The sequence below is a fragment of the Notothenia rossii genome (genome assembly GCF_949606895.1).
Source record: "Notothenia rossii genome assembly, contig: scaffold_137, whole genome shotgun sequence".
NCBI lineage: Eukaryota > Metazoa > Chordata > Actinopteri > Perciformes > Nototheniidae > Notothenia > Notothenia rossii.
Window position 1 is genome coordinate 8,477 of NW_027639547.1, and position 129,506 is coordinate 137,982.

The 129,506-nt window shown below is 42.9% G+C and overlaps 4 protein-coding genes and 2 long non-coding RNA genes across 8 annotated transcripts in view; 4 read left to right on the forward strand and 2 right to left on the reverse strand.

The window, feature by feature from the left end:
* The window catches only part of LOC307027679 (uncharacterized protein), a gene marked incomplete at its 5' end in the record, with an annotated part of 5,079 nt that extends 1,778 nt beyond the window's left edge, over nt 1–3,301 (forward strand). Inside the window, 2 exons of the mRNA XM_079695962.1 lie at nt 843–993; nt 2,331–3,301. Of these exons, the coding sequence (XP_079552088.1) occupies nt 843–993; nt 2,331–3,283 (1,104 nt within the window). The 3' untranslated portion in view covers nt 3,284–3,301. The remainder of the gene's footprint in view (nt 1–842; nt 994–2,330) is intronic.
* Nucleotides 3,302–14,906: 11,605 nt separating this feature from the next.
* On the reverse strand, nt 14,907–16,779 carry LOC307027678. Of its 2 annotated transcripts, none has more exons than XR_013804717.1 (4): nt 16,614–16,779; nt 15,512–15,622; nt 15,269–15,336; nt 14,907–15,148 (listed from the first exon to the last, which is right to left on the reverse strand). It is a non-coding gene; the product is annotated as an uncharacterized lncRNA (long non-coding RNA). The 2 variants fall into 2 exon arrangements; XR_013804718.1 differs by having other exon boundaries at nt 15,512–15,645.
* Nucleotides 16,780–32,628: 15,849 nt separating this feature from the next.
* Nucleotides 32,629–42,949, forward strand: LOC307027677 (aerolysin-like protein). 2 transcript variants are annotated; one of them, XM_079695961.1, is made up of 2 exons: nt 32,629–32,711; nt 41,820–42,949. In XM_079695961.1, the coding sequence occupies exon 2, from the start codon at nt 41,840–41,842 to the stop codon at nt 42,776–42,778; it is 939 nt and encodes a 312-aa protein (XP_079552087.1). In that variant the 5' UTR covers nt 32,629–32,711; nt 41,820–41,839; the 3' UTR covers nt 42,779–42,949. The 2 variants fall into 2 exon arrangements, with proteins under 2 accessions (XP_079552087.1, XP_079552086.1); XM_079695960.1 differs by lacking the exon at nt 32,629–32,711 and adding an exon at nt 35,379–35,498.
* A 3,814-nt stretch (nt 42,950–46,763) lies between these two features.
* LOC307027676 lies at nt 46,764–48,554 on the forward strand. The gene is made up of 3 exons (XR_013804716.1): nt 46,764–47,265; nt 47,561–47,644; nt 48,464–48,554. It is a non-coding gene; the product is annotated as an uncharacterized lncRNA (long non-coding RNA).
* A 1,608-nt stretch (nt 48,555–50,162) lies between these two features.
* Nucleotides 50,163–55,403, forward strand: LOC307027675 (aerolysin-like protein). The gene is made up of 2 exons (XM_079695959.1): nt 50,163–50,244; nt 54,274–55,403. Exon 2 carries the CDS (start codon nt 54,294–54,296, stop codon nt 55,230–55,232), a length of 939 nt encoding a protein of 312 aa, XP_079552085.1. The 5' UTR covers nt 50,163–50,244; nt 54,274–54,293; the 3' UTR covers nt 55,233–55,403.
* Nucleotides 55,404–60,307: 4,904 nt separating this feature from the next.
* LOC307027680 (transient receptor potential cation channel subfamily M member 1-like) lies at nt 60,308–112,857 on the reverse strand (the record flags this gene model as incomplete). Its single annotated transcript, XM_079695963.1, is given in 29 exon segments — nt 60,308–61,865; nt 62,168–63,314; nt 63,316–63,378; nt 63,380–63,455; nt 64,793–64,925; nt 65,681–65,883; nt 67,173–67,317; nt 67,505–67,525; nt 70,444–70,618; nt 71,201–71,452; nt 74,594–74,722; nt 74,986–75,123; nt 75,197–75,325; nt 75,406–75,634; nt 76,381–76,673; nt 76,912–76,941; nt 77,213–77,353; nt 77,475–77,525; nt 80,952–81,086; nt 83,391–83,570; nt 91,747–91,847; nt 100,440–100,512; nt 100,850–100,973; nt 101,224–101,398; nt 107,231–107,402; nt 108,763–108,887; nt 109,372–109,585; nt 112,379–112,571; nt 112,781–112,857. Coding segments are annotated over 29 exon segments (5,376 nt in total), but the record flags the coding sequence as incomplete, so codon positions are not given.
* Nucleotides 112,858–129,506: the final 16,649 nt, after the last annotated feature.

Sequence of the window (129,506 nt, forward strand, 5' to 3'; positions counted from 1 at the left end):
CAGACCCCTAGGCCAGTGCTAACAATTCCCATACCGGAATCCATAACACTACCCCTAACCCAAACCTAACCCTGCCCGTGCCATTGGTCTGGACTGACTACACCACACTCCACCACCATTCCTATCCTGTATCCCCACCTTTCATTACAGACCGCCCACATATGTCTCCCCACACCATGGTAACTTCCTCACAAAACAACACCCAACACATTTTTCTTACATTACACCCCATAGTTATGTTGCACCCTTCACAGGTTTTGTTTCTTTATTGTTTTGTAAGTTTTTCCGGCGGCCAGCTGTCGGCTGGTCTCGTACCCCGACCTCCCAGGTGAAGCAGCCGCACCCTACCCACTGAGCTACCCACTGTTCATGAAATACATACCAACACAACCAATACATCATTCATTTCCTCTCACATACACCCATTGCCTTACCCCCTTCACTAGCCTATCGGAGCATTTCTAAGCATCCACCTATTGGAACTTGGAGGCGGGACTCTCCGCCCTCCTCCAACATTTCAAATAGCCTCATTGTGTCTCACTCCTCTTGATCCTCTGAAGAAGCAGCAACTCCTGCGAAACGTCAGGAGGATTTTTCGCCCCGCTGCACAGTACCTACCACTTGATAATATTGTAACGTTTTTAAATTATTTATGCTTTTAAATTATTAAAGGACTATCTTACTCGCTTGTGGGGGTTCTGCCCTTATGTGATTTTGACTGGCCTTTTTTGGCTAACTGAGCTGGCCCACCTGGCCTACAAACATTTTCACGCCTTTTTGAGTCTCTCCCTGGAAAAGGACAACTACCCTCCTGGGACCGGTCTTGAACCCGGACCTCCCAGGGCAGGGAGCCTCGGCGTGCCCGGTTGGCCACGGGATCTTCTATTCGAGGGAGCTGCCGGATAGCCAGCCTGCTACCTTTGGCTCCATCTCCGACGCCAGGAGGACCCAGAACATCGGGGCCAGACGGAGTCACACCATCCTGCGGACCAGGTAAGGGCCTTCATAGGCGACTGAGATGTCCTCTAATGGGAATCAGACTGTGCGGTGGAGCGCTAGAGGAGCGCAGACACACCTTCACTTTAATAATACTACCAACACCAGACAGACCCTACAACCACTTTTAGAAGTACATACACACCCCATCACCACACCACGAACAACACCCAACATCTCATTGACGGAGCCACAACGCATTCTGTTTCATCCACCAGACCCAGCAACCAGACATAGTAGTAAAGAATATTTTAAACTCATCCAAGCCACACACCACAAAAACATCATAGATAGGGCCATACTGACACGCATATATCCACCAGGCATGACCAGACAGGTCTCCAGACTCACAGATTTCATTAAGCCCTCCACTCCAACAGAACACACACACACACTAATACATAACAACACCATCAGCTGGATGCACACCAACATGACCATTCTCCAGCAACACTACAACACTACAATTACATCACTCCAGAACACTCCCTGGAATCACATTGCATTTGAAATAGCTACAGGTTGGGCACGGAAGCGATATGGCCCCAGGTTACACACAGATACATTACACACAGCCAAACAAACACTCCACAACACCACACCCGCTGACACCCCCACCTCCCCCCCACAACCGTGGAGGTCCCATCCCAGGCACCCTCATCCACTTCCCCTTCTAAGTGAGGAGGAGTTCCCTCACTTACCGAGAACCCAAACCCGCAACAGATCATCCCTCTCCCTCGGTTCCAGGCCCTCACTCTCAGAAGCTGTCTCCCAGTATCATCGCCGCCACCCACCCTCCCAGTCAACCAACCTTGTCCGCCCACCATCAACCGTCAACTCCAGTGACCATCCCGCATTCCATCCCAATTCATACAAGCCCCAGCTAGGTCCCTCTCTGAACCCCCTGAGAGGTCCTGGCCCTCCTCGGCCTCGGCCCCCTCCTCTACTACCCAACCCCCCTTTCCACCCCTCCCCCTCCATTCAGCAGTATCCGCTGCCTCAAAGAACTTCCCGTACCCGCTTTCCAACCCGGGACCCTACCCCATCCAAACCCACTTCCCCGACCACCAGTGAAACCACTACTCCAGCCGCCCCAGATCAGAACTCCAAACTTCCCAGTACCACCCTTCCTTCTACATCACCCCTACCCCAGCCCTCCCCACCGCCTCGGGTTGGCACCATCGACCTGAGTACCCCCTCACCTCCACCCTACTCCCACTCTTCCTCTCCCAACAACACTCTCAGCAACCGCCAAACCACCTTCAAGGTCCACCATTCCAACGTCTCAGTCAGCTTCCCAGATAACATTCTCTCCCTCTCCCCATCCCCTTCAGGTGTCGCCGGTTCCCAATTGGACCTCGCTGGCACCCGGGACCCAACAGACTCTCTACTCCATCCCACACAGGGGCCGATGATGAAAGGTCATCTTCTCAAGGTCATCCAGACCGTACAAGTCCACTCTGAGCCCCCCTCTGGCCAGTCTGTTGGGTCACTACAGCCCAGCGGGTCTACTGCGGGGACTGGCACACCACCCGACCCAGATCCCAACCCCCTAGGAACCCCTCCATTCCTTAACCTCCAAGGACCTTCACCCCCTCCTCCAACTCCACCTCCTTCCCGTCCTACTCCTTCCTCTTCTCCCTCTCCTCCGCCATCTCTCCCCTCTCCAGTATTCCTCCCTACCCTATCCCTTACCCCTGTCTCCGCCCCCCTTTTCTTCAACCCAACCAGCTCCGCTTCCCCAACCCATTATGCACCCATCTCCCACATAGCCAGACCACAGAAGAAAGCACTGGACTGGTCCCTGGGAGGCACAAAAGCCATCCGGATACTGGGAGACTCAAACATTAACCGTATTCCACCCCATACCAACTCCACACTACAGCTGGACTCCTATCCTGGAGCCAAAGTTTATCACTTCTTGGAACTCTTCAAACGCACCCCTCCCATCCCAACAGCCAAGATCGTCATCATTTCCATAGGCATTAACAACAAGGACGATGACGCTAAACGCACCACTGTCAAACAACTCAGTAGTATGATCAAATTCGCTTCTCAGACCTTCCCCAGGGCTTCCATCTACATCCCCCTCATCAACCATTCACCCCACCTGACCCCAGCACAAACACGCAATATCACATTCACTAACAACTACCTTGCCATGCATCACAAGACCCTACAACCCATCCCTCAGGAAGCCTTCCGGACTGGCCAGGACCACATCCACTGGACCTCCCCCACAGCTCAACTCATCCTGGACTCCTGGTGCGGAGAACTAAATTTCTGATTACCTCTGAACCTAACCCGGCCCAACGCATCCTCCTACCTAACCCCCCAAATAACCTCACCAGCACTCCCCCTGTACCTGACCAGAACCCTGACCTGAGGTGGAATTCACCCTCCACCGTGCTTAATTTATCCACCCTCTTTGTCCCCTCTGTAGCCCAGCAACAACTCTTACAGAGGGGCCTCACCTTTGTTCCACGCCCCCCCCGTCATGACCGAGAGGAACTTCAAAGGGATTTACACCAATACCACAGACGTCTCAAAATAATTGACTATTTTCACACCAAACCCCGCACCCAACAGTCACTATTTACCTTCCCTTCCAACTGGGAACCATTACTCACCCAAGTTCACCCCCAAACCAAACAAACTATCACCGCCAACAAACGGGCCCTGCAATCCTTCCAACCACCGACAGACATTCCAGATAATCTGTCGGTGGATGAGCGCAGGGCCCTAACCCAACTCAATAAAAACCCACACATAGTAATCAAACCGGCCGACAAAGGATCAAAAATAGTTATCATGGACAGACACCACTATATCACAGAAGCTCACACACAACTTAGTAACCCACTCCATTACAAACCCATCCCGGACACCATTCAACCCCAGACACAACTGCAAGTTAGACCCATAATACAAACACTTTACCAACTGAAATTCATTTCCGCCAAGCAGAGGGATTTCCTCTTTGGTCCAGATACACCCCGCCTCCGTCAATTCTATCTACTTCCAAAAATCCATAAAGACCCCTCCACCTGGACCATTCCCTTTGAGGTTCCTCCCGGCAGACCCATTGTCTCTGACTGCAGCAGCACTACGTACAATATCTCCCATTATATAGAGCACCATTTAGGCCCCCTTTCCACCAAACACCCCAGCTACCTTAAAGACACCTACCACTTCCTCCGGATCACTAGACCCATGGTCGTTCCCACCCAATCCCATCTGTTCACCATTGACATCAACAGCCTGTATACCAACATCAACACAGATTTAGGCCTTCTTTCCGTTACCTCCATCTTCTCCAAACATCCAGACCATAAACGACCGGACAAATATCTACTTTCCCTACTCGCCCTCTGCCTCAATAACAACGACTTCATCTTCAACGACCAACACTACCTCCAAATCCATGGAACGGCCATGGGTCAGCGTTTCGCCCCCTCATACGCCAACATTTACATGAGCGAGTGGGAGCGAGAAGCACTGGCCAAGTGTACCCATCTACCATCCCTGTACCGTCGATTCCTGGACGACATTATTGGCATCTGGCCCCATGACATCTCCTTATTCCCACAGTTCATCAACACCCTCAACAGCCATCACCCCACCATCAAAGTAAAATACATCATACATGAACACACAGTCAACTTTTTAGATACCACAGTTTTTTTTCCAACCTCTCAACAACACACACAAAAAAATACTCACTAAGGTTTACTTTAAGTCCACGGACACACATTCACTACTACATAAATCCAGTTATCACCCAAAACACACTTTCCCAGGAATCATCAAATCTCAAATTATCCGTTTTCACCGGATTTCCTCCAAACCATCTGACTTCCACCATTCCGTTAGGATTCTGTTCCATAGCCTGCAAGCAAGAGGCTATTCCAAACGCTTCCTCCGTCATATAAAGGACACCACCTTGGCCAGCCTCGCTCCCACTCGCTCTCCTCCTCCGCCTCCCCTTAGAGGAAATCCACCTCAGGTCATGGACTCGGACCAGTCTCCACTCCCAACACCCCTCTCCACTCCCGAATCTTCCTCCCCCCACCCTAACCAGGGTTTGCATCCCACCCCCCTCTTCCCTAACCCCAACCCCTTGGGACGTGGAGACTGCCCGGACCACTTCCCCACCGACAACCCTCCCCCACCCAGTCCTAACCCCAACCACCCCCCACCTGACCCTAACCCTAACCCTAACCCTAACCCCAACCCCAACCCTAACCCTAACCCCAACCCCAACCCTAACCCTAACCCTAACCCGGACCCCAACTGTCAACTCATCCCATTTGTCTCCACCTTTTCCCACACCATCACAGGATTCCACCGGACAGTTAAACATAACTTCTCTCTCCTCCAGTCACAACCATTCTTCTCCAACCACAGGGTCATTTCAGCCTACCGGAAAAATCCAAGCCTACACGACATACTCATACATTCCAAATTTAGCAGCAACAGAGCCTTACCACCTTCACAACATAGTCACCATTACATCAACAGAAAATACATACATAACCAATACAGTGGAGCAGCCTTCCCTGCCCTTGGTTCATTTTCCCTTAATCACAGCAACATAGTCTACATTATCACATGCAACACCTGTAAAAAACACTACATAGGCGAAACAAAACACACCATACTCACCCGTCTCAAACAGCATCTGTACAACATTGGGGAAGGTCGACTCCCAACCCCCCTGGTCACCCATTTCCAACAACACCCGCCAGACCAACTCATCATCTCGGGCCTGGAAACCAACGACCGGTGGACCATCGGGCAGAGGAAGAGGGCGGAAACATCTTGGATCCAGAAACTCGGGACAACCATACCCAGGGGACTCAACGACAGCTAGCTCTATCTCCTCTGGATCCTCCCTCTCCTCTGCCCTACAGTCCCAGGGATGATCTGTACTGCTCCTCCTCCTCCTTGGTCCATACACTAACAGGATAACACACCCACAACACCCATCCACAGACCCCTAGGCCAGTGCTAACAATTCCCATACCGGAATCCATAACACTACCCCTAACCCAAACCTAACCCTAACCCTAACCCTAACCCCTAACAACCCTAACCCTAACCCTGGACTCGGACCAGTCTCCACTCCCAACACCCCTCTCCACTCCCGAATCTTCCTCCCCCCACCCTAACCAGGGTTTGCATCCCACCCCCCTCTTCCCTAACCCCAACCCCTTGGGACGTGGAGACTGCCCGGACCACTCCCCCACCGACAACCCTCCCCCACCCAGTCCTAACCCCAACCACCCCCCACCTGACCCTAACCCCAACCCTAACCCTAACCCTAACCCCAACCCTAACCCCAACCCCAACCCTAACCCTAACCCCAACCCCAACCCTAACCCTAACCCTAACCCGGACCCCAACTGTCAACTCATCCCATTTGTCTCCACCTTTTCCCACACCATCACAGGATTCCACCGGACAGTTAAACATAACTTCTCTCTCCTCCAGTCACAACCATTCTTCTCCAACCACAGGGTCATTTCAGCCTACCGGAAAAATCCAAGCCTACACGACATACTCATACATTCCAAATTTAGCAGCAACAGAGCCTTACCACCTTCACAACATAGTCACCATTACATCAACAGAAAATACATACATAACCAATACAGTGGAGCAGCCTTCCCTGCCCTTGGTTCATTTTCCCTTAATCACAGCAACATAGTCTACATTATCACATGCAACACCTGTAAAAAACACTACATAGGCGAAACAAAACACACCATACTCACCCGTCTCAAACAGCATCTGTACAACATTGGGGAAGGTCGACTCCCAACCCCCCTGGTCACCCATTTCCAACAACACCCGCCAGACCAACTCATCATCTCGGGCCTGGAAACCAACGACCGGTGGACCATCGGGCAGAGGAAGAGGGCGGAAACATCTTGGATCCAGAAACTCGGGACAACCATACCCAGGGGACTCAACGACAGCTAGCTCTATCTCCTCTGGATCCTCCCTCTCCTCTGCCCTACAGTCCCAGGGATGATCTGTACTGCTCCTCCTCCTCCTTGGTCCATACACTAACAGGATAACACACCCACAACACCCATCCACAGACCCCTAGGCCAGTGCTAACAATTCCCATACCGGAATCCATAACACTACCCCTAACCCAAACCTAACCCTAACCCTAACCCTAACCCTAACCCTAACCCTAACCCTAACCCCTAACAACCCTAACCCTAACCCTAACCCTAACCCTAACCCTAACCCTAACCCTAACCCTAACCCAACCACAGGGTCATTTCAGCCTACCGGAAAAATCCAAGCCTACACGACATACTCATACATTCCAAATTTAGCAGCAACAGAGCCTTACCACCTTCACAACATAGTCACCATTACATCAACAGAAAATACATACATAACCAATACAGTGGAGCAGCCTTCCCTGCCCTTGGTTCATTTTCCCTTAATCACAGCAACATAGTCTACATTATCACATGCAACACCTGTAAAAAACACTACATAGGCGAAACAAAACACACCATACTCACCCGTCTCAAACAGCATCTGTACAACATTGGGGAAGGTCGACTCCCAACCCCCCTGGTCACCCATTTCCAACAACACCCGCCAGACCAACTCATCATCTCGGGCCTGGAAACCAACGACCGTTGGACCATCGGGCAGAGGAAGAGGGCGGAAACATCTTGGATCCATAAACTCGGGACAACCATACCCAGGGGACTCAACGACAGCTAGCTCTATCTCCTCTGGATCCTCCCTCTCCTCTGCCCTACAGTCCCAGGGATGATCTGTACTGCTCCTCCTCCTCCTTGGTCCATACACTAACAGGATAACACACCCACAACACCCATCCACAGACCCCTAGGCCAGTGCTAACAATTCCCATACCGGAATCCATAACACTACCCCTAACCCAAACCTAACCCTGCCCGTGCCATTGGTCTGGACTGACTACACCACACTCCACCACCATTCCTATCCTGTATCCCCACCTTTCATTACAGACCGCCCACATATGTCTCCCCACACCATGGTAACTTCCTCACAAAACAACACCCAACACATTTTTCTTACACTACACCCCATAGTTATGTTGCACCCTACACAGGTTTTGTTTCTTTATTGTTTTGTAAGTTTTTCCGGCGGCCAGCTGTCGGCTGGTCTCGTACCCCGACCTCCCAGGTGAAGCAGCCGCACCCTACCCACTGAGCTACCCACTGTTCATGAAATACATACCAACACAACCAATACATCATTCATTTCCTCTCACATACACCCATTGCCTTACCCCCTTCACTAGCCTATCGGAGCATTTCTAAGCATCCACCTATTGGAACTTGGAGGCGGGACTCTCCGCCCTCCTCCAACATTTCAAATAGCCTCATTGTGTCTCACTCCTCTTGATCCTCTGAAGAAGCAGCAACTCCTGCGAAACGTCAGGAGGATTTTTCGCCCCGCTGCACAGTACCTACCACTTGATAATATTGTAACGTTTTTAAATTATTTATGCTTTTAAATTATTAAAGGACTATCTTACTCGCTTGTGGGGGTTCTGCCCTTTTGTGATTTTGACTGGCCTTTTTTGGCTAACTGAGCTGGCCCACCTGGCCTACAAACATTTTCACGCCTTTTCGAGTCTCTCCCTGGAAAAGGACAACTATCCTCCTGGGACCGGCCTTGAACCCGGACCTCCCAGGGCAGGGAGCCTCGGCGTGCCCGGTTGGCCACGGGATCTTCTATTCGAGGGAGCTGCTGGATAGCCAGCCTGCTACCTTTGGCTCCATCTCCGACGCCAGGAGGACCCAGAACATCGGGGCCAGACGGAGTCACACCATCCTGCGGACCAGGTAAGGGCCTTCATAGGCGACTGAGATGTCCTCTAATGGGAATCAGACTGTGCGGTGGAGCGCTAGAGGAGCGCAGACACACCTTCACTTTAATAATACTACCAACACCAGACAGACCCTACAACCACTTTTAGAAGTACATACACACCCCATCACCACACCACGAACAACACCCAACATCTCATTGACGGAGCCACAACGCATTCTGTTTCATCCACCAGACCCAGCAACCAGACATAGTAGTAAAGAATATTTTAAACTCATCCAAGCCACACACCACAAAAACATCATAGATAGGGCCATACTGACACGCATATATCCACCAGGCATGACCAGACAGGTCTCCAGACTCACAGATTTCATTAAGCCCTCCACTCCAACAGAACACACACACACACTAATACATAACAACACCATCAGCTGGATGCACACCAACATGACCATTCTCCAGCAACACTACAACACTACAATTACATCACTCCAGAACACTCCCTGGAATCACATTGCATTTGAAATAGCTACAGGTTGGGCACGGAAGCGATATGGCCCCAGGTTACACACAGATACATTACACACAGCCAAACAAACACTCCACAACACCACACCCGCTGACACCCCCACCTCCCCCCCACAACCGTGGAGGTCCCATCCCAGGCACCCTCATCCACTTCCCCTTCTAAGTGAGGAGGAGTTCCCTCACTTACCGAGAACCCAAACCCGCAACAGATCATCCCTCTCCCTCGGTTCCAGGCCCTCACTCTCAGAAGCTGTCTCCCAGTATCATCGCCGCCACCCACCCTCCCAGTCAACCAACCTTGTCCGCCCACCATCAACCGTCAACTCCAGTGACCATCCCGCATTCCATCCCAATTCATACAAGCCCCAGCTAGGTCCCTCTCTGAACCCCCTGAGAGGTCCTGGCCCTCCTCGGCCTCGGCCCCCTCCTCTACTACCCAACCCCCCTTTCCACCCCTCCCCCTCCATTCAGCAGTATCCGCTGCCTCAAAGAACTTCCCGTACCCGCTTTCCAACCCGGGACCCTACCCCATCCAAACCCACTTCCCCGACCACCAGTGAAACCACTACTCCAGCCGCCCCAGATCAGAACTCCAAACTTCCCAGTACCACCCTTCCTTCTACATCACCCCTACCCCAGCCCTCCCCACCGCCTCGGGTTGGCACCATCGACCTGAGTACCCCCTCACCTCCACCCTACTCCCACTCTTCCTCTCCCAACAACACTCTCAGCAACCGCCAAACCACCTTCAAGGTCCACCATTCCAACGTCTCAGTCAGCTTCCCAGATAACATTCTCTCCCTCTCCCCATCCCCTTCAGGTGTCGCCGGTTCCCAATTGGACCTCGCTGGCACCCGGGACCCAACAGACTCTCTACTCCATCCCACACAGGGGCCGATGATGAAAGGTCATCTTCTCAAGGTCATTCAGACCGTACAAGTCCACTCTGAGCCCCCCTCTGGCCAGTCTGTTGGGTCACTACAGCCCAGCGGGTTTACTGCGGGGACTGGCACACCACCCGACCCAGATCCCAACCCCCTAGGAACCCCTCCATTCCTTAACCTCCAAGGACCTTCACCCCCTCCTCCAACTCCACCTCCTTCCCGTCCTACTCCTTCCTCTTCTCCCTCTCCTCCGCCATCTCTCCCCTCTCCAGTATTCCTCCCTACCCTATCCCTTACCCCTGTCTCCGCCCCCCTTTTCTTCAACCCAACCAGCTCCGCTTCCCCAACCCATTATGCACCCATCTCCCACATAGCCAGACCACAGAAGAAAGCACTGGACTGGTCCCTGGGAGGCACAAAAGCCATCCGGATACTGGGAGACTCAAACATTAACCGTATTCCACCCCATACCAACTCCACACTACAGCTGGACTCCTATCCTGGAGCCAAAGTTTATCACTTCTTGGAACTCTTCAAACGCACCCCTCCCATCCCAACAGCCAAGATCGTCATCATTTCCATAGGCATTAACAACAAGGACGATGACGCTAAACGCACCACTGTCAAACAACTCAGTAGTATGATCAAATTCGCTTCTCAGACCTTCCCCAGGGCTTCCATCTACATCCCCCTCATCAACCATTCACCCCACCTGACCCCAGCACAAACACGCAATATCACATTCACTAACAACTACCTTGCCATGCATCACAAGACCCTACAACCCATCCCTCAGGAAGCCTTCCGGACTGGCCAGGACCACATCCACTGGACCTCCCCCACAGCTCAACTCATCCTGGACTCCTGGTGCGGAGAACTAAATTTCTGATTACCTCTGAACCTAACCCGGCCCAACGCATCCTCCTACCTAACCCCCCAAATAACCTCACCAGCACTCCCCCTGTACCTGACCAGAACCCTGACCTGAGGTGGAATTCACCCTCCACCGTGCTTAATTTATCCACCCTCTTTGTCCCCTCTGTAGCCCAGCAACAACTCTTACAGAGGGGCCTCACCTTTGTTCCACGCCCCCCCCGTCATGACCGAGAGGAACTTCAAAGGGATTTACACCAATACCACAGACGTCTCAAAATAATTGATTATTTTCACACCAAACCCCGCACCCAACAGTCACTATTTACCTTCCCTTCCAACTGGGAACCATTACTCACCCAAGTTCACCCCCAAACCAAACAAACTATCACCGCCAACAAACGGGCCCTGCAATCCTTCCAACCACCGACAGACATTCCAGATAATCTGTCGGTGGATGAGCGCAGGGCCCTAACCCAACTCAATAAAAACCCACACATAGTAATCAAACCGGCTGACAAAGGATCAAAAATAGTTATCATGGACAGACACCACTATATCACAGAAGCTCACACACAACTTAGTAACCCACTCCATTACAAACCCATCCCGGACACCATTCAACCCCAGACACAACTGCAAGTTAGACCCATAATACAAACACTTTACCAACTGAAATTCATTTCCGCCAAGCAGAGGGATTTCCTCTTTGGTCCAGATACACCCCGCCTCCGTCAATTCTATCTACTTCCAAAAATCCATAAAGACCCCTCCACCTGGACCATTCCCTTTGAGGTTCCTCCCGGCAGACCCATTGTCTCTGACTGCAGCAGCACTACGTACAATATCTCCCATTATATAGAGCACCATTTAGGCCCCCTTTCCACCAAACACCCCAGCTACCTTAAAGACACCTACCACTTCCTCCGGATCACTAGACCCATGGTCGTTCCCACCCAATCCCATCTGTTCACCATTGACATCAACAGCCTGTATACCAACATCAACACAGATTTAGGCCTTCTTTCCGTTACCTCCATCTTCTCCAAACATCCAGACCATAAACGACCGGACAAATATCTACTTTCCCTACTCGCCCTCTGCCTCAATAACAACGACTTCATCTTCAACGACCAACACTACCTCCAAATCCATGGAACGGCCATGGGTCAGCGTTTCGCCCCCTCATACGCCAACATTTACATGAGCGAGTGGGAGCGAGAAGCACTGGCCAAGTGTACCCATCTACCATCCCTGTACCGTCGATTCCTGGACGACATTATTGGCATCTGGCCCCATGACATCTCCTTATTCCCACAGTTCATCAACACCCTCAACAGCCATCACCCCACCATCAAAGTAAAATACATCATACATGAACACACAGTCAACTTTTTAGATACCACAGTTTTTTTCCAACCTCTCAACAACACACACAAAAAAATACTCACTAAGGTTTACTTTAAGTCCACGGACACACATTCACTACTACATAAATCCAGTTATCACCCAAAACACACTTTCCCAGGAATCATCAAATCTCAAATTATCCGTTTTCACCGGATTTCCTCCAAACCATCTGACTTCCACCATTCCGTTAGGATTCTGTTCCATAGCCTGCAAGCAAGAGGCTATTCCAAACGCTTCCTCCGTCATATAAAGGACACCACCTTGGCCAGCCTCGCTCCCACTCGCTCTCCTCCTCCGCCTCCCCTTAGAGGAAATCCACCTCAGGTCATGGACTCGGACCAGTCTCCACTCCCAACACCCCTCTCCACTCCCGAATCTTCCTCCCCCCACCCTAACCAGGGTTTGCATCCCACCCCCCTCTTCCCTAACCCCAACCCCTTGGGACGTGGAGACTGCCCGGACCACTCCCCCACCGACAACCCTCCCCCACCCAGTCCTAACCCCAACCACCCCCCACCTGACCCTAACCCCAACCCTAACCCTAACCCCAACCCTAACCCCAACCCCAACCCTAACCCTAACCCCAACCCCAACCCTAACCCTAACCCTAACCCGGACCCCAACTGTCAACTCATCCCATTTGTCTCCACCTTTTCCCACACCATCACAGGATTCCACCGGACAGTTAAACATAACTTCTCTCTCCTCCAGTCACAACCATTCTTCTCCAACCACAGGGTCATTTCAGCCTACCGGAAAAATCCAAGCCTACACGACATACTCATACATTCCAAATTTAGCAGCAACAGAGCCTTACCACCTTCACAACATAGTCACCATTACATCAACAGAAAATACATACATAACCAATACAGTGGAGCAGCCTTCCCTGCCCTTGGTTCATTTTCCCTTAATCACAGCAACATAGTCTACATTATCACATGCAACACCTGTAAAAAACACTACATAGGCGAAACAAAACACACCATACTCACCCGTCTCAAACAGCATCTGTACAACATTGGGGAAGGTCGACTCCCAACCCCCCTGGTCACCCATTTCCAACAACACCCGCCAGACCAACTCATCATCTCGGGCCTGGAAACCAACGACCGGTGGACCATCGGGCAGAGGAAGAGGGCGGAAACATCTTGGATCCAGAAACTCGGGACAACCATACCCAGGGGACTCAACGACAGCTAGCTCTATCTCCTCTGGATCCTCCCTCTCCTCTGCCCTACAGTCCCAGGGATGATCTGTACTGCTCCTCCTCCTCCTTGGTCCATACACTAACAGGATAACACACCCACAACACCCATCCACAGACCCCTAGGCCAGTGCTAACAATTCCCATACCGGAATCCATAACACTACCCCTAACCCAAACCTAACCCTACCCCTAACCCTAACCCTACCCCTACCCCTAACCCTAACCCTAACCCATAACCCTAACCCATAACCCTAACCCATAACCCTAACCCTAACCCTAATCCATAACACTACCCCTAACCCAAACCTAACCCCAACCCTAACCCCAACCCTAACCCCAACCCTAACCCTAACCCTAAACCCTAACCTAACCCAAACCTAACCCAAACCTAACCCAACCCTAACCCTAACCCTATCCGGTGGCCCTTACAAAAACCTAACCCTAACCCTAAGACCCATCATTTAAATGCAAAAACCACCATTAAAAGTCACTTTTAGGCGGAAAACGCAGGCTCTGTCCATTTCGTTAACAAACTGATAGGCAAATGGACAAAAGGGGGAACACGGCCCAGCCGCTGCTCCACTGCTCCAGGCTGTGTGCATTGTGTCAGGGGGCCAGGTGAAACCCCTCCATGCACACCGCCAGAACCAGAACCTCACGCCCCTGGTGACCTTAAAAGGTGTTTGTCTTTGTTTGTTTTTGTATTCCACATAGACAGGCTGGGGTTCAGCACCATGCACAGAGCCTGCCCGCTACCTCCAGTGCGCATCACCACATTTTACAAGCCAGGAAAGGTGCATGGATCCTGGGTAAACATTGATTAAGTGTTTTTAAATGTGTGGAACAGTGTTTTGTCACTTTCAAAACTCTCCTGTCATTGACCGGAGAATTTGGGTCGATGTTGTATTCAATCTGGCCATTAATATTCCAGTGAGACGAAGTACGTACATTGACCGGAGTGATCCCATGTTAATGTTGTCCAAAAACCGGAGCATTCCCTAGCCCTAACCATACCAAGTTTGTTATCCCTGTGATGTTTTAAATATTTGACATTGTCCAATGTCTCAATCTTCACACCAACACATCATGGCGTATATAGCAATGCTTATCAGCTCCCTCTGTCAATGTATTGTGAAGATATGCGCTTGTCCAGTTGTAATGGAGATGATCTCTCGGCTGTAGATCACGGTCTCCATTACGTATTATATAGCTTCACTATTAGTGAAGCATATTCATTTGTTCCACAATAAAATATTGCACAGGAAGCATTTCATTTACAAAAAATGACAAGAGCTTGTGTGGCGTTCAAACCCGTTTATTGAATGGTTGACATCAGTATGAGAAACATATATTAATCCTTAATGTCGGAGGGCTGGATTGGCACGCCAACCTAAGGGGGGTGAAAAAAGCGTGATTAGCGATTCTAGTCATTTATAAGCTGTTTAGATTAAGCAATATACATTTGTTATATATTTGTCATATCATCCCTGCAGTAGTTATCATGACTCACCTCCCTGTTCTCCTGTCATAGGTCCCAGGTTCCGTCACCGTAAAGACTCCCCAGGGAAACAGCGAGACCTGTTTTATCATTCCGGGTGGGGTTATTGAGCAGGATGGAGGAAGGGGTGGTTTTTTATTGTGTACATTGATGTTTGTTTGTAATATTTTTTCTTTCATAAATTAATTAGGTATTATTGAATTCTCAGCAGGAAACCGATGGACTGTCCACTAAAAGTAAGGAATGAGTCCTTACCCCAAGTGAAGGAGTTCAAGTATCTCTGGGTCTTGATGGGCTTCGAGCAGGACCACGGCAACAGGCCTAGTCACGGTTCATGATACAGAACAATCCTGTAATACTGCAAACCTGCAAGAGGAGGGACACAAAAACTCCGGGGAGCATTCCCCCGGGGGTTGAGTTAGTGATATGTATTAATGAATGTATAGAGGAAGTCTAAGTGTAAAACACCCTGGCTTATTTGGAGTGCCCTCAGGGGCAAAAGTAAAGGTAACTTTCTGTCTGTCCATTTGGTCACCCGTGTCTCCAATGTAAAGTCCTAAGATTGTACATTTGGAAAATTAAACTCCCTAATGGGGAGTTAGTGATATGCATTAATGAATGTATACATAGAGAGGAAGTCTAAGCCTAAAAGAGCATAAACAAGGGACTGGTCCAAGGTCAGCCCGAGCGAAAGCTGCAAAGAGGACAGAGACCAGCGTTAATACAAGTTGAACACCGTGCACCGTGCTGATCCGTCCCCTTGCAGCTTTAGCTCGGGCTGACGTTGGACCAGCCTCTAGTTTATGCTCCTATAGGCTTAGGCTTCCTCTTTATGTATACATTCATTAATGTGTATCACTAACTCAGCATTAGGGACTTGAATTTTCCAAATGTACAATCCTAGGAGTTTACATCGGAGACGCGGGTTCCCAAATGGACAGACAGAAAAGTACCCTCACTTTTGCCCCTGAGTGCACTAAAAATAAGCCAGGATGCTACACCGCCAACCCTACCTCGTTCAGCACCTCAAACGACCGCCAACACCACCACGTTCACCATCTCAAACGACCGCCAAAAAAAAACGCGTTCAGCACCTCAAACGACCGCCAAAACCACCACGTTCACCACCTAATACGACCGCCAAAGAAAACGCGTTCACCACCTCAAACGACCGTAAACACAACCGCCTTCACCACCTCAAACGACAGCCAAAACTACCACGTTCACAAACAACCCCATAACACCCCTGTTCAATGCTTCAAACACTGCGTTCAAATCAATCAAACATCAACTTTTTGCAGAGAAAAAACACACTGCAATTCCTGCAAAGACAATACAAATTACAAAGTTGACTTACATGAAAATGAAGGATCCATGATGATGTCAGACAGTTTCCCTGTCACTCCAAAGACGTTACGATGGGCTTCGAGATGGACCAGGGCAACAGGCTCTGTCACGGTTCATGATCCAAACCCATCCTGTAATACTGCAAACCTGCAAGAGAAGGGACACAAAAACTCCGGGGAGCGATGCCCCGGGGGTTGAGTTAGTGATATGTATTAATGAATGTATAGAGGAAGTCTAAGTGTAGACCACCCTGGCTTATTTGGAGTGCCCTCAGGGGCAAAAGTAAAAGGTAACTTTCTGTCTGTCCATTTGGTCACCCGTGTCTCCAATGTAAAGTCCTAAGATTGTACATTTGGAAAATTAAACTCCCTAACGGGGAGTTAGTGATATGCATTAATGAATGTATACATAGAGAGGAAGTCCAAGCCTAAAAGAGCATAAACAAGGGACTGGTCCAAGGTCAGCCCGAGCTAAAGCTTCAAAGAGGACAGAGACCAGCGTTAATACAAGTTGAACACTGTGCACTAACAGAGGATTCCACATCAAACCAGCGCCAAAACTGCCTTCACCACCTCAGACCACCAAAATCACCACGTTGACCACCTCAGCAGTCGTTTGAGGTGGTGAACGCGGTGGTTTTGGCGGTTTGAGGTGGTGAAGGCAGTTTTGGCACCGATTTGATGTAGAAACCTCTGTTAATACAAGTTGAACACCGTGCACCGTGCTGCTCCGTCCCCTTGCAGCTTTTGCTCGGGCTGACGTTGGACCGGCCTCTAGTTTATGCTCCTATAGGCTTAGGCTTCCTCTCTATGTATACATTCATTAATGTGTATCATTAACTCAGCATTAGGGACTTGAATTTTCCAAATGTACAATCCTAGGACTTTACATCGGAGACGCGGGTTCCCAAATGGACAGACAGAAAAGTACCCTCACTTTTGCCCCCGAGTGCACTAAAAATAAGCCAGGATGCTACACCGCCAACCCTACCGCGTTCAGCACCTCAAACGACCGCCAACACCACCACGTTCACCATCTCAAACGACCGCCAAAAAAAAACGCGTTCAGCACCTCAAACGACCGCCAAAACCACCACGTTCACCACCTAATACGACCGCCAAAGAAAACGCGTTCACCACCTCAAACGACCGTAAACACAACCGCCTTCACCACCTCAAACGACAGCCAAAACTACCACGTTCACAAACAACCCCATAACACCCCTGTTCAATGCTTCAAACACTGCGTTCAAATCAATCAAACATCAACTTTTTGCAGAGAAAAAACACACTGCAATTCCTGCAAAGACAATACAAATGACAAAGTTGACTTACATGAAAATGAAGGATCCATGATGATGTCAGACAGTTTCCCTTTCACTCCAAAGACGTTACGATGGGCTTCGAGATGGACCAGGGCAACAGGCTCTGTCACGGTTCATGATCCAAACCCATCCTGTAATACTGCAAACCTGCAAGAGAAGGGACACAAAAACTCCGGGGAGCGATGCCCCGGGGGTTGAGTTAGTGATATGTATTAATGAATGTATAGAGTAAGTCTAAGTGTAAAACACCCTGGCTTATTTGGAGTGCCCTCAGGGGCAAAAGTAAAGGTAACTTTCTGTCTGTCCATTTGGTCACCCGTGTCTCCAATGTAAAGTCCTAAGACTGTACATTTGGAAAATTAAACTCCCTAACGGGGAGTTAGTGATATGCATTAATGAATGTATACATAGAGAGGAAGTCCAAGCCTATAAGAGCATAAACAAGGGACTGGTCCAAGGTCAGCCCGAGCTAATGCTGCAAAGAGGAAAGAGACCAGCGTTAATACAAGTTGAACACTGTGCACTAACAGAGGATTCCACATCAAACCAGCGCCAAAACTGCCTTCACCATCTCAGACCACCAAAATCACCACATTGACCACCTCAGCGGTCGTTTGAGGTGGTCAACGTGGTGATTTTGGCGGTCTGAGGTGGTGAAGGCAGTTTTGGCACCGATTTGATGTAGAAACCTCTGTTAATACAAGTTGAACACCGTGCACCGTGCTGGTCCGTCCCCTTGCAGCTTTTGCTCGGGCTGACGTTGGACCGGCCTCTAGTTTATGCTCCTATAGGCTTAGGCTTCCTCTCTATGTATACATTCATTAATGTGTATCATTAACTCAGCATTAGGGACTTGAATTTTCCAAATGTACAATCCTAGGACTTTACATCGGAGACGCGGGTTCCCAAATGGACAGACAGAAAAGTACCCTCACTTTTGCCCCCGAGTGCACTAAAAATAAGCCAGGATGCTACACCGCCAACCCTACCGCGTTCAGCACCTCAAACGACCGCCAACACCACCACGTTCACCATCTCAAACGACCGCCAAAAAAAAACGCGTTCAGCACCTCAAACGACCGCCAAAACCACCACGTTCACCACCTAATACGACCGCCAAAGAAAACGCGTTCACCACCTCAAACGACCGTAAACACAACCGCCTTCACCACCTCAAACGACAGCCAAAACTACCACGTTCACAAACAACCCCATAACACCCCTGTTCAATGCTTCAAACACTGCGTTCAAATCAATCAAACATCAACTTTTTGCAGAGAAAAAACACACTGCAATTCCTGCAAAGACAATACAAATGACAAAGTTGACTTACATGAAAATGAAGGATCCATGATGATGTCAGACAGTTTCCCTTTCACTCCAAAGACGTTACGATGGGCTTCGAGATGGACCAGGGCAACAGGCTCTGTCACGGTTCATGATCCAAACCCATCCTGTAATACTGCAAACCTGCAAGAGAAGGGACACAAAAACTCCGGGGAGCGATGCCCCGGGGGTTGAGTTAGTGATATGTATTAATGAATGTATAGAGGAAGTCTAAGTGTAAAACACCCTGGCTTATTTGGAGTGCCCTCAGGGGCAAAAGTAAAGGTAACTTTCTGTCTGTCCATTTGGTCACCCGTGTCTCCAATGTAAAGTCCTAAGACTGTACATTTGGAAAATTAAACTCCCTAACGGGGAGTTAGTGATATGCATTAATGAATGTATACATAGAGAGGAAGTCCAAGCCTATAAGAGCATAAACAAGGGACTGGTCCAAGGTCAGCCCGAGCTAATGCTGCAAAGAGGAAAGAGACCAGCGTTAATACAAGTTGAACACTGTGCACTAACAGAGGATTCCACATCAAACCAGCGCCAAAACTGCCTTCACCATCTCAGACCACCAAAATCACCACATTGACCACCTCAGCGGTCGTTTGAGGTGGTCAACGTGGTGATTTTGGCGGTCTGAGGTGGTGAAGGCAGTTTTGGCACCGATTTGATGTAGAAACCTCTGTTAATACAAGTTGAACACCGTGCACCGTGCTGCTCCGTCCCCTTGCAGCTTTTGCTCGGGCTGACGTTGGACCGGCCTCTAGTTTATGCTCCTATAGGCTTAGGCTTCCTCTCTATGTATACATTCATTAATGTGTATCATTAACTCAGCATTAGGGACTTGAATTTTCCAAATGTACAATCCTAGGACTTTACATCGGAGACGCGGGTTCCCAAATGGACAGACAGAAAAGTACCCTCACTTTTGCCCCCGAGTGCACTAAAAATAAGCCAGGATGCTACACCGCCAACCCTACCGCGTTCAGCACCTCAAACGACCGCCAAAACCACCACGTTCACCACCTAATACGACCGCCAAAGAAAACGCGTTCACCACCTCAAACGACCGTAAACACAACCGCCTTCACCACCTCAAACGACAGCCAAAACTACCACGTTCACAAACAACCCCATAACACCCCTGTTCAATGCTTCAAACACTGCGTTCAAATCAATCAAACATCAACTTTTTGCAGAGAAAAAACACACTGCAATTCCTGCAAAGACAATACAAATGACAAAGTTGACTTACATGAAAATGAAGGATCCATGATGATGTCAGACAGTTTCCCTTTCACTCCAAAGACGTTACGATGGGCTTCGAGATGGACCAGGGCAACAGGCTCTGTCACGGTTCATGATCCAAACCCATCCTGTAATACTGCAAACCTGCAAGAGAAGGGACACAAAAACTCCGGGGAGCGATGCCCCGGGGGTTGAGTTTGTGATATGTATTAATGAATGTATAGAGGAAGTCTAAGTGTAAAACACCCTGGCTTATTTGGAGTGCCCTCAGGGGCAAAAGTAAAGGTAACTTTCTGTCTGTCCATTTGGTCACCCGTGTCTCCAATGTAAAGTCCTAAGACTGTACATTTGGAAAATTAAACTCCCTAACGGGGAGTTAGTGATATGCATTAATGAATGTATACATAGAGAGGAAGTCCAAGCCTATAAGAGCATAAACAAGGGACTGGTCCAAGGTCAGCCCGAGCTAATGCTGCAAAGAGGAAAGAGACCAGCGTTAATACAAGTTGAACACTGTGCACTAACAGAGGATTCCACATCAAACCAGCGCCAAAACTGCCTTCACCACCTCAGACCACCAAAATCACCACATTGACCACCTCAGCGCTCGTTTGAGGTGGTGAATGCGGTGGTTTTGGCGTTCTGAGGTGGTGAAGGCAGTTTTGGCGGTCTGAGGTGGTGAAGGCAGTTTTGGCACCGATTTGATGTAGAAACCTCTGTTAATACAAGTTGAACACCGTGCACCGTGCTGGTCCGTCCCCTTGCAGCTTTAGCTCGGGCTGACGTTGGACCAGCCTCTAGTTTATGCTCCTATAGGCTTACTCTCTATGTATACATTCATTAATGTGTATCACTAACTCAGCATTAGGGACTTGAATTTTCAAAATGTACAATCCTAGGACTTTACATCGGAGACGCGGGTTCCCAAATGGACAGACAGAAAAGTACCCTCACTTTTGCCCCTGAGTGCACTAAAAATAAGCCAGGATGCTACACCGCCAACACTACCGCATTCAGCACCTCAAATGACCGTAAACACAACCGCCAAAACCACCTCAAACGACAGCCAAAACTACCACGTTCACAAACAACCCCATAACAACCACGTTCAATGCTTCAAACAATGCGTTCAAATCAATCAAACATCAAGTTTTTGCAGAGAAAAAACACACTGCAATTCCTGCAAAGACAATACAAATGACAAAGTTGACTTACATGAAAATGAAGGATCCATGATGATGTCAGACAGTTTCCCTGTCACTCCAAAGACTTTACGATGGGCTTCGAGATGGACCAGGGCAGCAGGCTCTGTCACGGTTCATGATCCAAACCCATCCTGTAATACTGCAAACCTGCAAGAGAAGGGACACAAAAACTCCGGGGAGCGATGCCCCGGGGGTTGAGTTAGTGATATGTATTAATGAATGTATAGAGGAAGTCTAAGTGTAGACCACCCTGGCTTATTTGGAGTGTCCTCAGGGGCAAAAGTAAAGGTAACTTTCTGTCTGTCCATTTGGTCACCCGTGTCTCCAATGTAAATGTCTAAGATTGTACATTTGGAAAATTAAACTCCCTAACAGGGAGTTAGTGATATGCATTAATGAATGTATACATAGAGAGGAAGTCCAAGCCTATAAGAGCATAAACAAGGGACTGGTCCAAGGTCAGCCCGAGCTAAAGCTGCAAAGAGGACAGAGACCAGCGTTAATACAAGTTGAACACTGTGCACTAACAGAGGATTCCACATCAAACCAGCGCCAAAACTGCCTTCACCACCTCAGACCACCAAAATCACCACGTTGACCACCTCAGCGGTCGTTTGAGGTGGTGAACGCGGTGGTTTTGGCGGTTTGAGGTGGTGAACGTGGTTGTGTTGGCGGTCTGAGGTGGTGAAGGCAGTTTTGGCACCGATTTGATGTAGAAACCTCTGTTAATACAAGTTGAACACCGTGCACCGTGCTGGTCCGTCCCCTTGCAGCTTTAGCTCGGGCTGACGTTGGACCAGCCTCTAGTTTATGCTCCTATAGGCTTAGGCTTCCTCTCTATGTATACATTCATTAATGTGTATCACTAACTCAGCATTAGGGACTTGAATTTTCCAAATGTACAATCCTAGGACTTTACATCGGAGACGCGGGTTCCCAAATGGACAGACAGAAAAGTACCCTCACTTTTGCCCCTGAGTGCACTAAAAATAAGCCAGGATGCTACACCGCCAACCCTACCGCGTTCAGCACCTCAAACGACCGCCAACACCACCACGTTCACCATCTCAAACGACCGCCAAAGAAAACGCGTTCAGCACCTCAAACGACCGTAAACACAACCGCCAAAACCACCTCAAACGACAGCCAAAACTACCACGTTCACAAACAACCCCATAACAACCACGTTCAATGCTTCAAACAATGCGTTCAAATCAATCAAACATCAAGTTTTTGCAGAGAAAAAACACACTGCAATTCCTGCAAAGACAATACAAATGACAAAGTTGACTTACATGAAAATGAAGGATCCATGATGATGTCAGACAGTTTCCCTGTCACTCCAAAGACTTTACGATGGGCTTCGAGATGGACCAGGGCAGCAGGCTCTGTCACGGTTCATGATCCAAACCCATCCTGTAATACTGCAAACCTGCAAGAGAAGGGACACAAAAACTCCGGGGAGCGATGCCCCGGGGGTTGAGTTAGTGATATGTATTAATGAATGTATAGAGGAAGTCTAAGTGTAGACCACCCTGGCTTATTTGGAGTGTCCTCAGGGGCAAAAGTAAAGGTAACTTTCTGTCTGTCCATTTGGTCACCCGTGTCTCCAATGTAAATGTCTAAGATTGTACATTTGGAAAATTAAACTCCCTAACGGGGAGTTAGTGATATGCATTAATGAATGTATACATAGAGAGGAAGTCCAAGCCTATAAGAGCATAAACAAGGGACTGGTCCAAGGTCAGCCCGAGCTAAAGCTGCAAAGAGGACAGAGACCAGCGTTAATACAAGTTGAACACTGTGCACTAACAGAGGATTCCACATCAAACCAGCGCCAAAACTGCCTTCACCACCTCAGACCACCAAAATCACCACGTTGACCACCTCAGCGGTCGTTTGAGGTGGTGAACGCGGTGGTTTTGGCGGTTTGAGGTGGTGAACGTGGTTGTGTTGGCGGTCTGAGGTGGTGAAGGCAGTTTTGGCACCGATTTGATGTAGAAACCTCTGTTAATACAAGTTGAACACCGTGCACCGTGCTGGTCCGTCCCCTTGCAGCTTTAGCTCGGGCTGACGTTGGACCAGCCTCTAGTTTATGCTCCTATAGGCTTAGGCTTCCTCTCTATGTATACATTCATTAATGTGTATCACTAACTCAGCATTAGGGACTTGAATTTTCCAAATGTACAATCCTAGGACTTTACATCGGAGACGCGGGTTCCCAAATGGACACACAGAAAAGTACCCTCACTTTTGCCCCTGAGTGCACTAAAAATAAGCCAGGATGCTACACCGCCAACCCTACCGCGTTCAGCACCTCAAACGACCGCCAACACCACCACGTTCACCATCTCAAACGACCGCCAAAGAAAACGCGTTCAGCACCTCAAACGACCGTAAACACAACCGCCAAAACCACCTCAAACGACAGCCAAAACTACCACGTTCACAAACAACCCCATAACAACCACGTTCAATGCTTCAAACAATGCGTTCAAATCAATCAAACATCAAGTTTTTGCAGAGAAAAAACACACTGCAATTCCTGCAAAGACAATACAAATGACAAAGTTGACTTACATGAAAATGAAGGATCCATGATGATGTCAGACAGTTTCCCTGTCACTCCAAAGACTTTACGATGGGCTTCGAGATGGACCAGGGCAGCAGGCTCTGTCACGGTTCATGATCCAAACCCATCCTGTAATACTGCAAACCTGCAAGAGAAGGGACACAAAAACTCCGGGGAGCGATGCCCCGGGGGTTGAGTTAGTGATATGTATTAATGAATGTATAGAGGAAGTCTAAGTGTAAAACACCCTGGCTTATTTGGAGTGCCCTCAGGGGCAAAAGTAAAGGTAACTTTCTGTCTGTCCATTTGGTCACCCGTGTCTCCAATGTAAATGTCTAAGATTGTACATTTGGAAAATTAAACTCCCTAACGGGGAGTTAGTGATATGCATTAATGAATGTATACATAGAGAGGAAGTCCAAGCCTATAAGAGCATAAACAAGGGACTGGTCCAAGGTCAGCCCGAGCTAAAGCTGCAAAGAGGACAGAGACCAGCGTTAATACAAGTTGAACACTGTGCACTAACAGAGGATTCCACATCAAACCAGCGCCAAAACTGCCTTCACCACCTCAGACCACCAAAATCACCACGTTGACCACCTCAGCGGTCGTTTGAGGTGGTGAACGCGGTGGTTTTGGCGGTTTGAGGTGGTGAACGTGGTTGTGTTGGCGGTCTGAGGTGGTGAAGGCAGTTTTGGCACCGATTTGATGTAGAAACCTCTGTTAATACAAGTTGAACACCGTGCACCGTCCTGGTCCGTCCCCTTGCAGCTTTAGCTCGGGCTGACGTTGGACCAGCCTCTAGTTTATGCTCCTATAGGCTTAGGCTTCCTCTCTATGTATACATTCATTAATGTGTATCACTAACTCAGCATTAGGGACTTGAATTTTCCAAATGTACAATCCTAGGACTTTACATCGGAGACGCGGGTTCCCAAATGGACAGACAGAAAAGTACCCTCACTTTTGCCCCTGAGTGCACTAAAAATAAGCCAGGATGCTACACCGCCAACCCTACCGCGTTCAGCACCTCAAACGACCGCCAACACCACCACGTTCACCATCTCAAACGACCGCCAAAGAAAACGCGTTCACCACCTCAAACGACCGTAAACACAACCGCCTTCACCACCTCAAACGACAGCCAAAACTACCACGTTCACAAACAACCCCATAACACCCCTGTTCAATGCTTCAAACACTGCGTTCAAATCAATCAAACATCAACTTTTTGCAGAGAAAAAACACACTGCAATTCCTGCAAAGACAATACAAATGACAAAGTTGACTTACATGAAAATGAAGGATCCATGATGATGTCAGACAGTTTCCCTGTCACTCCAAAGAAGTTACGATGGGCTTCGAGATGGACCAGGGCAACAGGCTCTGTCACGGTTCATGATCCAAACCCATCCTGTAATACTGCAAACCTGCAAGAGAAGGGACACAAAAACTCCGGGGAGCGATGCCCCGGGGGTTGAGTTAGTGATATGTATTAATGAATGTATAGAGGAAGTCTAAGTGTAGACCACCCTGGCTTATTTGGAGTGCCCTCAGGGGCAAAAGTAAAGGTAACTTTCTGTCTGTCCATTTGGTCACCCGTGTCTCCAATGTAAAGTCCTAAGATTGTACATTTGGAAAATTAAAGTCCCTAACGGGGAGTAAGTGATATGCATTAATGCATGTATACATAGAGAGGAAGTCCAAGCCTATAAGAGCATAAACAAGGGACTGGTCCAAGGTCAGCCCGAGCTAAAGCTTCAAAGAGGACAGAGACCAGCGTTAATACAAGTTGAACACTGTGCACTAACAGAGGATTCCACATCAAACCAGCGCCAAAACTGCCTTCACCACCTCAGACCACCAAAATCACCATGTTGACCACCTCAGCGCTCGTTTGAGGTGGTGAACGCGGTGGTTTTGGCGGTCTCAGGTGGTGAACGTGGTTGTTTTGGCGGTCTGAGGTGGTGAAGGCAGTTTTGGCACCGATTTGATGTAGAAACCTCTGTTAATACAAGTTGAACACCGTGCACCGTGCTGGTCCGTCCCCTTGCAGCGTTAGCTCGGGCTGACGTTGGACCAGCCTCTAGTTTATGCTCCTATAGGCTTAGGCTTCCTCTCTATGTATACATTCATTAATGTGTATCACTAACTCAGCATTAGGGACTTGAATTTTCCAAATGTACAATCCTAGGACTTTACATCGGAGACGCGGGTTCCAAATGGACAGACAGAAAAGTACCCTCACTTTTGCCCCTGAGTGCACTAAAAATAAGCCAGGATGCTACACCGCCAACACTACCGCGTTCACAAACAACCCCATAACAACCACGTTCAATGCTTCAAACAATGCGTTCAAATCAATCAAACATCAACTTTTTGCAGAGAAAAAACACACTGCAATTCCTGCAAAGACAATACAAATGACAAAGTTGACTTACATGAAAATGAAGGATCCATGATGATGTCAGACAGTTTCCCTGTCACTCCAAAGACGTTACGATGGGCTTCGAGATGGACCAGGGCAACAGGCTCTGTCACGGTTCATGATCCAAACCCATCCTGTAATACTGCAAACCTGCAAGAGAAGGGACACAAAAACTCCGGGGAGCGATGCCCCGGGGGTTGAGTTTGTGATATGTATTAATGAATCCATTTTAAGGTCGGTTTCGTACTGTCACGGGTAATGAAACAAGCAGGACACAAATGCAGATATAAACTGAAAATGCCTTTATTTCAAGGTTATATATGTATATATACATATATACATATATATATATATATACATATACATACATATATACATACATATACACATATATACATATATACACATATACACATATACATACATATATACATATATACATACAATGACAAAACATAACATTCACCGCAGAACTAGTCAGGGAACAAGACGAACCGACCAAGACAGACAGAAAACCCAGAACTTAAATACACACAAGACTAATCACACAACAAGACACAGGTGAGGAGTAAGGAGAAAACACAGGGGCCCAGGTGAACATAATCAGACAATTAGACACACCAGGGAAACTAATAACAAGAGGAACACACAGGGAAACTAATGACAAGAGGAACACACAGGGAAACTAATGACAAGAGGAACACACAGGGAAACTAATGACAAGAGGAACACACAGGGAAAAGGACCAGACAATAACCCAGAGGAAAACATGACTTGGAAAACAGCAAAAACACCCAAACCTACAAAACTATAAACGTGACATAACATGAGAATCGTGACATGATATGCATTAATGAATGTATACATAGAGAGGAAGTCTAAGCCTAGAGGAGCATAAACTAGGAGCTGGTCCAAGGTCAGCCCGAGCTAAATCTGTAGAGACCAGCGTTAATACAAGTTGAACAATGGCACTGTTTTATGCTCACCGGCTCACCGGTCCGCTGCTCGGTCTAAAAGAAGTGGCACCTAAGTGTTCGCATTTAAATAGGGAGCATGTAATCAACGCTCACAAGTAACAGCTGACAAACAGATCACGTGACAAATGGGCAACAGCTGGCAACATGCCTTTATTTATAATGTGATATCTAAAAATGAGTCAGCAGATTTAAAACATAGATATTTAAACTACATTTAGGCTGGACAGTGTTCCGGTTATACGGGGATACAAATGAATGTTGTCCAAATTAAATTAAATGCATTGATTGATTGATTGATTGATTCACCAACAGACTGAAGGGCTGCAGTAAACCAGCAGTAAAACATGATCAAATACGAGTCATTAAAACATTTATATCAAAAGTGAGCCTATTAAGGTTTGAAGGAATTAAACCGCTTTCATTTTGTTTTTGTTTTTGTTTTTGTTTTTATTATTATCTTTATTAATATCGAGCATTAGGGACCCTGATAAACTCAGAGTCTTATATCAGCTTTAATGGTTTAATTGAAAAATATATTTTAATGTATATTTAAAAAAAAACGCAAAGTGGTACACACACACACACCAATATATACAGTATTTATACATTTGTATAACTCCTCTGTCTCTTTCAGTGGTGATGAAACTGTTAGAGACCATCAGACTGTGTGTGTGTGTGTGTGTGTAACATGTACAAATACATGATGATAAACACACACACATATATTTAGATATACAGTAAATGTATATGTGTGTGTTGTTACATTCCCTATTGGGCTAGGGGAACCAAAGGGAAATAACACGACCAGAGTGGAATTGGTATGATAATAAGTGGCTTTATTACAGTAGGTGGTAACAAAGACAGGCAAACAGCCTAGAATGAACCAAACGGATGATCTAACCATCAACAAAAAAAGGACTCCAAAAGAGAGTTACAAAGAAACAAAACCTCACGTTACACGTGGTAAGAATGGAAATGAGGAAGGCTGCACACACACAGCTGCAGCTGGTCAACAGGTGCTAATCACCTGGGTCTAAGCTAACATGTTACACAAATACTAGCAGCTGATCAACAGGTGCTAATCACCTGGGTCTAAGCTAACATGTTACACAAATACTAGCAGCTGATCAACAGGTGCTAATCACCTGGGTCTAAGCTTTCATGTTACACAAATACTAGCAGCTGGTCAACAGGTGCTAATCACCTGGCTCTAAGCTAACATGTTACACAAATACTAGCAGCTGATCAACAGGTGCTAATCACCTGGGTCTAAGCTTTCATGTTACACAAATACTAGCAGCTGGTCAACAGGTGCTAGTCACCTGGCTCTAAGCTAACATGTTACACAAATACTAGCAGCTGATCAACAGGTGCTAATCACCTGGGTCTAAGCTAACATGTTACACAAATACTAGCAGCTGGTCAACAGGTGCTAGTCACCTGGCTCTAAGCTAACATGTTACACAAATACTAGCAGCTGGTCAACAGGTGCTAATCACCTGGGTCTAAGCTAACATGTTACACAAATACTAGCAGCTGATCAACAGGTGCTAGTCACCTGGGTCTAAGCTAACATGTTACACAAATACTAGCAGCTGATCAACAGGTGCTAATCACCTGGGTCTAAGCTAACATGTTACACAAATACTAGCAGCTGGTCAACAGGTGCTAGTCACCTGGCTCTAAGCTAACAATCCAAAGCAAAGTTACACAATATAAGAGGCACAACACACTACTTGCACTCTGCTAAGTATTCTATGGATTACGAGGGAGCTAACAGCATAAACACACGAGTAGAGTATCACGAGGCTAGAGGCATCTGTCTCCCAACACAGAGCCTCCAGAATGATCTCCGTTCCCAGCCTTTGTACTCCTCCCCCGGGAGATGTGCCGGAAGGGGCGGGGAATCACCTCTTCGGATGCAGCGAGGGCGGGACGTCGGAGGAACTGCGCCGCTCATGTGTACACACACACATACATACACACACACACACACACACACACACACACACACACACACAAACACACAAACACACAAACAGGTTTAACAGCCTTAACAGCCCCAGGAAGGCAGCGGCTGTAACAGTGTTTATTTGTAATCATCTGTGGGCGGGGAGGGGGGGAGGATTAACCGGCTGATCTGCGACACGCGATACCTCTCTCTCTCTCTCTCTCTCACACTCTCTCACACACACACACACACGCACACTCTCTCTCTCTCACACACTCACACACATACACACACTCTCTCTCTCTCAAACACTCTCTCTCACACACACACACACACACACACACACACACACACACACACACACACACACACTCACACACATACACACTCTCTCGGCGGCGGAGCTCCATCAGCGGCGGAGAGTCGGGAGACAAAGAGAGAGAGAGAGACGGGAGAGAGCGAGACACCTGACCGTGACAGACAGGAGGAGACAGTGTTAGAAATTAAAATCAATGTTTTAATGGGGAAATGTAGTTTAAACATGCCGTCAGTTTTAATGCTCTTTTATACTGAAAAACCAGAAATTCTTGTGCACAAGCAGTTAAGCTTTTATTCTGAAAATCCTTCATCTACGGTTAGCATTTAGCATGTGGCTAATATACGATTTCCTAAAGAGGTGAATTTAGTAGCGAAATGATATGGAGTGGTGCAAACCGAAGCCTACTGATTTAACGCTACAACTATAGATGTCGAGATACTACCATGCTGAATATTAAATGAAGGTACAGTTTATTTGAATACATTATTGTTTACAGACGAGAGTAGCATGTGACAACATCCGGAATGACCGGAAACCAAACGAGCCGAGAAGTATTTTTTAGAGTATAGATTACAGCGTTTAGAATGTGTTAAATGAAAAGTGATGAAAGAGAATAAGAGGAGAAAAGGCGTGTTAAGCATATATTGAATGTGAAAAGAACCAATCCTCTGTTTAAATGCAATAACGGACATTGGAGACGAGGCGAGCCGGCAGGCGGGGAGGAGCCAGCAGAGGATACAGCACCGGAGGAGAGATCCTTGCTCTTCTCTTCCCTATCGAGGAGCGGATCACAGCTGTTTGTCTGACTGAACAATATCATGCTTGTGTCCAACCCGCGCCTTTTTTAATTAAAGTACCCAATTGAACTTTCACAGAGACTCCATTTAGTCTCCTTTTAAAGCTTCTCTCCTGGACGGGAGAATAACGAACACAGTTTACAACAGACAGACAGACAGGCAGGCAGACAGACAGACAGGAGGGGCAAACGGAGAGACGGCTTCAGCGCGGCTGCATGATGGCGGAACACATGTTCCTGTGAGCGGGGCAGGCGCTGTTCAGTGGGTGTGTTCCGACAGACCGACCGTGACTGCGGTCAACTCAGCCGTCTCTCGCATTTGCATGGTCAAATGAGCAGGGCTTCATTTTTGAGTGCGCGATTAATAGCGTCTTTACGGTAATCGCCGAGAAGCGACGCTGACGGTAGTAGCTTATGAAGTTCTCAGTGAAAGATGTACTGTTGGACTCAGTACTACTTGGACTACCACCACAGGTACAGTCAAGTACTTTTATCGTGTACTTTTTGAGTAATACCCTGTCAAACTCCCCTGCAGAGTACAATAATGCATGTTTTCTGCCATCTTTGATGAGAGATAAAATCATTTGCCATAAGTTCTCAGTGGAAGTGGTACTGCTGGATAGAGTGCTACTAGGACTACCACCACAAGTACAATCAAGTACTTTTATCGTGTACTTTTTGAGTAATACCCTGTCAAACTCCCCTGCAGAGTACAATAATGCATGTTTTCTGCCATCTTTGATGGGAGATAAAATCATTTTTTGCCATAAATTCTCAGTGAAAGTGACTTGTGGTGGTAGTCCTAGTAGCACTCTATCCAGCAGTACCACTCACTGAGAACTTATGGCAAAAAATGATTTTATCTCTCATCAAAGATGGCAGAAAACATGCATTATTGTACTCTGCAGGGGAGTTTGACAGGGGATTACTCAAAAGTACACGATAAAAGTACTTGATTGTACTTGTGGTGGTAGTTCAAATAGTACTGAGTCCAACAGTACATCTTTCACTGAGAACTTATGGCAAAAAATGATTTTATCTCTCATCAAAGATGGCAGAAAACATGCATTATTGTACTCTGCATGGGAGTTTGACAGGGTATTACTCAAAAGGTACACTGTAAAAGTACTTGATTGTATTTGTGGTAGTAGTCTAAAAAGTACTGTGTCCAAAAGTACCAATTTTATCGTTGGTAGCAGAAAAAAACATGCATTCTCTTGCGTTAGTGCCACTTCTCGGCAATTACCGTAAAGGCGCTATAAATCGCGCACTCAAAGATGAAGAACTGCTCATTTGACCAAGCAAACGCGAGAGACGGCTGAGTTGACCGCAGTCGACCGTGTGTGTGTCCGCCGTCTGGACTGTGTGTGGTCGGTGTACCGGGGATAGTGATCAGTGTACCCGGGATAGTGATGGGGAACGCGGAGAGCATGGAGTCTCAGCTCGCGGTGATCCGGTCCAGAGCCGCTCCGGCCCGCCTCCCGATGCCCGAAACCCACCGAGCTGGAGGAGAGGTTCTCCATCGGGCTGGTAAATACACATATACATGATACATTATATCCACACTGCACACTATATATATATACCATTATTCACATTATACACACACATCCATAATACCTGGTTCATATATATATATATATACACAGTAGAGATATATGATGTGTATCTGGTTAATATATATATATATGTATATATATATATACACACAGTAGAGATATATGATGTGTATTTGGTTCAGATATATATATACACACAGTAGAGATATATGATCTGTATCTGGTAAATATATATATACACATATATATTCACAAATATATATATATATATATATATATATATATTTACAGTACAGATGATTCCTTTCTCCAGAACTCCATGAACCTCCCTCCTGATAAAGTGCGTCTGCTCCGGTCCTACGACAGCGACAAGAAGTGGGAGCTGATCTGTAACCAGGTGAGAGGAGAACCCTTTAGAACCACTCACACTACACAAACGTGTGTGTGTGTGTGTGTGTGTGTGTGTGTGTGTGTGTGTGTGTGTGTGTGTGTGTGTGTGTGTGTGTGTGTGTGTGTGTGTGTGTGTGTGTGTGTGTGTGTGTGTGTGTGTGTGTGTGTGTGTGTGTGTGTGTGTGTGTGTGTGTGTGTGTGTGTGTGTGTGTGTGTGTGTGTGTGTGTGTGTGTGTGTGTGTGTGTGTGTGTGTGTGTGTGTGTGTGTGTGTGTGTGTGTGTGTGTGTGTTTGGCGGCATCAATACTCTGATACACATATAAGTCCTGCATTTAAAATGATCAAGTCTCTCATAAGCATTGCCCCTAAGCCATCACCCAAACCACCAACCTTAACCCCGGGGATGTTCAGAATGTGCTATTTTACGCATCCATCCTTTTCACCCTGTCTGTCTCTCACCGGTCTGTCTCACCTGTATGTCTCTCACCTGTTTGTCCTCACCTGTCTGTCTCTCACCCTGTCTGTCTCTAAACCTGTCTGTCTCTCACCGGTGTGTCTCACCTGTCTGTGTCTCACATATCTGTCTCTCACCTGTCTGTCTCTCTCCTGTCTGTGTCTCACCTGTCCGTCTCTCTCCTGTCTGTCCTCACATGTCTGTTTCTGACCTGTCTGTCTCACCTGTCTGTGTTTCACCTGTCTGTCTCTCCCCTGTCCTTTTCACCCTGTCTGTCTCTCACCGGTCTATCTCACCTGTATGTCTCTCACCTGTCTGTCCTCACCTGTCTGTCTCTCACCCTGTCTGTCTCTCACCTGTCTGTCCTCACCTGTCTGTCTCTCACATATTTGCCTCTCACCTGTCTGTCCTCACCTGTCTGTGTCTCACCTGTATGTCTCTCACCTGTCTGTCCTCACCTGTCTGTCCTCACCTGTCTGTGTCTCACCTGTGTGTCTCTCACCTGTGTGTCTCTCACCTGTCTGTGTCCCACCTGTCTCAGGTCATCGCTTCGTTAAACTCTACGCAGCATTTAAACTCAAGCACATGACCTGAAGTACAACCACACCGACCTCACCTGGCAGAGCCCGGAGTAGACCTGTGTGTGTGTGTGTGTGTGTGTGTGTGTGTGTGTGTGTGTGTGTGTGTGTGTGTGTGTGTGTGTGTGTGTGTGTGTGTGTGTGTGTGTGTGTGTGTGTGTGTGTGTGTGTGTGTGTGTGTGTGTGTGTGTGTGTGTGTGTGTGTGTGTGTGTGTGTGTGTGTGTGTGTGTGTGTGTGTGTGTGTGTGTGTGTGTGTGTGTGTGTGTGTGTGTGTGTGTGTGTTATTTCTCAATGTTCTTCCAATGAAACTGGGTGTGTTGTACATTCCTGCTTTTTTTTACTTCTTGCACCACAATTCTTTCTCAATGTTATTCCAATAAAACTGGGTGTGTGACTTCCACAGAACTGATACAAATATTCTCATCTGTGTGGAAATGTTTTCCATCTGCAGGATGAACATAATACACTCATACCCCTTAATTTCCTATGGCGGTCAATTCTGACCGAAAACATCACGGGTGTCTCACTGTTGAATAAATCACTAAACAAATCAATGCAAGTGGTGATCATCAATTGTATATGTTCAGAGGCCTAGTGTGGAGGATAATATAAGGTGTTCAGGCAATTGGATGAAAAACACAATATTTATGATAAAAAAACAAAGTCACTCTGTCACTTTTGACCCAAAACGCAAAAGAAGGGATGGGGGGGGGGGGGTGTTGGAATGGGGAAAGTAATATATTAATATAACAGATAATGTATTAACATATCTAATTACTTTTGATACCAAGTAATACGTTTATATTATTATGTTTATATAGCAATACGTTTATCGTTTTTAAAGGAATAATATTTAAATAGTAACTTATTATCGATTTGAACCTCAGGGCACACAACGGTATAGTTTTCTTCCTAAATGATTAGTTCAACTTTCGCCATTGCGTTAAGTAGCAGTTTTGCTTAACCAAAAAACAGCTCAAGAATAATTATGGATATCAGAAGTTGGGTTTATGATAAAAAACAAAACACCATAGAGACCCCAGCAGATTTGATCCAAAGCAGCCCCAGCTGATGATAATGAATGATTGCCATGGGTTGGTTGGCTGACTAATGCCAGAGTAGAGAAGAACATGTAAGTTATTTGCTAACGCTGTCTCAAATTACATATTACTTTTTGTAGTTGTAGTAGGTACCTACTTCAGCTGCACTTGCAAAGTATGTTGCGTGCATTTTTGCCATGCTGCATTTGACATGGTTTTGGGATACGCTAAATCTTTTTCTGGCTTATTTTTTAGCTGTATATATAATAATATAGTAAATATATTGAGACGCAGGCTCTGCCTCCCCTGCTGTTTACCTCACTGCACGTCACCGCTACTGACACTTTGACAAACTGATTAAAGGGACTGACGAAATGTGCTCTTAGTTCAGATTCTTTTTTTTTTTTTTGGGGAACTCACTAAAATATTTAATATATTCACAAAGAGAAATTGCCAGGAAGCGCAAAACGTGTTAACCAACTATTCATCTCTTGAGAAAATTAAACGGATATTCAAGACCACCCCTTTGCAAGCAACAACATGATGAAGAATGTGTATTCTGCATTGCCTCACACTTGTTACTCGAATAAACCAAGCCTTTCTTTTCCACTAACCAATGGCAAGAAGCTTCAAAATCATGGGTGTGTTCTGATAAAAGTATAAATGTTTGAGCATCATCTGGGATCATCACCATTCCCACATTCCCCAGCTCTTCAAACAAGGTGAGGATAAATCATAATAGTTATAATACAAATTATTATCATTATGATTTGCATTATTGTATTATGTACAAACTAGCAAATAAATGTTTATTACCATTCCTTCCCACTCTGATTGGTAGTGTGTGTGTGTGTGTGTGTGTGTGTGTGTGTGTGTGTGTGTGTGTGTGTGTGTGTGTGTGTGTGTGTGTGTGTGTGTGTGTGTGTGTGTGTGTGTGTGTGTGTGTGTGTGTGTGTGTGTGTGTGTGTGTGTGTGTGTGTGTGTGTGTGTGTGTGTGTGTGTGTGTGTGTGTGTGTGTGTGTGTGTGTGTGTGTGTGTGTGTGTGTGTTATTTCTCAATGTTATTCCAATGAAACTGGGTGTGTGACTTCCACAGAACTGATACAAACACTCACACCTGTGTGTGTTGTACATTCCTGCTTTTTTTTACTTCTTGCACCACAATTCTTTCTCAATGTTATTCCAATGAAACTGGGTGTGTGACTTCCACAGAACTGATACAAATATTCTCATCTGTGTGGAAATGTTTTCCATCTGCAGGATGAACATAATACACTCATACCCCTTAATTTCCTATGGCGGTCAATTCTGACCGAAAACATCACGGGTGTCTCACTGTTGAATAAATCACTAAACAAATCAATGCAAGTGGTGATCATCAATTGTATATGTTCAGAGGCCTAGTGTGGAGGATAATATAAGGTGTTCAGGCAATTGGATGAAAAACACAATATTTATGATAAAAAAACAAAGTCACTCTGTCACTTTTGACCCAAAACGCAAAAGAAGGGATGGGGGGGGGGGGGGGGGGGGGGGTGTTGGAATGGGGAAAGTAATATATTAATATAACAGATAATGTATTAACATATCTAATTACTTTCGATACCAAGTAATAAGTTTATATTATTATGTTTATATAGCAATACGTTTATCGTTTTTAAAGGAATAATATTTAAATAGTAACTTATTATCGATTTGAACCTCAGGGCACACAACGGTATAGTTTTCTATATGTGTGTGTGTGTGTGTGTGTGTGTGTGTGTGTGTGTGTGTGTCTGTGTGTGTGTGTCTGTCTGTCTGTCTGTCTGTCTGTCTGTCTGTCTGTCTGTCTGTCTGTCTGTCTGTCTGTCTGTCTGTCTGTCTGTCTGTCTGTCTGTCTGTCTGTCTGTGTGTGTGTGTGTGTGTGTGTGTGTGTGTGTGTGTGTGTGTGTGTGTGTGTAACCCTATCTTGACCTTCACTGTCAGACGGAATAGCCCTAACAGCCTGGTCGTGGCCCTTCTGCCCATAACATGTGTTGGGGTCTATTTCCTGTAAGTATCAGTAGATGGTAAAGTGAAAACATTGACTAGGTTTATCATTTTACAGCTGAGCACATTTGCACACTTGATATTGCCTGGAAAAAAGATTTCTAAGTGGCAGAGTGTTGTCCTGAGGCAACGAACAAAAAAACATAGTTTTAGCTAATTAATAAATGCGTTTTAAAAAATCAAATATACTTCTTTACGTATTCATGCACTAATATGTTAAAAAGTGAAATGTATGTAAGCGGTGGCCCTGAGTCCCCTGCAGCTTTGCTTCCAGAGAGGACTGCTCCACCCCCAGACAAAATGCCACACCCATAAAATTCCCTTATTGTATTGGACACCAGCATGTCAGGTGACATTGTGTATATTTAAAAAAAATAAAATATTTAGAGGGCCAGTTTGAGGTCGAAAAAGGTGGTTGAGGGTTAAGGCGAGGATAAATCATAATGGTAACCACACCTTGTGTTTGTATTATTGTATTATATACGAGCAAGAAAATGCCAAATTGTAAATATGCAATATAATGTTTCATGCATCCCATGTTTCACAACTTTTTCCAGACTGCAGTATAGTGTATACTATAACCCTATTGATAGCAAGCAAGCAGGCAGGCAGTCAAGCAAACCAAGAAGGTTCCCGGTTGGAAAAACCTGCCTGCCCCCTTGCTTGCCTGCTTAGTTGCTTAGTTAACGATAGTGGAATAGTATATACTATACTGGATAGTCGTGGCCTAGTGGGTAGAGCGTCTACCTGGTGACCAATTTTCTTTTAAACTTTTTTTTTAGCCTTTATTTATACAGGTTTAGATCTCATTGAGACACAAGGTCTCATTTTCAAGAGAGACCTGTCAGTGGTAACACTACCACACAAAGTTACAGACAGACAGGACACTAGACACAGAGGCAACACTAAAATACGTCGTAAAAAAAAAAGAAGTATTCATTAAAATCCATATACAGTCAGATGTAGCAGGTGCAAACACCAACAGATGATTTCTCCAGCTTTTTTTAAATAAGTTTAAAATCTATGATGGGTATCAAAGTGGTCAGCTTAAGTTCCTGCTGAGGCGTGTTCCAGGTCGAGGGGTCAGAGTATGATATGGCTTTTTTCCCAAGCACCGTGCGTACTGAGGGGACGGACAGAGTGATGTAATTTTGAGATCGTAGTCTATAGCTGTACTGTTTGTGTGATATGTAAGTGGATATGTAGAGGGGCAGCAGTCCAAGCATAGCGGTATAGATGAGTTTGTACCAGTGCAGTGATCTGCGCATTGATAATGATGTCCAGTTGACTAAAGAGTACAGCGTGCAATGGGTTATGACCCTCAGAGCCCCATGGTAGACAGGGTGCAGTGGGGTGTGAGGGGGTTTCAGTGGGTTATGACCCTCAGAGCCCCATGGTAGAGAGCGTGCAGTGGGGTGTGAGGGGGTTTCAGTGGGTTATGACCCTCAGAGCCCCATGGTAGGGAGCGTGCAGTGGGGTGTGAGGGGGTTTCAGTGGGTTATGAACCTCAGAGCCCCATGGTAGAGAGCGTGCAGTGGGGTGTGAGGGGGTTTCAGTGGGTTATGACCCTCAGAGCCCCATGGTAGAGAGCGTGCAGTGGGGTGTGAGGGGGTTTCAGTGGGTTATGACCCTCAGAGCCCCATGGTAGAGAGCGTGCAGTGGGGTGTGAGGGGGTTTCAGTGGGTTATGAACCTCAGAGCCCCATGGTAGAGAGCGTGCAGTGGGGTGTGAGGGGGTTTCAGTGGGTTATGACCCTCAGAGCCCCATGGTAGAGAGCGTGCAGTGGGGTGTGAGGGGGTTTCAGTGGGTTATGAACCTCAGAGCCCCATGGTAGAGAGCGTACAGTGGGGTGTGAGGGGGTTACAGTGGGTTATGAACCTCAGAGCCCCATGGTAGAGAGCGTGCAGTGGGGTGTGAGGGGGGTTTCAGTGGGTTATGAACCTCAGAGCCCCATGGTAGAGAGCGTGCAGTGGGGTGTGAGGGGGTTACAGTGGGTTATGAACCTCAGAGCCCCATGGTAGAGAGCGTGCAGTGGGGTGTGAGGGGGTTTCAGTGGGTTATGAACCTCAGAGCCCCATGGTAGAGAGCGTGCAGTGGGGTGTGAGGGGGTTTCAGTGGGTTATGACCCTCAGAGCCCCATGGTAGAGAGCGTGCAGTGGGGTGTGAGGGGGTTTCAGTGGGTTATGAACCTCAGAGCCCCATGGTAGACAGGGTGCAGTGGTGTGTGAGGGGTTTACAGTTGGTAATGAACCTCAGAGCCCCATGGTAAACAGCGTCCAGCAGATGAAGGGAGTGAGCTGAGGCGTTCATGTACATAACATCACCGTAGTCCAAGAGCGGCAAAAATGTAGCAGCTACAAGCCGTTTCCTCGCTCTTGCGGAGAAGCAGGCCTTATTTCTAAAAAAGAATCCCAGTTTCAATTTCAATTTCCTTAAGAGATTGTCAATATGTGGTTTGAAGAAGAGATTTCCATCTATCGTGATGCCTAAGTATCTGTAGGTGTTAACAGCTTCAATGGGGTTATGCTATGCAGACATGATGTAGGGAAGAACAGTTGGTAACTTTTTCTTATTGGAAAACAACATGACTTTTGTCTTATCTGAATTTAACACCAACCTAAGGTGGAACAGATGTGACTGAAAAGTGTAAAAAGCAGACTGCATACGTGCAAATGCAAGGGCAACAGTGCTAGCACAACAGTACACAACAGTATCATCTGCATATAGATGTACAGAGACATCAATATTTTGACCCACATCATTTATATAAATAGTAAAAAGGGTCGGCCCCAAGACCGATCCTTGAGGAACGCCTCTGGGCACATTACGAAAGCTTGAGGAGAGACCGCTGAATTGTACACATTGCTTGCGATTTGAAAGATAGTTTGAAAACCAACTAACAGCTTGGTCAGACAGGCCTATATGGGATAACTTCTGGCATAGAATGCCATGGTCCACGTATCAAATGCCTTGGATCAGTCTATAAAAAGGGCAGCACAGTAGTTCTTTGCGTCCAAGCCTTCAACAATGTCATTCACTACTTTCAAAGCAGCCGTTACTGTACTGTGCTGCTTCCTAAAGCCTGACTGGTGAGGAGATAGGAGGTTGTTCAAGCTTAAATATTCTTTGATTTGATCATTCACCAGCCTTTCAAGTACTTTAGCTAAAATAGAGAGCTTGGAAATTGGTCTGTAATTAATAGGTCATGAGTTCAATCCCACCTGGGAACACCACCACTAGTGTGTCCTTGAGCAAGGCACTTAACCCTAAATTGCTCCTGGGGGACTGCCCCTGGAATGTCAATGTAAGTTGCTTTGGATAAAAGTGTCTGCTAAATGACTGTAATGTACTGTAGTCTGGAAAAAGAGAGAAGGGATGAACAGTCAGCTAATTTTAACCCAAAATATAATAATATATTTATATATATTTTTATATATCAAACGTTATTTTGCATTTGAAACATATGCATACTTACAAAGTTTTTTTGTTTTTTTAACCCCCAATTTTTTTTAAGGCGAGACACCCCAGGTGAATACGGTAATTTTTTTAACTTAAAGGTATCAGCTAGAAATTTCTCCAGTTAATTACTTACAATAAGGCAATTGTCTTTTGTATTACACGTTTTCTGAAATAGCATGTTTAAATATGCAAATTACTCATTATGTCATCAAATATGTGCATATTTTAACACATTTCAGGAATCGAAATCTGAACTTTGGATAAAGCCAGGTTCAAAATTCTTGTTTCATTTTGTAGTCATATTAGCATCTAAGGCTTTTACAGAAGGGATATTGGATATCTCTTTTTATCACTCCATAAATCAGAAAATACTGTCAACAGCCCTAAAATATCAATTTTTGCCATGTTTTTAGATATACAATGTTGTATAATTAAGGCTATGAATGATATATGAACAAACCCTTCTGTAAAAGCCTTCATAATATTGATAAGAAAATAATTGGAAGGTTTGGTGTGTCTACGTGCAACTGAAGTTGAGATTTCGAACTCAGAGTAGGAGAAAAAACTCATTTTGAGAAAAGGACCTTTAAAGATTGCAGTGAGGCGCTAGCTAAGCCCTCCTGGTCTCTGGATGACAGCTTGCGCCTCGACGCACTCCGTGAAGGTATTTCATGTTCGGGGTCATTTGTTTTTTGTATAATCTTGCTTCGTGCAAGGGATAATTGTTGTCGTCTTCTCTGTAAACTTTTTTTTCGCCGTTCTTTTGCCATTTTGAGATTTCAATTTCTAGCGGAAAGCTAACCAGGAAGTGTTTTAGCACACCACGTGACGCATCTGAACGAATCACGTTGTCTGAAATTGACACCAGCCAATGAGATTTCGTTTCTTGGTTTAAGACCCCTTTGTGCTTTCCCGATTGGTCGCTGATACAAAGGAAACGACCATATTTGGATCCAATGAGATTGTGCAGGAGAGACAGAGCTTTCCAACGATATCTCTGATGACATGGTGCACACAGCGGTCGCGGTACTTTATGTTACGTTAGAAAGCTAACTTTTGGTGAATTTAGGAGAAATCTACTGACGCAAATAGACAAACTATAGTCAAATAAACACTTAAATGTGTATTTTGTACGTTTCCCTTCCAAAAGCCTGAGAGAAAACATGTTATAGAATCAAAATAGCACAAAATCTCAAAATTGACCAGTGCTTGAAAAACGATGTTTTTGCCTGCCGTGTCTCGCTTAAATAAACTATAATTATGTATTGAGTATGTAAGTTACAATACATAATTATTGTTTGTATTAAAAAGCGTTGGGTATAAAAAAAAAAAAAACGTTCTACCAGGGAGAGGCAGGGAGAGCCGCGCCTTTGCGCCCTCTATTGGCCAGCCGCCACTGAAAACAACGTTGATTTGGTTGTTCGTTTTATTGCAATGTTTTTATTGTTTAATTTGTTTGTATTTTACCTTTTAAAATACCCCCTTTTTAAATGTTATTTAAACATCTTTACTGCGTTCTTAAAATCCTAAAAGTGGTTCTTGACATTTACATTTCAGATCTGATTACGAACTCAAAGATGGCGTTTGCACCAATGACAGTAATTGGTGGCGGCGGAGGTTCCCCTTTTTCATTGACTGGTGAGGAAAATGGATCGACCTTGGAGAAGCTGGGAGTGTGGGTCGAAGGCTGGCAGGTGAAGAGTGTGAAGGTCTGGCTTACAGATGGGACCAACAAAGTTTTTGGTAATCCAGGTGGAAACTATCAAGAGTATACATTCAACCCTGGTGAGTGTTTCACCTCTCTGTCACTGTGGGGGAATGGAGCAGGTACTCGTCTAGGGGCCATCAAATTCAAGACAAATCGCCCAGGAGAGTTCTTTGCCAAAATGACCAGCTGGGGATTGAAACAAGAATACCCTATGGATGTTGGCTCTGGAATCTGCTTCGGGGTTGTTGGAAGATGTGGCTCTGATATGGATAGCATGGGATTCAGGTTCCTCAATGCTGTCAAGTCCACCGTTTTGACAAACGTCAACTACCCAACAATGCACCAAGTTGTACCCCAGGTGACTGTAGAGGAAATCAAATCCATCACCTACGACAACGACACCTCAGTCCCTCAAGAACACACGATTGAATCCTCCAAGAAGATTACAAAGAAGTCCTCATGGACTGTGACCAACAGTATAGAGGCAACCTTAAGTATGGAAGTGAGTGCAGGAATCCCAGAGGTAATGGAGGTTTCAACTGGATTCAGCTTTACCATGGGAACAGAGAGCTCATACAAACAGGAAAACACTGAAGAGAGAATGGAGACCATGACCTTTCCCATCCATGTTCCTGCAGGAAAGAAGGTGGAAGCTGAGTTTACCATCGGTCGAGCCACCACTGACCTGCCTTACACTGGCACAGTGAAAATAACCTGCCAGAATGATAGTGTGCTTCAGTATGAAACCAGTGGCGTTTACAAAGGGCTTTCCTACACCTCAATAAAAGCAAATGTTAAAGAAATATAGATAAAATAACAGAACAACATTTGACTCACCTCTTGTAGTCCTTACATAACTCCTACTTTAAACTGCATGGCTACTCATTGTATACTCAGAACAGCACTTTTTGTAAAAGAGTATTCTACTTGCAGGTGAACTTATTTTTTAAAATAAACAAATAAAATCATTACAAATGGAGCTGTGCTTTTTTGTCCTTTTTGAGAAGTATGAACCTTTATTTTCGCATTAGAAGATTTATTTTTCTTATATTTTGTCTGGAACTTTACCCTGCCCTGCCATTGTTTTGAGTATGTAATTACCGCCCCCTGGTGGTGGCACTAGGGAGCTGTAGTAGGTCAGTTAATGGGTGAGAGACAGACACCACCTCTATCCCCAATGTCTCATTATTGCTGTATTGGTGTTCTAAAAGCACAAATAAGAAACAATTTGTTGGCTTTGGGCCTACTTTCTCAAGGCTGCAATCTCAGAGGTAATAACCTAGATATTTGAAAGATTGTCATTCCTTTGCACATTCTAATCAGTAAATGCAATTATGAAATACTTTTGGCAAACGTTAGCCTAACTTGGTCAAGAGCTTACGGCTTAAGGACAGTCTAATTGTCTTATGTCTAATGTCTGATAATGATTTACGTACTCCAGCTGGTATAACAATAACAAAAAAATATATGATTTCATAATTTCATCTCCCTATTTGTATGAACTTCTGAATGATAATCGTTTTTACAGCGATATGATTGGAACAGTAGCTACTGTGGAAGCAAATAAGTGCCAGAATGTTTTGAATTTTAAAAGGCATTGAACACGTTATATGGTAATTTAAACAACACCAAATTCTTTGCATTGTAATATTTTCTTTCGAAAACCATGCATCTGAATTCATTGGTTTCAATGTAAGTAAAATATGGAACCAAAAATTCAAGCTTTATAAATAAAAAAAAGCTATATTTAGGTTGCTCAAATTCGATCACTGACATTCGGATCCAAAATATTCGGTATAAAAAAATTTGAACAGTGAAATTCAGATCCAAAGATTCAAGTAAAAAACATTCAGATAACAATATCTGGGATACCGAGGATAGGATAAGCAATCGAGGAGGAATGCAATTGAACCAACTGTCCAACTGCAGAAAAAAACATGGTGGCTCAACCCGGGCATACCGGTTGGTAGAAATACTAAGTGCTATTGTTATATGATATATAGCCTACACTGTTCACAGTTTCCATCATGGCACAGGTACAAGTAACAATAATGTTTTATATTATAGCCGTTGGCCTAAGCTATCACCCAGAGCAGGTCCCGTACAGTTACCCACCTCGTAGCCCCATATATGCACATTGTAAACGACACGAGTGGTGGTAAATAGTCCCTTAACCTAGTGCATATAAAAAATGAAAAATGCACCAATTTGCTTCAAACTAGCTGTGCACCTTGGGGGGGGGGGGGGGCGGGGGCAACGCGCACACCAAGTGTGTGTGTGTGTGTGTGTGTGTATGTGTGTGTGTGTGTGTGTGTGTGTGTGTGTGTGTGTGTGTGTGTGTGTGTGTGTGTGTGTGTGTGTGTGTGTGTGTGTGTGTGTGTGTGTGTGTGTGTGTGTGTGTGTGTGTGTGTGTGTGTGTGTGTGTGTGTGTGTGTGTGTGTTGCGGCAGTCATGCATTTAAAATGATGAGGTCTCTGTCTTAACCCCAATCTGTTACCCCAAACATAACCCCTGGACATGTGGCTTGGCGTCTCCTTGTCCAGTCAGGGACCGCCACGGGGGAGAGTCCTGGTGAGTCCTTCACCTGTCTGTCTCTCACCTGTCTGTCCTCACCTGTCTGTGTCTCACCTGTCCGTCTCTCTCCTGTCTGTCCTCACATGTCTGTTTCTGACCTGCCTGTCTCACCTGTCTGTGTTTCACCTGTCTGTCTCTCCCCTGTCTGTCTCTCACCCTGTCTGTCTCTAAACCTGTCTGTCTCTCACCGGTCTGTCTCACCTGTCTGTGTCTCACATATCTGTCTCTCACCTGCCTGTCTCTCACCTGTGTGTGTCTCACCTGTGTGTCTCTCACCGGTCTGTCTCACCTGTCTGTGTCTCACATATCTGTCTCTCACCTGCCTGTCTCTCACCTGTGTGTGTCTCACCTGTGTGTCTCTCACCTGTATGTCTCACCTGTCTGTGTCTCACATATCTGTCTCTCACCTGCCTGTCTCTCACCTGTGTGTGTCTCACCTGTGTGTCTCTCACCGGTCTGTCTCACCTGTCTGTGTCTCACATATCTGTCTCTCACCTGCCTGTCTCTCACCTGTGTGTGTCTCACCTGTGTGTCTCTCACCGGTCTGTCTCACCTGTCTGTGTCTCACATATCTGTCTCTCACCTGTCTGTGTCTCACATATCTGCCTCTCACCTGTCTGTCCTCACCTGTCTGTGTCTCACCTGTCCGTCTCTCTCCTGTCTGTCCTCACATGTCTGTTTCTGACCTGTCTGTCTCACCTGTCTGTGTTTCACCTGTCTGTCTCTCCCCTGTCTGTCCTCACCTGTCTGCCTCTCACCCTGTCTGTCTCTCACCTGTCTGTCCTCACCTGTCTGTCTCTCACCCTGTCTGTCTCTCACCTGTATGTCTCTCACCTGTCTGTCCTCACCTGTCTGTCTCTCACCCTGTCTGTCCTCACCTGTCTGTCCTCACCTGTCTGTCTCTCACATATTTGCCTCTCACCTGTCTGTGTCTCACCTGTATGTCTCTCACCTGTCTGTCCTCACCTGTCTGTGTCTCACCTGTCTGTCCTCACCTGTATGTCTCTCACCTGTCTGTCCTCACCTGTCTGTGTCTCACCTGTCTGTCCTCACCTGTCTGTGTCTCACCTGTGTGTCTCTCACCTGTCTGTGTCCCACATGTCTGTGTCCCACCTGTCTCTCAGGTCATCGCTTCGTTAAACTCTACGCAGCATTTAAACTCAAGCACATGACCTGAAGTACAACCACACCGACCTCACCTGGCAGAACCCGGAGTAGACCTGCAGGTACGTGTGTGTGTGTGTGTGTGTGTGTGTGTGTGTGTGTGTGTGTGTGTGTGTGTGTGTGTGTGTGTGTGTGTGTGTGTGTGTGTGTGTGTGTGTGTGTGTGTGTGTGTGTGTGTGTGTGTGTGTGTTATTTCTCAATGTTATTCCAAAGAAACTGGGTGTGTGACTTCCACAGAACTGATACAAACACTCACACCTGTGTGTGTTGTACATTCCTGCTTTTTTTTACTTCTTGCACCACAATTCTTTCTCAATGTTATTCCAATGAAACTGGGTGTGTGACTTCCACAGAACTGATACAAATATTCTCATCTGTGTGGAAATGTTTTCCATCTGCAGGATGAACATAATACACTCATACCCCTTAATTTCCTATGGCGGTCAATTCTGACCGAAAACATCACTGTTGGACTCAGTACTACTTGGACTACCACCACAGGTACAGTCAAGTACTTTTATCGTGTACTTTTTGAGTAATACCCTGTCAAACTCCCCTGCAGAGTACAATAACGCACGTTTTCTGCCATCTTTGATGAGAGATACAATCATTTGCCATAAGTTCTCAGTGGAAGTGGTACTGCTGGATAGAGTGCTACTAGGACTACCACCACAAGTACAATCAAGTACTTTTATCGTGTACTTTTTGAGTAATACCCTGTCAAACTCCCCTGCAGAGTACAATAATGCATGTTTTCTGCCATCTTTGATGGGAGATAAAATCATTTTTTGCCATAAATTCTCAGTGAAAGTGACTTGTGGTGGTAGTCCTAGTAGCACTCTATCCAGCAGTACCACTCACTGAGAACTTATGGCAAAAAATGATTTTATCTCTCATCAAAGATGGCAGAAAACATGCATTATTGTACTCTGCAGGGGAGTTTGACAGGGGATTACTCAAAAGTACACGATAAAAGTATTTGATTATACTTGTGGTGGTAGTTCAAATAGTACTGAGTCCAACAATACATCTTTCACTGAGAACTTATGGCAAAAAATGATTTTATCTCTCATCAAAGATGGCAGAAAACATGCATTATTGTACTCTGCATGGGAGTTTGACAGGGTATTACTCAAAAGGTACACTGTAAAAGTACTTGATTGTATTTGTGGTGGTAGTCTAAAAAGTACTGTGTCCAAAAGTACCAATTTTATCGTTGGTAGCAGAAAAAAACATGCATTCTCTTGCGTTAGTGCCACTTCTCGGCAATTACCGTAAAGGCGCTATAAATCGCGCACTCAAAGATGAAGAACTGCTCATTTGACCAAGCAAACGCGAGAGACGGCTGAGTTGACCGCAGTCGACCGTGTGTGTGTCCGCCGTCTGGACTGTGTGTGGTCGGTGTACCGGGGATAGTGATCAGTGTACCCGGGATAGTGATGGGGAACGCGGAGAGCATGGAGTCTCAGCTCGCGGTGATCCGGTCCAGAGCCGCTCCGGCCCGCCTCCCGATGCCCGAAACCCACCGAGCTGGAGGAGAGGTTCTCCATCGGGCTGGTAAATACACATATACATGATACATTATATCCACACTGCACACTATATATATATACCATTATTCACATTATACACACACATCCATAATACCTGGTTCATATATATATATATGTATACACAGTAGAGATATATGATGTGTATCTGGTTAATATATATATATGTATATATATATACACACAGTAGAGATATATGATCTGTATCTGGTAAATATATATATACACATATATATACACAAATATATATATATATATATATATATATATATATTTACAGTACAGATGATTCCTTTCTCCAGAACTCCATGAACCTCCCTCCTGATAAAGTGCGTCTGCTCCGGTCCTACGACAGCGACAAGAAGTGGGAGCTGATCTGTAACCAGGTGAGAGGAGAACCCTTTAGAACCACTCACACTACACAAACGTGTGTGTGTGTGTGTGTGTGTGTGTGTGTGTGTGTGTGTGTGTGTGTGTGTGTGTGTGTGTGTGTGTGTGTGTGTGTGTGTGTGTGTGTGTGTGTGTGTGTGTTTGGCGGCATCAATACTCTGATACACATATAAGTCCTGCATTTAAAATGATCAAGTCTCTCATAAGCATTGCCCCTAAGCCATCACCCAAACCACCAACCTTAACCCCGGGGATGTTCAGAATGTGCTATTTTACGCATCCATCCTTTTCACCCTGTCTGTCTCACCTGTATGTCTCTCACCTGTTTGTCCTCACCTGTCTGTCTCTCACCCTGTCTGTCTCTAAACCTGTCTGTCTCTCACCGGTGTGTCTCACCTGTCTGTGTCTCACATATCTGTCTCTCACCTGTCTGTCTCTCTCCTGTCTGTGTCTCACCTGTCCGTCTCTCTCCTGTCTGTCCTCACATGTCTGTTTCTGACCTGTCTGTCTCACCTGTCTGTGTTTCACCTGTCTGTCTCTCCCCTGTCCTTTTCACCCTGTCTGTCTCTCACCGGTCTATCTCACCTGTATGTCTCTCACCTGTCTGTCCTCACCTGTCTGTCTCTCACCCTGTCTGTCTCTCACCTGTCTGTCCTCACCTGTCTGTCTCTCACATATTTGCCTCTCACCTGTCTGTCCTCACCTGTCTGTGTCTCACCTGTATGTCTCTCACCTGTCTGTCCTCACCTGTCTGTCCTCACCTGTCTGTGTCTCACCTGTGTGTCTCTCACCTGTCTGTGTCCCACCTGTCTCAGGTCATCGCTTCGTTAAACTCTACGCAGCATTTAAACTCAAGCACATGACCTGAAGTACAACCACACCGACCTCACCTGGCAGAACCCGGAGTAGACCTGTGTGTGTGTGTGTGTGTGTGTGTGTGTGTGTGTGTGTGTGTGTGTGTGTGTGTGTGTGTGTGTGTGTGTGTGTGTGTGTGTGTGTGTGTGTGTGTGTGTGTGTGTGTGTGTGTGTGTGTGTGTGTGTGTGTGTGTGTGTGTGTGTGTGTGTGTGTGTATGTTATTTCTCAATGTTATTCCAATGAAACTGGGTGTGTGACTTCCACAGAACTGATACAAACACTCACACCTGTGTGTGTTGTACATTCCTGCTTTTTTTTACTTCTTGCACCACAATTCTTTCTCAATGTTATTCCAATGAAACTGGGTGTGTGACTTCCACAGAACTGATACAAATATTCTCATCTGTGTGGAAATGTTTTCCATCTGCAGGATGAACATAATACACTCATACCCCTTAATTTCCTATGGCGGTCAATTCTGACCGAAAACATCACGGGTGTCTCACTGTTGAATAAATCACTAAACAAATCAATGCAAGTGGTGATCATCAATTGTATATGTTCAGAGGCCTAGTGTGGAGGATAATATAAGGTGTTCAGGCAATTGGATGAAAAACACAATATTTATGATAAAAAAACAAAGTCACTCTGTCACTTTTGACCCAAAACGCAAAAGAAGGGATGGGGGGGGGGGGTGTTGGAATGGGGAAAGTAATATATTAATATAACAGATAATGTATTAACATATCTAATTACTTTTGATACCAAGTAATACGTTTATATTATTATGTTTATATAGCAATACGTTTATCGTTTTTAAAGGAATAATATTTAAATAGTAACTTATTATCGATTTGAACCTCAGGGCACACAACGGTATAGTTTTCTTCCTAAATGATTAGTTCAACTTTCGCCATTGCGTTAAGTAGCAGTTTTGCTTAACCAAAAAACAGCTCAAGAATAATTATGGATATCAGAAGTTGGGTTTATGATAAAAAACAAAACACCATAGAGACCCCAGCAGATTTGATCCAAAGCAGCCCCAGCTGATGATAATGAATGATTGCCATGGGTTGGTTGGCTGACTAATGCCAGAGTAGAGAAGAACATGTAAGTTATTTGCTAACGCTGTCTCAAATTACATATTACTTTTTGTAGTTGTAGTAGGTACCTACTTCAGCTGCACTTGCAAAGTATGTTGCGTGCATTTTTGCCATGCTGCATTTGACATGGTTTTGGGATACGCTAAATCTTTTTCTGGCTTATTTTTTAGCTGTATATATAATAATATAGTAAATATATTGAGACGCAGGCTCTGCCTCCCCTGCTGTTTACCTCACTGCACGTCACCGCTACTGACACTTTGACAAACTGATTAAAGGGACTGACGAAATGTGCTCTTAGTTCAGATTCTTTTTGTTTTTTTTGGGGAACTCACTAAAATATTTAATATATTCACAAAGAGAAATTGCCAGGAAGCGCAAAACGTGTTAACCAACTATTCATCTCTTGAGAAAATTAAACGGATATTCAAGACCACCCCTTTGCAAGCAACAACATGATGAAGAATGTGTATTCTGCTTTGCCTCACACTTGTTACTCGAATAAACAAAGCCTTTCTTTTCCACTAACCAATGGCAAGAAGCTTCAAAATCATGGGTGTGTTCTGATAAAAGTATAAATGTTTGAGCATCATCTGGGATCATCACCATTCCCACATTCCCCAGCTCTTCAAACAAGGTGAGGATAAATCATAATAGTTATAATACAAATTATTATCATTATGATTTGCATTATTGTATTATGTACAAACTAGCAAATAAATGTTTATTACCATTCCTTCCCACTCTGATTGGTATGGTGTGTCTCAGTAGACTGATCAAAACCAGCTTTTCAATTAACCCTCTATGGCATGACTTTTCATTTTGGGAGGAAAACAATGTTTCACCATGTGTTTTAGGAGCGTAGGGGTCCCTGATATTATATACATTATACAATTTGACCCCCCCACACCCCTAAACTAGGGGTTGGTTTATTGCCTCAGGGCAACAATGTGCTACGAGGGTATTGAAACACCAAGGATTTCTACAAATCAGAAGAAATTGAAAAAACAACTCTGTATGAATTCAAAAGGTTTTCTGTGTGTGTGTGTGTGTGTGTGTGTCTGTCTGTCTGTCTGTCTGTCTGTCTGTCTGTCTGTCTGTCTGTCTGTCTGTCTGTCTGTCTGTCTGTCTGTCTGTCTGTCTGTCTGTCTGTCTGTCTGTCTGTCTGTGTGTGTGTGTGTGTGTGTGTGTGTGTGTGTGTGTGTGTGTAACCCTATCTTGACCTTCACTGTCAGACGGAATAGCCCTAACAGCCTGGTCGTGGCCCTTCTGCCCATAACATGTGTTGGGGTCTATTTCCTGTAAGTATCAGTAGATGGTAAAGTAAAAACATCGACTAGGTTTATCATTTTACAGCTGAGCACATTTGCACACTTGATATTGCCTGGAAAAAAGTGTTCTAAGTGGCAGAGTGTTGTCCTGAGGCAACGAACAAAAAAACATAGTTTTAGCTAATTAATAAATGCGTTTTAAAAAATCAAATATACTTCTTTACGTATTCATGCACTAATATGTTAAAAAGTGAAATGTATGTAAGCGGTGGCCCTGAGTCCCCTGCAGCTTTGCTTCCAGAGAGGACTGCTCCACCCCCAGACAAAATGCCACACCCATAAAATTCCCTTATTGTATTGGACACCAGCATGTCAGGTGACATTGTGTATATTTAAAAAAAATAAAATATTTAGAGGGCCAGTTTGAGGTCGAAAAAGGTGGTTGAGGGTTAAGGTGAGGATAAATCATAATGGTAACCACACCTTGTGTTTGTATTATTGTATTATATACGAGCAAGAAAATGCCAAATTGTAAATATGCAATATAATGTTTCATGCATCCCATGTTTCACAACTTTTTCCAGACTGCAGTATAGTGTATACTATAACCCTATTGATAGCAAGCAAGCAGGCAGGCAGTCAAGCAAACCAAGAAGGTTCCCGGTTGGAAAAACCTGCCTGCCCCCTTGCTTGCCTGCTTAGTTGCTTAGTTAACGATAGTGGAATAGTATATACTATACTGGATAGTCGTGGCCTAGTGGGTAGAGCGTCTACCTGGTGACCAATTTTCTTTTAAACTTTTTTTTTAGCCTTTATTTATACAGGTTTAGATCTCATTGAGACACAAGGTCTCATTTTCAAGAGAGACCTGTCAGTGGTAACACTACCACACAAAGTTACAGACAGACAGGACACTAAACACAGAGGGAACACTAAAATACGTCGTAAAAAAAAAAGAAGTATTCATTAAAATCCATATACAGTCAGATGTAGCAGGTGCAAACACCAACAGATGATTTCTCCAGCTTTTTTTAAATAAGTTTAAAATCCATGATGGGTATCAAAGTGGTCAGCTTAAGTTCCTGCTGAGGCGTGTTCCAGGTCGAGGGGTCAGAGTATGATATGGCTTTTTTCCCAAGCACCGTGCGTACTGAGGGGATGGACAGAGTGATGTAATTTTGAGATCGTAGTCTATAGCTGTACTGTTTGTGTGATATGTAAGTGGATATGTAGAGGGGCAGCAGTCCAAGCATAGCGGTATAGATGAGTTTGTACCAGTGCAGTGATCTGCGCATTGATAATGATGTCCAGCTGACTAAAGAGTACAGCGTGCAATGGGTTATGAACCTCAGAGCCCCATGGTAGAGAGCGTGCAGTGGGTTATGAGCCTCAGAGCCCCATGGTAGAGAGCGTGCAGTGGTGTGTGAGGGGTTTACAGTTGGTAATGAACCTCAGAGCCCCATGGTAGAGAGCGTGCAGTGGGGTGTGAGGGGGTTTCAGTGGGTTATGAACCTCAGAGCCCCATGGTAGAGAGCGTGCAGTGGGGTGTGAGGGGGTTACAGTGGGTTATGACCCTCAGAGCCCCATGGTAGAGAGCGTGCAGTGGGGTGTGAGGGGGTTTCAGTGGGTTATGACCCTCAGAGCCCCATGGTAGAGAGCGTGCAGTGGGGTGTGAGGGGGTTTCAGTGGGTTATGACCCTCAGAGCCCCATGGTAGAGAGCGTGCAGTGGGGTGTGAGGGGGTTTCAGTGGGTTATGAACCTCAGAGCCCCATGGTAGACAGGGTGCAGTGGTGTGTGAGGGGTTTACAGTTGGTAATGAACCTCAGAGCCCCATGGTAAACAGCGTCCAGCAGATGAAGGGAGTGAGCTGAGGCGTTCATGTACATAACATCACCGTAGTCCAAGAGCGGCAAAAATGTAGCAGCTACAAGCCATTTCCTCGCTCTTGCGGAGAAGCAGGCCTTATTTCTAAAAAAGAATCCCAGTTTCAATTTCAATTTCCTTAAGAGATTGTCAATATGTGGTTTGAAGAAGAGATTTCCATCTATCGTGATGCCTAAGTATCTGTAGGTGTTAACAGCTTCAATGGGGTTATGCTATGCAGACATGATGTAGGGAAGAACAGTTGGTAACTTTTTCTTATTGGAAAACAACATGACTTTTGTCTTATCTGAATTTAACACCAACCTAAGGTGGAACAGATGTGACTGAAAAGTGTAAAAAGCAGACTGCATACGTGCAAATGCAAGGGCAACAGTGCTAGCACAACAGTACACAACAGTATCATCTGCATATAGATGTACAGAGACATCAATATTTTGACCCATATCATTTATATAAATAGTAAAAAGGGTCGGCCCCAAGACCAATCCTTGAGGAACGCCTCTGGGCACATTACGAAAGCTTGAGGAGAGACCGCTGAATTGTACACATTGCTTGCGATTTGAAAGATAGTTTGAAAACCAACTAACAGCTTGGTCAGACAGGCCTATATGGGATAACTTCTGGCATAGAATGCCATGGTCCACGTATCAAATGCCTTGGATCAGTCTATAAAAAGGGCAGCACAGTAGTTCTTTGCGTCCAAGCCTTCAACAATGTCATTCACTACTTTCAAAGCAGCCGTTACTGTACTGTGCTGCTTCCTAAAGCCTGACTGGTGAGGAGATAGGAGGTTGTTCAAGCTTAAATATTCTTTGATTTGATCATTCACCAGCCTTTCAAGTACTTTAGCTAAAATAGAGAGCTTGGAAATTGGTCTGTAATTAATAGGTCATGAGTTCAATCCCACCTGGGAACACCACCACTAGTGTGTCCTTGAGCAAGGCACTTAACCCTAAATTGCTCCTGGGGGACTGCCCCTGGAATGTCAATGTAAGTTGCTTTGGATAAAAGTGTCTGCTAAATGACTGTAATGTACTGTAGTCTGGAAAAAGAGAGAAGGGATGAACAGTCAGCTAATTTTAACCCCAAATATAATAATATATTTATATATTTTTTTATATATCAAACGTTATTTTGCATTTGAAACACATGCATACTTACAAAGTTTTTTTGTTTTTTTAACCCCCAATTTTTTTTAAATAAACTATAATTATGTATTGTGAGTATGTAAGTTACAATACATAATTATTGTTTGTATTAAAAAGCGTTGGGTATAAAAAAAAAAAAACGTTCTACCAGGGAGAGGCAGGGAGAGCCGCGCCTTTGCGCCCTCTATTGGCCAGCCGCCACTGAAAACAACGTTGATTTGGTTGTTCGTTTTATTGCAACGTTTTTATTGTTTAATTTGTTTGTATTTTACATTTTAAAATACCCCCTTTTTAAATGTTATTTAAACATCTTTACTGCGTTCTTAAAATCCTAAAAGTGGTTCTTGACATTTACATTTCAGATCTGATTACGAACTCAAAGATGGCATTTGCACCAATGACAGTAATTGGTGGCGGCGGAGGTTCCCCTTTTTCATTGACTGGTGAGGAAAATGGATCGACCTTGGAGAAGCTGGGAGTGTGGGTCGAAGGCTGGCAGGTGAAGAGTGTGAAGATCTGGCTTACAGATGGGACCAACAAAGTTTTTGGTAATCCAGGTGGAAACTATCAAGAGTATACATTCAACCCTGGTGAGTGTTTCACCTCTCTGTCGCTGTGGGGGAATGGAGCAGGTACTCGTCTAGGGGCCATCAAATTCAAGACAAATCGCCCAGGAGAGTTCTTTGCCAAAATGACCAGCTGGGGATTGAAACAAGAATACCCTATGGATGTTGGCTCTGGAATCTGCTTCGGGGTTGTTGGAAGATGTGGCTCTGATATGGATAGCATGGGATTCAGGTTCCTCAATGCTGTCAAGTCCACCGTTTTGACAAACGTCAACTACCCAACAATGCACCAAGTTGTACCCCAGGTGACTGTAGAGGAAATCAAATCCATCACCTACGACAACGACACCTCAGTCCCTCAAGAACACACGATTGAATCCTCCAAGAAGATTACAAAGAAGTCCTCATGGACTGTGACCAACAGTATAGAGGCAACCTTAAGTATGGAAGTGAGTGCAGGAATCCCAGAGGTAATGGAGGTTTCAACTGGATTCAGCTTTACCATGGGAACAGAGAGCTCATACAATCAGGAAAACACTGAAGAGAGAATGGAGACCATGACCTTTCCCATCCATGTTCCTGCAGGAAAGAAGGTGGAAGCTGAGTTTACCATCGGTCGAGCCACCACTGACCTGCCTTACACTGGCACAGTGAAAATAACCTGCCAGAATGATAGTGTGCTTCAGTATGAAACCAGTGGCGTTTACAAAGGGCTTTCCTACACCTCAATAAAAGCAAATGTTAAAGAAATATAGATAAAATAACAGAACAAAATTTGACTCACCTCTTGTAGTCCTTACATCTCTCCTACTTTAAACTGCATGGCTACTCATTGTATACTCAGAACAGCACTTTTTGTAAAAGAGTATTCTACTTGCAGGTGAACTTATTCTTTAAAATAAACAAATAAAATCATTACAAATGGAGCTGTGCTTTTTTGTCCTTTTTGAGAAGTATGAACCTTTATTTTCACATTAGAAGATTTATTTTTCTTATATTTTGTCTGGAACTTTACCCTGCCCTGCCATTGTTTTGAGTATGTAATTACCGCCCCCTGGTGGTGGCACTAGGGAGCTGTAGTAGGTCAGTTAATGGGTGAGAGACAGACACCACCTCTATCCCCAATGTCTCATTATTGCTGTAATGGTGTTCTAAAAGCACAAATAAGAAACAATTTGTTGGCTTTGGGCCTACTTTCTCAAGGCTGTAATCTCAGAGGTAATAACCTAGATATTTGAAAGATTGTCATTCCTTTGCACATTCTGATCAGTAAATGCAATTATGAAATACTTTTGGCAAACGTTAGCCTAACTTGGTTAAGAGCTTACGGCTTAAGGACAGTCTAATTGTCTTATGTCTAATGTCTGATAATGATTTACGTACTCCAGCTGGTATAACAATAACAAAAAAATATATGATTTCATAATTTCATCTCCCTATTTGTATGAACTTCTGAATGATAATCGTTTTTACAGCGATATGATTGGAACAGTAGCTACTGTGGAAGCAAATAAGTGCCAGAATGTTTTGAATTTTAAAAGGCATTGAACACGTTATATGGTAATTTAAACAACACCAAAACTTTGCATTGTAATATTTTCTTTCGAAAACCATGCATCTGAATTCATTGGTTGTGAAATGACCACTTTGAAATTACAAAATGTTTTTTTTCAATGTAAGTAAAATGTGGATCCAAAAACTCAAGCTTTATAAATTAAAAAAAGCTATATTTAGGTTGCTCAAATTCGATCACTGACATTCGGATCCAAAATATTCGGTATAAAAAAATTTGAACAGTGAAATTCAGATCCAAAGATTCAAGTAAAAAACATTCAGATAACAATATCTGGGATACCGAGGATAGGATAAGCAATCGAGGAGGAATGCAATTGAACCAACTGTCCAACTGCAGAAAAAAACATGGTGGCGCAACCCGGGCATACCGGTTGGTAGAAATACTAAGTGCTATTGTTATATGATATATAGCCTACACTGTTCACAGTTTCCATCATGGCACAGGTACAAGTAACAATAATGTTTTATATTATAGCCGTTGGCCTAAGCTATCACCCAGAGCAGGTCCCGTACAGTTACCCACCTCGTAGCCCCAGATATGCACATTGTAAACGACACGAGTGGTGGTAAATAGTCCCTTAACCTAGTGCATATAAAAAATGAAAAATGCACCAATTTGCTTCAAACTAGCTGTGCACCTTGGGGGGGGGGGGGGGCGGGGGCAACGCGCACACCAAGTGTGTGTGTGTGTGTGTGTATGTGTATGTGTATGTGTGTGTGTGTGTGTGTGTGTGTGTGTGTGTGTGTGTGTGTGTGTGTGTGTGTGTGTGTGTGTGTGTGTGTGTGTGTGTGTGTGTGTGTGTGTGTGTGTGCACACTAGGGCTGCAACAAACAACTAATTTGATAATCGATTAATCTATCGATTAATGAAACGATTAATCGATTATTCGGATCGTTAAGGTTTTAACTGTACTACTACTTATATCAATACTGCTTATCGATCCGGTCCTTTTAACGATAGTATTAACGGTTCTTTTGACAAGAAATAAGGTAAACTAACTAAACAAATTGTGAACAAAACTAACATTGCTTTTTATTTTTAATTAAATGCATAATATTTCACATCAAAAGAAACAACAATGTTTTAACAAATCATATTAAATAATGTGATGACAGAACTGTAAACAGAATAGCTGAAACTTTAACTAAATAAATAACTCAGTTACCTCTAATCATTAACCTATGTTTTTATAACTGAGTTAACTCTGTGTGTTGCTGCTAGCATACATAACACCTGACGTGGAAACGTTCCTCGTGGATGGGGCTACAGAGCTACTAGAAAGACAGTGGAACCCGGTGCATTCCTCCGTCTGGATGTGGTGCACTTTTGCTAAATGTTTAGACAAATTGCTCGTTTTACCGCCTTTATATGATAAACTGTTATTGCACTTTTGGTAACGAGCATTGTCCACATCGAGACGGCTAAAGTTTAACCACAGCTCGGAGCGCGTTCTCTCCGCCATCTCCTGCATGTGTGTGTAAACTGCCCCGCCCCCTCGCAAGCAGGCGGGGGAGAGATCTCTCGTCTGAATTGGGAAGATCGAAAATACATTATAGACGCATTTTGTAGTCATATTGCATATTAGAAACTGAGTTGGCGACACTAAGACTGCGATATAATGTTTATGTAGCAATAATACATATGACATATGTTTTAAATCTCTCCTGTACCGATAAAAAAGAGCGATAACGTTGGAGCTTAACGGGGTGTAGAACACATGTGATGACGTCACCAACGAATCGACGACTGAATTAGTTGCCAACTAATTTGGTAATCGATTTTAATCGATTAAGTCGATTAGTTGTTACACCCCTAGTGCACACCTTAAAGCTCACTAACCTGACTTACCTACATGACCTTTTCCCCAAGTTGGGAGCATTTAGAAAACAACACAACACCGGGGACTTGATGGACCCCGGCGGAGCTACCCTGGAGTGAGAGTGTCTGGTGATAATGGCCGAAACACTCGATGATCTCTGGGTCCATCACTGAGGATGTGTTCAAAACAACAAGTATAAAGGACTATTTTGTTCCCCAAAAACCTCTATTTTTGAGAACAAACAGCTACTGACTACCTGTCACTGTGGCCCCCTAACCTCTTCCTCCAAGCACATTATACTCTCTCTGCTGGTTGATGGATGACAAACTGGCAACTGGGTTAGGGTTGGATCTTCAGATAATCCAGATTTGTTTATATTATTCATATGTAACAAAACAGATCAGTTTAATCAATGGTTTGGTTTCTCTCTGACTAAAGGACTATCTGTCTTTCAATTTAAACCACTAAATACTACCAATAATGTACTCTTCTCCTTTACAAGTCTAACCTTAAAAGACTCTCCCGTCTTTCAGTGTTTATTTTAATCCCTCTTGTATTTTTAACAATTCTATTCTACTTAGCAGATCAGGTGAAAAAGGTGTACTCGCACTACCCTCTGTCGCCACTAGATGGAGGCAGGAGACCACGAATGGATGGCTGACTGACACTAGAGGTATGCGAACCACTCCACACCACTATTTTAGGGGGGTTGCAACGTGCAGATAAACAAAATTTTCTGATCATTTTATTCAAAAAATAATACTCCTTTTGATTCATTTATGTATCTGGCACCTGACCTTCATCTGGCCTCTAAACTTAACCAGTCAGGCTGAGATGCCTAATCCTAAATTCAGTTCTATATCCATTTTTTATGGACCATCTTTCCCTCAGTTTGACCACTAATCCTAACCACTCTGGCTCTTTGCCTAATCTTAAAATGCTTCTCCATAAAAGGCTATTTTACTTTCAATTCCAACAATTAAAATTAAATTATGGTACACTCTTATCTTTAGTCCCAAATTTGAAATTAATTTAGATAAATAGTTGATTTATTAATGGAACACTTTTAACCAAATATCAAATAATAGATCATCTTCAGTCTAAATGCGGACTATTTTGTTCCCCAAAAGAACACCAGCTTATCCTAGTTTGACCAACTAATCTCAACCACTTTGGCTTTCTTGCCTAACCCTAAACCACATTCTCTCCCCATTTGTTTTCATTCTGACCTTTCTTTCAACCCCTTTCTGGGCAAGGCCCTCTTGGGGGTAGGACGTAAGGAAACGGGCCATAAACAGAGACGGCCATAGCGGCAAGGGGAGAATTTCGGCGGTAACCACTAATGAACCTCCCTGTATCTGTCCTTCAAGCTTAAATTACTCTGTCTACTTCACTCTTACATATTTATGATTCAGTCGTGATGCTAAGCTAGGCCATGAGCCGACACGTCCTCTAGTGCCTTTCCTTGGATCTCTGTATAACCATGAAGTCGTCAGGTGACATGGGGAGATCTGGTGGCCCTTACAAAAACCTAACCCTAAACCTAACCCTCATTTTGCAACAGAGTTTTTGATCTCAGCAAGTACTTTTTTGTCGCGTGTCAAACAATATCAAACGTTAGACAGGATCGTAAAATATCCATCATAGTCCATTATTACACATCGGGTCTGAACACGCCACTAACATGTCGCGCTGACACGGGGGGGAGAGAGAGAGAGCACGCTCGTGAACTGTCAACGGGGAGGGGAGAGAGAGAGAGCACGCTCGTGAACTGTCAACGGGGGGGGGGCGGTGTTATGCTGTGTTATGCATGCCCACCAAGATATGCCTTCACCTCGCGGGAGCGCGCACAGCGTAAAGCAAAAACTCCCAGACATGTAAATGATCTGTACGGCAAAATACGGTTTGGAAACTATATCATTTGCTTTTGGAGGGCGTGCATAACACGGCATAACACCAGAGCCTCGCTGCGGGGAAACTTTGGCGCTGTTCCGAGTTTGTTCTAATCTGTCAAAATGACAGACTGCTTTCCCAATTTTCCGTCATTGTTAAAAGAAAATGTGGTTAACGCGACCACTGCTGTCCCAGCAACATCAGCACCAAGCGAGATAATTTTTTCCACAGCAGGGGATATTGTAAACTCCCAAACATCCCAGCTTCTACCTGGAAATGTGGACATGCTCATATTCCTAAAAACCTGTCTGATGATGCTGAGTGAGTGACTTTGTGAGTTTTACTGGTTTTCTTGTTCCAGTCTGTTAGTGTCACTTTGTTTTTGACACTTTAAAATACTGCTATCCTACTAAAATGCTGTCCACATCAGATTTATTATTTAATAAAGAACATTTTTCCAAGTAAAACATTTTTAAATAAAAAAAAAAAATTCCAATTTTCTTTTACATTTTTGTTCCTTTATTATTCAATATCGTGATGAATAACCTACCGTGGACTTGTTATTGTGATATTATCTTACCGTGAGTTTTGGGTATCGTTACATCCCTAGTGAATATGGATGTTAAATTCACAAATTGGTATGAATAATCTTAAACAAGAACAGGATCTTGAGCCATGATGTTTTTAAATTACAGGAACATTCAGAATGCATGACGATTCCTTCAAAGGTTTTGTAATAGACTCTTATTGAGCTCCTTAGTGGCCTGACTGGCCCTCCTAATTTGGTCAAAAAAAGTCAATGAGGATCATTGTGAATAACAATCAATAACATACCAAACTACATAGGCTAATGTGAGATTCAGAAATGTAAAAATCATGTTTTCATGTTATAGTAGGCCTACCTTACATGAACCTGTTTGAAACCTTAATGACCCCATGATGTGATTATTTATATCTTAAAACCTTTAACAACTATATTTAGACATTCATAAATATATACATATGTATTAAAACATGTGTAGCAGTTAGACAAACATTAATAGATGATCTCATTCTTACCTATTTTATATTTACTAACAAATTAAGTTTACTAAGCCCCCTTTTTGTTTTAATTTATTAAATAGACAAAATTATTTGTGCTTCAATTCATTATACTGTTGTGTCTCAAACGGATAGATAGATTAATAATTGCTTAAAATGCTACAATAACATTTGCAATTCGTTTTTAATCTGCCATGAATGGTATCAATGTCTCTCAGCCCCCGTAGTGTTGTGTCAGGTGGGCGTGTCGTGTAGGGGGCGTGTTGTGTACTTGCTGCAGCTAGACCTTATTGCAAAATGATGCTGAAAAAGACATTTTAGTGACAGACAAATAAAATAAAACAATGTGGTACTGCTTTCCGTTGTGTTAGGGTTAAATGTTTCTTCATGTGTGAAACATTTATGATGTTCTATCTGCATTGTTTCTGAAGCTGCAGTACGTTTCTCCTGATGGAAGAGGTTTGGGACCTGTAGAGTAAATGTGTATTTAGTCACATAATAAAAACCAGGAAAGGGCGGCATGTATTACTCAGATAAAAAGTCCTGGTTCTTTGTATAATAAAATAACGAAGTTCCTTTTGTGTCCTCTGTGTTTGTATCATGTTCATCAGTCGGAGTCTCTGATCACCAGGTCCTTCACGCTGCCGGCGGTTCGCAGCGTTTCCTCGCCATCCTTCTTCCTCGTCTTCCTCGGCTTGATGTTCAGACTCTTGGAGCGCAGCGTTGGGTACGTCCTGTCCTCCAGAGGCTCCTCCCCCTCTCCGATGTTACTCTCCTCCACTTCCTGTTTGTTCACCGGGTCCTGTTGGGCGGAACTACAGATGACTGTGCTGCTGAAGAACTTCCTATTGGAGGAGCTGCTGAGGGTGGGGGAGGACATATACTGCGTGACCTTTGACCCCTCCAGGGGGAAGGACACCGAACCCCACAGCTGGGTTTTCTCCGGAGGGTCAGGGCTGATGGGGGGGTTGGGGTCGTGGGGGCAGGGGGAGATCAGGATGTTAACGTTGGACAGAGACTGAGTCCTCTCTCTGGAAACCCCCACCTCCAGAGTCCACCCTGAAACAGGAAGCACAGGTTATTATGTGTTTGTACTGTTAGCACAGGTTAAACAGCGCAGGCGTACAAACTGTTTCTCTCAGAGTTAATCTAAGTTATTTTCTCATACCTTTGGACAATTTTATCATAAATTGAGACTTTAATTGCAGAAAAACTCACATTCATCATTTATCATGAATTTAGCGCAGATATTGTCTTTAATCTCAGAACATCCATGTTTTTAGCAGTTTTTGTTTGAATTGTACGACTTTAATCCTGTTAACCAAGATCCTTCAGTGTTAACTTCCTGGTTCTTGACCCACCTCTCAGGGGTCTGGCTCGTCTCTCTGGGCTCAGTTGGAAGCTCTCGTTGTCCCCCTCAACGTCCCCGGCCCTGAAGAGGTTCTTCCCCACCTCTGTGTCCCCGGAGAGGCCCTTCCCCAGGTCTGGGTATCCAGACAGGGCCTTCCCCAGCTCTGGGTATCCAGACAGGGCCTTCCCCACCTCTGTGTCCCTGGAAAGGCCCTTCCCCATCTCTGTGTCCCCGGAGAGGCCCTTCCCCATCTCTGTGTCCCCGGAGAGGCCCTTCCCCTCCTCCGTCTCCCCGGAGAGGCCCTTCCCCATCTCTGTGTCCCCGGAGAGGCCCTTCCCCATCTCTGTGTCCCCGGAGAGGCCCTTCCCCTCCTCCGTCTCCCCGGAGAGGCCCTTCCCCATCTCTGTGCCCCCGGAGAGGCCCTTCCCCATCTCTGTGTCCCCGGAGAGGCCCTTCCCCTCCTCCGTCTCCCCGGAGAGGCCCTTCCCCTCCTCCGTCTCCCCGGAGAGGCCCTTCCACCCCTCTGTGTCCCCGGAGAGGCCCTTCCACCCCTCTGTGTCCCCGGAGAGGCCCTTCCACCCCTCTGTGTCCCCGGAGAGGCCCTTCCCCTCCTCTGTGTCCCCGGAGAGGCCCTTCCACCCCTCTGTGTCCCCGGAGAGGCCCTTCCCCATCTCTGTGCCCCCGGAGAGGCCCTTCCCCATCTCTGTGTCCCCGGAGAGGCCCTTCCCCTCCTCCGTCTCCCCGGAGAGGCCCTTCCCCTCCTCCGTCTCCCCGGAGAGGCCCTTCCACCCCTCTGTGTCCCCGGAGAGGCCCTTCCACCCCTCTGTGTCCCCGGAGAGGCCCTTCCACCCCTCTGTGTCCCCGGAGAGGCCCTTCCCCTCCTCTGTGTCCCCGGAGAGGCCCTTCCACCCCTCTGTGTCCCCGGAGAGGCCCTTCCCCATCTCTGTGCCCCCGGAGAGGCCCTTCCCCATCTTTGTGTCCCCGAAGAGGCCCTTCCCCCCCTCTGGGGACCCGGGGCCCCGGTCCTCCAGCTCCAGCTGGTAGCGGTACAGGCTGTACCCGTCGCTGCTGTTCATGCTGCCGTGGCGCAGCAGGCCCGGGCCCTCGCAGAGGGAGGAGCCACGGCTGCAGACCAGCTCGGCCCGGTCAAGCCCCCCCCAGCCGCTCAAGAGCACTCAGCATCCGGGAGGAAAACTCCTCCAGCTGAGTCAGCCGGAGGTCCAACGGTCTGCAGGGATGCCTTCATTGAGTGCTCCCGCTCGTTCACCTCCTCCAGACGCATGGACATGTTCTCCACCCTGCCACACATGATAGAAGTCTGTATAAGTATACTAATAGAGTGTATGTATATATATAGACATTCTGTTCAGATGTATTTCTCTGTCCCCTCTGCAAAGGCAGAAGAGCGTTCATGTTCAAAGCCCCAACTGACTGGAACACTTGACCTGCTGCTGTTAGACCTCTTGCATCATGGGGTATGTTTAAACATGCATTGTTATCTCACTTTCAGCTGCTCTGTACTTGTTATTAACTGATATTGATGAAACTGATTTGCTCGACTGTCTCAAATTGTAATGAGTGTGTGCATTGCTTGAATTTCACTTAACAGACTGTACGTGGTTTGTCTTGTGTGTCATGTTTTGCTTTTTGTCTTTTTGTTTATGTTTGTCTGTAAGTTGTTGCTATGGTCGGGAACCCCCTTGAAAACGAGATGGTGCATCTCAAGGGGTTTATCCCAATCAATAAACATTTCTATATAAATATATTAGGGCTGATAAGTTAACGCGTTATTTAACGCGTTAACTTATCAGCCCTAATATATTTTTTACGCATTAATAACGCGGGTAACACAAAAAAACATTAACGCCACTATTTATTTTAACGCATGTGTATTTTTTGTCCTCGGCTGCCCCGTAGTTTCAGAGCACATCGAGTTTTATATACCATCTACAAGCTGATGCTGACAGCCCCGCTCCTGCCACCCGCTTGCGGCAGACCACACTTCCACGCTCACCGGCAGGCACCGACTGACCATCGGGAGGACCGGGAGGACCGGGAGGGTGTGTGTATGTGTGGCGCGAGAGAGAGACCTTACGTGTATTGTTGTTGTTAGCATCTGGTGCTAGCTAGCTGCGCTAACGGATATAAGGAGCTGTTTCAATGAAAACAGAGGAGCGACATTTTGCCGACAACTGCGCCGAGAGCACTTGACTTCATGCAGGCAGCCAGACAGAGGGGCATTGTGGAAAAGTCAGCACACTCAGCACGGACAGTGCGCGCAACATGATTGCAGCGTCCAGGCAGCTCCCATTCGAGCGTATTGCCTTGAGTTACACATAGCTCCAACGATCCATCACTCACACACACACACACACACACACACACACACACACACACACACACACACACGAATATTTGTAATGTTCAGAGGTTGTTGTGTTTAATATTCATGAGAATATTTGTCATTGTTCAGAGGGTTAGGGTTAGGGTTGTTGATAAGAGTATTACAAACTTGAAAGATATTCCTCTAAGGTACATTCAGAACAGATCAAAAATGTGCGCTTAATTTGCAATTAATCGCGATTAACTATTTTAATCGACTGACAGCCCTAAAAATATATATATGGTGGGGTACCTCTCTGAGGTGACTCTGATCCTCTCGTTGTTGGACGACTGTTTCTCGTCCTCCTTCTCTCTGAAGTACTCCTCCACACATTGCTCCTCAAACTCATGCAGACTCTTCAGCTCCTCCGCACTCAGCACCAGCTCTGAAATACACATATAAATATATAACAATATATTTACTTAAAATGTTAGAAGAGGATAGATGAACGTTTATCTCTAATTTAACATCAAACAAATATTCCTGTATATGTTTATTATCAGCATATGTTATGAGGCATATACTGTTTATATGTGTATTTAAATAAGACATCATATATTAATCTTTAACTCAGGGCTCTTACGGAGGTATATATATATATATATATATATATATATGTTGTTATTAAAAATAATACATTATATATAGCGACAGCAGGAAACAAACAAAGTCGCTGAGAGGCTGAGGCCAGGCCTGTTTGATATTGTGTGACACGCTACAAAAAAGTACTTGTTGAGATCAAAAACTCTTGCAAAATGATGTGGTTTAATGAAAACTGGGATGATCAACTTATTCTCCTTGGACATGTACATCGTTATACTAATCAGAGCAATAATTTCAACTTGCGGTCCACACAAAGTACAACGGCCCTGTGTCACCCTCTCTTCCACACACACCTCACGCCTAACCCTCAGGTGAACAGGATTATAATGAGTGCCGCCCATATCCATGTGACCCAAGCCAACCAATCAATTGTACTCAAACAAATATCTTGTATTAAAACAAAACGCAATACGAAACATGTTTCATGGCTCCTACATTAGATATTAATCTAATATGCTCTAACAAAGGAGTATATACAGTATATGTTGTTATTAAAAATAGATAATTAGATGTAAATGTTTAACTCAGGGCTCTTACGGAGGCGCCTCTCGCCGTCATCGCGCTCGCCGTCGGTCCGGCGCCGGCAGCGGCAGCAGAGTCTGCGCAGCATGATGTAAATGTGTGGGAAGACGATGAGGGGGGGGGGCAGGATGGGCCGATCGTGGAAGGTCATGATCAGCTGATAGCGCTGGAACTTCCACACCTGGTTAGAGATGGACTTCACCTCGAAGAACGTGTTACTGCGGAGAGGAAGAGGAGGACAGCAGGTCAACTTTTTGCTAACGTGTAAACAAAGCCTCGTTTTTACTTTACCATGCTTTGACACATAGCCTGTAGATATCATATGGAGTTCAAAGTTAGCCACGTGTTAATATTTTAACAATTGTTTTTAACATTTTGATGTCAAAACTAAATATTGTGCTAAGGTTCAAAACTAGGTTTGTGCTTGAGATCAAGCTAAGCCTTGTGCCAGTGGTTGAACTTGAAAAATGCTATTATTATATTGGTCGAGAGGTAAGAAGATTTCCCCTCAAGTCTTAAATTAAATGCAGATTAGTGTAAATATTAACTTGCAAATAACCTTTTATTTTGTAGAGGTGTTGATCTGGGGTCAGTGTGTTTCCTGATCTGGGGTCAGTGTGTTTGCTGGTCTGGGGTCAGTGTGTTTCCTGATCTGGGGTCAGTGTGTTTCCTGATCTGGGGTCAGTGTGTTTCCTGATCTGGGGTCAGTGTGTTTCCTGGTCTGGGGTCAGTGTGTTTCCTGATCTGGGGTCAGTGTTTTTCCTGATCTGGGGTCAGTGTGTTTCCTGATCTGGGGTCAGTGTGTTTCCTGGTCTGGGGTCAGTGTGTTTCCTGATCTGGGATTCAGTGTGTTTCCTGATCTGGGGTCAGTTTGTTTCCTGATCTGGGATTCAGTGTGTTTCCTGATCTGGGGTCAGTGTTTTTCCTGATCTGGGGTCAGTGTGTTTCCTGATCTGGGGTCAGTATTTTTCCTGATCTGGGATCAGTTTGTTTCCTGATCCAGGGTCAGTGTGTTTCCTGATCTGGGGTCAGTGTTTTTCCTGATCTGGGATCAGTTTGTTTCCTGATCCGGGGTCAGTGTGTTTCCTGATCTGGGGTCAGTTTGTTTCCTGATCTGGGATCAGTGTGTTTCCTGATCTGGGGTCAGTTCGTTTCCTGATCTGGGATCAGTGTGTTTCCTGATCTGGGGTCAGTTCGTTTCCTGATCTGGGATCAGTGTGTTTCCTGATCTGGGGTCACTGTGTTTTTCCTGATCTGGGGTCAGTGTGTTTCCTTGTCTGGGGTCAGTGTGTTTCCTGATCTGGGGTCAGTTTGTTTCCTGATCTGGGGTCAGCGTATTTCCTGATCTGGGGTCAGTTTGTTTCCTGATCTGGGGTCAGCGTGTTTCCTGATCTGGGGTCAGTGTGTTTCCTGATCTGGGGTCAGTTTGTTTCCTGATCTGGGATCAGTGTGTTTACTGGTCTGTGGTCAGTGTATGCTGTGTGTTTTATATGTATTTAACACTGACTTGAAGACGGCGATGAGTAGGTTGACCAGCAGGATGTTAGCCACCAGCAAGTAGCAGGCCATGAGGGCGGGGGTGAGTCCGGCGCCGGGAATACAGGGGGGGAGCTTCTTCCCATCTTCATCGTACAAGTTGTCTCCACACGGAGCTAAACCCAAACACAGCATTATTATATGTGCACTATCTATATATATATATATCAGCTGTGCAGGTCATCTGCTTTCAGAAAACGTTCACAATAAGACAACTCAACTCGACAAACTTGTGGGCTTTATTTTGAAAGGGAAGAAGATAGTGAGCTGAAGTTCACGGTAAATTATGTCTGAGTCACTTACGGTTAATTTCCATCGCATACACTGTCCATCAACAGTCAAAGGGAAACAGAAAAGAGGCAGAAAATAAATTACAGTTATAATAAGCCGAAAATTGGACAGCAGAGGACCAATCTGCACAGTGGGGACCTTGCTGTGGAAAATGGGTGGGGATAGAGGTTATGGACACAGGTTAAGGATTCAGGTTAAGGGTAGAGGTTAAGGACAGAGGTTAAAGATAGAGGTTAAGGACACAGGTTAAGGACAGGGGTTATGGACACAGGTTAAGGACAGGGGTTATGGACAGAAGGTAAGGACAGATGTTAAGGACCCAGGTTAAGGAGACAGGTTAATAACATAGGTTAAGGATAGAGGTTAAGGACATAGGTTAATGATAGAGGTTAAGGATAGAGGTTAAGGATAGAGGGTGAAGACACAGGTTAAGGACACAGGTTAAGGACACAGCTTAAGGACACAGGTTAAGGATAGAGGTTAAGGACACAGGTTAAGGATAGAGGTTAAGGATATAGGTTAAGGATAGAGGGTGAAGACACAGGTTAAGGACACAGGTTAAGGATAGAGGTTAAGGATATAGGTTAAGTATAGAGTTTAAGGATAGAAGGTAAATACACAGGTTAACACTAGAACCGCCAGAGGTCGCTGTATACCTAAAAGCGCCAACGGGTAAAGTTTACCCGCTATTGATTTCCAAGGTACAATGTACCATACAGAACAGTGAGTTTTGATTGCACAGGGATGATATGTATACCAATCTAATCTGTGGACTTTCAGCTTTTCATATTATATAGTTTGTACAGATAGCATGAAGTATAAAATATCGCTACAGTGCTGATTTAAATGCTTGGTGTTAGACTTGTGTTTTGTTTAGGTATATATCTCTATCTCTCTATCTATCTATAACTATCTATCTGTCTATCTCTCTATCTATATATCTATATATATATCTATCCATCTATCTATCTCTCTATCTATGGGAACAGCAGTAGACAAAAGGCGTTGCTATAGCAACACGTCATGTTTATGTTTATGCGCAAAATCAACAGCGCGAGGATCGCTGCATATTCTATGCTAGAAATATTACCCACTCTCGCTAATAAACGCTTGATGTTAGGCTTGTGTTTTGTAAAGGTAAAAATGCTTCATATCTTCTGATAGCCTTCTACTCATAAAAAAACAACATGACAATAATATAAATTAATATAATAATGTATTTGTTATATAATTGAACAACAGATAACACAGAACGTATACAAATAACAAAAAATATCAGAGAAGAAGAACAATAAGAACGAACACATCGATCACAACGCTTCACAAACACTCAAACACAATTGTTGCAAACACTGAGCACCTTGGCTGTGCATTTGCCACACACAGCATCCCCACACTTGACACATTTGCAGAACGTTTTATTCTGCATGCAGTGCGCCTTCACCATGCAGGTCATTCTCCTGCGCTCTTCTGCACCAGCACCGCTGAAGGGCAGGTCCGCAAGTGGTGGCGCTTTTGATGCCATCCACTCAGCGCGCAGCTCGTGTGCCAGCTGAAGCATGAAGTCCCTTCTCGGTATGTTCTCCTGGCTCATGCAGCTCCTGTACAGCACCCAGGCATTGATAATAATAATAATAATAATAATAATAATAAATAATATTTATATAGCGCCTTTCACAAAACCCAATGTCGCTTTACAAGTCGGGTAGGGGGGGGAGTAGGGGAAAAGAGGCAGACAGGATTGGGGGGGTGGGGGGGGGGCAAGCAAGTAGCGGAAAAATAAACCTATCAAACTAACTATATAGTGGGGAAAGCCTTGGTGAAAAGGTGCGTTTTGAGGGCTTTTTTGAAAGTGTCCAAAGTTGGGGCGCTGCGGATTTCTGGGGGAGAGAGTTCCAGAGGGTGGGAGGATGCTACACTGAAAGCTCTGTCGCCGAAAGTCTGCATCTATCTATCTCTCTCTCTCTCTCTCTCTCTCTCTCTCTCTCTCTCTCTCTCTCTCTCTCTCTCTCTCTCTCTCTCTCTCTCTCTCTCCCTATCTATCTATCTATCTATCTATCTATATCTATCTATCTATCTCTCTCCCTATCTATCTATCTATCTCTCTCTCTCTCTCTCTATCTATCTATCTATATCTATCTATCTATCTATCTATCTATCTATCTATCTATCCATCTATCTATCTATCTATATATATCTATCTATCTATCTATCTATCTATCTATCTATCTATCTATCTATTAATCTATATATCTATCTATCTCTCTATCGCTCTATCTATCTATCTCTCTCTCAATCTATCTATCTCTCAATCTCTCTCTCTATCTACAGCAGTAGACAAAAGGCGTTGCTATAGCAACACGTCATGTTTATGTTTACGCGCAAAATCAATAGCGTGAGGAGCGCTGCATTTCTATGAGGTAAATATTACCCGCTAGCGGAAATAGGTATAAATAGCAATTTTTTGGGCGATTTTTTCAATCTGACTTCATATTGACAATTTTTAACAACACTGGGTGTTACATAACACACTTTCAGGAAAAGTCACGGACTGGGAGACGTTAATATTTTATTGAAAAAAAGTTACACACAATAAAAAAACAGCTGCGGGTAAAATTTACCCATTGGCGGTTCTAGTGTTAAGGACACAGGTTAAGGACCCATTTAAGGACATAGGTTAAGAATAGAGGTAAGGATAGAGGGTGAATACACAGGTTAAGGACACAGGTTAAGCACACAGGTTAAGAACATAGGTTAAGGACAGAGGTCACGGACACAGGTTAAGAATAGAGGTTAAGGACAGAGGTTAAGGGCACAGGTTAATGATAGAGGTTAAGGACAGAGGTTAAGGACACAGGTTAAGGATAGAGGTTGAGGACAGAGGTTAAGGATAGAGGTTAAGGACAGTGAGGATGGACATTTTGCAGTCTTACTATGAACTCTAGTCTTACGGTCTATGGAGTCTGCAAACACCTCTCCGTAGATCATCCAGTAAGGCATGTAGAAGATGTTGCGGGCCAGCCTCCAGGTGGGCTCCTCGTCCGGGTGAAGGATCGCCTGCTTTGCCACACCAAAGCTCATCAGGACCACCAGCATGATGACCACGAAGTAAAGCATGTCGATCATCTGTTATAAACATCAGGACCACCAGCATGAGGAACAGCAAGTACAGCATGTCGACCATCTGTTATAAACATCAGGACCACCAGCATGAGGACCAGCAAGTACAGCATGTCGATCATCTGTTATAAACATCAGGACCACCAGCATGAGGACCAGCAAGTACAGCATGTCGACCATCTGTTATAAACATCAGGTGCTTTGACTCCGATCTCCTTTCAGAATTAATCTTTAAAGTGTTTTGCTCTGTACGACCCGGAATAGCCAAAGCATCAATATCAGTATGGAGTTATTTCAACATCATTTTGATGTGTTTATTAAAGTTAAATCGAGGTAAAATATGATCATTTTGTTGGTCAATAATTCATTAAAAGCTTTCTGTGCAACGCTCTGGCCATAGCGTGGCAGCCAATTTGAGACTTAGGCATGCAGGGTCCAACCTTGTCTAAATGCCTTTTGCTTCATTAAGTTCCCGGCCTTAGGACTTTAACCGGTCAATGATGAGTCATAGTTATAGCGCCACCTGCTGTTGACAGGAAGCTTTATTTTAATGAGTTTCATCAACAGTTACATGTAGGCGTGCCGTACCATCTTCCCGATCATCATGACGTAGGGCCCCAGGTACTTGTTGACGCCGAAGATGTCGAGGACTCGGATGTACCAGAAGATGATGTCCACGCAGTAGATGACGCGTCCGTAGCCCATGGAGGGTTCGCTCTGCAGCCGCAGGAGGAGACCCAGCAGGAACACAGCGATGGCCGCCATATCCGTGATGTTCCAGTAGTCCTCCATCCAAACGTTGATCTTCTGCTTCAGCTTCCCGGGCTCCGACATCAGGATCTGAGGGGGGGGTTCAGTAGATTTATACACAATCAGTACTTTTCCTTAGCCCCACCTCCACCTCACCATACCTGTCAGCCGCTCCCACCTCATCAGCTCACCTGTGCTCCCAGCTGCAGCTCATCTGCAATCAAGCCAGTGTTCAAAAGGACCCACCGTGACAGGTGTTACAGGACATTTAACTGTTCTGGAAAGTTCCTTATACAGCTTTAGCCTTGTTGTAGGAGCCGCATTTAAGTTTATTTTGTTTTGATTTATTTGGAACCTTTATTAATGCATTTTTCTGTTTCAGTGAGAGGTGTGCTTTGCTCAGGTGAAGGGGGCGGGGCTTTAAGTTGGAGGTGTGGTGTGTGACGGGAGAGCAGCAGGCAGCAGCAATACCGTCATTGACACGCAGACGCAACCTTATGCTTAGTCAAATACAGATTATTAGGATCTGCTGTTTAAGTTTATGTTAAATATTGTTTTCGTATTTTGTTTATGTTTTACCTGAAATAAACCTTGAAAAGCAACCGAAGCGTCCAGTGGATTGTGTACTGCGAGTCTGACACCGCTTCCGAGGCCCAAGCTCTACATGTGGCCAAGAACATTAACTTTTGAGGTGAAGGTTACAAGACAAACCTTTTGGGATTTTGGCCACTACACTTGTTTTTATCTCATGAAGTCCCTAAGTGACACACCCTGAACAGTCTGGTGGGTCATGGGCCAGGTCATGTGATTTAGTGTTCCCATAACAACATGTCCAAGATGTCCATGTGCCAGACTAACACATGTGACATAACTAGCTACATTTCAGAAGCTTGTTTGTTGTTGCTAAAGGTAAAATTCAAGCCATTTAAGAATTAAAATGCTTACATAACATGTCCTTTATTACATTTAACCTGTTGTGGAAACATGTATTGATCAGATTGATATGAAACAAATGAGATAAACATCGCTGTGAAACTGATGTCACATCGGGACTTTAACCTTAAACTTTCAAAGTAAATCTGGATTGACACATATGTCACGATTAGAAATATGATAAAGATCTGCTCAGTTAATTAAGCTGATTCAATTATATTTAGTTAATATATTCTTTATTCCTCAATTCAAAGAATGTTCAAACTAATTTAAACAAAAAAATCATCCTCAATAATTAGGTTATAACAGTTATTTTACCATTAAAGCCCAATGTGACATAAATGTCACTTTTCAGATATTTGACACTAGGGGGGGTTACTTGTCAGAAATGTGTTTTATGTAGTCTATTTTGTGTAAATGATGTTGCCCTTAATTTTCCCAAAAGTAGAAATGGGTCCGTAAGCCTCTCATGCAAGACTCGTCCGGACTTTGTTCCAGATTGACTTCCCGTTGCCGACCCTGCCTTCCTCTCCTGAATCCCCGGTGAGCCCACCAGCCGGTGGAGTTACCTCCTTGTTTCCTGATCCTCTGCCAGGCCCAGACCAACATTGCCAGTTCCTTACTGGTTTTTCAGACTTTCTGTGCACATTACCTGCTCTGTACAAGCTGAGTTTCAAACACTCCTCGTTTCTCACTTTTTCTTACTCGTTATACAGATACAGTCATCTAGTATGTTAGAAATTAAAATCATTGTTGATATGGCTTAATTTGAATTGAATACACTATTTAAAGGACACCTATCATGCTATATTTAAATGGTATATTGTAGGGCCATACCTATATAAGGTATATTTATGCGTTTCTGTTTTCAAAATACCAAACAGATCATGCATTTTAGCCATGCCTCATTTCACTCTATTTGCTGTTCTCCAGCCCTGTTTTTGCAGGGGCTGATTCTGTGAGCTGCAGCTGACCACGCCCCCCTGCAGGAGAGGGGAGCGTGCTCTGATCAAGTCAGAAGATGGGGAGAAAAATAGATCTCCGTCCTCCGTGTTTTATTATATTATTATATAGAGTTGTTATTCATTTGTTTTAAAGCTCAATAAATAACAAAGAAGACCTTTGAACGGCACTTTTCTAATTTTGTCCGGAAGATTTAAACTTTAACGGACATCTTGACCGGAGGTTGGTGTTTGTCATCTGCTGGTGACAAACCGGAGAGAATTACAGCTTGCCTCAACGGGGAGGGATTGCATTGAATTACAGCAGCGGGAGCAAACGCTTGCCTCGGGGAGGGAGAAAAGAGCCACAGCGGAGAATAAACAGAAGGGCAACCATGGCAACCATGCACGGGAAGTCTTCTTCGCTGCTTTTGTGGCAGACTACAGCGCCACTTACAGGCCTGGCATATGTACTACAGCGTCTCCAGCGCTTTCGAGCGGCAATGGCCAGCCGTGGCCCAACCCCACATTCCCCTGATAGGTGGAGAGTTGCCCATATAGGCGGAGCTTCTCGTTTCCGATGTCAGAGAACTTTCAAATCTGGATCAGTCTGTATCAGATCCGTTGCAACCCCTTTTTAAGAGATTTCGGTATGGAGGAAAATAGAGAGGGTTGTGTTTTCTGACACTTGGTGAGTTCCCTGACACACCGGGGACACATGTTCATGTAGAAAAGACGTACAAAAGTGCATTTTGCATGATAGGTCCCCTTTAATTTAAACAAGTTTTATTCTGAAAAAAACTGAAGTTCACAGTAACTATTAACTCAACACTTTTATTCTCAAAATTCTTAATTTCCGGTTAGCATTAGCATGTGGCGAAATGCTACATTTTCAAACCGTGAATTGAAGGTGAAATGACATGTGATTTTGTACACTAAACACACTGGGATTAGCACTAATTTATTGACGCTGAAAAACATTTATCAGGGAATGTTTCAATAACCACAGACACCAGAATGATGTAATTTAGCAACAGAAAAAGGCAGGAATTGCATTGGACCCGCCCCCCACAACGCCAGCCAATAGAAGAAGACCTCAGATGACAACAGGAAGGGCAAGCCAATAATCGATCTCTTCACCCCCTGACCTCGGCTGACCGGACGCATGGGGGGAGAGCCGCCACTCATGGATTTCATTTGTACATCAATGCATCTTTTGTGTAATTAAATGCTGTTAACTTTTATAGGCTTCCCTTGGCTCTTTTCAGTCTCTCCTGCTCTCAGGGTTCAATAATTGCTAACAAGTGTCACCGCAACACCCACCGTTATCACCTCTTTAGGCTTAAGGTGTGCTTACCTGTCGGACCTTCTCCAGGCCCAGCGTGATGATGTAGGAGATGACGATCCACTCCTGCAGGGACGGCCAGCGCTCCATCTTCACCAGGATGATGTAGTTATACAGAGCCAGGTACACTAGGTAGGAGAGCTGTGGAGAGGTTTTTATAATTATTATAATTAATAATGTATTATTGTTATTATTATTTCTATTTATATTATTGTCAATATTATTATTTTAATTGAATTTGCATGTTTTCATTAATATCTTTTGTCTTTTCCTTGATGATCCTGGACCTGAAACAGTTTTCAGGTCTTGAACATTCGTAGTCTATATAAAAACCAGGAGATACAAACTGTCTGAACTCTCAAAGAAAATGACAGATAATGATTCAGAGATTATAATATCTATACCGTGTTGAACCAGAACTTGGTGAAGGGAGCGTTGTAGAACTCATAGATCTTCTTCCCGATGGGAGTCTTCCTCTTCTTCTTCTGGTCTTCCTCCTCGTCTCCTTTCTTTGACGTGGTATCCACGTTGGAGGCGGCGTCCTGAAAAACAAACTCAAACTGCTGCACTCTGATATGAAAGTTAACGATTAATATTAATCTGAAGTGTTGATACCTTGCTGGATTTGTTGTCGTCTTTGTTTTTGCCCTCGTCGTTCTCTCTGGAAGAATGAAAGGAAGATTCCTCTCCAAGACGAAACTTCATGAGGAGGATTAGAGGCGGGAAGACCAGCCCTAAGATCACCTGCAGACAAAAACTAGATCAATATAATATTAAAATACTTTATCCGCCAACCAAGGTCAGCCTGGCGGCGTGCACCTTACCTCCAGGCTGTTGCTCTTGCCCATCCTCAGGCAGCCCATCCACATGTCGGTGAGCAGCATCTGGCTGCAGGTGTGGGCGATGAAGTCTCTGTGTTTGGCAGCAACGGCGAGCTTCAGACACGTGGAGTTACTCCAGTTCTTCAGCTCGTAGGTCAGCAGCTTCATGGCCACCTGCTCGTCGTGTTTGTACGACTGATCCAGCAGCTCGTAGGCCAGCTGCCCAAATTCCCTGCACACAGAAAGCAGGAAGTCATGAAAACACACTTCCTGTTTGTGTGGTCACAAAACACCAGGGTTGCATTCTCATCGTGAGTTAAGATCAGGAAGGTTTCTGACAGAGTGACCTGAAGTCTGTGATCTGCAGCCATGATAAGAGCTGATTCTCTAGATGAGAGGAAAGAAGCTTCAATTTCTCCATGTTCACCTCCTTTAGGAAACACTGGACCCACCTTTATCACCTCCTTTAGGAAACATTGGACCCTCCTTTATCACCTCCTTTAGGAAACACTGGACCCTCCTTTATCACCTCATTTAGGAAACAATGGAGCCTCCTTTAGGAAACACTGGACCCTCCTTTATCACTTCCTTTAGGAAAAACTGGACCCTCCTTTATCACCTCCTTTAGGAAACACTGTACCCTCCTTTATCACCTCATTTAGGAAACAATGTAGCCTCCTTTAGGAAACACTGGACCCACCTTTATCACTTCCTTTAGGAAAAACTGGACCCTCCTTTATCACCTCCTTTAGGAAACACTGTACCCTCCTTTAGGAAACACTGGACCCTCCTTTATCACCTCCTTTAGGAAACACCGCACCCTCATTTATCACCTCCTTTAGGAAAAACTGGGCCCTCCTTTATCACCTCCTTTAGAAAACACCGGACCCTCCTTTATCACCTCCTTTAGGAAACAACGGACCCTCCTTTAACACCTCCTTTAGGAAAAACTGGGCCCTCCTTTATCACCTAACTCACTTGGAGTTGTTCTCCAGGTCCTGGAAGATGTCGTCCACCAGCTCGCTCTGAGACGACTCGTGGGCCATGGCCTTGTAGAGCTTGCAGGCAACCAGAGCTTTGGCCATGGCCTCCTCGCCGCGCTGCCACAGGAACAGCGCCATCTTCTGGCGCTTCATGAGCACGGCCCACACCATCAGCTCGTGGAACGGGTACTGGAACCGGCTGAGCTCCGGGTCGTCCATGTCGATGTCCACCTCCTCCTCCTTCTTCTTGTTCTTCTTCGCTTTGCCCTTCGCTCGCGGCTCGTCGTCCTGCGAGACAACAAGTCAGAGTCCAGAGCAACATGAGACAGAACCAAGGAGTAAAGAGCCAGTACAGAACCAGGGAGTACAGAACCAGGGAGCACAGAACCAGGGAGCACAGAACCAGGGAGTAAAGAGCCAGTACAGAACCAGGGAGTACAGAACCAGGGAGTACAGAACCAGGGAGTACAGAACCAGGGAGCACAGAACCAGGGAGCACAGAACCACAGAACCAGGAAGTACCAACCTCCATCCCGAGCAGCTTCAGAGCTTTAGGCTGCAAGATAACCGACAGGAGAGAAATATATCAGATATTCATCCATTACCATCAGAACTTCATCCAGAATCATCAGCCCTTCATTCAGAACAATTAGAACCAAAACAACTATCAGCACTTCCTTCAGAACCATCAGAACTTCATCCAGAATAATTGGAAACATCAGCATTTCTTCCAGAACCATTAGAAACATCCACCCTTCATCCAGAACAATCAGAACCATCAGTTAGAACCATTGAAACTCTTTCAGTTTTGAGGTGGATTTGCTCACCCTCTTCAGGCCGTACAGGTTGTTGTAAAGAGTCCTGAAGCTCTTCCTGGTGTAGTTGCAGCGGTACGCCCCCCCCATCAGCAGCTCCAGAACCAGGCCGATGTCGATCAGGGTGATCTGGTAATCCGGGGGCAGGTTCCCCTGAACAGCACGTGGTGTAATACACATAGAATGTTTTTAGTTATTAAGAACCAATCACGTTTCTGGTTACTGTATTTGTTCATAATGCATAATGGTTGTAAGCAGGAAACACCAAACTGACCTTCTTCACGTCTCGCACAACGAAGTGCAGCGTATTCGCCGGACCCAGCTTCTGCAGAAATGAACACATGAACATGTTAACACATGAACAAATAAAAACTTGAACATACTAACACATGAACATACTAACACATGAACATACTAACACATGAACATACTAACACATGAACATACTAACACATGAACATACTAACACATGAACATACTAACACATGAACACACTAACACATGAACACACTAACACATGAACATACTAACACATGAACATACTAACACATGAACATACTAACACATGAACACACTAACACATGAACATACTAACACATGAACACACTAACACATGAACACACTAACACATGAACACACTAACACATGAACACACTAACACATGAACATACTAACACATGAACACACTAACACATGAACATACTGACACATGAACACACTAACACATGAACACACTAACACATGAACATACTAACACATGAACACACTAACACATGAACACACTAACACATGAACATACTAACACATGAACACACTAACACATGAACACACTAACACATGAACACACTAACACATGAACACACTAACACATGAACACACTAACACATGAACATACTAACACATGAACATACTAACACATGAACATACTAACACATGAACACATGAACACACTAACACATGAACACACTAACACATGAACATACTAACACATGAACACACTAACACATGAACACACTAACACATGAACACACTAACACATGAACATACTAACACATGAACATACTAACACATGAACACACTAACACATGAACATACTAACACATGAACACACTAACACATGAACACACTAACACATGAACATACTAACACATGAACACACTAACACATGAACACACTAACACATGAACATACTAACTAATGAACACACTAACACATGAACACACTAACACATGAACACACTAACACATGAACACACTAACACATGAACATACTAACACATGAACATACTAACACATGAACACACTAACACATGAACACACTAACACATGAACATACTAACACATGAACACACTAACACATGAACATACTAACACATGAACATACTAACACATGAACACACTAACACATGAACATACTAACACATGAACACACTAACACATGCACACACTAACACATGAACACACTAACACATGAACATACTAACACATGAACACACTAACACATGAACATACTAACACATGAACACACTAACACATGAACACACTAACACATGAACATACTAACACATGAACACACTAACACATGAACATACTAACACATGAACATACTAACACATGAACATACTAACACATGAACACACTAACACATGAACATACTAACACATGAACATACTAACACATGAACATACTAACACATGAACACACTAACACATGAACACACTAACACATGAACACACTAACACATGAACATACTAACACATGAACATACTAACACATGAACACACTAACACATGAACACACTAACACATGAACATACTAACACATGAACATACTAACACATGAACACACTGACACATGAACATACTAACACATGAACATACTAACACATGAACATACTAACACATGAACATACTAACACATGAACACACTAACACATGAACACACTAACACATGAACATACTAACACATGAACATACTAACACATGAACATACTAACACATGAACATACTAACACATGAACACACTAACACATGAACACACTAACACATGAACATACTAACACATGAACACACTAACACATGAACATACTAACACATGAACACACTAACACATGAACACACTAACACATGAACATACTAACACATGAACACACTAACACATGAACACACTAACACATGAACACACTAACACATGAACATACTAACACATGAACACACTAACACATGAACACACTAACACATGAACATACTAACACATGAACATACTAACACATGAACACACTAACACATGAACATACTAACACATGAACATACTAACACATGAACACACTAACACATGAACATACTAACACATGAACACACTAACACATGAACATACTAACACATGAACATACTAACACATGAACACACTAACACATGAACATACTAACACATGAACATACTAACACATGAACACACTAACACATGAACATACTAACACATGAACATACTAACACATGAACACACTAACACATGAACATACTAACACATGAACACACTAACACATGAACATACTAACACATGAACACACTAACACATGAACATACTAACACATGAACACACTAACACATGAACACACTGACACATGAACATACTAACACATGAACACACTAACACATGAACACACTAACACATGAACATACTAACACATGAACATACTAACACATGAACACACTAACACATGAACATACTAACACATGAACATACTAACACATGAACATACTAACACATGAACATACTAACACATGAACACACTAACACATGAACATACTAACACATGAACATACTAACACATGAACATACTAACACATGAACATAATAAAACATGAACATACTAACACATGAACATACTAACACATGAACATACTAACACATGAACACACTAACACATGAACATGTTACCCTGTTTCTGTATATATGAACTTATGAACACATGAGTGTTTGTGTTTAGTTTCCTGTTTTAATTTGACATGTATTCAGTTTTTCTGTCACCTTTTTTTAATCAATGCTTTTTGTTAGCAAACTTGATTCCTTCTTTTTTGCTGCCTCACTACCAAACTCTGACAGATCTGTTATTTTAAATGAAAGGTTACTGAGCCGGAAACATTTTTATAATATTCATACACATGAATATTACATTGTATTATTATATGTATTGTTATTATTATTATTATTATTATTATTGTTAATATAATGCAGCTCTCTTTTATTATCAGTCCCGTGAGTAGTTTTAGGAGCTTTTGCTCAGAGTGATTAGAGATGATGGATATTAATCTGCATCAGAATAAAAGTGACAAACGCTCAAAGCTTTCGTCTCTTCTCCTCTCAGATATAATATAATATATAATATAATTTTTTATTTTAGTAAAAACACATGTTAAATATGCATTTACTGCAGTAGTGACTCGGATTCATCATGAAGTCATCAATGTTTTTATTTGAACGTCTCATAATTCTAGTTTAATCCCCGGGACAGTTTTTTATAAATATATTATATATATTTTTGTTTATGTTTATATATTAATACTGATATATAAAGATGTGTCTGTGTCAGTGGCGAACCCTCTCTATCACAACTGGACCTTCTGTAGACACACACACAAAGGCCCTGACCGCTCACCACTGGTGTTTGTACATGTTTAAATATGAATTCTGATATATAAAGGTGTTCGTATCTGTAAACATATTAATACTGTGTATAAAGGTGTGTGTGACCGTGTTGTAGAGCTCCTCCAGGCGGGGGATGGTGAGGAAGTGATGGATGTTCACTCCGTTCTCGATCAGCAGCTTCACAAAGTCAACCCGGTCCAGAACCAGAGCGTCCATCATGGCCTGCTCCAGAGAGTTCACCTGCAGGAAGTACTATAGTGAGTTCTGTTTCAGACTGACCTGGGACCAGCTCCTAGTTCTGCTGCTATAGACTGAAGACTCTCCTCTTATAGTGAGTTCTGTTTCAGACTGACCTGGGACCAGCTCCTAGTTCTGCTGCTATAGACTGAAGACTCTCCTCTTACAGTGAGGGCTGGTTCAGACTGACCTGGGACCATCTGCTAGTTCTGCTGCTATAGACTGAAGACTCTCCTATTATAGTGAGGGCTGGTTCAGACTGACCTGGGACCAGCTCCTAGTTCTGCTGTTATAGACTGAAGACTCTCCTCTTATAGTGAGGGCTGGTTCAGACTGACCTGGGACCATCTGCTAGTTCTGCTGCTATAGACTGAAGACTCTCCTCTTATAGTGAGGGCTGGTTCAGACTGACCTGGGACCAGCTCCTAGTTCTGCTGCTATAGACTTAAGACTCTCCTCTTACAGTGAGGGCTGGTTCAGACTGACCTGGGACCATCTGCTAGTTCTGCTGCTATAGACTGAAGACTCTCCTCTTATAGTGAGTTCTGTTTCAGACTGACCTGGGACCAGCTCCTAGTTCTGCTGCTATAGACTGAAGACTCTCCTCTTACAGTGAGGGCTGGTTCAGACTGACCTGGGACCAGCTCCTAGTTCTGCTGCTATAGACTGAAGACTCTCCTCTTACAGTGAGGGCTGGTTCAGACTGACCTGGGACCATCTGCTAGTTCTGTTGCTATAGACTGAAGACTCTCCTCTTATAGTGAGGGCTGGTTCAGACTGACCTGGGACCATCTCCTAGTTCTGCTGCTATAGACTTAAGACTCTCCTCTTATAGTGAGGGCTGGTTCAGACTGACCTGGGACCAGCTCGTAGTTCTGCTGCTATAGACTGTAGACTCTCCTCTTATAGTGAGGGCTGGATCAGACTGACCTGGGAACAGCTGCAAGTTCTGCTGCTATAGACTGAAGACTCTCCTCTTATAGTGAGGGCTGGTTCAGACTGACCTGGGACCAGCTCGTAGTTCTGCTGCTATAGACTGTAGACTCTCCTCTTATAGTGAGGGCTGGATCAGACTGACCTGGGAACAGCTGCAAGTTCTGCTGCTATAGACTGAAGACTCTCCTCTTATAGTGAGGGTTCAGACTGACCTGGGACCAGCTCGTAGTTCTGCTGCTATAGACTGTAGACTCTCCTCTTATAGTGAGGGCTGGATCAGACTGACCTGGGAACAGCTGCAAGTTCTGCTGCTATAGACTGAAGACTCTCCTCTTATAGTGAGGGTTCAGACTGACCTGGGATCAGTTCCTAGTTCTGCTGCTATTGTCACGATCACAGGTACACATCAGAACCCAATAGCACGACTCAGATACAACAAGTTTTTAGCAATGTTCCGTTTATTCAGGTCTGGGACAGGCAGGGTCAAAACCAGGAAATCCGTCAGACAGGCAACCAAAACCAGACAGGGAGCAGGCAAGAACTCAAGATCTGTCTACAGGCAGGCAGAGGTCAAAAACCGGGCAGGACAAAAATCTAGGCTAGAGAGCAACACACACTGGAGAGCTTGGCGGAAACGACAAGACAATCTGGCAAAGGACAAGTGATAGTGAGGTGGTATAAATACTGTGGGGTGATGAGGGAATGAGTAACAGGTGAGGGGAAGGGCTGGGAAGACCATGTGAGGGAAGTGAGCTGATTACAAGGGCCTGGAGGAAGGCGGGATCTGAAATGACAGGAGAGTTAAGATGAGCCAAACCAAACAAACAACAATAGATGTGTCTAACTTGTGACAACTATAGACTGAAGACTCTCCTCTTATAGTGAGGGCTGGTTCAGACTGACCTGGGACCAGCTGCTAGTTCTGCTGCTATAGACTGAAGACTCTCCTCTTACAGTGAGGGCTGGTTCAGGCTGACCTTGGACCAGCTGCTAGTTCTGCTGCTATAGACTGAAGACTCTCCTCTTATAGTGAGGGATGGTTCAGACTGACCTGGGACCAGCTGCTAGTTCTGCTGCTATAGACTGAAGACTCTCCTCTTATAGTGAGGGATGGTTCAGACTGACCTAGGACCAGCTGCTAGTTCTGCTGCTATAGACTGAAGACTCTCCTCTTATAGTGAGGGCTGGTTCAGACTGACCTAGGACCAGCTCCTAGTTATGCTGCTATAGACTGAAGACTCTCCTCTTATAGTGAGGGCTGGTTCAGACTGACCTGGGACCAGCTCCTAGTTCTGCTGCTATAGACTGAAGACTCTCCTATAAAGCTTATAGTGAGGGTAATAATAATAATAATAATAATAATAATCTCACCCAGTTGAGCATCTCCAGTTTCCTCGGGTCCGTTTCCTCCGGCGGCTCCGGTTTGGTTTTTCCTCCTTTTCCTTTCTTCGCGCGGGCTTTACCCTTCCACCCCCCTCCCCCTCCCCCCCCCCCTCCTGCTCGTTGGGCCCCTGGACTCTTCGGCTGCTCATTGGCTGAGGGCCTCACCGGCTGCAGACCAACACACATGTTACAGATCTATGATCTATCTATATCTCAAATATCTATATCTCTAAAATCTATAATCTAACGCTTCTTTATCTCTAAGATCGATCATCTAAAGCAGGGGTATTCAACTAAAGCTCAACGAGGTCCAGTTAGAGAAAATGTCCCCATGCAAAGATCCGGAGCATCACAATGTCTAAGTTGCTTCATGAGTTAGTGTGATATGTATTGAAGTAGCCCGTAGCTGTATCAACGTCTGCATGTCATCAACAACTGACTGCCAATCAAATAAAGAAAGTACAATTCATAAACAACAATATGTATTGTCTGTGAACATTGAACTCTACAGATATACAGTACATACTGTGGATATGTGTGATGTTCCTCTCGGGCTGCATTTAAAAATAAAATAGAGAAAATAAATAAAATAGCTTTTGAAAATGTGTGCATCTTAAAAGTGTTTAATTTTAGATAAATAAAATAAAGTGTAGCAGCAGCTTGAGTTTCCCTTTTTCTTTGTTAACCGTTTCACATCATGACTTAACAGTTTCAGTCGATTATAGAACAATATCAGTCTTTACACATCATAACAATTGAACAGTTTTAAAGTCTCTCTTTCTTTCCCTCTTATATTGCAGACCCTCTCTCACTTTGTTCTGTTCAGTGAGAGAATTGAGCTTGAGCTTGTCCTGCCAGGATTGTAAATCTGGGCTGAAATGGTGTCAGGGCCATTCTCACACACACACATGCAGGTACTCATTGGTTAGCCTGGGTTAGCTCATTGGTTAGCCTGGGTTAGCTCATTGGTTAGCCTGGGTTAGCTCATTGGTTAGCCTGGGTTAGCTCATTGGTTAGCCTCGCTTAGCTCATTGGTTAGCCTGGGTTAGCTCATTGGTTAGCCTGGGTTAGCTCATTGGTTAGCCTGGGTTAGCTCATTGGTTAGCCTCGGTTAGCTCATTGGTTAGCCTGGGTTAGCTCATTGGTTAGCCTCGGTTAGCTCATTGGTTAGCCTCGGTTAGCTCATTGGTTAGCCCCGGTTAGCTGATTGGTTAGCCTCGGTTAGCTCATTGGTTAGCCTCGGTTAGCTCATTGGTTAGCCTTGGTTAGCTCATTGGTTAGCCTCGGTTAGCTCATTGGTTAGCCTGGGTTAGCTCATTGGTTAACCTCGGTTAGCTCATTGGTTAGCCTCGGTTAGCTCATTGGTTAACCTCGGTTAGCTCATTGGTTAGCCTCGGTTAGCTCATTGGTTAACCTCGGTTAGCTCATTGGTTAACCTCGGTTAGCTCATTGGTTAGCCTCGGTTAGCTCATTGGTTAGCCTCGGTTAGCTCATTGGTTAACCTCGGTTAGCTCATTGGTTAGCCTCGGTTAGCTCATTGGTTAGCCTCGGTTAGCTCATTGGTTAGCCTCGGTTAGCTCATTGGTTAGCCTCGGTTAGCTCATTGGTTAACCTCGGTTAGCTCATTGGTTAGCCTCGGTTAGCTCATTGGTTAGCCTCGGTTAGGTCATTGGTTAGCCTCGGTTAGCTCATTGGTTAACCTCGGTTAGCTCATTGGTTAACCTTGGTTAGCTCATTGGTTAGCCTCGGTTAGCTCATTGGTTAGCCTTGGTTAGCTCATTGGTTAACCTTGGTTAGCTCATTGGTTAGCCTTGGTTAGCTCATTGGTTAACCTCGGTTAGCTCATTGGTTAACCTTGGTTAGCTCATTGGTTAGCCTGGGTTAGCTCATTGGTTAGCCTCGGTTAGCTCATTGGTTAGCCTTGGTTAGCTCATTGGTTAACCTCGGTTAGCTCATTGGTTAACCTTGGTTAGCTCATTGGTTAACCTCGGTTAGCTCATTGGTTAGCCTTGGTTAGGTCATTGGTTAACCTCGGTTAGCTCATTGGTTAGCCTCGGTTAGCTCATTGGTTAGCCTTGGTTAGCTCATTGGTTAGCCTCGGTTAGCTCCTTGGTTAGCCTCGGTTAGCTCATTGGTTAGCCTCGGTTAGCTCATTGGTTAGCCTGCCCTGGAACGATATTTAGTTTTAATTTTGATCCTGATGGACTGATCATATCGGGCTCTGAGACTGCTCATGTGAGCTCAGTTCTGAGTTGAGAGGGAATGTTTGGTCAAACACTTTGTGTTTTGTCTCAGAGTGGCGTGTTGTCTCTTCTAATGAGCGCCACGGTCTCTGAATGAGACACACTGGCTCTGAGCTCCCAGAGGGCAGGACGAACATGAAGAGTCCACTCAGGGTTAGAGCTCTGTCCTCACTGTCCTCTTCCTGGAGAGAGCCATGTGTTTCTCTCTCTCTCTCCTCTCTTCTTCTGTGTTTCTCTCTCTCTCTCTCTCTCTCCCTGTATCTCTCTCTCCTCTCTTCTTCTGTGTTTCTCTCTCTCTCTCTCTCCCTGTATCTCTCTCTCCTCTCTTCTTCTGTGTTTCTCTCTCTCTCTCTCTCTCCCTGTATCTCTCTCTCCTCTCTTCTTCTGTGTTTCTCTCTCTCTCTCCCTGTATCTCTCTCTCCTCTCTTCTTCTGTGTTTCTCTCTCTCTCTCTCTGTATCTCTCTCTCTCTTCTTCTGTGTTTCTCTCTCTCTCTCTGTATCTCTCTCTCTCTTCTTCTGTGTTGCTCTCTCTCTCTCTCTCTCTGTATCTCTCTCTTCTTCTGTGTTTCTCTCTCTCTCTCTCCCTGTATCTCTCTCTCCTCTCTTCTTCTGTGTTTCTCTCTCTCTCTCCTCTCTTCTTCTGTGTTTCTCTCTCTCTCTCTCCCTGTATCTCTCTCTCCTCTCTTCTTCTGTGTTTCTCTCCCTGTATCTCTCTCTCCTCTCTTCTTCTGTGTTTCTCTCTCTGTATCTCTCTCTCCTCTCTTCTTCTGTGTTTCTCTCTCTGTATCTCTCTCTCCTCTCTTCTTCTGTGTTTCTCTCTCTGTATCTCTCTCTCCTCTCTTCTTCTGTGTTTCTCTCTCTGTATCTCTCTCTCCTCTCTTCTTCTGTGTTTCTCTCTCTGTATCTCTCTCTCCTCTCTTCTTCTGTGTTTCTCTCTCTGTATCTCTCTCTCCTCTCTTCTTCTGTGTCTCTCTCTCTCTCTCTCTCCTCTCTTCTTCTGTGTCTCTCTCTCCCTGTATCTCTCTCTCCTCTCTTCTTCTGTGTCTCTCTCTGTATCTCTCTCTCCTCTCTTCTTCTGTGTTTCTCTCTCTGTATCTCTCTCTCCTCTCTTCTTCTGTGTTTCTCTCTCTGTATCTCTCTCTCCTCTCTTCTTCTGTGTTTCTCTCTCTGTATCTCTCTCTCCTCTCTTCTGTGTTTCTCTCTGTATCTCTCTCTCCTCTCTTCTTCTGTGTTTCTCTCTCTGTATCTCTCTCTCCTCTCTTCTTCTGTGTTTCTCTCTCTGTATCTCTCTCTCCTCTCTTCTTCTGTGTTTCTCTCTCTGTATCTCTCTCTCCTCTCTTCTTCTGTGTTTCTCTCTCTGTATCTCTCTCTCCTCTCTTCTGTGTTTCTCTCTGTATCTCTCTCTCCTCTCTTCTTCTGTGTCTCTCTCTGTATCTCTCTCTCCTCTCTTCTTCTGTGTTTCTCTCTCTGTATCTCTCTCTCCTCTCTTCTTCTGTGTTTCTCTCTCTGTATCTCTCTCTCCTCTCTTCTGTGTGTCTCTCTCTGTATCTCTCTCTCCTCTCTTCTTCTGTGTTTCTCTCTCTCTCCTCTCTTCTGTGTTTCTCTCTCTGTGTCTCTCTCTCCTCTCTTCTGTGTGTCTCTCTCTGTATCTCTCTCTCCTCTCTTCTTCTGTGTTTCTCTCTCTGTATCTCTCTCTCCTCTCTTCTGTGTTTCTCTCTCTGTATCTCTCTCTCCTCTCTTCTGTGTGTCTCTCTCTTCTTCTGTGTTTCTCTCTCTGTATCTCTCTCTCCTCTCTTCTGTGTGTCTCTCTCTGTATCTCTCTCTCCTCTCTTCTTCTGTGTTTCTCTCTCTGTATCTCTCTCTCCTCTCTTCTGTGTTTCTCTCTCTGTATCTCTCTCTCCTCTCTTCTGTGTTTCTCTCTCTGTATCTCTCTCTCCTCTCTTCTTCTGTATCTCTCTCTCCTCTCTTCTGTGTTTCTCTCTCTGTATCTCTCTCTCCTCTCTTCTGTGTTTCTCTCTCTGTATCTCTCTCTCCTCTCTTCTTCTGTGTTTCTCTCTCTGTATCTCTCTCTCCTCTCTTCTTCTGTGTTTCTCTCTCTGTATCTCTCTCTCCTCTCTTCTGTGTTTCTCTCTCTGTATCTCTCTCCTCTCTTCTTCTGTGTCTCTCCCTGTATCTCTCTCTCCTCTCTTCTTCTGTGTTTCTCTCTCTGTATCTCTCTCTCCTCTCTTCTTCTGTGTTTCTCTCTCTGTATCTCTCTCTCCTCTCTTCTGTGTTTCTCTCTCTGTATCTCTCTCTCCTCTCTTCTGTGTTTCTCTCTCTGTATCTCTCTCTCCTCTCTTCTTCTGTGTTTCTCTCCCTGTATCTCTCTCTCCTCTCTTCTCCTGTGTCTCTCTCTCTGTATCTCTCTGTCCTCTCTTCTTCTGTGTTTCTCTCTCTGTATCTCTCTCTCCTCTCTTCTTCTGTGTTTCTCTCTCTGTATCTCTCTCTCCTCTCTTCTGTGTTTCTCTCTCTGTATCTCTCTCTCCTCTCTTCTGTGTTTCTCTCTCTGTATCTCTCTCTCCTCTCTTCTGTGTTTCTCTCTCTGTATCTCTCTCTCCTCTCTTCTGTGTCTCTCTCTGTATCTCTCTCTCCTCTCTTCTTCTGTGTCTCTCTCTCTGTATCTCTCTTTCCTCTCTTCTTCTGTGTTTCTCTCCCTGTATCTCTCTCTCCTCTCTTCTTCTGTGTCTCTCTCTGTATCTCTCTCTCCTCTCTTCTTCTGTGTTTCTCTCCCTGTATCTCTCTCTCCTCTCTTCTTCTGTGTCTCTCTCTGTATCTCTCTCTCCTCTCTTCTTCTGTGTGTCTCTCTCTGTATCTCTCTTTCCTCTCTTCTTCTGTGTCTCTCTCTCTGTATCTCTCTCTCCTCTTCTGTGTTTCTCTCTCTGTATCTCTCTCTCCTCTCTTCTTCTGTGTTTCTCTCCCTGTATCTCTCTCTCCTCTCTTCTTCTGTGTCTCTCTCTGTATCTCTCTCTCCTCTCTTCTTCTGTGTGTCTCTCTCTGTATCTCTCTTTCCTCTCTTCTTCTGTGTCTCTCTCTCTGTATCTCTCTCTCTTCTTCTGTGTCTCTCTCTCTGTATCTCTCTCTCCTCTTCTGTGTTTCTCTCCCTGTATCTCTCTCTCCTCTCTTCTTCTGTGTTTCTCTCTCTGTATCTCTCTCTCCTCTCTTCTTCTGTGTGTCTCTCTCTGTATCTCTCTTTCCTCTCTTCTTCTGTGTCTCTCTCTCTGTATCTCTCTCTCCTCTTCTGTGTTTCTCTCTCTGTATCTCTCTCTCCTCTCTTCTTCTGTGTTTCTCTCCCTGTATCTCTCTTTCCTCTCTTCTTCTGTGTCTCTCTCTCTGTATCTCTCTCTCCTCTTCTGTGTTTCTCTCTCTGTATCTCTCTCTCCTCTCTTCTTCTGTGTTTCTCTCCCTGTATCTCTCTTTCCTCTCTTCTTCTGTGTCTCTCTCTGTATCTCTCTCTCCTCTCTTCTGTGTTTCTCTCTCTGTATCTCTCTCTCCTCTCTTCTTCTGTGTTTCTCTCTCTGTATCTCTCTCTCCTCTCTTCTTCTGTGTCTCTCTCTGTATCTCTCTCTCCTCTCTTCTTCTGAGTTTCTCTCTCTGTATCTCTCTCTCCTCTCTTCTTCTGTGTTTCTCTCTCTGTATCTCTCTCTCCTCTCTTCTTCTGTGTTTCTCTCCCTGTATCTCTCTCTCCTCTCCTCTTCTGTGTTTCTCTCTCTGTATCTCTCTCTCCTCTCTTCTTCTGTGTTTCTCTCCCTGTATCTCTCTCTCCTCTCTTCTTCTGTGTTTCTCTCTCTGTCTCTCTCTCTCCTCTCTTCTTCTGTGTTTCTCTCTCTGTATCTCTCTCTCCTCTCTTCTTCTGAGTTTCTCTCTCTGTATCTCTCTTTCCTCTCTTCTTCTGTATCTCTCTCTCTGTATCTCTCTCTCTCTTCTTCTGTGTTTCTCTCCCTGTATCTCTCTCTCCTCTCTTCTTCTGTGTTTCTCTCTCTGTATCTCTCTCTCCTCTCTTCTTCTGTGTTTCTCTCTCTGTATCTCTCTCTCCTCTCTTCTTCTGTGTCTCTCTCTGTATCTCTCTCTCCTCTCTTCTGTGTTTCTCTCTCTGTATCTCTCTCTCCTCTCTTCTTCTGTGTTTCTCTCCCTGTATCTCTCTCTCTCCTCTCTTCTTCTGTGTTTCTCTCCCTGTATCTCTCTCTCCTCTCTTCTTCTGTGTTTCTCTCTCTGTATCTCTCTCTCCTCTCTTCTTCTGTGTCTCTCTCTCCTCTCTTCTTCTGTGTTTCTCTCTCTGTCTCTCTCTCTCCTCTCTTCTTCTGAGTTTCTCTCTCTGTATCTCTCTTTCCTCTCTTCTTCTGTATCTCTCTCTCTGTATCTCTCTCTCTCTTCTTCTGTGTTTCTCTCCCTGTATCTCTCTCTCCTCTCTTCTTCTGAGTTTCTCTCTCTGTATCTCTCTTTCCTCTCTTCTTCTGTGTTTCTCTCTCTGTATCTCTCTCTCCTCTCTTCTTCTGTGTTTCTCTCTCTGTATCTCTCTCTCCTCTCTTCTTCTGTGTTTCTCTCTCTGTATCTCTCTCTCCTCTCTTCTTCTGTGTCTCTCTCTCTGTATCTCTCTCTCCTCTCTTCTTCTGTGTTTCTCTCCCTGTATCTCTCTCTCCTCTCTTCTTCTGTGTTTCTCTCTCTGTATCTCTCTCTCCTCTCTTCTTCTGTGTTTCTCTCTCTGTATATCTCTCTCCTCTCTTCTTCTGTGTTTCTCTCTGTATCTCTCTCTCCTCTCTTCTGTGTTTCTCTCTCTGTATCTCTCTCTCCTCTCTTCTTCTGTGTTTCTCTCTCTGTATCTCTCTCTCCTCTCTTCTGTGTTTCTCTCTCTGTATCTCTCTCTCCTCTCTTCTTCTGTGTTTCTCTCTCTGTATCTCTCTCTCCTCTCTTCTTCTGTGTTTCTCTCTCTGTATCTCTCTCTCCTCTCTTCTGTGTTTCTCTCTCTGTATCTCTCTCTCCTCTCTTCTTCTGTGTTTCTCTCTCTGTATCTCTCTCTCCTCTCTTCTGTGTTTCTCTCTCTGTATCTCTCTCTCCTCTCTTCTGTGTTTCTCTCTCTGTATCTCTCTCTCCTCTCTTCTTCTGTGTCTCTCTCTCTGTATCTCTCTCTCCTCTCTTCTTCTGTGTTTCTCTCTCTGTATCTCTCTCTCCTCTCTTCTGTGTTTCTCTCTGTATCTCTCTCTCCTCTCTTCTTCTGTGTTTCTCTCTCTGTATCTCTCTCTCCTCTCTTCTTCTGTGTCTCTCTCTCTGTATCTCTCTCTCCTCTCTTCTTCTGTGTTTCTCTCTCTGTATCTCTCTCTCCTCTCTTCTGTGTTTCTCTCTCTGTATCTCTCACTCGTTTCTTCTGTGTTTCTCTCTCTGTATCTCTCTCTCCTCTTCTGTGTTTCTCTCTCTGTATCTCTCTCTCTCCTCTTCTGTGTTTCTCTCCCTGTATCTCTCTCTCTTCTCTTTGGCCCCCTGCCGGCGGCGGTTAAAATAGAAACGCCCTGTCTAAATTGAAATCCCCTATTAATGTATTGATTATAGGTCTGGGTCCGTATAGGTCGGCGTCCGGATCCGGACCGCGGTACGCCTGTTGCCGACCCCTGGTCTAAAGGATCTATACCTCACAGGTCCATATCTAACAGATCTATATCTAATATATCTATAATCTAACAGATCTATATTTAACATATCTATAATAATACAGATCTATATCTCTAAAATCTATAATCTTACAGATCTATGTTCCACCAGATCTATATCTGTTAAATCTATGATCTAACAGATCTATATTCCACCTGATCTATATCTGTTATATCTATAATCTAACAGATCTATATTTAACATATCTATAATAATACAGATCTATATCTGTTAAATCTATAATCTTACAGATCTATATTCCACCTGATCTATATCTGTTAAATCTATGATCTAACAGATCTATATTCCAAAATATTTTACAGATCTATACAACACAGATCTTACAGATCTATAATCAAAAAGATCCGGACCACATAGATCTGCACCCTTATAGATCCAGACCCCATAGATTTGCACTCACGGGCCAGTGGTGTCCGTAGACGAATATCTGACTGCGGGCGATGTCCACTCTGTTCCAGGCTAGAGCCAGACTCAGCTGATCAGAGGCCGAGGCGTTAGTCCCTACACACACACACACACACACACACACACACACACACACACACACACACACACACACACACACACACACACACACACACACACACACACACACACACACACACACACACACACACACACACACACACTTGAATGACATTACATTTCCTTTAGCTGACGCTTTTATCCATAGAAACTTACACTAAGTGCATTCGACCAACAAAACAAAACCTTGAAGAAAACAGAATCATATAATAGGTTCATCAGGTTTCATAGAGCTAAAACATTTCAAGTGCTACTCAACTGGCTTTAGATAAGCCAGTCCTTAGTTAGTATATAAGTGCTTTGATATAAGTGCTTAGTCAGTATGTAAGTGCTTTGTTAGTATATAAGTGCTTAGTTAGTATATAAGTGCTTAGTTAGTATATAAGTGCTTTGTTAGTATATACGTGCTTTGTTAGTATATAAGTGCTTAGTTAGTATATAAGTGCTTTGTTAGTATATAAGTGCTTAGTTAGTATATAAGTGCTTTGTTAGTATATAAGTGCTTAGTTAGTATATAAGTGCTTAGTTAGTATATAAGTGCTTAGTTAGTATATAAGTGCTTAGTTAGTATATAAGTGCTTTGTTAGTATATAAGTGCTTTGTTAGTATATAAGTGCTTAGTTAGTATATAAGTGCTTAGTTAGTATATAAGTGCTTAGTTAGTATGTAAGTGCTTTGTTAGTATATAAGTGCTTTGTTAGTATATAAGTGCTTAGTTAGTATATAAGTGCTTAGTTAGTATATAAGTGCTTAGTTAGTATATAAGTGCTTAGTTAGTATATAAGTGCTTTGTTAGTATATAAGTGCTTTGTTAGTATATAAGTGCTTAGTTAGTATATAAGTGCTTAGTTAGTATATAAGTGCTTTGTTAGTGTATAAGTGCTTTGTTAGTATATAAGTGCTTTGTTAGTATATAAGTGCTTAGTTAGTATATAAGTGCTTTGTTAGTATATAAGTGCTTTGTTAGTATATAAGTGCTTAGTTAGTATATAAGTGCTTTGTTAGTATGTAAGTGCTTAGTTAGTATGTAAGTGCTTAGTTAGTATATAAGTGCTTTGTTAGTATATAAGTGCTTAGTTAGTATATAAGTGCTTTGTTAGTATATAAGTGCTTAGTTAGTATATAAGTGCTTTGTTAGTATATAAGTGCTTAGTTAGTATATAAGTGCTTTGTTAGTATATAAGTGCTTAGTTAGTATATAAGTGCTTAGTTAGTATATAAGTGCTTAGTTAGTATATAAGTGCTTTGTTAGTATATAAGTGCTTAGTTAGTATATAAGTGCTTAGTTAGTATATAAGTGCTTTGTTAGTATGTAAGTGCTTTGTTAGTATATAAGTGCTTAGTTAGTATATAAGTGCTTTGTTAGTATGTAAGTGCTTAGTTAGTATGTAAGTGCTTAGTTAGTATATAAGTGCTTAGTTAGTATGTAAGTGCTTTGTTAGTATATAAGTGCTTAGTTAGTATATAAGTGCTTTGTTAGTATATAAGTGCTTTGTTAGTATATAAGTGCTTAGTTAGTATATAAGTGCTTAGTTAGTATATAAGTGCTTTGTTAGTATGTAAGTGCTTAGTTAGTATGTAAGTGCTTAGTTAGTATATAAGTGCTTAGTTAGTATATAAGTGCTTAGTTAGTATATAAGTGCTTTGTTAGTATATAAGTGCTTTGTTAGTATATAAGTGCTTAGTTAGTATATAAGTGCTTAGTTAGTATATAAGTGCTTAGTTAGTATGTAAGTGCTTAGTTAGTATATAAGTGCTTAGTTAGTATATAAGTGCTTAGTTAGTATATAAGTGCTTTGTTAGTATATAAGTGCTTAGTTAGTATATAAGTGCTTTGTTAGTATGTAAGTGCTTAGTTAGTATGTAAGTGCTTAGTTAGTATATAAGTGCTTAGTTAGTATGTAAGTGCTTAGTTAGTATATAAGTGCTTTGTTAGTATATAAGTGCTTAGTTAGTATATAAGTGCTTTGTTAGTATGTAAGTGCTTAGTTAGTATGTAAGTGCTTTGTTAGTATATAAGTGCTTAGTTAGTATATAAGTGCTTAGTTAGTATGTAAGTGCTTAGTTAGTATATAAGTGCTTAGTTCGTATATAAGTGCTTAGTTAGTATATAAGTGCTTTGTTAGTATATAAGTGCTTAGTTAGTATATAAGTGCTTTGTTAGTATGTAAGTGCTTAGTTAGTATGTAAGTGCTTAGTTAGTATATAAGTGCTTAGTTAGTATATAAGTGCTTTGTTAGTATATAAGTGCTTAGTTAGTATATAAGTGCTTTGTTAGTATATAAGTGCTTAGTTAGTATATAAGTGCTTTGTTAGTATATAAGTGCTTTGTTAGTATATAAGTGCTTAGTTAGTATATAAGTGCTTTGTTAGTATATAAGTGCTTAGTTAGTATATAAGTGCTTTGTTAGTATATGAGTGCTTTGTTAGTATGTAAGTGCTTTGTTAGTATATAAGTGCTTAGTTAGTATGTAAGTGCTTTGTTAGTATGTAAGTGCTTAGTTAGTATATAAGTGCTTTGTTAGTATATAAGTGCTTTGTTAGTATGTAAGTGCTTAGTTAGTATATAAGTGCTTTGTTAGTATGTAAGTGCTTTGTTAGTATATAAGTGCTTAGTTAGTATATAAGTGCTTTGTTAGTATGTAAGTGCTTAGTTAGTATGTAAGTGCTTAGTTAGTATATAAGTGCTTTGTTAGTATGTAAGTGCTTTGTTAGTATATAAGTGCTTAGTTAGTATATAAGTGCTTTGTTAGTATGTAAGTGCTTTGTTAGTATGTAAGTGCTTAGTTAGTATATAAGTGCTTTGTTAGTATATAAGTGCTTTGTTAGTATGTAAGTGCTTAGTTAGTATATAAGTGCTTAGTTAGTATATAAGTGCTTTGTTAGTATGTAAGTGCTTTGTTAGTATATAAGTGCTTAGTTAGTATATAAGTGCTTTGTTAGTATGTAAGTGCTTAGTTAGTATGTAAGTGCTTAGTTAGTATGTAAGTGCTTAGTTAGTATATAAGTGCTTTGTTAGTATATAAGTGCTTTGTTAGTATATAAGTGCTTAGTTAGTATATAAGTGCTTTGTTAGTATATAAGTGCTTAGTTAGTATATAAGTGCTTTGTTAGTATATAAGTGCTTTGTTAGTATATAAGTGCTTAGTTAGTATATAAGTGCTTTGTTAGTATATAAGTGCTTAGTTAGTATATAAGTGCTTAGTTAGTATATAAGTGCTTTGTTAGTATATAAGTGCTTTGTTAGTGTATAAGTGCTTTGTTAGTATATAAGTGCTTTGTTAGTATATAAGTGCTTAGTTAGTATATAAGTGCTTAGTTAGTATATAAGTGCTTAGTTAGTATATAAGTGCTTTGTTAGTATATAAGTGCTTAGTTAGTATATAAGTGCTTTGTTAGTATATAAGTGCTTTGTTAGTATATAAGTGCTTTGTTAGTATATAAGTGCTTAGTTAGTATATAAGTGCTTTGTTAGTATATAAGTGCTTTGTTAGTATATAAGTGCTTTGTTAGTATATAAGTGCTTTGTTAGTATATAAGTGCTTAGTTAGTATATAAGTGCTTTGTTAGTATATAAGTGCTTAGTTAGTATATTAGTGCTTTGTTAGTATATAAGTGCTTAGTTAGTATATAAGTGCTTAGTTAGTATATTAGTGCTTTGTTAGTATATAAGTGCTTAGTTAGTATATAAGTGCTTAGTTAGTATATAAGTGCTTAGTTAGTATATAAGTGCTTTGTTAGTATATAAGTGCTTAGTTAGTATATAAGTGCTTAGTTAGTATATAAGTGCTTTGTTAGTATATAAGTGCTTTGTTAGTATATAAGTGCTTTGTTAGTATATAAGTGCTTAGTTAGTATATAAGTGCTTAGTTAGTATATAAGTGCTTAGTTAGTATATAAGTGCTTTGTTAGTATGTAAGTGCTTTGTTAGTATATAAGTGCTTAGTTAGTATATAAGTGCTTTGTTAGTATGTAAGTGCTTTGTTAGTATGTAAGTGCTTAGTTAGTATATAAGTGCTTTGTTAGTATATAAGTGCTTTGTTAGTATGTAAGTGCTTAGTTAGTATATAAGTGCTTAGTTAGTATATAAGTGCTTTGTTAGTATGTAAGTGCTTTGTTAGTATATAAGTGCTTAGTTAGTATATAAGTGCTTTGTTAGTATGTAAGTGCTTTGTTAGTATATAAGTGCTTTGTTAGTATATAAGTGCTTTGTTAGTATATAAGTGCTTTGTTAGTATATAAGTGCTTTGTTAGTATATGAGTGCTTAGTTAGTATATAAGTGCTTTGTTAGTATGTAAGTGCTTAGTTAGTATGTAAGTGCTTAGTTAGTATATAAGTGCTTAGTTAGTATATAAGTGCTTTGTTAGTATATAAGTGCTTTGTTAGTATATAAGTGCTTAGTTAGTATATAAGTGCTTTGTTAGTATATAAGTGCTTAGTTAGTATATAAGTGCTTTGTTAGTATATAAGTGCTTTGTTAGTATATAAGTGCTTAGTTAGTATATAAGTGCTTTGTTAGTATATAAGTGCTTAGTTAGTATATAAGTGCTTAGTTAGTATATAAGTGCTTTGTTAGTATATAAGTGCTTTGTTAGTGTATAAGTGCTTTGTTAGTATATAAGTGCTTTGTTAGTATATAAGTGCTTAGTTAGTATATAAGTGCTTTGTTAGTATATAAGTGCTTTGTTAGTATATAAGTGCTTTGTTAGTATATAAGTGCTTAGTTAGTATATAAGTGCTTTGTTAGTATATAAGTGCTTTGTTAGTATATAAGTGCTTTGTTAGTATATAAGTGCTTAGTTAGTATATAAGTGCTTAGTTAGTATATAAGTGCTTTGTTAGTATGTAAGTGCTTTGTTAGTATATAAGTGCTTAGTTAGTATATAAGTGCTTAGTTAGTATATAAGTGCTTTGTTAGTATATGAGTGCTTTGTTAGTATGTAAGTGCTTTGTTAGTATATAAGTGCTTAGTTAGTATATAAGTGCTTTGTTAGTATGTAAGTGCTTTGTTAGTATATAAGTGCTTAGTTAGTATATAAGTGCTTTGTTAGTATGTAAGTGCTTTGTTAGTATATAAGTGCTTAGTTAGTATATAAGTGCTTTGTTAGTATATGAGTGCTTTGTTAGTATATAAGTGCTTAGTTAGTATATAAGTGCTTAGTTAGTATATAAGTGCTTAGTTAGTATATAAGTGCTTAGTTAGTATATAAGTGCTTAGTTAGTATATAAGTGCTTAGTTAGTATATAAGTGCTTAGTTAGTATATAAGTGCTTTGTTAGTATGTAAGTGCTTTGTTAGTATATAAGTGCTTAGTTAGTATATAAGTGCTTTGTTAGTATGTAAGTGCTTTGTTAGTATATAAGTGCTTAGTTAGTATATAAGTGCTTTGTTAGTATGTAAGTGCTTTGTTAGTATATAAGTGCTTAGTTAGTATATAAGTGCTTAGTTAGTATATAAGTGCTTTGTTAGTATATAAGTGCTTAGTTAGTATATAAGTGCTTAGTTAGTATATAAGTGCTTAGTTAGTATATAAGTGCTTTGTTAGTATATAAGTGCTTAGTTAGTATATAAGTGCTTAGTTAGTATATAAGTGCTTTGTTAGTATATAAGTGCTTAGTTAGTATATAAGTGCTTTGTTAGTATATAAGTGCTTAGTTAGTATATAAGTGCTTAGTTAGTATATAAGTGCTTTGTTAGTATATAAGTGCTTTGTTAGTATATAAGTGCTTTGTTAGTATATAAGTGCTTAGTTAGTATATAAGTGCTTAGTTAGTATATAAGTGCTTAGTTAGTATATAAGTGCTTTGTTAGTATATAAGTGCTTAGTTAGTATATAAGTGCTTTGTTAGTATATAAGTGCTTAGTTAGTATATAAGTGCTTTGTTAGTATATAAGTGCTTAGTTAGTATATAAGTGCTTTGTTAGTATATAAGTGCTTAGTTAGTATATAAGTGCTTTGTTAGTATATAAGTGCTTAGTTAGTATATAAGTGCTTTGTTAGTATATAAGTGCTTTGTTAGTATATAAGTGCTTTGTTAGTATATAAGTGCTTAGTTAGTATATAAGTGCTTAGTTAGTATATAAGTGCTTTGTTAGTATATAAGTGCTTAGTTAGTATATAAGTGCTTTGTTAGTATATAAGTGCTTTGTTAGTATATAAGTGCTTAGTTAGTATATAAGTGCTTTGTTAGTATATAAGTGCTTAGTTAGTATATAAGTGCTTAGTTAGTATATAAGTGCTTTGTTAGTATATAAGTGCTTAGTTAGTATATAAGTGCTTTGTTAGTATATAAGTGCTTAGTTAGTATATAAGTGCTTAGTTAGTATATAAGTGCTTTGTTAGTATATAAGTGCTTTGTTAGTATATAAGTGCTTTGTTAGTATATAAGTGCTTAGTTAGTATATAAGTGCTTTGTTAGTATATAAGTGCTTAGTTAGTATATAAGTGCTTAGTTAGTATATAAGTGCTTTGTTAGTATATAAGTGCTTTGTTAGTATATAAGTGCTTTGTTAGTATATAAGTGCTTAGTTAGTATATAAGTGCTTTGTTAGTATATAAGTGCTTAGTTAGTATATAAGTGCTTTGTTAGTATATAAGTGCTTTGTTAGTATTTAAGTGCTTTGTTAGTATATAAGTGCTTTGTTAGTATATAAGTGCTTAGTTAGTATATAAGTGCTTTGTTAGTATATGAGTGCTTTGTTAGTATGTAAGTGCTTAGTTAGTATATAAGTGCTTAGTTAGTATATAAGTGCTTTGTTAGTATGTAAGTGCTTAGTTAGTATATAAGTGCTTTGTTAGTATATAAGTGCTTAGTTAGTATATAAGTGCTTAGTTAGTATATAAGTGCTTAGTTAGTATATAAGTGCTTAGTTAGTATATAAGTGCTTTGTTAGTATGTAAGTGCTTTGTTAGTATATAAGTGCTTAGTTAGTATATAAGTGCTTTGTTAGTATATAAGTGCTTTGTTAGTATATAAGTGCTTTGTTAGTATATAAGTGCTTTGTTAGTATGTAAGTGCTTTGTTAGTATATAGGTGCTTAGTTAGTATATAAGTGCTTTGTTAGTATATAAGTGCTTTGTTAGTATATAAGTGCTTAGTTAGTATATAAGTGCTTAGTTAGTATATAAGTGCTTTGTTAGTATATAAGTGCTTTGTTAGTATATAAGTGCTTTGTTAGTATATAAGTGCTTAGTTAGTATATAAGTGCTTAGTTAGTATATAAGTGCTTTGTTAGTATGTAAGTGCTTTGTTAGTATATAGGTGCTTAGTTAGTATATAAGTGCTTTGTTAGTATATAAGTGCTTAGTTAGTATATAAGTGCTTTGTTAGTATATAAGTGCTTAGTTAGTATATAAGTGCTTTGTTAGTATATAAGTGCTTAGTTAGTATATAAGTGCTTAGTTAGTATATAAGTGCTTAGTTAGTATATAAGTGCTTTGTTAGTATATACAGGACTGTCTCAGAAAATTAGAATATTGTGATAAAGTTCTTTTAACTTTGGACAAATCCAGGTTCAAAATTATTGTTTCATTTTGTAGTCATATTAGAGTCTAAGGCTTTTACAGAAGGGATATTGGATATCTCTTTTTATCACTCCATAAATCAGAAAATACTGTCAACAGCCCTAAAATTTAAATTGTTGTCATGTTTTTAGATATACAATGTTGTATAATTCAGGCTATGAATGATATATGAACACACTCTTCTGTAAAAGCCTTAATAATATTGATAGGAATATAACTGGAAGGTTTGGTGTGTCTACGTGCTACTGAAGTGGACATGTCTAACTCAGAGTAGGAGAAAGAACTCATTTGGAGAAAAGGACCTTTACAGATTGCAGTGAGGCGCTAGCTAAACCCTCCTGGTCTCTGGATGACAGCTTGCGCCTCGACGCACTCCGTGAAGGTATTTCATGTTCGGGCTCATTTGTTTTTTTTATAACCTTGCTTCGTGCAAGTGACAATATTGTCGTCTTCTCTGTGAACGTTTTTTTCGCCGTTCTTTTGCCATTTTGAGATTTACATTTCTAGCGGAAAGCTAACCAGGAAGTGTTTTAGCACACCACGTGACGCATCTGAACGAATCGCGTTGTCAGAAATTGACACCAGCCAATGAGATTTAGTTTCTTGGTTTAAGACCCCTTTGTACTTTCACGATTGGTTGCTGATACAAAGGAAATGACCATATTTGGATCCGATGAGATTGTGCAGGAGAGACGGAGCTTTCCAACGATATCTCTGATGACATGGTGCACACAGCGGTCGAGGTACTTTATGTTACGTTAGAATGCTAACTTTTGGTGAATTTAGGAGAAATCTACTGACGCAAATAGACAAACTATATTAAAATAAACACTTAACTGTGTATTTTGTATGTTTTCCTTCCAAAAGCCTGAGAGAAAACATGTTGTAGAATCAAAATAGCACAAAATCTCCTTAGTTAGTATATAAGTGCTTTGTTAGTATATAAGTCCTTAGTTAGCATATAAGAACTTTTTATTTTGTTTTTTCTGTTTTGTTTTTTGTTTAATGAGGGTTTCTCTTTATATTTTGATCAGTGAGTCACCTTTGAGCAGAGCCGTCAGGATGGACATCTCGATGTCCTGCTGTCCCTCTGAGCCCATCCTGAACACCGTGATCTACACACACACACACACACATTTAGCTACGTGCTAAGCTAACATGGAAATCTGGACTAACATGTTATCAGTTTGAATGTTTAATACATCTCTGCAGCTCTTTGTAATCTGACTAAAGTGGATCAACTGTTCAGGGGCAGCAAAGGATTGTGGGATTAAATAGAGAACAATCTCTAATATGAGCGTCATTAAGTTAATGAGTCGTAAGATAAAGACTACATTACCCAGGGTTCATAGCAGACACCTGCACTCTGATGTATCTATGTAGCAGATGCTTATATCTATCTATTCATATATACATATATAATAACATGTCATATGTTCACGTCTGGCCTACCAGCGCCCTCTTCTTCATGCACTCCATCACCATGAGGAAGATCTGCTGCGCCTGACTGCGGCTGTAGGTAAACGTCTTCTGGATGGTGACCAACAGCTGCTCCTTCACACTGTCACTCAGCAATCTGAGGAAGAGGAGGAAGAGCAGGAAGATAAGAGAACATGTATTAAAACCAGTTACTGGTTAATAGCCAGTGAAAAATAACAAAAGACACAAAACTGCTGCAAGAGTCCAGATCCCCCAAACATCTATCAGCTCACCTTAGACCAGGACCCTAACAAGCAACCACCTTCTAAACCTTCCTGCAGACCCCCAACCACATTCTTCAGGGACAGAAAGCAGGATGGTTAGTGGGCTATATATTGGTTCCTCACCCGTCCTCTCCACAGTATCTGTGGGCGAAGGATATGATATCGGAGGCGCGGCCGCTGCCGTCACAGATCACCACAGGAACCGGAGGCTCCTCCCTCAGACTCTCCAACACGATGGAGATGACATTAGGACCCCCCTCCAGGATCAGACACACCACCGGGACCCCCTGACCCAGACCTGGAGGAAACACTTGATCAGTAAAAACAAGTTGAATGGACTGAGGTCTTCAATATGTTGATGTTTCAGATGTTTCAGATGTTTCAGATGTTGGAGACGTGACCCACTGAGACAGGTCTCAGTGGGTCACGCGCCTCAACCCTGCATTACAATAGGCAGGAACACTCTGCTGATTGCGCGAAGTGCAAAACAGCGTGAGTTAGTAAACCCTCAGCGAAAAATCATTTCAATAGCGCATTTAAAATCAGAATAACTCAGTGTGCATCCAGACCCGGTGAGGACACTATCTATACTGACTCAGCAATCACTGTGGCTCTTTCCTGGAGCGTCAGCTTCAGTGTCAGCCAGACGAAGACTGACAAAGACATTGGAGTCCTGTTGGAGTCACGAGGGAGGCAAAGAGGAGGCAAATCCTACTTTGATTGAGCTAAGTATCGCTGGTGTTTTCTTTTGTTTTATTCTATTCTCTTGGGTTCTCTAGCCCCTCATGCTATAATCATGTGTATTTTTCTGCATTCCTGTTCATGTGTCCTCTCGCAACTATCACTGGCCCCGTGTATCTCCTAATCGATATAACCGGCCTACTCTCGTCTATCCCACATGCTCCACTGAGATTCAGCATCTCGTTTCAGGGAGGGGGCCAGTGGAACTGCCAGTCAGCTGTTCCTAAGGCTGACTTCATCTCTGGCTACGCTTCCCTGCAGTCTCTGGGTTTCCTTGCTCTCACGGAGACCTGGATCACTCCATCCAACACATCCACCCCAGCAGCTCTCTCCACAGCATATTCCTTCTTCCATACACCCAGACCCTCTGGCAGAGGAGGTGGCACTGGTCTCCTGCTCTCTCCCAAATGGAGCTTTTCCCTCTTCAAGCTACCTAACTTCACTCCTTCCACCTTTGAGTTCCATGCCGTCACAGTAACCCATCCTATACAATTAACCATTGTTGTTCTCTACCGTCCACCAGGCGCCTTGGGGGACTTCTTGGAGGAGTTAGATAATCTCCTCTCACACATCCCTGAAACCTCCCGCTGTACTTCTCTGAGACTTCAACCTCCAGACAGGGAAGACATCTGAACATCTCTGTTAACCACCTTTGCTTTCTCACTGTCTCCATCCCCACCAACTCATAACGCTGGCAATGTCCTTGATCTCATATTCTCAAGGAACTGCACTACTTCTAACCTCTCTGTAAACCCCGCTCCACACATCCGATCACTTCTTCATTTCATTCTCTCTACCCCTTTCCAAACATAACAACCTAATCTCTTCTAACTCTGCACCTGTCCGCCGTAACCTCCGTTCCCTCTCCCCCTCTACCTTTGCCTCATCGGTGCTCTCAGCCCTCCCTTCCTCTGATTCGTTCCAACTCCTGCCTCCAAACTCTGCTGCAGAAACTCTCCTCTCTACTCTCTCATCCTCTCTGGACTCTCTCTGTCCTCTCACATCTCGACAGACTCGTCAGTCCCCTCCGGCTCCCTGGCTAAATGACGCACTGCGTGCTAAAAGAACCATCCTTCGGGCAGCAGAGCGGAAATGGTGGAAATCCAAACACCATGACGACCTCCTAACCCAGGGGTCTGCAACCTTTTTGACCAAAAGAGCCATTTTGCTGCTTTTTCCCAAACATTTTTTTGTCTGGAGCCGCAAAACATATTTCATAGCTTGATAGCTAATAAAGTTGTATTTATTGTTATATCAGACAAAAACTACAGTTTTTTTGCATTTATTAGGCTTTTTATTAAATTATATAAAACTGTTAACCTCTAGTAAGAAACAAAGAACTCCTATAAGGATAATTAAAAATAATACACAGGCCTACTTTAAAATAAATTAAACACAGCACTTGGGGAGTCCTCTGCACATTTGAAGGAAAAAAAATATTATTAAAATGGGCCCACTTTGAAATAAATAAAACATATAGCTGCACCCTAAAAAGAGTTAAAGGTAGGGTAGGTAAGAATGGAGAAACCAGCTTGAGTGCGCTACAATTTTAAAATACACAACCGGAACAAATCTGCCTCTTCCTTCAGACTTCCTCACAGAGCCCCTCCTCCAACACACACGAACGCACACATGACCAATGAGGGCACGAGATAAGTTTGTGCACAGATGGAAGGCTGACAGGCAGGTAGGTCATCCAGTTACTTTAGCCGGCTCAGATGATTGGTCGTGCTTTTTACAGCGCTACGGCTTCCAGAGATTAATTTTTGTATGTATTTATTGTCAAAGCATTTCATATATTCATTGCTATCAGGACGTTAAGAGCATTCCATGGAATATAACAAAAAGTGTTTCTGAAATAAATGACATACCCCATTGAATTATGACTAAAGATCGTCAGCTGTCTTACTCTCCGTGTTGTTCCCGTTGTTTCTCGATACGTAAAGGCTGCAGCACCTTTGACAACTTCTCTCTACATATCAAACATACCGGTAAACCAGCATCGTTTGCTGTGAAAGCAGATAACTCTGTCCACACAGAATTAAATCCTGTGTTCCTCCGGTACTGTTCTTTGATTTATCCATAGTTCGCTCATCGAGCCGGGGGTCAGGTTATTCACCCGCAGGAAAAGGCGCTGGCGCGGGACCGTAGCAGGATGTGACGCATATTTTAGTTGACCTAATTAAAACCGTTTTGTTTTTTATTTATGTGTCACAGTATCACCTCAAAATACAAGATACCAAACATTTTCAACCGTGCAACAAAATATAAATAGTCCTACAAATTGTTTTATTTTATTTCCTTCTTATTTTTGTCGAAGCTCAAGGGAGCCAGAGCAGAGGGCTTAAAGGGCCGCATGCGGCCCGTGGGCCGCGGGTTGCCGACCCTTGTCCTAACCTATCAGGCTCTCCTCTCCTCTTTCTCTGCTTCCATCTCTCAGGCAAAAAGCACTTTCTTTCAAGATAAGATCCAATCTTCCTATTCCAATCCCAAAAAACTATTTTCTATCTTCTCCACCCTCTTGGACCCCCCCAAAGCCCCTCCTCCCTCCTCCCTTCTGTCAAGCGACTTTGTTAACCACTTTAAAAAAAAGGTTGATGATATTCGCTCTTCTTTTTCTGACTCACCTTTACTCACCGCTGGGTCACCAGACCCTCCCTTCACCCACACACTGACCTCCTTCTCCCCTCTCTCTCCAAGTGAGGCTCTTACCCTCATTACCTCTGCCCGTCCTACCACCTGTCCTCTGGACCCTATCCCCTCAAACCTCCTTCAGACTATCGCTCCTGATATTCTACCGTTTCTCATTTCATCAACACTTCTCTAACTTCTGGTCACTTTCCAAACAGTCTCAAGGAGGCAAGAGTAAACCCTCTCCTAAAGAAACCCACTCTCAACCATTCTGATGTTATAAACTACAGGCCCGTCTCTCTCCTCCCGTTCCTGTCTAAAACACTTGAACACGCTGTCTTTAAACAACTCTCCTGTTATCTCCATCAGAACAACCTTCTGGATCCGCACCAGTCTGGTTTCAAGGCAGGTCACTCAACAGAAACTGCTCTCCTTGCTGTCTCTGAGGAACTGCACACGGCTAAAGCAGCCTCCCTCTCCTCTGTCATCATCCTTCTGGACCTGTCTGCTGCATTCGACACGGTGAACCATCAGATCCTCCTTCACACTCTCCAAGAACTTGGAGTTTCAGGCTCTGCACTTTCCCTCCTCACCTCATACCTCAAAGATCGCACCTACAGGGTTACTTGGAGAGGGTCCGAGTCCGACCCTTGTAAATTAACTACAGGGGTCCCTCAGGGCTCTGTTCTTGGTCCCCTCCTCTTCTCCTTGTACACAAACTCGCTCGGGTCTGTCATTAGCCCGCATGGTTTTTCATACCACTGCTACGCTGACGACACCCAACTGATTCTGTCCTTTCCCCGCTCAGAGACCCAGGTCGTCGCACGCATCTTTGCTTGCCTAGCAGACATCTCTCAGTGGATGTCTGCTCACCACCTCAAGCTCAACCTTGAGAAGACTGAACTGCTTTTCCTTCCGGGAAAAGATTGTCCCACTCTTGACCTAACAATCAACATCGGCCCCTCTGTTGTTTCCCCGACTCAGACTGCAAGGAATCTGGGTGTGACCCTAGATAACAAACTGTCCTTCACTGCAAACATCTATGCTACAACCCACTGCTGCAGATACACTCTTTACAACATCAGGAGGACACGTCCCCAGCTGACCCTGAAAGAGACGCAGGTTCTGGTCCAAGCTCTCGTCATCTCACGCCTAGACTACTGCAACTCCCTCCTGGCTGGTCTACCTGCATGTGCCCTCCGACCTCTGCAGCTCATCCAGAATGCAGCGGCTCGTCTGGTCTTCAACCTTCCTAAATGTTCCCACACCACGCCGCTCCTCCGCTCCCTTCACTGGCTTCCAGTAACTGCTAGAATCCACTTCAAGACACTGGTACTTGCGTACCATGCTGTGAATGGATCTGGCCCTTCCTACATCCAGGACATGGTTAAACCGTACACCCCAGCACGTGCACTCCGCTCTGCATCAGCCAAACAGCTCGCTGCCCCCGCACTGCGAGGGGGACCCAAGTTCGATGTTTCAGATGTTTCGGATGTTTCGGATGTTGGAGATGTTTCAGATGTTGGAGATGTTGGAGATGTTTCAGATGCTGGAGATGTTTCAGATGTTTCAGATGTTTCAGATGTTTCGGATGTTTCGGATGTTTCGGATGTTTCGGATGTTGGACATGTCTCAGATGTTGGAGATGTTGGAGATGTTTCAGATGTTGGAGATGTTTCAGATGTTGGAGATGTTTCAGATGTTGGAGATGTTTCAGATGTCTCAGATGTCTCAGATGTTTCAGATGTTGGAGATGTTGGAGATGTTTCAGATGTTGGAGATGTTTCAGATGTTGGAGATGTTTCAGATGTCTCAGATGTTTCAGATGTTTCAGATGTCTCAGATGTTTCAGATGTTGGAGATGTTTCAGATGTTGGAGATGTCTCAGATGTTGGAGATGTCTCAGATGTCTCAAATGTTTCGGATGTTGGACATGTCTCAGATGTTGGAGATGTTGGAGATGTTTCAGATGTTGGAGATGTTTCAGATGTCTCAGATGTTTCAGATGTTTCAGATGTCTCAGATGTTTCAGATGTTGGAGATGTTTCAGATGTTGGAGATGTCTCAGATGTCTCAAATGTTTCAGATGTTGGAGATGTCTCAGATGGTTCAGATGTCTCAGATGTTTCAGATGTTGGAGATGTCTCAGATGTTTCAGATGTCTCAGATGTTTCAGAGGTCTCAGATGTTTCAAATATTTCAGATGTCTTAAATGTCTCAGATGTCTCAGATGTCTCAGATATTTCAGATGTTTGAGATGTTGGAAATGTTTCAGATTTTTCAGATGTATCAGATGTCTCAGATGTCTCAGATGTTTAAGATGTCTTAGATGTCTCAGATGTCTCAAATGTTTCAGATGTTCCTGGTCCTCCAGAGCTGAAGGTAGTGACAGCTGGGCCTCCCTTTGCTGTCCCTGCCTTACACAGCTCCAGGCATAGGATGACAAAGGGAAACCCACTGGTCACATGATCGTTTGACATAATCCAAAATCATATTGAGAAATCCCATTGGACCAGGGAGATGCTGCCTTCAGGATCCAACAGAGAAACCCCACACCCTGCAGCTCTCTATAGAGATAAGAGAACATCCTCTGTCTTTCCTAATCAATTCTCCATGGCTAGTCTGTCCTGGCTCAGGACTACGTGTATTATACAAGTATTGTAAATTAGTCACTAACTGTACTGCATACATTTTAACAGATATAAGTTCTCTCAGTGTAGGACAAGTTGTTTTAGCATTGAGCTAACGTGGGACTCACGAGTGTTGATCTTCTGCAGAGCGATGTGTTTCTCCAGCTGCCGGCGGAGGCGCACCTCGGCGCCGTACTTCCCGTGCGTCCCGTTGTCAGCCAGGAGGAAGTGGGAGTGGCTGCTGTTCAGAACCGACAGCTTGCTGAGTGGGTTGGACATGGTCGTATAGGGCCGGGTCACCTGCAAAAAGGGTTCAGAGTGAAGAACCAGCAGAGCTTTCTGTTGGGTGCACAGATACCGGAGATTCACTGATGCGCTGTATTCAAGATTCAAAGCCTTTAGTGAGGTCTGTGTAGCAGCTAATGTCGCCTGCAACACTGCAACTGAGAATATACCTAACGCAAAATGTAATCAGGAAGTAGAAACGATCTGATCGACCAATCAGAGCGTCAGTGGTTTGACTTCAGTCAACAACGGATACTGAACCTCCCCCCGCCCTGCTCCTGTAGGCATTGATTATTTGGTACTGAAGGGTGTGTGTGTTGCTTTGGATGAATATATAATAAATATTCACATTCTATTTAATATTGAACAATCCATTCTTTGACAATAATATCCTGCATTATATTTGTTACTGGACATTTGGATTTCCACATATATATTTTTAATTTTATTTCGTATTTTTGATTCTTTAACTTTGTCTTAATTTCTCTGATGTACATTGCCGTCTATCTCTGTATCTATCTATCTATCTATCAATCTATCTATCTATCTATCTCTCTATCCATCTATCTATCTATCAATCTATCTATCTATCTATCTCTCTATCCATCTATCTATCTATCTATCTATCCATCTATCTATCAACCAATCTATCCATCCATCCATCTATCTATCTCTCTATCTATCTATATATATATATATATATATATATATATATATGTATATATGTATCTATCAATCTATCCATCTATCTCTCTATCTCTCAATCTATCCATCTATCTATCTATCTATCTCTCTATTGAATTTAATTGATTTATTTAAAACAAGGGACAGTGTACATTAATCAACATATTAAAAACATGCAAAAGTACTCAAATTTGCCAAAAGGCTAGTTTTCACCGATAGTCCCTTTGCCAGATGGTGATAGACATCATAAAAGCAATAATAAAAATACCACAACATTTTTATACCATTTTACATATTTACAATATATGACATCACTGAATAAAGATAAGAGCAAGTCATGATAATAAATAAAACATTCACAATACACACTCCTACTAACACCTACACCCACACATCAGTGCTGACACTGTTGGTTTTCAATGAGCCACTTTTTAATACTGTGCTTGAATGTGTAATAGGATGAGGATTCTCTTATTGGTTGTGGTATTGAATTCCATTGATGGGATGCATGGAATGAAAAGACAGCCTGGCTGAATGCACTTTTCCTAAATGGGATGGTGGCTCTATCTATCTATCTTAAGCTGCCAGGAAAACTTCAATCTAGTTCTCACAGTAAAGTATTTTGGTATGGTATCATCCTGCCGTGTGGTATTGTGTATTTCTAAATGTCGGTGTGTTTCTATGATCTCACGTCTCTCCCGATGAGGTCCTCCTTGTTCTCGATGATTCCCCAGGGGGCGATGCCGATGGCGCAGACCTTTCCTCTGGACTTTGACGAGTGGTCTTTGAGAGCGTCCCCCACGTGACGGATCACTCCTGAAAGAGTTTATAAAGGTAATCTCAACTGTACCTTCACCCGGAGAGAATTCTATTTATTTTTGGCCATCAGAACGTTAGACTGAAATATGTAAAAGAGAGCTGAAATATATGGACATTAAGATGGACTGAAGGATGTAGAAATATCCTCATATTGGGGTCTGGGTCCTAGTTTCATTGCAGGATCTGATGCAGGAGATCAGTTTCATACAGCAGATACAGCACTTGACAAAACATATGACGCATCAATTAAACTGATTTTATGTTTGCATTATTCTCAGAGTAAAGCGTGCACCCCCCTATGTGCATCCCACCGAACAGCACCTGGGTCTGAACCGAGTCTGTATCAAACTGAATCCCTGAAGCTCTCTAAGGAGACCCCCGGACATCCTGTTAGCTGCAGGACCGTATGAACCAACATTTCAACCCCCTCCCTCTAACCCTGTACCTGTAGAGTCAATAGAAGTGAGGAGCGATTTGTTACCCGTGCTGACCCCCCCGGTGAAGATCCAAGCTCCAGTGGTCACCGCCGCTTTGATCAGGCCTTTCCCAAAAACCTGTTTCAGTTTTGGGGGCAGCTCGAAGTTCTGCAGGCCCCCGTGAACGGAGATGAGGAGGGTGGGGAGCTCCAGCTCCCAGTCCTTCACCATCAGGTGCAGCAGCGAGTCCGCCTTCGAGTCGTACGACACCCGGATGTACTGGAACATTAAGTGTCTTAATATGATATATCATGTTTTATAATACATATATGTATATTATATGATATATAATGTTAATGTATGATATATAATGATAAATAATGTTAATGTATGAAATATAATGTCAATATATGATATATCATGTTGTATAATGATATATAAAGTTCATGTGTGATATATAATGTTATATAATGATATATAATATTAATGTATGATATATAATGTTATATAATGATATATAATGTTATATAATGATATATAATGTTGTATAATGATATATATAATGTTAATGTATGATGCATAATGTTGTATGATTATATATCATTTTAATGTATAATATATAATGTTCATGTGTGATATATAATGTTCATGTATGATATATAATGTTGTACAACGATTAGGGATGTAACGATATAAAAAATATCGCGGTATCGCAATAAATAAACGTCCCAATACTATTGTGAGACTGACAAAATCTACCACGATATAAAAAAAAAAAAGATTTACATTTTTTTTTTAAAACACTTGGCAGCAAGTAGGTTACAACATGAGCATAAAACAACAGAACACAAAAGGACATCATATTTACAGGACTACATTTACATACCTAGAGACATTGACTAATACCAACAGTGTATTTATATCTTGCCCTGTCAATAAGCCTCACCTTCCTGGCAAAAACTGTATTGTTTTGAAGTAGTGGAGAGACAATGCACAGTTTGACCCAGTGTCACCCATGGCCAAAGCATATCTCTCTGTCCCACTTTGTTGGGTAGTACCAGTAGGTACAAAAACACTGGTTTTCTTGTTCCAGTCTGTTACTGTCACTTTGTTTTTGAAACTTTTAAATACTGCTATCCTATTAACATGCTGTACAAATCAGATTTATTATTTAATAAAGAACATTTTTCCAAGTAAACATTTTTGAAATTAAACATTTGTTTTTTAAATATAATCTTTACATTTTTTTTCCTTTATTTTTCAATAACGCGATATTATCGTACCGTGAATCTTTGGTATCGTTACATCCCTAATAACGATATATAATGTTCATGTATGATATATAATGTTCATGTATGATATATAATGTTCATGTATGATATATAATGTTCATGTATGATATATAATGTTCATGTATGATATATAATGTTCATGTATGATATATAATGTTGTATGATGATATATAATGTTCATGTATGATATATAATGTTCATGTATGATATATAATGTTGTATGATGATATATAATGTTCATGTATGATATATAATGTTAATGTATGATATATAATGTTCATGTATGATATATAATGTTCATGTATGATATATAATGTTCATGTATGATATATAATGTTGTATGATGATATATAATGTTCATGTATGATATATAATGTTCATGTATGATATATAATGTTCATGTATGATATATAATGTTCATGTATGATATATAATGTTAATGTATGATATATAATGTTGTATGATGATATATAATGTTCATGTATGATATATAATGTTGTATGATGATATATAATGTTCATGTATGATATATAATGTTCATGTATGATATATAATGTTGTATGATGATATATAATGTTCATGTATGATATATAATCATCGTTTATGATATATAATGTTCATGTATGATATATAATGTTCATGTATGATATATAATGTTCATGTATGATATATAATGTTGTATGATGATATATAATGTTCATGTATGATATATAATGTTCATGTATGATATATAATGTTCATGTATGATATATAATGTTGTATGATGATATATAATGTTCATGTATGATATATAATGTTCATGTATGATATATAATGTTCATGTATGATATATAATGTTCATGTATGATATATAATGTTCATGTATGATATATAATGTTGTATGATGATATATAATGTTCATGTATGATATATAATGTTGTATGATGATATATAATGTTCATGTATGATATATAATGTTCATGTATGATATATAATGTTCATGTATGATATATAATGTTCATGTATGATATATAATGTTCATGTATGATATATAATGTTGTATGATGATATATAATGTTCATGTATGATATATAATGTTCATGTATGATATATAATGTTCATGTATGATATATAATGTTCATGTATGATATATAATGTTCATGTATGATATATAATCATCGTTTATGATATATAATGTTCATGTATGATATATAATGTTCATGTATGATATATAATGTTCATTTATGATATATAATGTTCATGTATGATATATAATGTTCATGTATGATATATAATGTTCATTTATGATATATAATGTTCATGTATGATATATAATGTTCATGTATGATATATAATGTTCATTTATGATATATAATGTTCATGTATGATATATAATGTTCATGTATGATATATAATGTTCATTTATGATATATAATGTTCATGTATGATATATAATGTTCATGTATGATATATAATGTTCATTTATGATATATAATGTTCATGTATGATATATAATGTTCATGTATGATATATAATGTTCATGTATGATATATAATGTTCATTTATGATATATAATGTTCATGTATGATATATAATGTTCATGTATGATATATAATGTTCATTTATGATATATAATGTTCATGTATGATATATAATGTTCATGTATGATATATAATGTTCATTTATGATATATAATGTTCATGTATGATAAATAATGTTCATGAATGATATATAATGTTGTACGATGATATATAATCATCGTTTTAAATAATATAGAGTATGATAGTGTGTGTGGTGTTACCATGGCCTTGTTGACGTGCCCCCCCCCCTGGAACTCAATGAGTCCATATGCGTCGGTGCCGGAGCTCTGCGTGTGCTTCGGGGGGGTCCATCTTTCTGCAGGGGCCTCAAGCTGCACCACCGGGGCCCCTCCCTCTTCAGGGGCACCCCCCGGGACTGACTGGTGCTGCGACACCAGCTGACCACAGCCACACCTGAAATACAATAACAACAACAAACACACACAACCCTTTCAGTCAAGCAGCAGAGAGACAGCAGGGAATATGAACGTGTACAGGGAGCCGTGATGTTATTAGGATAACTTCAGACGTTGGAACATTATGATGTCATCAGTCAGGTGCTGAGTGTACATTAATAAGTGACCCCCCCCCCCCTCTCTGTAGAGCTGGACCTGCTGCAGTACCTGCTGGTATCTTTGCTGGGAATTATCTGCATGCACTCTCTCTTCTGGAAGGTTCTCTCGATCCACGCTCGCTGAGTCTGAACAAAAACCATTACATTACATGTTACTTGTTAGAACCAGAAGAGACAGGATTATGTTACAGCGTAAACTGAGAGAGGTTACAGCGTAAACTGAGAGGTTACAGTGTAAACTGAGAGGTTACAGTGTAAACTGAGAGAGGTTACAGTGTAAACTGAGAGGTTACAGTGTAAACTGAGAGAGGTTACAGTGTAAACTGAGAGAGGTTACAGTGTAAACTGAGAGGTTACAGTGTAAACTGAGAGGTTACAGTGTAAACTGAGAGGTTACAGCGTAAACTGAGAGGTTATAGTGTAAACTGAGAGGTTACAGTGTAAACTGAGAGGTTACAGTGTAAACTGAGAGGTTATAGTGTAAACTGAGAGGTTACAGTGTAAACTGAGAGGTTACAGTGTAAACTGAGAGGTTACAGCGTAAACTGAGAGGTTATAGTGTAAACTGAGAGGTTACAGTGTAAACTGAGAGGTTACAGTGTAAACTGAGAGAGGTTACAGTGTAAACTGAGAGGTTACAGTGTAAACTGAGAGAGGTTACAGTGTAAACTGAGAGGTTATAGTGTAAACTGAGAGGTTATAGTGTAAACTGAGAGGTTACAGTGTAAACTGAGAGGTTATAGTGTAAACTGAGAGAGGTTACAGTGTAAACTGAGAGGTTATAGTGTAAACTGAGAGGTTATAGTGTAAACTGAGAGAGGTTACAGTGTAAACTGAGAGAGGTTACAGTGTAAACTGAGAGGTTATAGTGTAAACTGAGAGGTTATAGTGTAAACTGAGAGGTTACAGTGTACACTGAGAGGTTATAGTGTAAACTGAGAGAGGTTACAGTGTAAACTGAGAGGTTATAGTGTAAACTGAGAGGTTATAGTGTAAACTGAGAGGTTATAGTGTAAACTGAGAGGTTATAGTGTAAACTGAGAGGTTACAGTGTAAACTGAGAGGTTACAGTGTAAACTGAGAGAGGTTACAGTGTAAACTGAGAGGTTATAGTGTAAACTGAGAGGTTACAGAGTAAACTGAGAGGTTACAGTGTAAACTGAGAGGTTATAGTGCAAACTGAGAGGTTACAGTGTAAACTGAGAGGTTACAGTGTAAACTGAGAGAGGTTACAGTGTAAACTGAGAGGTTATAGTGTAAACTGAGAGGTTACAGTGTAAACTGAGAGAGGTTACAGTGTAAGCAAGGAGAGCAGAAACTGCTCTCCTTGCTGTCTCTGACAAACTGCACACTGCTAAAGCAGCCTCCCTCTCCTCTGTCATCATCCTTCTGGACCTGTCTGCTGCATTCGACACGGTGAACCATCGGATCCTCCTTCACACTCTCCAAGAACTTGGAGTTTCAGGCACTGCACTTTCCCTCCTCACCTCATACCTCAACGACCGCACCTACAGGGTTACTTGGAGAGGGTCCGAGTCCGACCCTTGTCAATTAACTACAGGGGTCCCTCAGGGCTCGGTTCTTGGTCCCCTCCTCTTCTCCCTGTACACAAACTCGCTCGGGTCTGTCATTAGCCCGCATGGTTTTTCATACCACTGCTACGCTGACGACACCCAACTAATTCTGTCCTTTCCCCGCTCAGAGACCCAGGTCGTCGCACGCATCTCTGCTTGCCTAGCAGACATCTCTCGGTGGATGTCTGCTCATCACCTCAAGCTCAACCTTGACAAGACTGAACTGCTCTTCCTTCCGGGAAAAGATTGTCCCACTCTTGACCTAACAATCAACATCGGCACCTCTGTTGTTTCCCCGACTCAGACTGCAAGGAATCTGGGTGTGACCCTAGATAACAAACTGTCCTTCACTGCAAACATCGCTGCTACAACCCGCTGCTGCAGATACACGCTTTACAACATCAGGAGGATACGTCCCCAGCTGACCCAGACATCAGCGCAGATTCTGGTCCAGGCTCTCGTCATCTCACGCCTAGACTACTGCAACTCCCTCCTGGCTGGTCTACCTGCATGTGCCATCCGACCTCTGCAGCTCATCCAGAATGCAGCGGCTCGTCTGGTCTTCAACCTTCCCAAATTCTCCCATACCACACCGCTCCTCCGCTCCCTTCACTGGCTTCCAGTAACTGCTAGAATCCACTTCAAGACACTGGTACTTGCGTACCATGCTGCGAATGGATCTGGCCCTTCCTACATCCAGGACATGGTTAAACCGTACACCCCAGCACGTGCACTCCGCTCTGCATCAGCCAAACAGCTCGCTGCGCCCGCACTCCGAGGGGGACCCAAGTTCCCGTCAGCAAAAACACGTGGGTTTGCTATCCTGGCTCCAAAATGGTGGAATGAGCTCCCCATTGAAATCAGGACAGCAGATAGCTTACACATCTTCCGACGCAAACTGAAAACTCATCTCTTTGGACTCCACTTCCAGAGATAGAATTACTAAGAAAGCACTTATATACTAATAAAGGGCTGGCTTTCTAAATGCCAGTTGAGTAGCACTTGAAATGTTTGGCTCTATGAAACCTGATGTACTTATATGATTCTGTTTTCTTAAAGGTTGTATCTTCCTGGTCGAATGCACTTATTGTAAGTCGCTTTGGATAAAAGCGTCAGCTAAATGCAATGTAATGTAATGTAATGTAATGTAATGTAAATTGAGAGAGGTTACAGTGTAAACTGAGAGAGGTTACAGTGTAAACTGAGAGAGTTTACAGTGTAAACTGTGAGGTTACAGTGTAAACTGAGAGGTTACAGTGTAAACTGAGAGAGGTTACAGTGTAAACTGAGAGGTTACAGTGTAAACTGAGAGGTTACAGTGTAAACTGAGAGAGGTTACAGCGTAAACTGAGAGAGGTTACAGTGTAAACTGAGAGAGGTTACAGTGTAAACTGAGAGGTTACAGTGTAAACTGAGAGGTTACAGTGTAAACTGAGAGAGGTTACAGTGTAAACTGAGAGGTTACAGTGTAAACTGAGAGAGGTTACAGAGTAAACTGAGAGAGGTTACAGTGTAAACTGAGAGGTTACAGTGTAAACTGAGAGGTTACAGTGTAAACTGAGAGAGGTTACAGCGTAAACTGAGAGAGGTTACAGTGTAAACTGAGAGAGGTTACAGTGTAAACTGAGAGGTTACAGTGTAAACTGAGAGAGGTTACAGTGTAAACTGAGAGGTTACAGTGTAAACTGAGAGAGGTTACAGAGTAAACTGAGAGAGGTTACAGTGTAAACTGAGAGGTTACAGTGTAAACTGAGAGGTTACAGTGTAAACTGAGAGAGGTTACAGTGTAAACTGAGAGGTTACAGTGTAAACTGAGAGGTTACAGTGTAAACTGAGAGAGGTTACAGTGTAAACTGAGAGAGGTTACAGTGTAAACTGAGAGGTTACAGTGTAAACTGAGAGAGGTTACAGTGTAAACTGAGAGAGGTTACAGTGTAAACTGAGAGGTTATAGTGTAAACTGAGAGGTTACAGTGTAAACTGAGAGGTTACAGTGTAAACTGAGAGGTTACAGTGTAAACTGAGAGAGGTTACAGTGTAAACTGAGAGGTTATAGTGTAAACTGAGAGGTTACAGTGTAAACTGAGAGGTTACAGTGTAAACTGAGAGAGGTTACAGTGTAAACTGAGAGAGGTTACAGTGTAAACTGAGAGGTTACAGTGTAAACTGAGAGGTTACAGAGTAAACTGAGAGGTTACAGTGTAAACTGAGAGAGGTTACAGTGTAAACTGAGAGGTTACAGTGTAAACTGAGAGAGGTTACAGTGTAAACTGAGAGAGGTTACAGTGTAAACTGAGAGGTTATAGTGTAAACTGAGAGGTTACAGTGTAAACTGAGAGGTTACAGTGTAAACTGAGAGGTTACAGTGTAAACTGAGAGAGGTTACAGTGTAAACTGAGAGAGGTTACAGTGTAAACTGAGAGGTTACAGTGTAAACTGAGAGAGGTTACAGTGTAAACTGAGAGGTTACAGTGTAAACTGAGAGGTTATAGTGTAAACTGAGAGGTTACAGTGTAAACTGAGAGAGGTTACAGTGTAAACTGAGAGGTTACAGTGTAAACTGAGAGAGGTTACAGTGTAAACTGAGAGGTTACAGTGTAAACTGAGAGGTTACAGTGTAAACTGAGAGAGGTTACAGTGTAAACTGAGAGAGGTTACAGTGTAAACTGAGAGGTTACAGTGTAAACTGAGAGGTTACAGTGTAAACTGAGAGAGGTTACAGTGTAAACTGAGAGGTTACAGTGTAAACTGAGAGAGGTTACAGTGTAAACTGAGAGGTTACAGTGTAAACTGAGAGGTTATAGTGTAAACAGAGAGGTTACAGTGTAAACTGAGAGGTTACAGTGTAAACTGAGAGGTTACAGTGTAAACTGAGAGGTTACAGTGTAAACTGAGAGGTTATAGTGTAAACAGAGAGGTTATAGTGTAAACTGAGAGGTTACAGAGTAAACTGAGAGGTTATAGTGTAAACAGAGAGGTTACAGTGTAAACTGAGAGGTTACAGTGTAAACTGAGAGGTTACAGTGTAAACTGAGAGGTTACAGTGTAAACTGAGAGAGGTTACAGTGTAAACTGAGAGAGGTTACAGTGTAACCTGAGAGGTTACAGTGTAAACAGAGAGAGGTTACAGTGTAACCTGAGAGGTTACAGTGTAAACAGAGAGAGGTTACAGTGTAAACTGAGAGGTTACAGTGTAAACTGAGAGGTTACAGTGTAAACAGAGAGGTTACAGTGTAAACTGAGAGGTTACAGTGTAAACTGAGAGGTTATAGTGTAAACAGAGAGGTTACAGTGTAAACTGAGAGGTTACAGTGTAAACAGAGAGGTTATAGTGTAAACAGAGAGGTTACAGTGTAAACTGAGAGGTTACAGTGTAAACTGAGAGGTTACAGTGTAAACTGAGAGGTTATAGTGTAAACAGAGAGGTTACAGTGTAAACTGAGAGGTTACAGTGTAAACTGAGAGGTTACAGTGTAAACTGAGAGGTTACAGTGTAAACTGAGAGAGGTTACAATGTAAACTGAGAGGTTACAGTGTAAACTGAGAGGTTACAGTGTAAACTGAGAGGTTACAGTGTAAACTGAGAGAGGTTACAGTGTAAACTGAGAGGTTACAGTGTAAACTGAGAGAGGTTACAGTGTAAACTGAGAGGTTACAGTGTAAACTGAGAGAGGTTACAGTGTAAACTGAGAGGTTACAGTGTAAATTGAGAGAGGTTACAGTGTAAACTGAGAGAGGTTACAGTGTAAACTGAGAGGTTACAGTGTAAACTGAGAGGTTACAGTGTAAACTGAGAGAGGTTACAGTGTAAACTGAGAGGTTACAGTGTAAACTGAGAGAGGTTACAGAGTAAACTGAGAGAGGTTACAGTGTAAACTGAGAGAGGTTACAGTGTAAACTGAGAGAGGTTACAGTGTAAACTGAGAGGTTACAGTGTAAACTGAGAGGTTACAGTGTAAACTGAGAGAGGTTACAGTGTAAACTGAGAGAGGTTACAGTGTAAACTGAGAGGTTACAGTGTAAACTGAGAGAGGTTACAGTGTAAACTGAGAGGTTACAGTGTAAACTGAGAGGTTACAGTGTAAACTGAGAGGTTACAGTGTAAACTGAGAGAGGTTACAGTGTAAACTGAGAGAGGTTACAGTGTAAACTGAGAGAGGTTACAGTGTAAACTGAGAGAGGTTACAGCGTAAACTGAGAGAGGTTACAGTGTAAACTGAGAGGTTACAGTGTAAACTGAGAGAGGTTACAGTGTAAACTGAGAGGTTACAGCGTAAACTGAGAGAGGTTACAGTGTAAACTGAGAGGTTACAGTGTAAACTGAGAGGTTACAGTGTAAACTGAGAGGTTACAGTGTAAACTGAGAGGTTATAGTGTAAACTGAGAGAGGTTACAGTGTAAACTGAGAGGTTACAGCGTAAACTGAGAGAGGTTACAGTGTAAACTGAGAGGTTACAGTGTAAACTGAGAGAGGTTACAGTGTAAACTGAGAGGTTACAGCGTAAACTGAGAGAGGTTACAGTGTAAACTGAGAGGTTACAGTGTAAACTGAGAGAGGTTACAGTGTAAACTGAGAGGTTACAGTGTAAACTGAGAGGTTACAGTGTAAACTGAGAGAGGTTACAGTGTAAACTGAGAGAGGTTACAGCGTAAACTGAGAGAGGTTACAGTGTAAACTGAGAGGTTACAGTGTAAACTGAGAGGTTACAGTGTAAACTGAGAGGTTACAGTGTAAACAGAGAGAGGTTACAGTGTAAACTGAGAGGTTACAGTGTAAACTGAGAGGTTACAGTGTAAACTGAGAGGTTACAGTGTAAACTGAGAGGTTACAGTGTAAACTGAGAGAGGTTACAGTGTAAACTGAGAGAGGTTACAGTGTAAACTGAGAGGTTACAGTGTAAACTGAGAGGTTATAGTGTAAACAGAGAGGTTATAGTGTAAACAGAGAGGTTACAGAGTAAACTGAGAGAGGTTACAGTGTAAACTGAGAGAGGTTACAGTGTAAACTGAGAGAGGTTACAGTGTAAACTGAGAGAGGTTACAGTGTAAACTGAGAGGTTACAGTGTAAACTGAGAGAGGTTACAGTGTAAACTGAGAGGTTACAGTGTAAACTGAGAGGTTACAGTGTAAACTGAGAGGTTACAGTGTAAACTGAGAGGTTACAGTGTAAACTGAGAGAGGTTACAGTGTAAACTGAGAGGTTACAGTGTAAACTGAGAGAGGTTACAGTGTAAACTGAGAGAGGTTACAGTGTAAACTGAGAGGTTACAGTGTAAACTGAGAGAGGTTACAGAGTAAACTGAGAGAGGTTACAGTGTAAACTGAGAGGTTACAGAGTAAACTGAGAGAGGTTACAGTGTAAACTGAGAGGTTACAGTGTAAACTGAGAGAGGTTACAGTGTAAACTGAGAGGTTACAGTGTAAACTGAGAGAGGTTACAGTGTAAACTGAGAGGTTACAGCGTAAACTGAGAGAGGTTACAGTGTAAACTGAGAGGTTACAGTGTAAACTGAGAGAGGTTACAGTGTAAACTGAGAGAGGTTACAGTGTAAACTGAGAGGTTACAGTGTAAACTGAGAGAGGTTACAGTGTAAACTGAGAGAGGTTACAGTGTAAACTGAGAGGTTACAGTGTAAACTGAGAGAGGTTACAGTGTAAACTGAGAGAGGTTACAGTGTAAACTGAGAGGTTACAGTGTAAACTGAGAGAGGTTACAGTGTAAACTGAGAGGTTACAGTGTAAACTGAGAGGTTACAGTGTAAACTGAGAGGTTACAGTGTAAACTGAGAGAGGTTACAGTGTAAACTGAGAGGTTACAGTGTAAACTGAGAGAGGTTACAGTGTAAACTGAGAGAGGTTACAGTGTAAACTGAGAGGTTACAGTGTAAACTGAGAGAGGTTACAGTGTAAACTGAGAGGTTACAGTGTAAACTGAGAGGTTACAGTGTAAACTGAGAGGTTACAGTGTAAACTGAGAGAGGTTACACTGTAAACTGAGAGAGGTTACAGTGTAAACTGAGAGGTTATAGTGTAAACTGAGAGGTTACAGTGTAAACTGAGAGGTTACAGTGTAAACTGAGAGAGGTTACAGTGTAAACTGAGAGGTTACAGTGTAAACTGAGAGGTTACAGTGTAAACTGAGAGGTTACAGTGTAAACTGAGAGAGGTTACAGTGTAAACTGAGAGAGGTTACAGTGTAAACTGAGAGGTTACAGTGTAAACTGAGAGAGGTTTCAGTGTAAACTGAGAGGTTACAGTGTAAACTGAGAGAGGTTACAGTGTAAACTGAGAGGTTATAGTGTAAACTGAGAGGTTACAGTGTAAACTGAGAGAGGTTACAGTGTAAACTGAGAGGTTACAGTGTAAACTGAGAGAGGTTACAGTGTAAACTGAGAGAGGTTACAGTGTAAACTGAGAGGTTATAGTGTAAACTGAGAGGTTACAGTGTAAACTGAGAGAGGTTACAGTGTAAACTGAGAGGTTACAGTGTAAACTGAGAGGTTATAGTGTAAACTGAGAGAGGTTACAGTGTAAACTGAGAGAGGTTACAGTGTAAACTGAGAGGTTATAGTGTAAACTGAGAGGTTACAGTGTAAACTGAGAGAGGTTACAGTGTAAACTGAGAGGTTACAGTGTAAACTGAGAGGTTACAGTGTAAACTGAGAGAGGTTACAGTGTAAACTGAGAGGTTACAGTGTAAACTGAGGGGTTACAGTGTAAACTGAGAGGTTACAGTGTAAACTGAGAGAGGTTACAGTGTAAACTGAGAGGTTACAGTGTAAACTGAGAGAGGTTACAGTGTAAACTGAGGGGTTACAGTGTAAACTGAGAGAGGTTACAGTGTAAACTGAGAGAGGTTACAGTGTAAACTGAGAGAGGTTACAGTGTAAACTGAGAGAGGTTACAGTGTAAACTGAGAGGTTACAGTGTAAACTGAGAGAGGTTACAGTGTAAACTGAGAGAGGTTACAGTGTAAACTGAGGGGTTACAGTGTAAACTGAGAGGTTACAGTGTAAACTGAGAGAGGTTACAGTGTAAACTGAGAGGTTACAGTGTAAACTGAGAGAGGTTACAGTGTAAACTGAGAGGTTACAGTGTAAACTGAGAGAGGTTACAGTGTAAACTGAGAGAGGTTACAGTGTAAACTGAGAGAGGTTACAGTGTAAACTGAGAGAGGTTACAGTGTAAACTGAGAGGTTACAGTGTAAACTGAGAGAGGTTACAGTGTAAACTGAGAGGTTACAGTGTAAACTGAGAGAGGTTACAGTGTAAACTGAGAGAGGTTACAGTGTAAACTGAGAGGTTACAGTGTAAACTGAGAGGTTACAGCGTAAACTGAGAGGTTATAGTGTAAACTGAGAGGTTACAGTGTAAACTGAGAGGTTACAGTGTAAACTGAGAGGTTACAGCGTAAACTGAGAGAGGTTACAGTGTAAACTGAGAGGTTACAGTGTAAACTGAGAGAGGTTACAGTGTAAACTGAGAGGTTACAGTGTACACTGAGAGGTTACAGTGTAAACTGAGAGAGGTTACAGTGTAAACTGAGAGGTTACAGTGTACACTGAGAGGTTACAGTGTAAACTGAGAGAGGTTACAGTGTAAACTGAGAGGTTACAGTGTAAACTGAGAGAGGTTACAGTGTAAACTGAGAGGTTACAGTGTAAACTGAGAGGTTACAGCGTAAACTGAGAGGTTATAGTGTAAACTGAGAGGTTACAGTGTAAACTGAGAGGTTACAGTGTAAACTGAGAGGTTACAGCGTAAACTGAGAGGTTACAGTGTAAACTGAGAGGTTACAGTGTAAACTGAGAGAGGTTACAGTGTAAACTGAGAGGTTACAGTGTAAACTGAGAGAGGTTACAGTGTAAACTGAGAGAGGTTACAGTGTAAACTGAGAGGTTACAGTGTAAACTGAGAGAGGTTACAGTGTAAACTGAGAGGTTACAGTGTAAACTGAGAGAGGTTACAGTGTAAACTGAGAGAGGTTACAGTGTACACTGAGAGGTTATAGTGTAAACTGAGAGAGGTTACAGTGTAAACTGAGAGGTTATAGTGTAAACTGAGAGGTTATAGTGTAAACTGAGAGGTTACAGTGTAAACTGAGAGAGGTTACAGTGTAAACTGAGAGGTTATAGTGTAAACTGAGAGGTTATAGTGTAAACTGAGAGGTTACAGTGTAAACTGAGAGAGGTTACAGTGTAAGCAAGGAGAGCAGAAACTGCTCTCCTTGCTGTCTCTGACAAACTGCACACTGCTAAAGCAGCCTCCCTCTCCTCTGTCATCATCCTTCTGGACCTGTCTGCTGCATTCGACACGGTGAACCATCGGATCCTCCTTCACACTCTCCAAGAACTTGGAGTTTCAGGCACTGCACTTTCCCTCCTCACCTCATACCTCAACGACCGCACCTACAGGGTTACTTGGAGAGGGTCCGAGTCCGACCCTTGTCAATTAACTACAGGGGTCCCTCAGGGCTCGGTTCTTGGTCCCCTCCTCTTCTCCCTGTACACAAACTCGCTCGGGTCTGTCATTAGCCCGCATGGTTTTTCATACCACTGCTACGCTGATGACACCCAACTAATTCTGTCCTTTCCCCGCTCAGAGACCCAGGTCGTCGCACGCATCTCTGCTTGCCTAGCAGACATCTCTCGGTGGATGTCTGCTCATCACCTCAAGCTCAACCTTGACAAGACTGAACTGCTCTTCCTTCCGGGAAAAGATTGTCCCACTCTTGACCTAACAATCAACATCGGCACCTCTGTTGTTTCCCCGACTCAGACTGCAAGGAATCTGGGTGTGACCCTAGATAACAAACTGTCCTTCACTGCAAACATCGCTGCTACAACCCGCTGCTGCAGATACACGCTTTACAACATCAGGAGGATACGTCCCCAGCTGACCCAGAAAGAGACGCAGGTTCTGGTCCAGGCTCTCGTCATCTCACGCCTAGACTACTGCAACTCCCTCCTGGCTGGTCTACCTGCATGTGCCATCCGACCTCTGCAGCTCATCCAGAATGCAGCGGCTCGTCTGGTCTTCAACCTTCCCAAATTCTCCCATACCACACCGCTCCTCCGCTCCCTTCACTGGCTTCCAGTAACTGCTAGAATCCACTTCAAGACACTGGTACTTGCGTACCATGCTGCGAATGGATCTGGCCCTTCCTACATCCAGGACATGGTTAAACCGTACACCCCAGCACGTGCACTCCGCTCTGCATCAGCCAAACAGCTCGCTGCGCCCGCACTCCGAGGGGGACCCAAGTTCCCGTCAGCAAAAACACGTGGGTTTGCTATCCTGGCTCCAAAATGGTGGAATGAGCTCCCCATTGAAATCAGGACAGCAGATAGCTTACACATCTTCCGACGCAAACTGAAAACTCATCTCTTTAGACTCCACTTCGAGCGATAAAATTACTAACAAAGCACTTATATACTAATAAAGGGCTGGCTTTCTAAATGCCAGTTGAGTAGCACTTGAAATGTTTGGCTCTATGAAACCTGATGTACTTATATGATTCTGTTTTCTTAAAGGTTGTATCTTCCTGGTCGAATGCACTTATTGTAAGTCGCTTTGGATAAAAGCGTCAGCTAAATGCAATGTAATGTAATGTAATGTAATGTAATGTAAATTGAGAGAGGTTACAGTGTAAACTGAGAGGTTACAGTGTAAACTGAGAGAGGTTACAGTGTAAACTGAGAGGTTACAGTGTAAACTGAGAGGTTACAGTGTAAACTGAGAGGTTACAGTGTAAACTGAGAGGTTACAGTGTAAACTGAGAGGTTACAGTGTAAACTGAGAGAGGTTACAGCGTAAACTGAGAGAGGTTACAGTGTAAACTGAGAGAGGTTACAGTGTAAACTGAGAGGTTACAGTGTAAACTGAGAGGTTACAGTGTAAACTGAGAGGTTACAGTGTAAACTGAGAGGTTACAGTGTAAACTGAGAGGTTACAGTGTAAACTGTGAGGTTACAGTGTAAACTGAGAGGTTACAGTGTAAACTGAGAGGTTACAGTGTAAACTGAGAGGTTACAGTGTAAACTGAGAGAGGTTACAGCGTAAACTGAGAGAGGTTACAGTGTAAACTGAGAGAGGTTACAGTGTAAACTGAGAGGTTACAGTGTAAACTGAGAGGTTACAGTGTAAACTGAGAGAGGTTACAGTGTAAACTGAGAGGTTACAGTGTAAACTGAGAGGTTACAGTGTAAACTGAGAGAGGTTACAGTGTAAACTGAGAGGTTACAGTGTAAACTGAGAGGTTACAGTGTAAACTGAGAGAGGTTACAGCGTAAACTGAGAGAGGTTACAGTGTAAACTGAGAGAGGTTACAGTGTAAACTGAGAGGTTACAGTGTAAACTGAGAGAGGTTACAGTGTAAACTGAGAGGTTACAGTGTAAACTGAGAGGTTACAGAGTAAACTGAGAGAGGTTACAGTGTAAACTGAGAGGTTACAGTGTAAACTGAGAGGTTACAGTGTAAACTGAGAGGTTACAGTGTAAACTGAGAGAGGTTACAGTGTAAACTGAGAGGTTACAGTGTAAACTGAGAGGTTACAGAGTAAACTGAGAGGTTACAGTGTAAACTGAGAGGTTACAGTGTAAACTGAGAGAGGTTACAGTGTAAACTGAGAGGTTACAGTGTAAACTGAGAGAGGTTACAGTGTAAACTGAGAGAGGTTACAGTGTAAACTGAGAGGTTATAGTGTAAACTGAGAGGTTACAGTGTAAACTGAGAGGTTACAGTGTAAACTGAGAGAGGTTACAGTGTAAACTGAGAGGTTATAGTGTAAACTGAGAGGTTACAGTGTAAACTGAGAGGTTACAGTGTAAACTGAGAGAGGTTACAGTGTAAACTGAGAGGTTACAGTGTAAACTGAGAGAGGTTACAGTGTAAACTGAGAGGTTACAGTGTAAACTGAGAGAGGTTACAGTGTAAACTGAGAGAGGTTACAGTGTAAACTGAGAGGTTACAGTGTAAACTGAGAGAGGTTACAGTGTAAACTGAGAGGTTACAGTGTAAACTGAGAGAGGTTACAGTGTAAACTGAGAGAGGTTACAGTGTAAACTGAGAGAGGTTACAGCGTAAACTGAGAGAGGTTACAGTGTAAACTGAGAGGTTACAGTGTAAACTGAGAGGTTACAGTGTAAACTGAGAGGTTACAGTGTAAACTGAGAGGTTACAGTGTAAACAGAGAGAGGTTACAGTGTAAACTGAGAGGTTACAGTGTAAACTGAGAGAGGTTACAGTGTAAACTGAGAGGTTACAGTGTAAACTGAGAGGTTACAGTGTAAACTGAGAGAGGTTACAGTGTAAACTGAGAGAGGTTACAGTGTAAACTGAGAGGTTACAGTGTAAACTGAGAGGTTACAGTGTAAACTGAGAGAGGTTACAGTGTAAACTGAGAGGTTACAGTGTAAACTGAGAGAGGTTACAGTGTAAACTGAGAGGTTACAGTGTAAACTGAGAGAGGTTACAGTGTAAACTGAGAGGTTACAGTGTAAACTGAGAGGTTACAGTGTAAACTGAGAGAGGTTACAGTGTAAACTGAGAGGTTACAGTGTAAACTGAGAGAGGTTACAGTGTAAACTGAGAGAGGTTACAGTGTAAACTGAGAGGTTATAGTGTAAACTGAGAGGTTACAGTGTAAACTGAGAGGTTACAGTGTAAACTGAGAGAGGTTACAGTGTAAACTGAGAGAGGTTACAGTGTAAACTGAGAGGTTATAGTGTAAACTGAGAGGTTATAGTGTAAACTGAGAGGTTACAGTGTAAACTGAGAGGTTACAGTGTAAACTGAGAGGTTACAGAGTAAACTGAGAGGTTATAGTGTAAACTGAGAGGTTACAGTGTAAACTGAGAGGTTACAGTGTAAACTGAGAGAGGTTACAGTGTAAACTGAGAGAGGTTATAGTGTAAACTGAGAGAGGTTACAGTGTAAACTGAGAGAGGTTACAGTGTAAACTGAGAGAGGTTACAGTGTAAACTGAGAGGTTACAGTGTAAACTGAGAGGTTACAGTGTAAACTGAGAGAGGTTACAGAGTAAACTGAGAGGTTACAGTGTAAACTGAGAGGTTACAGTGTAAACTGAGAGGTTACAGTGTAAACTGAGAGGTTACAGTGTAAACTGAGAGAGGTTACAGTGTAAACTGAGAGAGGTCACAGTGTAAACTGAGAGGTTACAGTGTAAACTGAGAGGTTACAGTGTAAACTGAGAGGTTACAGTGTAAACTGAGAGAGGTTACAGTGTAAACTGAGAGGTTACAGTGTAAACTGAGAGAGGTTACAGAGTAAACTGAGAGGTTACAGTGTAAACTGAGAGGTTACAGTGTAAACTGAGAGAGGTTACAGTGTAAACTGAGAGGTTACAGTGTAAACTGAGAGGTTACAGTGTAAACTGAGAGGTTACAGTGTAAACTGAGAGAGGTTACAGTGTAAACTGAGAGGTTACAGTGTAAACTGAGAGAGGTTACAGTGTAAACTGAGAGGTTACAGTGTAAACTGAGAGAGGTTACAGTGTAAACTGAGAGGTTACAGTGTAAACTGAGAGGTTACAGTGTAAACTGAGAGAGGTTACAGTGTAACCTCTCTCAGTTTACAGTGTAAACTGAGAGGTTACAGTGTAAACTGAGAGGTTACAGTGTAAACTGAGAGAGGTTACAGTGTAAACAGAGAGAGGTTACAGTGTAAACTGAGAGGTTACAGTGTAAACTGAGAGGTTACAGTGTAAACTGAGAGAGGTTACAGTGTAAACTGAGAGGTTACAGTGTAAACTGAGAGGTTACAGTGTAAACTGAGAGAGGTTACAGTGTAAACTGAGAGAGGTTACAGAGTAAACTGAGAGGTTACAGTGTAAACTGAGAGAGGTTACAGTGTAAACTGAGAGAGGTTACAGTGTAAACTGAGAGGTTACAGTGTAAACTGAGAGGTTACAGTGTAAACTGAGAGGTTACAGTGTAAACTGAGAGAGGTTACAGTGTAAACTGAGAGGTTACAGTGTAAACTGAGAGAGGTTACAGTGTAAACTGAGAGGTTACAGTGTAAACTGAGAGGTTACAGTGTAAACTGAGAGAGGTTACAGTGTAAACTGAGAGGTTACAGTGTAAACTGAGAGAGGTTACAGTGTAAACTGAGAGGTTACAGTGTAAACTGAGAGGTTACAGTGTAAACTGAGAGGTTACAGTGTAAACTGAGAGGTTACAGTGTAAACTGAGAGGTTACAGTGTAAACTGAGAGAGGTTACAGTGTAAACTGAGAGAGGTTACAGTGTAAACTGAGAGGTTACAGTGTGAACTGAGAGGTCACAGTGTAAACTGAGAGGTTACAGTGTAAACTGAGAGAGGTTACAGTATAAACTGAGAGGTTACAGTGTAAACTGAGAGGTTACAGAGTAAACTGAGAGGTTACAGTGTAAACTGAGAGAGGTTACAGTGTAAACTGAGAGGTTACAGTGTAAACTGAGAGAGGTTACAGTGTAAACTGAGAGAGGTTACAGTGTAAACTGAGAGGTTACAGTGTGAACTGAGAGGTCACAGTGTAAACTGAGAAAGGTTACAGTGTAAACTGAGAGAGGTTACAGTGTAAACTGAGAGGTTACAGTGTAAACTGAGAGAGGTTACAGTGTAAACTGAGAGGTTACATTGTAAACTGAGAGGTTACAGTGTAAACTGAGAGAGGTTACAGTGTAACCTCTCTCAGTTTACAGTGTAAACTGAGAGGTTACAGTGTAAACTGAGAGGTTACAGTGTAAACTGAGAGAGGTTACAGTGTAAACAGAGAGAGGTTACAGTGTAAACTGAGAGGTTACAGTGTAAACTGAGAGGTTACAGTGTAAACTGAGAGAGGTTACAGTGTAAACTGAGAGGTTACAGTGTAAACTGAGAGGTTACAGTGTAAACTGAGAGGTTACAGTGTAAACTGAGAGAGGTTACAGTGTAAACTGAGAGAGGTTACAGTGTAAACTGAGAGAGGTTACAGTGTAAACTGAGAGGTTACAGTGTAAACTGAGAGAGGTTACAGTGTAAACTGAGAGGTTACAGTGTAAACTGAGAGGTTACAGTGTAAACTGAGAGAGGTTACAGTGTAAACTGAGAGGTTACAGTGTAAACTGAGAGGTTACAGTGTAAACTGAGAGAGGTTACAGTGTAAACTGAGAGGTTACAGTGTAAACTGAGAGAGGTTACAGTGTAAACTGAGAGGTTACAGTGTGAACTGAGAGGTCACAGTGTAAACTGAGAGGTTACAGTATAAACTGAGAGGTTACAGTGTAAACTGAGAGGTTACAGAGTAAACTGAGAGGTTACAGTGTAAACTGAGAGAGGTTACAGTGTAAACTGAGAGGTTACAGTGTAAACTGAGAGAGGTTACAGTGTAAACTGAGAGGTTACAGTGTAAACTGAGAGAGGTTACAGTGTAAACTGAGAGGTTACAGTGTAAACTGAGAGAGGTTACAGTGTAAACTGAGAGGTTACAGTGTGAACTGAGAGGTCACAGTGTAAACTGAGAAAGGTTACAGTGTAAACTGAGAGAGGTTACAGTGTAAACTGAGAGGTTACAGTGTAAACTGAGAGAGGTTACAGTGTAAACTGAGAGGTTACATTGTAAACTGAGAGGTTACAGTGTAAACTGAGAGAGGTTACAGTGTAACCTCTCTCAGTTTACAGTGTAAACTGAGAGGTTACAGTGTAAACTGAGAGGTTACAGTGTAAACTGAGAGAGGTTACAGTGTAAACAGAGAGAGGTTACAGTGTAAACTGAGAGGTTACAGTGTAAACTGAGAGGTTACAGTGTAAACTGAGAGAGGTTACAGTGTAAACAGAGAGAGGTTACAGTGTAAACAGAGAGAGGTTACAGTGTAAACTGAGAGGTTACAGTGTAAACTGAGAGGTTACAGTGTAAACTGAGAGGTTACAGTGTAAACTGAGAGAGGTTACAGTGTAAACTGAGAGAGGTTACAGAGTAAACTGAGAGGTTACAGTGTAAACTGAGAGAGGTTACAGTGTAAACTGAGAGAGGTTACAGTGTAAACTGAGAGGTTACAGTGTAAACTGAGAGAGGTTACAGTGTAAACTGAGAGAGGTTACAGTGTAAACTGAGAGGTTACAGTGTAAACTGAGAGAGGTTACAGTGTAAACTGAGAGAGGTTACAGTGTAAACTGAGAGGTTACAGTGTAAACTGAGAGAGGTTACAGTGTAAACTGAGA

Coding starts and splice junctions, on each gene's coding strand:
- LOC307027675 (XM_079695959.1), top strand. CDS start 54,294: ATGGCATTTGCACCAATGACAGTAATTGGTGGCGGCGGAGGTTCCCCT.
- LOC307027677 (XM_079695961.1), top strand. CDS start 41,840: ATGGCGTTTGCACCAATGACAGTAATTGGTGGCGGCGGAGGTTCCCCT.